General features: G+C 39.4%; 1 protein-coding gene across 1 annotated transcript; it reads right to left on the bottom strand.

Moving 5' to 3' along the window:
* Positions 1-2517: 2517 nt before the first annotated feature.
* FAM160A1 (family with sequence similarity 160 member A1) lies at positions 2518-81707 on the bottom strand. Its single transcript, XM_032223572.1, has 12 exons — positions 81595-81707; positions 59440-59653; positions 57136-57762; positions 43397-43555; positions 38843-38929; positions 32424-32591; positions 27721-27800; positions 24806-24993; positions 21535-22572; positions 13826-14004; positions 13412-13550; positions 2518-3346 (listed from the first exon to the last, which is right to left on the bottom strand). The coding sequence occupies exons 2-12, from the start codon at positions 59539-59541 to the stop codon at positions 3090-3092; spliced, it is 3024 nt and encodes a 1007-aa protein (XP_032079463.1). The 5' UTR covers positions 59542-59653; positions 81595-81707; the 3' UTR covers positions 2518-3089.
* Positions 81708-110602: the final 28895 nt, after the last annotated feature.

The raw sequence follows: 110602 nt of genomic DNA on the forward strand, positions 1-110602 counted from the left end.
AATGGTTATTACTAATTATGATTTATAGATTAGATAAAATCATAACAAAACTTTCCAGAATGTTCAAGGGGACATTTCAGAAAGAAGATACTGAAGAGAACATGCAATTAGATGATCCTAGTATTTGGATAAGATTGAAGATAGATGGAGGAAAGATAAAATATTTGCTTTTCTGATAAATAACCAGTCAATCACATATCATTTTCTCAATAGGTAGTGGATGGTACAATGCCAATTACTTTCTTCAAAATAGTTTTTATTAAAAGCTTTTACATACATAATAAGAAATACATTCAAAGTAAAAATTAGTAAATGTGAAAAATAAAAAAGGAAAGAAAGAGTAAAGAAAAAATAATAAAACAACAGAAAATAAAAGAAGCTACTTCCAATCTCCTCCTCTGCAGTTATATAATTCTAATAAAGCCTCTCTGCTTATATAATCAAAATTCCCTCTTTTCTATAACTTCTAATCTTCAAACCGTAAGTCACAGAATCATTTTCTATATTAAAAAATCAATAAGCCACCCACAAATGTAGACATTATCCTTTTTCTAGTCAAAGAAGCGAGTTTGATCATCTGGGCAAGTTCCTTCAATTTCACCAACCATTCCTCCATGATAGCAAATCTGTTCATCTTTGTGCATATAGTAAACTTGCCACTGTAATAGTCCTCGGTTTAGGACCACAACTGAGCCCAAAATTTACATTGCTTAAGCAAGACAACTGTTAAGTGAGTTGGGCCCCACTTGACGAACTTTTTGCCATGGTTTGTAAGTGAATCACTGTAGCTGTTAAGTCAATCATGTGGGTTGTTAAGCGAATGTAACTTTCCCCATTGACTTTGCTTTCTAAGTTGGTTGCAAACGATAACTCCAGGACCCCGGAATGCTGCAACCATCATAAACAAATGCAGGCTGCCAACAATCAAAGTTTGATGATGTACTGTAACTGTGGAGACGTTGCAATGGTCATAATTGTAAAAACTGATCACAAGTCACAGTTTTTCAGTGCCATTGTAACTTTGAACAGTTGCTAAACGAATGGTTGCAAGTTGAGGAATACCTGTATATCAAAACAATGCTTTCGTTGTTCTTTTTAACTGTTAACCCATCATTTCAAAAAGGAACCATTCTGGCTTCAATTGACTAATTGGCATAGCGCTTCAATTACTTAAGTTCTTTCCTTAGTCTGGAGTAATTATACACAAAAGAATTGCTAGGGGGAACAAATTCAGGTCTAAAGAAAAATGTAAGATGCCCAAGTGGCTGCAGTTGTTCTGTTTGCCGAAGGAAGGGCAAAGAGCTGAGATATGGTATGAACAAACATGGAACTTAGGACAGAATACAATACTTACAACTTTAAGATTTTTTACATCCTGCAATATTTTGATGAATAATCAAATACACAGGCAGATTGTCCTTTATTTTCTATGCTTAGAGATCTATATTAACTCCTATCAAAGGAATTACAAATTCTCCCTGTAATTATTAGTTCTTCTAAATATAATTTTAAAAAAAAGATGAAAAGATTTTTTTTCCCCCAGCTTGGTCTTTATGCCCATTTATTTTTTCACTTGTTCTAAAACAGCTTCTCCTTTTCACCAATGAAAAAGAAAATGAAGGCTTTCAATTGTTGGGCCACTTATTGCTCAGTTAGCTTCAGTACTGGAAGGACAATTACTCTTACTAGTGCAAACTGGAATGCAGCTATAATATACCAATTCATCATGTCTGAATTCTTCTAATGAGTCTCATTACTCAAAAAAGAAAATGTTCTTAAGGAATTCTACACCAATTGTAACAGGTTGCACTGTATTTATCCCAGAAAACAATCTTTTTTCTAATTTCAGTAGAGCAATATATTAAAGCCATGTCTATAAAGTGCAACAGATCTTGCAACAGATCAGCGTACATCAAAAAGATTTAACCAACATACAAATGTATCACAATGAATTTCTTAAACCAAATAAAATTTCATTAAAAACAATTTGGAAATTTACTGTTTTCTTTTTTTTTAATGACTTAACAAAATATACAATCACAATTTCTAGGAATAATGACATTCCTAAAACTATTAAAACCTTTGCTTTTTAGCTCGTCAACAGAGGTTTACAAACATATTCTGCAAAAAAAAAAAAAAGTTACAGCTTGCATAGAAATATTTCGCCCTGTGCAAATTTTATTAAGATAAGGCTTGAGGTTTTTTTTTAGCAGCAATCTAATTTTTTTTTAAAATGTCAGGAAATGGCAAGAAAATACTCTGCAGTCTGCACTTAACATCCAGTTACTGTACTCATTTAATCTAAATGTCAAAGAAGTCAACAGCTTAGAGCAGGGGTGTCAAACTCTGGCCCATAGGGGTGCTTAGATCTTTGTCCATGGGGCTTCCCTGGAAACAGTGAAAGACCAGTCCAGTGTCTCTGCCAGAGAAAATGAAGCTTGCGAGGGCTGTGTATGGCCCTCCCAGACTCTGTTTTCAGCTGCAGCAGCCTCCTGCAACCCTCTGCCAGCAAAAACTGAGCCCTCTCGCTCCCCCACCCCAGGTTAAACACAACCCTGATGCAGCCCTCAATGAAATCGAGTTTGACCCACCTACCCCCGGCTTAGAGTACCAGATATATCCACAACATAAGGCAACATGGTATGTGTTCAGCACCACCATCTGCTTTCAGCAAATCACAGGCTTAGAATGAATCCATTTGGATTCACAAGTCTAATCACTGCTAAGGTAGAAGATTGGAGAGAAGATTGCTAGCTTCCCTTTCAACAGTAATTGTCTTGTTGGATTGTCATGCTGGATTTTATGAATCTTTGCAAGAAAGAGAGAGATAAAAATATTTTTACTTGTTTGCATAACTGTATCTTTCTAACCTGGAGGGTCAGAACAGCAAAGTTTAAAAGAGAAAACCTGAAAGTCAGCCAAATCAAGGACATAAATAAAGTATTGGCTTCATTACTAATTTCAATTTCTTATGAAAATGAGACACAACCCAAAAAGTAACAATTTCTCCTGAATCAAGTAATACCAGGAATGTGAAGTTCAAATTTGTTTCATAAGTAGTTTCGCATTTAGAACATATTTTAAATGTTTTAGAGTGGGTAGTAATCCTCAAGATTACCCAATACTTTATAGGACAGAATAGAATGTTCCTGTGCAAGAGCTGCTAGTTCCTTGAGAAACTCTGGAAAGAGGGCGGCCGCCAGAATGGAGTTTGGAATGTTCAAGGGGATGTTGGGAAGGCCAGAGCCTTTTCTCGCTTTATTTCCCAAGTAAGTCTGGAGAAGGGCTTGGGATGCCTCTGAGAGGTTCTTAACCTTTTCTGTGACACTCTTCTGCTGTCCATTGTCTGAAAAATAAAAAATAAAAATTACTTTAAATGTACATGCAATGTTAGAAGTTCTAATAAAAAGCATTGGGTTATTTTTTACAAGACATTTAAATTAGTGGTGGGATTCAAAACTTTTTACTACCAGTTCTGTGGGCGTGGCTTGGTGGGCATGGAAGTGGAAGGATACTGCAAAATCCCCATTTCCTCCCGATCAGCTGGGACTTGGGAGACAGAGAATAGATGGGGGAGGAGCCAGTCATAGGTGGTATTTACCGGTTTTCCAAACTATTCAAAAATTCCGCTATCGGTTCTCCAGAACTGGTCAGAAGATGCTGAATACCACTTCTAGTTTAAATGTGTTTTGAGATCATTATTTTACCAGCCTCATAATACAGGTCATCAACACTCTTATTTTACTATTAGGAAAACTTCACTTATCTTTTGATAAATGGGCTTGTCAACCGAAATTCTTAAATGTGGAACATCACAACATGCAGAGTTTATAACTGTAAGCAATGTGGCAGTATCAATAACATGAAGCAGCCATTCTAATTCTGGATATTATTTAGAGCTATGTAGTGGGAATTTTTTCAGTGTCCTAACAGGTGCATTTCATGTAGTTCTGCTCCTATGTCCTGCAACTTAAATTAGTGACATGAATGTGAAATATAAATCTTTTATATTTATATACAAAATTGATTCTTTGGGGAAGAAAATGTTCATTTTCCTGAAAAACAAAAGATCACCTCATGATAACTTTATGGTCATTACAAACAGCCTTAACAAAATAAAGAGTTCGAAGGGACCTTGGAAGGTCTTCTAATCCAACCTCCTGCTCAAAGAGGAACACTATCAGACAAATGGTTGTCCAATTTCTAGACATAGTCTTCTGACAAATTAATTAATTACATTAATTAATTAATTAAACAAATTAATTAATTTTCCAGGGCGCTGCTCTGGAGAGTCCAAGCAAGGGTTAAATACAGCCAATCTGCCCAGAACTGAATTGAAACTTTAAGCCACGCCTCTGGTGCTGACTATCTTCAGTTTTTTTCAATTCAGCTAGCCCAGTGGATGCGCTTTCGAGTTTCTCTCCAATTCTACAGATTGTTTGGATTCTCCTAGAGTTAAAAGTAGGGAAAATTCCTTTAATGTGTTCATCTCGAGCAGGCTTGGTGAAGAAAAATTCCTTTCTTTTCAATTTGGCTGTTTGCTCACCCCTCCTAGTGTCCTGGGTTCGCTCGGGTGCCGTAGGGCCACAGGTAGCTGTCGTGGAAGGCGTGTGGGTTGGAGTGCCGATGCCAGCGCTGTCGCAGCACCGCTGCTGTGTTGGCAACCCCCACTGAAGGTTCCGTTGCCACCGTCTGCGCTTTGCAGAAGCCGGCGTTCGGCACAGCTCTTCGGGGCTCCTATCTAGTTCCGGGGGCAAATTTGAGTTGCATTACTGGCACGGCGGCTGATTTGGGACACAGGAAGTTCCATCCGCCATTTTGTTTTCACCAGTTTCATTTCTGAGCACATTGCCACAGCTGGCTGGTCACCTGACTCGTTGCGTGGAGGCTCCTCGTTCAGTCTGACCGGCGATTTGACTCCTAATCTAGTAAAACCACCTGATTAGTGCGGCAAAGGATCATGGCTTATCAGGTCGCCTCCTTACCTGACCTGCAAGGTGCTGGGAGCTGCTAACGCTCGTGCCACATTCCTGCTTGGCTGGATCTGATCTCAGTGACCTTCTGTGTCTCTCTTCTGAGCGCTTGGGTCCACGGTAGGCAACTGTGAAGATGATGAGTGGAAGTAGTCCCTGCCTGTTTCAGTTATACACAACTTTCAGCCATGGTAGATCAGATCCCTGAGAACTCAGAGCAGATTGGGCCCTCTTCCAGAGCTTTCTCCAGGCAAGCTGGCAAGGCTGCCTGGGAAGCCATCAGTGGCAGCAAGCCCTATTCTAGGCCTGGACCCAAACAAGGATCAGGCCCAGATAAGGATGCCATACGTCACCAAAAGGCCTTAGAGAAGCACTTTTCCAAAGCTCAGCAGCAGGCCCAAACCTCCCAATCAGTGTCTCCAATGGAGCCCTCCATGGAGGTTCAACCAGATCAGAGGCAGCCCATCTCTGATAGCGATAAGGAGGCCCAAGAGTTTTCTCCCATTGCTTCCATGGCGGCTTCTCCAGGTACTTCAATGGCTGACCAGGCAGATCTCTTCACCTGTCCTTCAGACCTGGAGGAAAGGCCCGCTCCCTTGGCATCCAAGCAGCTGCCCCCCCATTCCAGGAGTTTGACCCATTGAGGACCAAGGCCCCAACCTTTCAGCAGAAATGCAGGAGGTCATTAACAGGGCTATATCCCAGGGCATAGAGGTGGGCATGCTGCAGCGAGGCAAGCGCCCGTGCAAGACCCGACATCTCCAGGCCCAAAATGTTCCCAGAGAAGCGCCCTTCACCCAGCCTTCTCAGTCTCCACATTCCTCTCTGGCCAGTAAGGATTGTGACTGGGAGGAAGAAGACATCCTACATAGGCAGGAACCTGAGTTTTCTGGGGACAAAGGGGTTGCATCCGAAAAGCCTCTTTTCGGACTTATTTAAGCTTGCCAACTTCAAAACCATCTTGAATAAGGCAAAGATCTCGACCTCCTAGGGGTCTACCCCTCCCCCAGATCAGGCGACTAATGATCCAGATGACCTGTCTGGGGACCTCTTTGAGGAGCCTGTGTCAGCTCAGGAAATAGTGCCAGTCCCCAAGCTCTTTCTGAATGTGGTTCAAAAGAAATGGGCACAACCAGCCACCCTTGCTACTCCCAGTAGCAAGGATAAGAGGTTGTACACGGTAGACGCCACTCTGGAGGACTTGCTTAAATTACCTTCCATTGATCCTCCTGTGGCAGCCCTTAGCTCATCCTCTGTACTCCCTCCCGATTTGCTGGAGGGACTCAAAGCAGAGGACAAGAAAACAGAGAATGCCTGCCACAAAACGCACCAGGTGGCGGCTTGGGCGATTAAAATGTCCGCCTCGGCGTCCTTCCTTTCTAGGGCCACCCTTCTCTGGTTGAGACAGTTGCTGACCAAACATCCAGCTGGAGATACCAAATTAAGGCAGAATGTCAATAAGATTATGGCAGCTACTGAGTACACCGCCAACATCACCCTGAGCGCAGCCAAATTTGCCTCCCGGGCCTGGGGTTCAATGTCACTACTAGACGTCTCCTGTGGCTCAGGCACTGGAACGTTGATATGTGCTCCAAGTGGAAGCTGGTCTCGGCACCCTTTAAAGGGGACAAGCTTTTCGGGGAGGTCCTGGATCCAGTCCTAGTACAAAACAAGGACAAAAATAAGGTGATGCCATCGGTCACAAAGAAATCTGACCAGAAAGGCTCCAACTCCTACAGGAGGCAGCCCTTGTGGAATGCAGAGCCTTCCTCCAGCTCCGCCCCTTTCCATTGGCCATACTTATAGCAGGCTGACCGGTCCCAGGACCGTCAGTCATTTCGCGACAGAGATCACCAGCAGAATTTTTACAGGCATCCCTTTTAAGGGGGGTCTGGTTCCCGCCCTTTCAAAAGATACAAGTGACCACCAACAATCAGCTCCCATAGGAAGGCGTCTTCACTTATTCCACGCCCAATGGAAGCGGTTCACGTCAGACCAGTGAGCCCTACAGACAATCCTCTTGGGTCTCACCTCGGAATTTCTCTCCCCTCCCTACCAACATTTCATCCGCTGTCCCACCCCTTTGTGTCCTGTCAAAAAGGCTCTCATGATAAGGCTCTGGAGCATATCTTTGTCTTCTTTACCCTAGAAAGCAAATCATTATCGTCCTTTGCAGTGGCTCCTGCTGCCCCACCAGAGGGCCAATGAAAGCAGCTCGAAGAGGTTGATACCGGTCTTCCCGAAGGTACGTCACTCCCTCAGGTGGTGGCTGTCTCCAGGGGCTCCCCATTCAGGGAACCAGCACGTCTCACCATCACGACGAACGCCAGCCTTTATGGCTGGGGAGCTCACCTCCACAATCAGCTCGCGCAGGGCAGGTGGTCTATGGCCGAGGCCGCTCACAGCATCAATTGACTGGAGCTGAGGGCAGTCAGATTGGCTCTCCTCCATTTCCGCCTCAGCATACAGGGGCATCACGTGAGAGTGCTAACGGACAATGTAGCGACAAAGACTCACATCAACCGCCAGGGGGGCACTCGCTGCAGATCTCTGATGACAGAAGCCGATGCCCTAGGTCGGTTGGCGGAGAAACATCTGTCAATACAGGTGGAGGACATTTCCAGAGCAAGCAACATCCAGGCAGACTGGCTGAGCAGGGCCACAGTCGACCACTCAAGAGTGGCGTCTGCATCTGCTTCTATTCCAACACCTGTCCCAGAGGTTCGGCTGTCCGCTGGTCTATCTGTTTGCCACCACGGCCAACACGCACCTTTCCAGGTTCTTCACGAGATTTCACAATCCGCAGGCTGAGGGAGTCAACACCTGGCAATGCCCATGGCCACGGGGACTGTTGTATGCGTTCCGCCATTACCTCTCCTTCCCAGAGTCATCCAGAAGATCCTGTTGGTGGCACCGTTCTGGCCCAGGAGAACATGGTTTGCCAATCTGGTGACTCTCTCCATCGACCCTCCTTGGCGGATACCACCGCACAAGATTTCCCTCAGCCAGGGGACCCTTCACCATCCAGAGCCCCAGTGGTTGCAACTGGCCATCTGGCACTTGAGAGGGATCTCCTGAGCAGGGGCAGCCTCTCGACCAAGGTCATCTACACCATCCAGGCATCCAGGCGTCACTCCACGACCCAGATCTTCAACGCCACCTGGAGGTCGTTTGCCGACTGGTGCACCTCTCACAAGGGATCTGCAACTTCAGCCACGATTTCCATCATCCTGGACTTCTTGCAAGATAGCCTTGACAAGTGACTAGCGCCCAACACCCTACAACGTCAGGTGGCCGCAATCTCCACGATACTGGTGCCTGACGAACACTCCTCACTTGGACGTCATCCTACTATCCATAGTATTCTGAGAGGCGCAACCAATCTGAGGTCCCCAGTGGTCCACAGATATCCCACATGGGACCTCAATGTTGTTCTCTGATCGGTCCTCCATTTGAACCACTTCATTCGGCCAGCATTAAGCATTTGACCTTTAAGACCACCTTTTTGATCGCCATCACTTCTGCGTGGCGTATCTCAGAGCTGGCAGCCCTATCAGTTCGGGAGGACTTGTGTTTGATACAACAGGAGAGGGTGGTCCTTCGACTGGACCCAACGTTCATCCCCAAGATCAACTCCTGGTTCCACCAGGCCTAGGAGATAATTCTCCCAGATTTTTGCCCGCATCCCAGGCACCCGAGGGAGAAGTGTTGGCACATGCTAGATGTCCGCAGGACGCTCCGCAGTTATGTCAAGTGCACGGCTGTGTTTCATCGTTCAGAATTGCTCTTCGTTTCTTTCCAACTGGCCTCCCAGGGCCGGAAAGTTTCCTCCTCTACTATCGGACGGTGGTTGAGGGCTTGCATTGCCCTTGCTCATGTTCTGCATTCCAAACCTGTGCCTAGCCATATCACGGCACATTCTACTAGGAGTGCTGCCACCACCGCAGCCTGGGCGACGCAGTCGCCGATCGAGGTGATTTGCAGGGCAGCCACTTGGACTTCGTTATCTCCGTTTGTTCAGAATTACAAGTTGGACCAGTTTGCCTTGGCAGAAAGGGCCTTTGGGAGGCGAGTTCTTCAGGGCATTCATATCAGTGGAGATACCCTGAATGCGACTGCTTCCCGCCCTAGTGACATTTAGCTTGGGGATGTCCTTTGCTTGGACTCTCCAGAGCAGCCCCCTGGAAAATGACCATTGGCTTACCTGAAGGGTTGTTTTCGGGGCACTGCGAAGGAGAGTCCAACCCCACCCTGGGGTCTGGTTCCGCTGGGTTCAGTACTGACGTCTACAGTTACAGTTGGATTTGTTTCTCTGTTGGATATGGTTTTTTGGATTTATTGTTGGACTTCTCAGCACGTAACAGTACCACGCCTTCATTGAAAAAATCTGAAGATAGTCAGCACCAGAGGCGTGGCTTAAAGTTTCAATTCAGTTCTGGGCAGATTGGCTGTATTTAACCCTTGTTTGGACTCTCCTTCGCAGCGCCCTGAAAACGACCATTCAGGGAAGCCAATGGTCATTCTCTCCGAATTGGTACAATCTGTGTTGATGACATCTGGCTATAGATATTGTAAGCTGCAACTACCCTGTTTCCCCAAAACTAAGACCTCCCCAGATAATAAGACTAATCGGGCGTTTGAACGCATGCATTAAAAAAAGACTTCCCCTGAAAATAAGCCCTCCCTGAAAATATTGTAACACAGCAGCAGCCATGAGGTGACCACACTCGCTGCCTCTTGTACCTCAAAAATAATAAGGCCTCCTTGAAAATAAGGTGAAATGCTTATTTCGGGGGTCAAAAGAAAATAAGACCCTGTCTTATTTTCGGGGAAACATGGTATTAGGCATTAATCAGTGATTCCTAAAAAACTGCTTTAAAATGAGAGCATGAGCAAGATTCAGTGTGCAGATTGACCAGAAAAATCAGGGAAGATAAATGAGCAAGGCTACAATAAAAGTATACATAGCTGGAATTAAAAATATGTTCCTGTTTAAAATAGCTTGAATATTTTAAAAGGAAAAATAATCCAAACTGCCTCATGAATTCACTGGATGTTGGGGGTTGTTCATACTGCATGTGTTAAATATTTTGGAGATAGATGTAGCAGAGCTAAAAATATCAAAGCAAGCATTTGGTTCATGCCTTGGGGGACACATAAAAAGAGTGGCCACAATTCGAAGTAAAGCCATTAGGTATCTATTTTTCTCTGACAGAAGACTTTAGAAGTCTTGCAAAATAGTTCTGAAAACTATAACATGATGTCAAAAATCTTGACTAACTCAGCCTACTGAAACCAGAATTGTATGAATCCTAGTCTCCATATGTTGGGTTTTAAAATCAAACTCTAGGGAACAACAGCCACATCTCCTAGCAGCTAGTTACTTAATGTATATTTCACACGATTCACTAATTATGTGGATTAGACAATGGTTATAAAAAATACCAAAAGATATTAGGAGGGCAATCAGAAATGAAGAAGTATTTAAATTGGAAGGAAGGAAAAAACGAAAGTCCCAACTGCTTCTTATTAACACTGAAGCAAAGCTTACAATGAAATCAAGGAGCAAAAAAAGGTAGACTATTCTGGGGGAAAAACAAAGAAACCTCTTTACCCGTTCTACTGTTAAGCAATTAGTCACTATGGTTACTGTTCTCATCAGATTCTGAAAAGTCCCCTTATCCCTGAACGCAGCCACTAATGAAAATTCCTATCTACAACAGCTATACAAGAACAATCCTCTGGCACAAGATTCTAACAGAATGCTAATCAAGGCTTGGTGAGGTTAAAAAGTTAATTCTGAAATCAGAACACATAAACTTCAGTCCACAGAATGCAAGTATGCTATTTTTCTAAACGACTCCTCAGTATCAATCCCCTTGGAATGTATTTTAGACCTTTTCAGATTCAGGGTAAAAAGGTTTTCCAATATTTGAGGGGCTGACACAAAGAGGAGAGGGTCAAGCAATTTTGCAAAGCACCTGAAGGCCAGACAAGGAATAATGGATGGGAGCTGATCCAGGAGAGATTTAACCTAGAAATTTTCTGACAGTGAGAACAGTCAATCAATGGAATTGCATTCAGTAGTTGTGGGAGCTTCATCACTGGAGGCGTTCAAGAAGCAATTGGACTGCCATTCGTCAGAAAAGATGTAGGGTCTCTTTCTTGGGAAGGGGGTTGGATTAGATGGCCTACAAGGTCCCTTCCAACTCTGTTAATCTGTTAATATCCATGCCCCTGAACAGGGAACCTCCCTTTATTCACCCTGTCTTTTCATTTCATTAAAGGTAGCATATAATTACATTTTATGAAAGTAATTTCATCTGCACAGAATGCTACCACAGTTGTTTATTCTTAACCTATAATGAGCCAAACAGCAGCAATGATAGGAAGAAAATCTAACTTTTAATTAACTCTTCCAGTCTTTGCAATTGGAATCATTTCTGTGTTTTTGTCTTCTAAATTAAAAATTCAGCTGAATTATATATTTCATATAGCAATTTACAACTTGGGACATGAGTTTTCAGAATAAGGTGAGTTTGTTAAAAATTAAGGTTGAGTTAATACTAGGATATGCTCTATATGGAAGACTGTGAGGAAGATGTATGAGAGCGGCAATAGAACCTTCCTGACCTACTCTAATTTACAGAGATAATGCACAAATACATTCAAAACTGACAATTCCATTCATATAAATAGTATGTGAATTGTATTCCATTTACTTCTTTCACATCTGTGAAAGGGGCCTTCTTTTAAGCTCATTCCATGACCATTGAAGTATTAACATTTTATCACTAGGGAAGCCTACATAGTAAGCAGATGATCTAGTGCAGCAGCAACCACATGTCTAGGTTTTCTGTGAGAATAAAATTAAAGCAGATGTAAGACTCCACATGTAGATAGATATACTGTAAAGGGTTTTTCAGACCCTGAAAAAAGTTTTTCAAACAGTATAAAACATGAAAAAGAGCAACACTGCATCCCCTCCCAGTGTATTAAAGAGTGGTTAGCAAGAGGATCAGGAAAATGCTTAGAAAATAAGATAATCATATAAAATGATTGCTAACCTTACATATGGCATCTCAATTTCAATTACAAATTATAAACCAGTCATTTGTCAAATAAACAATGATGTGACAAAATCCTAAAGCAGTTTGGGGAAATTGGTACAAGAGATTCTAAAAGAAATAAACCACTAGCTTATATGGAGATTTTTTTTTCTTCCTGAATTGCTGTTAAACAATTCTTGAGCAATATTCACAATAGCGTTATTTACATAAAATTATCCAGTAATTTTATGCAAGCATCCCAGGTCAAAGTGGGGATGCGGAAAATGATGATTATCTTCTCCCGAGAGCGATGCATTTTTTGTTTTATTAGCCTACAAATTGTTGCAATAAAAGTTGACTAATATGCTAGAATTGCTAGAATTGACAACAGTATAATTCAGGCAGCTGCAATGGGAAAATGTTGTCTCATATGAAATAACCTAACCTTTCTGACCTAAAGTGTTTATAGCTAGACTTATTTTTACCACAGTTCATTCCACTTGACAAAGTGCATTCATGAGATGTTAGATTTGCTCATCTCTGACAACAATGCTTAAACTGCAGAACCTTTTACTACTAGAATTCCCAAATGAATGTTTGGAACTGCTCTGCCCATCATTTAGCCTTGCTAAAAATAAAGCGACTTAAACAATATTTTAATAATGGCTGTTATACCTATAGATGGGAATTATTTTGAAAAAGCTGTGCCATTTTAAAATAACAACAATAATAGTATGTTTAAGGTAGTCTTCTATAAATAAATAAAATTATAACTGTATAATGGTCTTACCTTCTTGAGAGAAAAGTAGGATGTCAGGAAAGGTAAGACTACAGCTAAGTTGCACATTTATTTTGCATACACAAAGTTTCAGCACTTTGTCGTCCATGAGGACTGAGAGTTAGGGTTTTTTTACTACTCTAGTTTCTTTGGGATCTATGGGTATTGCAGTCAACATTCAACTATGTTAAACCTACTTTAGGGTTTATGATACAGGTTTTACACAGCTCTACATAATGCAGCTCAACAATGTTGGAAAATCATACCACCATTTTTAAGCAGGTAGAAAATATTGAGGAACTCAAGAAAAAAGGATTATTCTCTGGCTTTCCACCATTGAGATAAGCTGATAGATCAAGCTCACATATGTCCTAGCTATCTCATTTACCTGCCAGCTCTGGTCAAGATGAACCCAACACTAGATTGGTGAACAGATGTCAACTATTCTTACCTAAAAAGAATGGTGGGTAGGAAAATTTGCAAAATTAATCCTAACAATTATCTAGAATAACCTTGCACAGTATAAAAGATAATTTACTTACAACATATTCAATTCTTATTAAAGCCAGGAAAAAATAAAATATGTTTAATTTATCAGGAAAAATTATTACCTTTATTTAATGATTCTAAAGGAACATCCAGTGCATCTACTCGTAAAAGCAGGTACTTTTGTGCTTGTATCAAGAGAGCAGGGAAATCTTTTTCAATGGAAGCAAACTGCTCAATTTTATTCTTTATAGATGCCAGCACCTGCCCAAAAATAAAGTAAAGTAAATAAATAGCATCTATACAGCTACAAATACAGTTATTTACTAAATTATGACTGAATCACGTACTTTGTCCCTAACAACTCATCTTGCTGTGATATTTTATATTCTATTGATTTAAATAATTACATTTGAACAAATTAATATTAAGATATTGCTCTGCAAAAACTGAAGCAAAAATTTAATTAAAAAAAAAATGATAGGTGCTGCACTTTAAAGTGAGTTTTAAAAGATTTCTTTTTAGTATTAAAGCAGTACCTGGTACAAAGACCGCACACTAGGCTGAAATACCATATTTGTGTTGAGCAAAAAGGAACGAAGAAGAGGTTGTGGGTAACTGGCCAGATGAGTGATTATTCCAATCAGCAGCAAATTCACATGCAAGGAGTTTTCCAACATGTTTTCCAGTTTTGATAGCACCACGCTGATAAATGGGCCTGCAGATTTAAAGAGCAAATAAAAACAAAACAAAATTTTGAGAAAGGAGAAGCAAAAGGAAAGGGATTCGTAAGATCTGATCCAATTCATAGCATCAACCCATTTTTATGATTTTATTTAAAATTAGCAGCATTAGGCCAGTTATTAGTTTCGTTTGCAGGCGTACACATTCAAACAAGTAATTACAGGAGGTAAGCAACTGTTAATCAGGCTGCATTCCTTTCTTTCAGCTCTCTTCCCTCTTCTTCTGCTAAGGAGCAGAACTGCAAAAACAAGAGGCTTGATTATTAACATCTGGCCAAGCATTTTTAAAATGAATTGCCTTTCCGCTGGATATGTGTGCAGCCCAGTGTGTTAACAAAATGTATGCATTGCTATTTCTAGATTCCTACTTGGTGTTAAAAAAAGAAGTATTGACTGGTGTAGGCTGGCATTGTCTCTCTCAAGCTGGCAGGATATGATTTCTCCCTTACCCCATTTCCCACAGAAGCCATTTGCAATGAGTAGAAGCATCCCAGATGTGGTATTCATCCAGTTCTCTCTGGTTTGGGCAAACTGATAGTGGCGGCTGTGGGAGACTCTGCCCACCCGCCCCAATATAATGTGCAAGCACTGCACATGCGCAGATCAGTGCGTGCAAGCGAAGCGACCATACACGCCCACATTCGCAAACTGGTAAGGAAGGTAAGTGAACCCCACCACTGAAGCATCCCTTATTGGTACTTCACCTTCAGTACCTCCTCTAGCCCGGGTTCTCCTGAAACCAAGAATCCTTCAGCAGCCAATGTTGTCTAGAATCTATTGTTGGGGGAGGGGGGGCTTGGCAGCCATTCCTCTGGGCTTTTCCAAAAAGCCTTATGTCCCTGGTTCTCTCCTTCCTTTTGCCAACATAGCAGCTGATCTTTTTCAGTGAGAAAACATGTTACCCAATGTATTTCTTTGGGTGAATGTACGACTGGATAACAGACAGCCCTGGGCTGTGACATGTTGTCACAGGAGCTCTGATATTAAAAATTGGATTAAGAACCATAGCTATTGGGTATTCTGCATTTCTGTTTTCAACAAAGAGACAGAAACTGATGGCATTACAACTGGTACATTTAATGCTAATATGGAGTACATATGCCTGGGCACAAGACAGGGAACATATACTGAACAATATATGATGCTTCCTGTCCCTGCGTACAAGAGAAGAATGACTTCGCAATAAGCACAGCTGTTCCAAAAAAGTAAAAAAACAAAAGAAATATTTATAAAGAGACAGAGAATTCCAACAGTGTTGTAATTTCCCCTTTATTTTCTCAAGATTTTAAATGAAGAGGGGGGAGAGGGAGAGAGAAATCCTCCTATCCTATTTCTCAGGGGTTGAAGTATCAGTGACATTCTGAATTTAGCAAGCCTCCAAATTGAGGTCTCTTCTCCCCTGTTGTCTTCCCACACATTCTAAGTAATTGTTGCCCCTGGAAAATATAGCTTTCAAAGAGATAAAGTAAATTATAGCTTGGCCTGGTATACTGGTATTTTCCACAGAATGGAATGGGGCAAAGTAATCCCATTCTCCTTTTATCTTCCTATAGTTTGCCATACTTCACAACTGTCACTCAGGGTTGGCATACTGCATGGATGGAACTATCCAAGATTGGTTTTGGGTTGCGGATGTTTTGCTACTATGCTAGACAACATGATCAGTAGAGAAAGTTTGAGGAAGTAAGTGATCTTGGCAGAGATTATACACGCATCTGTCTTGCCTGGTTGCATAGTGCTACAAGTGAATGTTGCTCTGCAACTGAATGATGTCTTGTTGGTAGATTTTGACTTGCAAGGTGACATCTCTGTCTTATCTGTGAAATCAGCTTTTTGATGGGAAGGATCACCAAGAGGCTATTTTCGTTCCCTGTGATTGTTGAATTTATTCAGGTTTTCATTACTGATTCCATAAAATGGGCCTATCTGTTTATCTCAGAATTGGTTGATTACTTTGTGATATAGGGAAAATATTGAGGGCTGTTCATGCACTACTGGGGGTCTTTGGATATGTTTTGAGATAGATCTATAAATGTTTTAAGTCTTTATATCTATGGATCACTGTTTGGCTAGACTGCCATTCTTTCTAAAAATGCTACAATTCAACAATCACAAAAATGGAACAATATCCACAGCAGGCAATGGGATGTGTGTGCGCGCTGGCGAAAGAACAGGGCAGCAACAGCAGTGGCTTTTTCACTGACCTCCGGTAGTTTCCGGCAGCCTCCAGCTTGCAGCCGCTGCCGGGAAGCAGCTGGCAAAGAGGCAGCAGCTGGGAGGCTTCTTGCAGTCACACTGAAAAGAGAGCAAGCTGCTGAGCCTTTGAGGATTGGTCATAACCATCATTCATTCAGTGCCGATGTAACTTTAGCCACTGAACGAATGGTTGCAGACAGAATGGGGATGCTTCTGAAGAAATTTACATGTAGTCCTCGACTTAAGACCACAATTCAGCCCAAAATGTATGTTGTTAAGTGAGAAATTTATTAACTGAGTTTTGCCCCATTTTATGACTTTTCTTGCCACATTTGTAAAGGGAATCACTGCAGTTGTTAAGTTAATCTGGTTTCCTCTTGACTTTGCTTGTTCAGAAGGTCGCAAAAGGGGATCACGTGACTGTGGGACATTGTAACCGTCATAAATATGAGTCAGTTGTCAAGCATCCGAATTTTTATTCATGTGACCATAGGGGTGCTGCAATTGTTGTAAGTGTGAAAAATGGTCATAAGTCACTTTTTTCATTGCCATTTGAACAGTCACTAAAAAAAACTATTGTAAGTTGAGGACTACCTGTACTTTGATACATACAAATAGCATATTAGTAGACTAATTTCCAACAATTGTGACAAAAAGAGATTTATAGGTTTTGTACTTTTTGCAAAATAAAGTAAATTAGATTTTAAAATGTTACCAACAACTCACCATACAGTCTTGAAACTTATTTGGATCCTATTCTTAGTAAAAGTTGTGTTTGTTAGATTACATTCCCACTTTACAATGATAATTGTGTCCTTGTTAATAGGTAAGTTAGCGGTGAGCAGTAAGCATTGCAAGCAGCAGATGTTATATGAGTCAAAACATAGAAAGCATTTATGTCCATTCAGTTCCATATTTGCTGCTTATTCCCTGACAGACAAGTTCTGTTTCCACATTATACTCCTGTGGAAAAGGAATAATGAATCCTCTCCATTGTGCCTGTGCTCTGCCATAAAACTAGCAGACAATTTTATTTTTATTCATATTTTATAGATGAATAGTCATTAGAAAATGACTTGCCAAAAAAAGAGGATGAATAGAATAAATGCAGGTTTTAAAACAACTATTAGAACACATCAAAGAAAGATAACAAACTTGTCATACAATACAATGAAATCTTTCCACATTATACTCTTGTCATAACTGAATTAACATTTGTAAAATCAACCCATCTACTACCATTGAAAAAATTAAAATTACTGTTTGCTTTCTGTTTCCTCTAATGGGTGAAGATTAATAGAATTTATGAAAGTTGGAATAAAAATTCAGGTTGAATAGGTTATGGCAATCAACAAAAGTATATGCTTGCTTATAGCACTGTAATATAATACTGTACATCATTCCCTTTCTGTATCTCTTTACTTCTCAATTTTTTTTATTTTTTTTTAAAGTGTGCCAATCTATTCCTGTTGGTGATTAGTTGGTTATAACGTTCATACCTTGAAAAAAAATCAAGATTCAAGGTTGCATCCAGATTTGTTTGTCCCTTTATCTTTTTGTCCTTGCAATAACATACAGTACAAGCTTGCTAGAAGAGCAATTAGAGCATTGCCATAAGTCATATTTCAAAACTACTATTGTGCACCTCAACAAACATCTCACAAACATCTGTGTCCCTCTTTCTATTACTTTCTATTATCTGTTATAAAGTCACTATAAGCTTGTTTTTAAACTAAGGCAGACAGTATATTTGCTGAAATATTGTTAATCAACATACTGAAGCTCTTGTCCAGAGGTGCCAAATGCAAGACCCGCAGGCCAGATCCAGCCCTTGGGGCCATCCTGGAAAATGTAAGGAGCCAGCTCACGTCGCTTTGGCCAGGCCACCCAATGTGAAGAAGAAACATGCCAGCAATTTGGGGAGTACATCAAGTTGGCCATACCCACCCAGTTGGCCACACCCAGCCAGGCCCTCCCCCCGAGGTCAACCACAGCCCTGGTGCTGCCCTCAACAAAATTGAGTTTTACACCGCTGTTCTTGGCTCATATGGATGCAGAGAATCCAGATTGCCTGGAATTCTCTCCAGTTGCTGGTTTCATTGGGTGAGTTTGAATCACAGATCTAAACTTTAGGATGTGAGGCATTCATATCAGAGTATTTTCAAGAACTTATAAAATATATTGAAAAATGCTTCACCTTATGATGCTACATAGTGACTTGCTGCATTATCATAGAAAGATACGTGTCATTCGAAAGCAGATGGAATTTTCTTCAATCATACAGAACGGGTATCAAACTCGATTTCATTGAGGGCCACATATCTAAGCATCCCGTGGGCCAGATCTCCAAGCCTTGAGTTTGAAACCCCTGCTATAGAATATTCACACTGATAAAGCATAACCCCTATGCAGGTGATTGGGGCAAATGCTGACCACATGGCAATAGAGCTGCCACCTAGTGCTAAAACATGAATGCAAAAACAATTCCTTGGTCATTCAATTTCTATTTAATACTTTGAGGAGTAATTGTATCTTTTTTCTGTAGCAATTTTATGAACACGTAACGTATAATTTAACATTAATAGTTAAATGTGTCTTTCTTTTAAGGTATGTAGGCCTACAGCCCAAAATGATGTCACCACTAGAGATTTTCTATGCAGGAAATATAAATCCAAGCTGATTAAGTAGACAACAAGTAGTCCTCGATTTACAACAGTTCACTTAGTGACCATTCAAAATTACAATGGCACTAAAAAGTGACCTGTGATCATTTTTCACGCTTAAGACTGTTACAGTATCATGGAGAACAGGAGCTGACATTGCAACAGTACGACATACAATCTCGGAGCTCCGAGATCGCAGTCAATTTTTTTGCCGCTGGATGGTCCTTTTGGACCTATACAGTCCCAAAAAGACGGTGACAGGGAAGAGTACGTCTTGTTGATCTCAGGGACATCACAAAGTCCCTGATTGATCCAAGAGAATCTCTTCTTGCCGGCGACAAAAGCACAGCCAAAAGCTGCTGAAGTTGGGACAGCTCCGCAATGGGAGGAAAGCAGAAAGAGAAAGTGTGTCCATCTGGTGAGGAAATTTTATTGTTATAAAAGAGACTGCCCCCTCAAAAAATCAAAGCTAAATTAAACTTGCAAAGAAAAGAAAATAAGCAGTGAAATTAAGCTACATTGGACAATGTCTTATCCTTTTTTTATGGATGGAAGTTTTGCAAATATTTGCTACTTTTTAAAGGGAAAGTATTGGTTTTTCTTCTTCTATTTCTTTTTTTACCTATGGATTAATTTTTTTTCATTATTTTTATAATATTGGTTTGGATGGGTTTTTTTCTTTAGTAGTAATATCAGAGGGAAAAGAAGTTGCACTGCCACTTGGAAGTTGGAGGTTGAGTCCTGGAAATATTGCTTTCTCTGTTTTCTCTTTGATCATTTTGACTTTGCATTCCAAAGGCTTCAGCTTGTTTACAGAAGAGATAAGGAGAAGAGCATTGGTTGTTTATGCAGGTGCTATTTGGATGCTTCTTTGGCAGCTGGAGAGAAGTGAAAACAAAACCTTGTTTTGAAACTAGAGTGGCAGTGTTTACTAGTTGGAAGAATGGCACAGCTCCAAAAAGAAACCATAACATTACAACAGATTATGTTTGAAATTCAAAAATTATTAGAAACAACAGAGAGAATTGAGAAGAGATTGGAAAATATAGATTGTAATGCAGTGAAATTCGATGGAAGAGTTGAAGATATCCAGCAAATGGAAAAAGTGGAGGTTAGAGTCGTAAAAACCCAAGGGAGAAATGAACAAAGAGGCAAGATTATTGTGGATACTGACGGTGAACTGAGTGTGGTTGGAGATGGAAAGAGTGGAACATGGAAAGGGAAGATAGATGTAAAGGAGCTCTACCTCAGATTTCAAGATATAGAAGAAGAAAAAAGAGAAGAATTGATGGATTCAAGGAGAGAAACTTTAACAAAAGCACTACTGATAACCAAAGATAACCTGATTAAAAAAGCTGATGGAAGAGAAGTCCACACCAATTGGATTAAGGAAATAATCAGAAGATTAATTCCACAAATGGCAAAAGACATAAGACTGCACTATTACTGGAAAGAAACAGGTTGAGATATGAAAACTAATAACAAAATATTAGTCAAATTTAGTTAAAATTAGGGCATTATGTTAAAAATGAAGTGATAATGGATATAGTTGGATAAAGAATTGATAATGGTAACAATGTACACATATGTATTGGTTTGATAAGAGGAAATTTGGTATAAATTCTAAATGGTGATCATGAAAGGAAGTTTAGAAACTGTTATGTATGAAAGCTTATAATATTTTTTTTTAAAAAGTTAAATTTAGTTAAACTAAGACAAAAAAAATGAAATGATGACGGATATTGTTAAATAAATGATTGATAATAATAATAAAGTAATATTTGTATTGACATGATAAAAGGGAAATTGGATATAAATTGTAAACAGTGATTAAGAAAGGAGGTTTAGAAACTCTGTTATTAAACACAATTAATTTTTATTTAGAAAGATGTAATGTTGCTGGGTGATACAGAAAATAGATAATGGAATGCCATCATGTGGTTTTGCTTTAAATTTTGTAATATATTATATAAAGGGACATAACAACAATTATAGTCATATGAAGAGTGAGATATGATGATAGTAATATATATAAATATATTTGATTTAAAATATATAACTTGATATGAATTGTAGGTGATGACTGTGGAAGGGATGCACGAAAGCTCTTTGTAACCAATTGACACACTTTTTACAATTTGTCATGGAAGATATTTTTGTGGCGTTTTTTGTGTTTTGTCTGTTTGTGTTTATTCAAAAATAAAAAATTATATTAATAAAAAAATAAGACCGTTGCAGCATCCCCATGGTTATGTGATTTATATTTGGATGCTTGACAATTGACTCACAATTATGATGGTTGCAGTGTCCCACGGTCATGTGATCACCTTTTGCAACCTTCTGACAAGCAAAGTCATTGGGAAACCAGTTTCACTTAGCAACTGTGTTACTAATTTAACAACTGCAGTGATTCACTTAAATGCAACAAGAAAAGTCATAAAATGGGCAAAACTCACTTAACAAATTTCTCACTTAGCAACATAAATTTTAGGTTCAATTGTGGTCATTAAATCAAGGACTATCTCTATTTTAAACAAAGAGAACAATAAAATGTAAGCATGCAAAGTAATATAACATTTGCTATTCATATCTAGAATAGTGACATTTTAGAAAGCATGATTGCCTTAATATATTAGAAAACTGTACCTGTAAATGGGATATTCTGGACTCTTGCAGGGTTGCTGGGCCAGGCATCTTTTAACCCAAAGGGTGAGGGCACACTCTCTGCTGATGGAGTATCTGCTGAAAAGTTTTCAAAATCTTCTTCCTCTTCAATAGGGGATACTGGATCAGGAATCAGCAGTTTAAGTTCTACCAAGCCTGTAGAGTTTGAGTCCAATTCTTTAATGATATTATCACATTCGGAAATAAAATCTTCACTGTCAGGACTCAACAACTTAGTGTTATGATCTCCTTCTGGGGAAGACAAGGTCTGTTCCAAATCAGGTTGCAGAGTCGTTTCGTCAATGTTTCCTGGGGTTTCGTCTTTTGCTTGTTGGATCAGATTTAAATTTTTCATATTGCATTCCTCCAAATTTAAATCCGATGGGGGACTTTCTAGAGGACCATTGGTAGAGATAGCATCTGGATTGTCCACATCTGCAGATTCTGATATTAAAGGTTTCCCCTTTAAGCACTCTGCTTCCTGTGCATCTTTTTTAGCGCATAGCCTGTAAACCATGACATCATCCTGAAAGTCTGATTCTTCTATGTACGATCCTTTGATCAACATGATGGCATTTTTCTTCATTTCTTGAATGTGCTTGGGTGGTTCTGCAGGAGGTTGGGTATTAAACTCATCATTACGCTGGGGAGATCCTGTATCAGAATCTGGAGAGATCCCAGTATCATAGCTATCATCCCATTCCAGCTCCAGTTGTATCTTTTGTCTCAATGGTCTCGCCTGAGATGAGACATGATTCCTAGGTGTTCTCGGTTGCAGTTGGAAAATAGGCTGATTTAGGTTTTTACCATCTTCTTCAACTGAAGTTTGGATAAAGGTATATGGATTGGGATTTTCCCCATCATATGGAGCAGACCAAACTTCACAGTCTTTCATACAGTGCAGTATGAGAGTTTGAGCATCCCAAAGGTACTGCAGGTAACTGATATCAATAGCTTTCCCATATTTCACAATACATGCGGAATCTGCAATGCTCTTCCTGGAGGGCTCTTCGGTGGAATCTGCAATGCAGCAACAAAAAGTTACAGGGAACTGAGGGGAAATACAAATCTTCATTCACTCATAATTATTAATCATCTGTTTACATGGTTATCACAGCTGTAAATCACATCAATAAATGATATAATTAAACATGATGCTGATTTCATGCTAAGCATTTGAATGAGCTCAAAGAGAGAATATTAACTACCACACGGTCTCTAAGTTAGCTAACCTTTCTCTATTTGTTTTGCACTGTGGTTATTATCTTTTTGCTTATTACTTATACTTGCAAATGTATCCTTTGCTATCACCTTACAAAATATGCTTTTCAACAAATTACTCCAACAGTTTGCATTGCCAGCAGGTAAATTCCTGCATACCAAAATCCTTGTGGTATATTAATATAAAATCCTGATGTGTGTTTCTGCTACAAAAACACATCCTACCCCTGGAAAAATGAGGCATCTGCCTTTTTTTCTGAAAAAGAGACAAAAAAAAGAACCCAATTCTATTTTCTAAGGCTTATTATTATCTATCTAGGGATAAGCCCTTTAGGTCTCACCTGGACCTCTTCATATGAGACAATTTCTATTTTCAAAATTCCTGACAATGGGCATCTGATGGTGGGATTCTAGCGTTATAATCTAATCTTCTGGCAGGGGCCTATAAATTACTGGATTTAGCATGATACATTATAGAAGAAATGCATGATAGAGCACTGCCCAAGGGGCACATCCATTTTTATGATCCTAGCTTTAATCTTACTTAAGTGTAATGGCTCAATAAGTCTCAAAGTATAACAAGAACAATTGCTTTTGTTTTGCAGGGAACAAATGAAATTTAACAAAAATATAAAAGATCACTAGGTTTTGCATACTGGCAAAACACAATGTACTTCTATGGTGGGGAATGACTGGCTAGCTCCAGAACATTTACCGTATTTTCACGCATATAACCCGCGGGCAATGTGCGTTTTTACCTACCCTGCATGCCCCCCGCAGGGTATAAAAGTGGGAGGGGTATACGGAAAATATTTTACACGATAGCGACTAACAGCTAACTAATCTGTTAACAGATCTCAGCACTTTCCCTTCTCCTCCGTTCCTCCCGAGGCGGGAACGGAGGAGAAAGCCTGGGCGAGCTGAGGAGGGAAACTGCTGAGATGGTGGAAGGGACGGGAGGCAGGAACAGGCAGGAACGGAGGAGAAGGGAAACTGCTGAGATGGTGGAAGGGACGGGAGGCGGGAACGGAGGAGAAAGCTTAATCGTCGCGGGTTATATAAGAAGGCGGGGTGTATAAAAACTTTTTTACATAAATCTTGAAAACCTGCGGGTTATTTGCGTGGGCGAGTTATTTGCATGGGCGGGATATATGCGTGAAAATACGGTAGTTCACTGTTGACATTAAATAAACTCAGTGAATTATTTTTCATCATAAAGAAACCATGTTGCCTTTTCAAACTTGTAATCAGTGAAGCTGGGCTTATATACGTTTATCCAAGAGTGTGTGTGTGTGTGTGTGTGTGTGTGTGTGTGTGTGTGAAAAGGCAACGTAGCTCTGCATGCAATCCAACTACACTTGGGGAGGGATCTATACTTGAGGATGAAGTTTGAATTCCTCCCCCTCCCTCCAACCCACACACGTACCTTTTGCAGCTGTTTCGGAGAGGATTTCAACTCTGCTCTTGCCTGCCATCATGAAAAGAAGAAAAAATGCAAAAGGAAAAAGGCAAGAGCTGAGGTCAGGCTGAGCTAGTTGCTGCCAGATGACTCTGCTTAGTGCTTAACTGTTTAAAAAAGCCTCTAAAAAAGTGCCCTCTACAGGAGGAGGCGAGAGAACGACGTCCATCATCTACATAAGGAATTTTTCGGCTTTTAACCCTTGCTTAACTCTGCTCAAGTGATCATAAAACACCAGACTAGATGAGGCATGTCGTTCTCCTGCCTCCTCCTGTAGAGGGCACTTAAACAGTTAAGCACTAAGCAGAGCCATCCACTGTGACTCTGGCAGCAACTAGCTCAGCCTTTTTCCTTTTACATTTTTTTTCTTTTCATGACAGTGGTGAGGCTCTGCCTCCCCTGCCTCCCCTGATTGCACGTCCCTGTCAGCGTCTTAGCCACTGAGTCACCCTTTCAAATTCATTTGTAGACTAAACTAATTTGCTACAACATTTCCAAATAAGAATATCGGTGTGGGGAAAAATAAAATTTAACTATAAGGACTGTGTTTTTAGAAAACAGATAAACGTTTACCTTCCCCATTATTATTTTTTTTCCAGAGAATATAATCTTTTTCTTGCTTTTCAAAAGTCAGAGTAATGCCACTTGAACAACAGACAGGAGTCAAGGCAAGCAGCTTAGCAGCAGATACAGAATACCAATCTCTCTCTCTCACAGCCCATCTCTGGCTGAACATGATGTGATTGCAGGGTATCAGGTACCTAGAACAAGAGGCTACTATTAAACTAAAATAGCAGAGAGAAAGAGAAAAAGTGTCAAGGGAGCCTTATTTCTTATTTAGATTAAAACACACCCCAAACCATTTTTACAGAATGACTGAAGACTTCGGCTGCTGAGCAGATGCTATGCCTGTAATATGTAAAAATAAAATAAAAGACTGCATTTTTAGTTATAGACATATCAGGATACTGTGACTTCCTGAGTCATTAATAGTGGGCTAAGTGAAGCAGCAGTTCAAGAGAGACTTTGGACACGGGTTCTAGGGAAGTTTCCATGAGTTCTCAGCCAGAAAGATGAGCATCAAAAAAAACCTTGTACAATCAGAACCCTGGAAGGCAGTGTTTTCAATGCAACAGGTAAATCACATTTCACTGCGCATTATGCCCATGAGAGGGTTACAAAAAGGAGAGGATTAACTTTATCCAGAGTAGTTATCTCCTATTTCTCCATCTTTTCAGGAAAAGACTGAAAACTTGTAAATGTTTGCAAAAGTAAATATTATGCTAATTAATTAAGTAGTTTTAACATGGCCTGGGGAAAAAAATAGATATATGGTGTCCATTTGACGGATCGTTTCCGAACTTCCGGTAGGTCCATTGGGCCCACTTTTCACCCTCCCCGGACTCCAGAGGCTTTCCTGAACCCTAGGGAGGGGGGAAATGGACTCCCCATCCCCCTGGAGGCCTCCAGAAACTGGAAACGGATCATTTCCGAACTTCTGCTAGGCCCGTTGGGCCCATTTTTCACCCTCCCCAGGCTCTGGAGGCATTCCTGAAGCCTGGGGAGGGCGAAAACGGCCTCCCCCGGCCCTCTGGATGGCAGAAAAATAGCTGACCGGCACACCATGCGCGCTGGAGCTGAGAGCTCACGTGACGGCAGATAGGCTCCGCGTGCCACCTGTGACATGCTTGCCATATGTTTGCCATCACGGGCCTAGGTATTTCCCGGGCTGGAAAGCAAAAAGTATTAGGAGAAGGAGAGATTCCCAATCTCCTCTAAAATATGTTCATTCCATTAATCACCCCCGGCTTTCTGAAGTGTCTCCAATTGAAAAAACTGGACAACTCTGGAGGAAAAACTGCATGGAGACTGGACGTAAATGATACCTCTTTTTCCTTTTGGAAGACACAAGGACTAAAACATGAGATTACATATTGCCTTCTGTACATACGGAAGTAAACTGAGTTATTCAACAACTATGTGAATTTAGAAAAAAGTAACTCTTCCAACATTGTCACTTAATTTCTAACAATCCTTTCCTGCCCTTCTCTTCAATTTCTGATAAGCTTCTTTCAGCCAGTTAAGTGGTCCTGTTTTTAAATAAATCCCCCTTTTTCTACATGCTGAATGGTATAATTGATCATTATAGGTGGTGCGAATTAGAAGCTAGGCCGTCTCTGCTGGAAACCCGTTTTGTGGAATATCCTCTCCTCAGAGTTTACAATGGCTCCAACCCTGTCGGCCTTTAATAAGGCTTTAAAAACTGTGTACCCAGGCTGGGGGCATGGAATGTATTAAGTGCTTTATGTATTAACTAAGAGCTTTACTATTGCTTAGTTAACTACCTCAAATGTTATATGTATTTTTTGTTGTTGATCTTATTGTTTTAGTTTTTTTTAGTTGTTTTAACCCTTATTGTTTTAGAATTGTAAGTCAAGTCATGTGGCTGAGATAGGTGGCTATAGAAAATGAATGAATAAATGAATGAATGAATCAAACAATAAATAAATAAATAATTGTATATATAAATACAAATACAATAGCAGAGTTGGAAGGGACCTCGGAGGTCTTCTAGTCCAACCGCCTGCCTAGGCAAGAAACCCTAGAGCTGTTTCAGACAAATGGCTATCCAACATCTTCTAAAAGACTTCCAGTGTTGGGGCATTCACAACTTCTGGAGGCAAGCTGTTCCATTGATTAATTATTCTAACTGTCAGGAAATTTCTCCTCAGTTTTAAGTTGGTTCTCTCCTTGATTAGTTTCCACCCATTGCTTCTTGTTCTACACGCAGGTGCCTTGGATAATAGTTTGACTCCCTCTTCTTTGTGGCAACTCCTGAGATATTGGAACATTACTATCATGTCTCCCCATGTCCTTCTTTTCATTAAACTAGACATACCCAGTTCCTGCAACAGTTCTTCTATGTTTTAGTCTCCAGTGCCCTAATCATCTTTGTTGCTCTTCTCTGCACTCTTTCTAGTGTGTCCACATCTTTTCTATATCGTGGCGACCAAAACTGAATGCAGTATTCCAAGTGTGGCCTTACCAAGGCATTATAAAGTGATATTAACACTTCACGTTATATTGATTATATCCTTCTGTTTATGTAGCCTAGAACTGTGTTGGCTTTTTTGTCAGCTGCTGCACACTGCTGGCTCATATTTAAATGGTTGTCCACTAGGACTCCAAGATCCCTCTCACAGTTACTACTATTAAGCAAGGTACCACCTATACTGCACCTGTGCATTTCATTTTTCTTGCCTAAATATAGAACCTTATTCTTTTCACCATTGAATTTCATTTTATTAGGTAGTGCTCAATGTTCAAGTTTGTCAAGATCCTTCTATATCTTAAACCTATCCTCTGGAGTGTTGGCTATTCCTGCCAGCTTGGTGTCATCTGCAAATATGTGTATTAGGTAACCTCATGATATCAATTTTTATGCAGTACTTTGCACTGTAAAATCAGAAAGGAAAGTTTGACTTTACCTTAAAACTAGCTGCAACATCACATCTTCACAATGCAAACTGATAAGTGTTTTGAACAATGCCAAGGACACCACACAAAGCTGGGAAATGATAAACACAATATGAATGCATACTTTTTCATCCTTTCCAAGGTAAAAAGAAAAAAAACCATATATGCAAATAGCACCCAAACTGAATTGCAGTACATTTGAAAGGAATTATATAAATGTTTTACTTTGTTACGTATCTCCAGAATAATTAAATTAGTACTCCTAAAAGCATAAACCAAAGATAAACAGAGATATATACTGGAATATGGGAAAAAGAGCAAGAAAAAGAAAAGAATGGTGACATGATTTGAAAGAGAATTAAACTGTAATTAAGTTCAATACACTCAAACATTTGCATGACAATTTTGCCATGTTTAAATATGGACCTTAAACTGAAAATCACTGTTATTTCTAATATGAAAAACTATGTTATAGTAGACAGCATTTATCTACTTTATTTAATCAAAATTACAGGCCATCCTAAAGAGCCAGTTTAGTTAGTGGGTGTAATGTGGAATGGCAACTGAATTACCTTGTAGCAGTCACTTTTTCCCAGCCCTAGGATTTAGGCAATGGCAAACCATTTTTGCAATAATTTGCCAAAATAACTGAAACAACTTGATATGGCAACTCTCCTAAAAATAAACACGATTGAAAGGAAAAGATAAAAAAGGCCACCTTAGCCACACCCATAATTCTGGAGGAGACTCCATCTAATATTTCCTGAAAGCTATCTAGTCAGGTTAAGATTGGCCCAAGAGAGAGTGACTGGTCCAAAATTACCACATAAATCAGCTTATCTTGCAACAGATGGGCATAATCCTGGGTGTCTTTGTTGTCAACTATTTATAGAAATCAGTCCTGTTGTTAAGTTATACAACAAACAAGTCATTTAGCATCATTTATGCATTATGTCATGATTCTGAAGGACAATATTTCATAACACCCAAACTCTCTATTTATTAAACCGATACAGTTCAACAAAGACAACCCTGGCAATTTACAGTCGCTGTTGCAACAGTTTTTGAGTAAATCTCCTTTGGAACTGGAATCATTGCAGAATATGTATGTGCATACATACCTCCCTCAATCATATTTATTTGGCCCAAAACAAAGTGTCAGGCAAGGGGAGAGGCAGGAATGCAGACTGAAGCAAATGTTTTTATTTACTGCTTCAGAATCCTATGCAACTGGAATCTGCTACCATGTTAGCTATTTGGGGGACATAAGTACCATACCACAATTATTCAGAAGAGGCAACCATTTAATATCTTGTATTTCTATTTATACTGGTAATCCAATGAAGTAATCAAGCTGGTCATGTGGATATTACTATCACTGATAACACTGGATCAAACAACATTACACTAAACAAGTGTTTGGCTTCATGAAAATGGACCACTTAATTCTAATGTCAAGATTCCAAGTAATATACCCATAGCAAGCAAAACTCAAAGGCAGGTATTCCTCAAAGAAGTTTTATTGGATATATCATATTGGCAGAGATCTGGTGAAAACTGACTCCGAAGGTTCCCACGGCTTTCACCTAATTAAAAGTAAACGTTTTTCCCCTTCCCCAAATAATCACATGGTCCAATCAAGGTGCCATTCGGTTGCCTGGTAATGTCATTCATCCTCTCATGGACCAGGTGTGAGAAGTCCTTGGTTCCCAGGAGAAAGTATTTTGTTTTGGCTACAAAACCCCAGCTATCTCTATTCCCCCCCCTCCCTATCCCTCAGTTCCAGTGTGGCAACACTGAAGCCTCAAAATGGCTTCGGTCAGGTCAGCTTCAGGGTTGACATCTATTTCTCTAAAATTGGGTAGTGAAAAAATTATATAAATAATTTCCAGCTAGTAAAAATCAGTATCATTAGTGTTTTATACAACCACATATATTCTGCTGTTATGTATTTAATAGCTATAAAAAACCCAAAAAATAGTCTAATGAAGTAACAAAAAGAATAAATCAGTTTTATACTGCTGAAAGGCTGGTTTTATTGCCAACTTGTGATTGTATTGTTGTTTGAATTAATTGTTTGATTGTTTTAATTATTTATACAATTAAAGTTTATTGTATTTCTATGGTTATTTTAATTGAAAGGAATCAGACTTTAGGATTTGATGTAAGTGAAATAATTGGACACAAAGCTAAATAAATAATAAAATAAACAGTATCTTAAAAATTTTACAAATAGAGGCAAAATGCCATGCCTGAGTATCTTAAGTTAAATTTAGAATTAGAGTTAAGAGAGTTTAAAGTTTCCCTTGAAATTAAGAACTTTTTAAAACACATGGCTGCAGTATGTAGTCTAAAGGCAATAAACAGAAATCTCTCAGCAACTCCCCGCCAGAATCAAAGACAAGAGGAAACTGAGGCAGGAAACACTTTTAAGCATGAATTTATGTGGCTGAAATATACTTTGGAAGAGGTGTAGAAGGGCAGAAGAAAAATGGAGAACATAATTTTGGATATGGTTCACATTCTTTTGTGGCCAATAGTGAAAATGATATTGTTTTATTGGCAGAACTGAATTTTGAGATGAGGAGAGCTGGGAGAATTTCAAGATTGGAAACAGGCACCAAACCTAACAGAAGCTTGATGGAGCCAAGGTGGCGCAGTGGTTAAATGCAGCACTGCAGGCTACTGCTAGATCAGCAGGTCAGCGGTTCAAATCTCACCGGCTCAGGGTTGACTCAGCCTTCCATCCTTCCGAGGTGGGTAAAATGAGGACCCAGATTGTTGGGGGCAATATGCTGACTCTCTGTAAACCGCTTAGAGAGGCCTGAAAGGCCTATGAAGCGGTATATAAGTCTACTGCTATTGCTATTGCTACTGCTATTGATATATCCATATTTAGCCTATTAAATGCAAAAAGAAAACAAACAGCAAATTATAGCACTGAAAGGAACTGGTCTGACTGCCAAATTTTGATGGTGATTATTGATTACTGTTTGTCAGGCCACAAAATGGGAAGCTGGAAATTTAGCCTGTAGCCTGCTCTCCCTGTTTAAAGATATTCATTGTAAATCTGGAATATTGATAAATGTTCAATGTCACTTAGAGAAAAATAGTTTATAAGCATTTTGCAAGGTTAGAATCAAATTAAACAGTCTATTCTATAATTACTCATTTATTTATTTCAGTTATATTCATGCAGGTCATATTCTTGTTATTCAAATTTCTTTTTCATGTATAAGTATTCTGAATTTCAAATCATTTCCAGCAGCAAAATTATCAATACTTTTCTGGATGCCATAACCATGTTTACTCAAATGCTTTCATCATTCAGGGCCATTCTGAAAAAAAAGACCAGTTGTCTTAATATTGTAGATGACCAGGATAAGCTTGAGGGAGGGATCAAATGCACCATCAGTCTCGAGTCCCTTTGCACTCACAAGAGATCTAAGTCTAGCCAACCATGAATTCTGTTGATTCTTGTCTACAGCCAATTTGCTTTGACTATTAGAGAGCTTAAGCTTGCAATAAACTTTTATATTCATTTGAACTGCCTGGACCCCTGATTTCCTTGGCCTGACAAATACTATACAACAGTCAGGATATTGGAGGGGGGGGGATGACGACTGCCAAATGGCGGCCATCTAGAGCAGTATTTCTGAACCTCAGCAAATTTAAGATGCTAGCTGGGGAATTGGAAGTTCACACATTTTAAACTTGCTGAGGTTAAGAAATGATCTAAACCAGGGGTGTCAAAATCACGTCATCACACCATTGTCACGTGATATATTGGGACTAAACCAGGTATGGCATGGCCAGCATGTGATGCATCTGGCCTATGGGCTGGGACTTTGACAATTTCCATGATGTAGACAATTTCCATGATTGCAAATGTACTACCACTTTATTGAATAAGTAAAAGAACAGAAATAAAGAAGCAAACACTATGAACAATGCCAATTTTCTTAACTAAAATAAATTCATTTCACAAAAGGAAAACTAAACAAGGCAACTGAACTGCATTGTATCTCATTATGTTTTTCAGTTCTTTCAAAATAAATACACATTCAAACTCAAAAAACGCTATGGCCTAAGTGAAATTGAGAAGTGCTATATGTGAGTTTGTGTAAGGATTAACCTTTGTATGAAAGGCTGTTGAGACCTTTTCATAAGCCATTCAGAATTCTAATAAGGAACCAGTATGCAAAGATTAACAAATAATATACACGGGAGTTATTTATCCACACTTTTGGTTCTGTTTAAACAAGACTGTTTCCAGATCATAATACAGTAATAGTTGGCTATAAGAAACAAAATGCTGCACTAGTTATAAGTGTAGTTTCGCAGAAGCCAATTGTACAAAGTGTGCTGTTAAACCTGTATAAGGGGGGCACTAATAGAACAGCTAGGGGATGGCAACAGAAAATAATAGGTACTTAGTCAACTTCAATGAATGGCCTGTTACCTATATTAATACCATATTTTATCTATATGGAACCAGAGTTACACTCATTATATAAGTGATAAGATTTCAATTTATTTTTTCCTTTTGTTTCCCTTTTTTCTTGTGTAGCATTAGATTGTTGTCCTGAAAACATGGGTTTGATTAGGGTTTTTCAAAAATGTCCTTTTCCAATGTTTATAAGTTGCACATATATCTAAAATGATTTCACTAACAACGACGAGAAAGAGTGGGCTAGACACCCCTCCCGCTCACCTGAAATGGAGTATTTATCCGGCTTGCAAGAGTGTCCAAGATATGTACATTCTCATGACGGTGCAGAAGGATGAAACTAAGAAATATCTTGAGTAAGGCTGGCTCAGAAACGCTCCGCAAAAAGAGATCTAGGTATGCAGTTGTAGCCATCACTTCTTCCACTGTCACCTAAAAATGAATAATTATTATAATCTATACCAAAATTCAAGCTTGTTTACATTTTTAGAATATCCTGAGTGCTTGACAAATTAGTTTAAAAAGTAGTATGGAAAACAAAATCACAAAAACAATATAACACAAATAAACATGGGAACATCACAAAGATAAACAAAAAGCAGTAACACTCAACGCCGTCCTAACAGTCTAACAACAGTATATATAGCTTTTTTACATTGTAGCAAGTGTGTGTTATTTATTTTTATGACTTAATCCAGCCACTATATTTTGGGACTGATCTTTGTGACATTATCTTCATTAAAGATACAAATGATATGCTTATATGAAAAGTTCAGAGATCAAGTCCTCAGATTCAAAAGGAACTATGGTCTCATGCAAATATTGTCAATTACAGACATTTTAAAACTGCTGTTTAAATCTTGTTTATAAGTAGATCCACCAAGATATAGAAGTTTAAAGTTTTTATCAGAGGAGCATTAACCGAAGTACTGCACAGTATGTTCTCTGCAGGGAATATATTTATTTTATAAGATTACTTGTAGAAGCTCAGTGCCTAAAAAATCTTGCTAATAGAGTAAATACGCAATAAGCATTCTAGCAGTAGAGCAACTGCTGAGGTATAGCACAGAATGTACTCAGCAGAAAAAAAAATGCTTTCTCTTCATTCTTGCAAAATTACTTGAGAATGCATGGTGCTTGGATATGCATTTAAATTTAGCTTAGAGAATAAACTGTTATCTTTGCCAATGAAGTTTTATTAAAAATATGTAAAAATATTCCTCGTGGAATATTCTGTATCTGCATAGTTGCAATTTGTATGAGCTTTGAGATCTAGCAATACTGAAGGTTGTATGTTATATTACAAGCCAACAATTCAAATAGGAAGAACGTCATCTGAAAAATCTACTTCACAACAAAGATTACAAGGCCCTGATTATCATGAGATGAAAAGTCAAGAAATTTTTAAAAAAGTAGAAATAATATACGAAAAATGAAAGGCAGAGATTTCTAGAATATCTTTGAAAAACAATGGTCAAATACGTAAGATTCTTAAAGCAATATATAAAATTAATTAATAACAGGTGCTGCAAAAATGTGTTAAAATTGGGCCTTGACTTACAAATAAAAAAAAGTACGACCAGAAATCTGGCCCCAATTGCTGATTGTAAGGCCAGAACTACCTAGAAATATACTTTAATAATTTACATTTTCCATAATGATGTAAATACAGCAATAGTAACATTTGTATTAATTTATATAATTTGCATGTAAATACAGCAATAATATTTGTATCAATTTATATAATTTGCATAATAATGCATTTGCATAAATTCTATATACTAGTAGAAGACATTTACATTTCTTTTTCTATTAAAGAATTCTTCTGTAAAGAATAATTTACATTTACACAATGGTGAAAACAGAGATGAAAATGTAACTTCATACTTAACAAGTAACTGGGAATAATGGACAGTTTGCACAGTATCAGAAAAAAGTTCTCAGCAAACAAAAGTTCTAACAGTTAATGAAAAAATTTTTTCGATAATTAACAGTAATTTCTTGTTACATCATCACTTCCTGGGGCATATAATTCTATTCAAATTAGCACAATATTAAAGTGTTCTTTCATTTAAGTTAGTTGATATGACAGATAGACCAAAACAGGGAAATAAATCTTTTAAAATATACATATGTACAGAGACAACAGTGACTCAGCTCGGATTATTGATCAGAAATGCCTTTATAATAAAGTTTTGTAGCACATGGGGACAGGTTAGAAAGAAGCGATCTATCCCAAAAGTTGTCTTTCAGATGTCACTAGAATAATCTAGTCCAGCTCCATGCTGAGTACAAGATTGCACAGAAAGATGACTATTCTGGTTCTATTTGAGACTCCTAGCAAAAGAAGTCTCCCCACATCATATGACAGCCTGATTCAGGAGCTGACAACCTGCCCATTCCCTCCCATTGTTTCTATAAATGTCAAGATCAGGGATAGTGAATCTTTTTGGCACCGAGTGCCCAAACCAGAACACACATGTGCACATGCGACCCAGTAGCGCAAAGAGCAGCTGACAGATGCGCATGCATGCACCGGCCACCTGGTCTTCTGGTTTCCGGCGCACGTGAAGGCCAGCTAGCTGGCGTCCATGCGCGTGCTGGAAACCAGAAGAGCAGGTGGTGTATGCATGCTGTCCAGCTGAACCTCACAAGTGCTGGAGCCCCGGAAACCAGAAGAGCAGGTGACAAGGGCGCCCATGCCCATAGAGAGGGAACTTCATGCCACCTCTGGCAAACATGCCATGGGTTCATCATCATGGGTCTAGATCAATCCTGATTCTGACCCTCAGATATGTTCCCTCATTCACTTCCCCTTCTTTATGTCAACTCTTGTTATAAGATATTTGAAGACTGCTATATCAACTTTTTTTTGTAGGCTTAATAGATAGAGATCCTTTAATTATTCATTCAGATCTTGGATTTCTAATTTGGGAGCTATCCTTTCAACTTCCTACTTCTATCACTATCCTTTCTGAGCAGTAATAATCAGACATTTGACCAGGACAGAGTAGATTTTAATTAATATTTTGGGGAGAGGGACTAAGCAAAAAAGGAAGATCTATATTCTTACTTTAGTAAATATAATCTTAATTTTAGGGTTCAGGGCTCTTCTTCAAATCCACTAGATGGCAGAAACTTGCCTTCTCTAGCTAATGTATTTAAAGATAAAATAAATGATAAAAGCCAGTGTGTATTCAAAATTGTTCCAAGTGTGGAAATAATAAACTGAGACCACTTTTTATTTAATAAATTATTAGAGTTTAACAACCCTGAAAATTGTATTATCTATTTTGTGTGGTGAAAAAATGTAAGATTGCAATCATATCACTTTTATTAAAATCTCTTAGTAGTAGCTACTCTGAGTACACTTTTTTCATCTACAAAACCCCGTTCACTTGCTACAAATCTTCTCTACCGATATCAGTAAATCGGTACCATTGTTATGGGGGGGGGAGTGATAAAAAGAGGCAGTTTGGTCTAGTGGTTGCAGTATCTGGTTAGAAATCAGCAGACTGTGGGTTCTAGTCCTGGCTTAGGCACAAAAGCTGAATGGGTGATCTTGGGCCACTGTTTGTCTCTCAAGCCCAATCCCTCTCCCGCCTCTTCAGGGGAAAAGAGGAGGAGGATGGAGTAGTAGATATATTTACCACCTATCCGTAGTTTGCCACTTAATAAAGGTGTGATCATACATACATACATACATACATACATACATACATACATACATACATGTGAAACTAAAAAAATTAGAATATCGTGCAAAAGTTCATTTATTTCAGTAATGCAACTTTTGTATCTCATTTGGAAACCAAGGACCCAGAGTATGGGGGAAGAATGGAGAGGCCAATCAAGCACAGTAATCCCACGGTCATTGAGCCAGTTTTTGGTGCTTTTGGCAAAAGTTGCTCTCATCAGAAAAGAGGACTTTGAACCACTGAGCAACAGAACTTTGGACCACTGTGCTTCATTAAGACCAGGGTCAACGCAGCCGTCTACCAGGAGATTTTGGAGCACTTCATACTTCCTTCCGCAGACGAGCTTTATGGGGTTGCTGACTTCATTTTTCAGCTGCCCACACTGCCAAAAGCACCAAAATCTGGTTCAATGACTGTGGGATTACTGTGCTTGATTGGCCAGCAAACTCGTCTGACCTGAACCCCATAGAGAATCTATGGGGCATTGTCAAGAGAAAGATGAGAGACATGAGACCAAACAATGCAGAAGAGCTGAAGGCCGCTATTGAAACATCGCCACATTGAGGCAGTAATTGCTGCAAAAGGGGCCCAAACCAAGTACTGAGTACATATGCATGCTTATACTTTTCAGAGGTCTGATATTGTTCTATGTACAATCCTTGTTTTATTGATTGCATATAATATTCTAATTTTCTGAAATGGTGGATTTGGGGTTTTCATGAGCTGTAATCCATAATCATCACAATTATGACAAATCACGGCTTGAACTATCTTGCTTTGCATGTGATGAGTCTTATATATTAGTTTCATCTTTTAAGTTGCATTACTGAAATAAATGAACTTTTGAATGATGTTCTAATTTTTCGAGTTTCACCTGTACATCACTAATCTCTGGTTTGTTATACACTTCTACCCCATATGAAGAAATTTTAAAGATCTGAATTTATAAAGTTTTATATGTAGAAAATGCTGGTATGTTTTTTCTTTCTTGGTAATTTCACTTGTAATTTGACTTTCCAAGAATGAAATGATCAACAAAAGGTATTCTATCTACTGGAACCTATTCTTTCTTTATATATTATATATAAAATAAAAAATGTTCTACAAATATTTCTGAAATACTACTCATACATTTAACTTATTTGGTCAAGTGTGGCTACAAATTAAGTTTGGATGGCATGCATTTCAAAGTATTTTTAGGAATCAGTGTTAGAGGCACACAAACATGCAATCTATTTGGGTCCAATAGGATTACAATCACAATGGGAGATAATGAAAAATGACCACAAAAAAGTAATTAATAAGTGGGTGTCATAGCACATTTTGAGAATTAGAAGAAAAGCAAAATTGAGATTTTTATTAATGTTCTGAATAGCAAGTTATCCTGAAATATTTTCATAAATTGTTATAACTTTCCATCATTTAATAGCTAAAGTGCTTATGCTACAAGAATACATTTTGAAATACCAATCTACATTTGAGGTAACTGCTAGGTTCTAATTTAGATTTCCCGTCTAGCTTGTTATGTTTATAGGTTGCCATCTGGAGAACAACATGTTTATTTAGGCAATAGATTCAAAACATGTTGAGAAAAAAGATGAGAACATAATTAACAATGAACTTTTGTCAAGAAATTCTTTGTCAAGAAGATCCATAGATTTTTAAATTAATTATTCTGGTTATTAAAGGGCTATTTCATTTATTTCAAGTTTTTTAAAAAAAGTATACAAAAGATTTACAATGCTCAAAGAGAGAAGACAGAGGGAATTACTTACCCACATACCTTTTTCCAAAAATAAAAAAAGCCTTTATTAGGAACAAAGAAAGGTTTCACTACCCTTATAGCAAATAAAAGAGTACACAATAATTAAGAGGTAATGAAAGTTCTGCATATAAATGGAGACATTCAGCTAAAAGTGAATGCCTAGTTTATTAAACTCTTCAAGTGAAACAAACATTTGTCCTTAGTTCAACACATCAGGGAAATATCAGGATCAGAAGTAGAATTATTAATCTATGTATGAACAAACTTTTCATATTAGGTTCATTTTTTTTACTCCTATAATCCAGGTTGTATTAGTCAAGCCTCTTGTATAATGAAATTGCACATTACGGCTATAATGCAGTATATTTGTATTGTTGCCAAAAATATATTAAAAGCCTCTGTATTAAAAACATGCCAGCTTATGATTTGGAATATTATCTACTTGACATCTCATTCATCAAATTTTAAAAGAATACTTTGTTCTACTGAAGAGAAGTCACTTTTTGCTTTTGTTTTTTCCCCCTTCCATTCAATTGCGTCAAGTTCTTGGAGACTGCCTGGGCAAGTCTCTCTTCAATTTTCTTAGCAAGGTTTTTCAGAAGTGGTTTTCCATTGTCTTCTTTCTACAACAGGGGTGTCAAACTCAAAGCCCGTAGGCCAGATCCACGGGGTGCTTAGATCTGGCCCATTGGTGCTCCTGCCAGCAAAAATGGAGCTTTGTTTTCAGCCACGACGGTCTCCTGCAGTCCTCTACCAACAAAAAAAGAGCTCGGGGCCATACGTATCCCCCCCCCCAAGCTTGCTTTCGCTGGCAGAGGGCTGCAGGAGGTTGTCGTGGCTGAAAACAGAGTTTGGGAGCCTGTTTTCGCTGGCAGAATGCCATCATAGGCATCTCCGACAAGAGTGACCTCAAGCTGACCAGTTTCCCCCTAGCCACACACATCCAGACCCACCCCCCAGGTCAAACACAACCCTGATGCAGCCATCAATGAAATCGAGTTTGACACCCCTGTTCTAGGGCTGAGAGAAAATGATAGACCCAACATCGCAGGCTTTATGAACAAGGCAGGACTAAAACTCATAGTCTCCTGGTTTCTAACCTCATGCTTTAACCACTACATCAAACCGATTCTCTGCTTTTGTGTTCTCTACCAAATTCAATGCCCAAATATTGGATTTATATTAATTTAGCTTTATGATTTATATTACTTAGCACTAACCTTATGGAGAGCTGGGGCCATAACTGGAACCAAAAATCCATTATAAATGTAATTCACAAGCTGGTTACGAATCAAAGAATGTGCCACCTAAAAATGGAAAGAGAAGGATATACCTGAAATAATAAATAAGCATTTACTTTCCCACAGTACAATTTAAACATACATTTAAAGAAGCTGAACTTGAGTAAACCACATCCATATTTTAAATTTTCTCTAGGTCCTACATCTGCACTTGCAAATTTAACATTTTCCTGAAATTTTACAGTATGTATATATCACATTTAGAAACTGCTTATCTCACTCAGGGAGTGACTCCGATCAGTGTGCAAATATACATAAAAGGATAAAACTTATATATATACCGTATTTTTCGGAGTATAAGGTGTACCTTTTTCCCTCAAAAAAGAGGCTGAAAATCTTGGTGCGTCTTATACACTGAATACAGCATTTTTTGCCTCCTGAAACACTGCCCCCTTCACCAAAATGGCCATGCAGAGCCTGTAGAAGGCTTTCAGAGAGCTCCTGGGGGCTGGGGAAGGCAGAAATGAGTGAAAAACAGGCCAGATTTTGCTCAGTTTTGCCCCCCCAGCCCCCAGGAGTACTCTATAAGCCTCCTAAAGGCTACGCATGCCTTTTTTGGGGGGGAAACGGGCCCATTTTTGCAAAAAATGGACCGTTTTTGGGAAGTTTGCAGAGTGCAAAAACTTTTTTTTTTAATTTGCCTCTTCAAAACCTTGGTGCATCTTATACTCTGAAAAATATGGTAAACATTTTAATAAAAAGCAGTTAGAAACAAACATTATTAAAATTAAAAATTAAAAAATGGGGGATGGATTTCAGGGCACTAACAAACCCCATAGCTGTGTGCCCCTCTGTGCCTATCTATACACCCCCAGCAATTTTAAAATTATTTAAAATTATTTATATCTAACTGCTATTGCTAAAATTATTTTTTATTGGAAATAAATGCGTTTAGAAGGTTTTTAAATTCAAATCTTCAGTTTGTCACTCTCATTTCCCTATAGATCTGTAAAATATCCTTCCCAACATGCCTTACTTCAGTCTATTCCAAATTATTTAATGACTTTTCATTATCTCTATTATGGGCTATGTCTTCAGCATTGACAAAATAAAAATAAATAAAACTTTAAAAAAAAAATTCCATCAAAATGATTTCAATTCAAGCAGTTTTGCATACATTGTTAACTATTTTAATGAGCCACGGTGACACAGTGTTTAGAGTGCAGTACTGCAGGCTGCTTCTGCTAACTGCCAGCTGCCAGCAATTTGGCAGTTCAAATCTCACCAGGCTCAGGGTTGACTCAGCCTTCCATCCTTCCGAGGTCGGTAAAATGAAGACCCAAATTGTTGGGGGCAATATGCTGATTCTGTAAACCGCTTAGAGAGGGTTATAAAGCACTGTAAAGATGTATATAAGTCTGAGTGCTTTTGCAATTACTGCCTCTCACTATGAAAATGTAAGTTCAAGACTAAGAAATATGCACATAAAACTGCCTACTAAATCTTAACTGGTTAATGTTACGAAAATCACTATAACATTCATGACCTCCAAATACTTAATGTAATATTTAACTGATAATGAACTGTATAAGTTATGAAATAAGTATTTGTTATATTTTTCTTTATTTCTGAATTTATTACAGAAGTTAAAAAATAAATCACCAAACTTGAATGTCATTTTTTTTTTAAAGTCAATACATTTTAACTATTGAAAAGGTAGGCAAGATAAAACAGTTTTAGGTGTAACAATCCAGAGTCAGGATAGACTTCAAAAATACAAAAATACACATTTATTTCATGCTACCTATATATAAAAATCTGATCCACTAATGGTCAAGGCAAATTGGTCCTAGGTAAGACTCAACAGAATTCATGGGGGGCTGGACTTAGTTATCTTGTAGGAGCGTGGTAACTCTAAATTGATGACCTATTTATTCCCATCCTTCGGCTTAGCCTGTTCATCCCCTACATCCAGATATGTATAAAACCACATGTGCTGTGGATAATTTAATAATAGTTTAAATAGGAAAACATTTACTTCCATAATACGAGAACCCGGAACATCCAATTAACCCTAATAGCAAAACAACAGCAATTTTTCTTACTAACATAAACTATCACTAACTTGGAAGTTTAAAACAGGAATGTAAAACTTTTTTTGAACCAAGGAAGAAAGTTCTCCAAAAAAAAGTCATCAGAGGCCAGATAAGAAATGAATTTAATTTAATTTAAACTTTAAGATTAAAGTTAATTAAATTAATTCTTAGCCATATAGTACTTTTCTGCACTATGCCATCCAAAGCCATAATTTGATGGCAATTTATGAAGCCCTCTGATACTTCATATTTCATAAAACATAAAGTTATTAATAACTACTAGAAACTGTAGCTTATTTGTTTTGTCTATTGATATATGCCTCCAAATGCCAATTATCAGCAACCATGATCTGGAGAGTATTATTTTATTTATTCTATTTTGGCCATTTCATACAGTGTTTTTGACTAGGTAAGCCTGACATAAAATCTTGCATATGATCTTGCAGGACCTCATAAAGTACCATGTTATATATTTAAGTTAAAAATAGCAAAACAGCATTTAATACATGACTTCAAAGTAACAATAGCATGTTTTATAATTAAAATAAAAATGAATGCATTTATCTGCTATTTTTTAAGAGTGCTCCATTCAAAGGAAAACATAGCCTTTGGCTCATAAGAATGAGTTCCACATTCAGAAATTATTCTATATTTAGAATGTGTATGTATGCAGAATAAATACACAACCTTTTAAAAACATAACAGACAGAAATTCCTTTGGCAAAAACTTGTCATACAAAGTCTTGTATTCTGGAAACACTGCCATACAGAATTTCTGTGACTAATAAAGCCTGCACAAATCAAAGCAAAGGTATAGATTAGGGGTGTCAAATTCGATTTTATTGATGGCCACATCGTGGTTGTGTTTCACTTTGAGGAGCGGGGCCAAGGGGCATGGCATCACTCCTGTCAGGGGGTACCTGTGGTGGCCCGAGCGCTCTGCCAGCAAAAACAGGCTCCCAAGCTCCATTTTCGCAACCCCTCTGCTAGTGAAAATGGAGCTCAGGAGGGCAGTTTTCACTGGCAGAGGGTTGCAGGAGGCCATGGCAGCTGAAAACAGAGCTCAGGAGCCCATTTTCTCTGGCAGAACCATCGTGGGCAGGTGCTTTGCTGTTTCCAGGGCGGCCCCACAGGCTAGATCTAAGTACCCTGCAGACCAGATTCGGGCCCCGGGCCTTGAGTTTGACAGCCCTAGTGTAGATGCAATAAAATCCATAGTATAATGTATAATCTTATCATTAACAGATGAAGAACAAGAAGCAGAATGGACAAAAATCCCTAATTACTAGCTAAAGCAACGAATATGAAAAAAGACACATTTTAAATACTGAAGAAATCAAACCCATCTACATATACACAACATATTCTACTACCATAAAGCAAAATGTAAATTACAGGTAATACTTTATTTATGATCATTCGTTTGCTGACCTTTCAAAGTTATAATGATGCTGTAAAGAGAAATCACACTTACGACCGTTGCAGCATCCTCTCGGTTACATGATAAAAATTTGGACTCTTGGCAACTGGCATGTATTTACAGCAGTTGCACTGTCCTGGAATCACTTGATCACCATTTATGCCAGGTGGCTTCCACCAAGCAAAGTCAATGAGGGAATCTGGATTCACTTAATGGCTGTGGGATTTGCTTAATGACCATGGCAAAAAAAAGTTGTAAAAATGGCTGCAAGAGGAAGGGGTCAATTTATTTTCCAAAGCATCAGAGAGCAGGACAAGAAACAATGGATGGAAACTAATCAGAGAGAGAAGCAATGTGGAATTAAGGAGAAAGTTCCTAACAGCAAGGACAATTAATCAGTGTAACAGCTTGCCTTCAGATGTTGTGGTTGCTTCATCTCTGGAGGTTTTTAAGAGGAGACTGGACAGTCACTTGTCTGAAATGATATAAGATCTCCTGCTTGAGCAGGCCACTGGACTAAAACACCTCCAAGGTCCCTTCCAGCTCTATTCTGATTCCCTTAATGACCACATCGTTTAGCAATGAAAGTTCCAGTCCCAATTAGGGTTCTAAGTCAAGCACTACCTGTACCACAAATAAGCACAGATCCTCCCCCCAAAACTAAATTAATTGGTTTGCAACAAAAGTTGCTTTACAAATACATGTAAATTGTTAAATTTTGTAACAATCATAGCAATGACAACAGCACTCAGACTTATATGTCACAATACTGCATTCTAACCACTGCTCCACCAGGACTCCTCTAAATAAACTTGTATTTCATTTATATATTATAATATATATATTATAATATATATTAATATATTTATAATATATTAATATTATGCTGATATTCATTTCAAAAAATAGTATGCCACACATATAAAATAAACAATATTTTTTCTAAATATTCACAAAATTGTATACTACTATTTTAAAATACTACTTCCATTTGTAAGTCTTTTCTCTGGCCAGTACCTGAATTACTGCATTGCAGAATTCAAAAGAATTCATAAATTGTACAAGAGCTGGAGAAAGTAAACAGTCGTCTTTTAGAAGGCAGTGCCATTCTTCTCCATTATCTTCCAGCTTTGTAGGCAAAGATGAATACAGACCACTTAAGCCTGTTGCTAGCACCTGCAAGATGAAAGAGAAAGAAAAGAGAAGAAATACAGATTTTTTTTGTTTAAAAAAAAAACATTGGCATTTTCTTATAAGAATAAAAACATGTTTTCAGTTTGTGGAAGTTAATTCCAGTAATCTAAAATATTTCCTCCCAATAATTGCTATTATGCTGTTGAATAGCATCTGAATTTAGGTTAATGGCAGATTTGTATGTACTTAATGTTATCACATAAAAAGTATTTCCAAACAAATTAATACAAAGAGAACTTTCCCAGTTGAAATATTTACAAAATAATCAGCAGCTTGCAGTTTTTTTTTTAATTAAAAACAGAAAAGTGGTAAAGCTCTATGTCAAGCAATAGGGCTTGGTGGCTATATCCTTTGTTACATTTCTATAGTTTTGATAACTGGATTAAATATTTAAATGGCAAACAGAAATACAAATCTCTATGATGCAACTATGGCTCCCTGAATTATATATACTTACAGAAGTCTGTTTATCTGATTCATATTTCTCAATGTTTAGCTTTGTAAAGAAACATATTACCCAGGAAAGACATCAGATATGGAAAGCATAGAATGTGGATATCTTTTTTCCCCCTAAATTTTGTCAATTTTCTCCCACAATTTACATTTTTACGTATTTCTTTACTTCTAAATAATGGGCTACAGGTCCTTTAAAATGGGATTCACTCATCCAACAATCTGCCTATATTATAAAGATACCATCTTTATAGTAGCTAAAAAAATCTATGGAAGACAAGACGTAGATTAAATTCACTTTAAATAGATATCTATAATTTTAGAACTAAATAACTGAAATGATTTAAACTTGGCATCAATGCAAGCAAAGCTTCATGAAAGAGTATTAGACATAGGCAGTCCTTGACTTATAACCCATGACTTAGTGATCATTCAAAATTACCATAGGATACCCCGCCCCAAAAGGTACACATACAACCTTCTTCTACCTAAGTTCCAATCGCCAGAGACATTTGGGGCCCTTGGAAACTATCGATTATTTATAAACGTTTACAGCATCCTGCAATCATGTGACCATGATTTATAACCTTTTTGCTGAAAACTGGGTTTACTTCCATGTGTAAGACTGTTTAGCAAAAATGTCTCATAGCAAACAATAGGTCTGAATCACCACAGCATTTGCTTAACAACAAAGATTCACCTAACAACTATGGTCTTTTGCTTAATGACCACCACAAAAACTGCCATAAAATCAGGTCGCTCACATCATGACCCATTTTACAACTATGCTGACATATGACTGTAATTGGGAGGCTGCATCAAGGACTACATGTACAGTTCTAAGACTTACAAATGCATATTTAAATTAAAATAATCTTGACAGGAACGGTGAAAATAATTACTGTTTTTTTTTAAATACACAGACACACATATGCATTTAAGTAAGAGAGAAAAATTGCTATTTGTTAGTTATCTACCCCTCCATAGGCATACAATTTTTGAAACAAAACAAAAATAGCTTTTATCCTTGGGCTGTCAAAATTCTGATATCAGGTTTAATATGATAAGACTTGCAGGGCCAGGGTAACATGTGACATGTTTATACCGGTGTAATATAATGTTATACACATATACATATATCATATTTTTCAGAGTATAAGACACACTTTTTCCCCTCAAAAAAGAGGCTGAAACTCTGGGTGCGTCTTATACACTGAATACAGCATTTGTGGCCTCCTGAAACCCCATCCCCTTCACCAAAATGGCTGTGCATAGCTTGTAGGCGGCTTTCAGAGAGCTCCTGGGGGCTGGGAAGGGCAGAAATGATGTGTTTTTTGCTCAATTTTGCCACCACCCCCAACCTCCAGGAGCGCTCTATAAACTTCCTAATGCCCTTTTTTCACAAAAAACGGGCTTGTTTTTGCAAAAAATGGACCATTTTTTTCTCATTTCCCCCACACCCCCAGAACACTCTACAAGCCTCCCAAGGGCTATTCATGCCCTTTGTTTGAAAAAACGGGCTTGTTTTCTCTCAAGCCCAATCCCTCTCCCCCCTCTTCAGGGGAAAAGAAGAGGAGGATGGAGTAGTAGATATATTTACCACCTATCCATAGTTTGCCACTTAATAAAGGTGTGATAATACATACATACATGCAGGTGAAACTCAAAAAATTAGAATATCGTGCAAAAGTTCATTTATTTTAGTAATGCAACTTTTGTATCTCATTTGGAAACCAAGAACCCAGAGTATGGAGGAAGAATGGAGAGGCCAATCAAGCACAGTAATCCCACGGTCATTGAACCAGTTTTTAGTGCTTTTGGCAAAAGTTGCTCTCATCAGAAAAGAGGACTTTGGACCACTGAGCAACAGGACTTTGGATCACTGTGCTTCATTAAGACCAGGGTCTTTTTTTGAAAAAACGGGCCTGTTTTCATAAAAAAACAAGCCATTTTGGGGTGTTTCGCAAAGTGCAAAAACTTTTTTTTTTAATTTTGCCTCTTCAAAACCTTGGTACGTCTTATATTCCAATGCGTCTTATGCCCCGAAAAATATGGTGTACACACACACACACACACACACACACACACACACACACACACACACAAATGTGTGCTAGTTAGTACTTATTTGGGTTTAGGGATTTCTTTTTTCTTTTATGTATTGAGCTATTGAGATGCATTCTGTGTTTTTTGGGGGGGGTTGCAACAAGGGAGGCTAATTCAATTTCATTGTACATACAGTATGTTGTACATTGGCAATAAAGGTTTGATTTGATTAGAAAAATAAAAACCATAACTCATAAAATTTCAGTTTCGTAAAAACTAGCTAAAATTCATTTGGAGTGGTTAAAAGAGCAGGTTTGTTTTTCCACGCGTCAAAATGAAATATTAATTCATTTAAAAATAAAATATCTTGCCAATTCTGAATGTTTGTGAATTTGCTTGGGAAAGTGCTTACAAACCAGGGGTGGGTTTCTCGCACCGTTCCAACCGGTTCGGTTGGAACGAGGCCGGCGGCGTCCTCACGCACGCGTGCGTACTAGCGTCTGTGCGATGCTCCAGCTGCTCCTGGAGGATCGCGCAGGCGCTGTATGCGTCCTGCGCATGCGTGGAAGTGCAGAATTCGGCAAAACCGGGTAAGGAGCGGGCGCAGGCACGCACGGGCGTGCGGGCGCGTGGGGGCCTTCGCCATTCCCGGAAGTTACTTACTTCCGGGTTCGGCGACCAACCGGATCGCAGGGACCGCCGCGAACCGGTTGAAACCCACCCCTGTTACAAACGTATTCCAGTACCTAAGTTACAATTAACCAAACTGAGGAGGAAGGAAAATAAGTTCTAGCCTGTCAAGTTAATGTTTCAGAAATGTTAATTTGACAATATACAGTATCTCTAGGTTTGATGTATTCTAGTCACATAAAGACATTAGCTTCCCACCAATTTATTTTGTGAATGTGTTAATTTAGCAGCTACCTCTTTCCAGCAGGCAATTATTCCTGAAAGCTGTCCTTCCAATCATCTTTATTTCACTAAATTAAACTGAATAACAGAAGATTGTACAAAAGGAATGTTTTTCCCCACTTCATTATTTTTCTTTCCCACCCCTGATTGACATAGGGAACATTAAAAAGAAATGTACATCCAGTCCTTCAACTCTATCCATTTTCATTTTTCCAGCTACCACTAGTTCAAGGTAGCTCATCCATCTGAGAATTAATATGATTTGACTATATACTTGGTCTCCAAGCTCAATGGACATGGGTCACAACAGAACTGGGTCAGAAGAAGATTCCTCATCGTATTTTAGGATATGGGAAGTAGGGGCAAAGTTTGCTCTTAAGGTTCAGTGAACACAATTTTTCTAATTCTACAATAGCCACAATGGATGAAAATGACAACTGGGAATATTCAGCTCAATGCAAATTGAATTTTGCTGAATGTTAGAAAGATTCCATGTGAGAACATCATCACTGAAAAAGAAATCACGGTGGAAAAAGATTATCTACTAATATGCTGCCATGGGCCACAACAATTTTGCACAGGGTAAGAAGCTACAATACTGCTGTATGTTCAGAAAATCTGCCAAAGTATACTAAAATAATGCTATTGACTACTTTTAAAGTGCTGTTATGCTTAGATATTGTATATTAAAACGATGTAGTTTAATTAAAATTTTGAATTTACTGCCTTTGAGACAGGTCGTGCCTTGCTTCCAAGTCACTGAAGGCAATTCCCGATTCATCTATTGAAACCAGTACTGTTTAACTTTGCCAGCAGCAAAATAGATTTGGGAGGTATTTTGCATGCAAATCACAGCTATAAACTGTGCTTGTAGGAGGACAATTTACTATTTTAAACTTCCTTGTGGGATGACATTTCCAAGGTCAATTCTCTAAACCCTAATTATAATATCTAGCATTGCTTCTTATATATGTGAGCATGGATCTTCATAATTGCTAACTGTTTCCAGAGGCAGAACATATTTATGAAGTAAGAGAACATTACAGCCAGGGCATGACATGTTTGCCAAATAGAAGTAAATCCCATAGAAACTTTATCGACAGAATTCAAATACTGTGCTGTGTCTGGTTTGATTAACCAGTTTATTAAATGAATGACAATTGCTTAGGTTCACACAATATGCTAAACTATAAACCACGTTGTATAAATCACTGTAAATGGATTTACATAAACTACCACTTAAAAATTAAACTATTTTATTGGTCTGCAAGCATCTTCCATGCACATTTTTAAAAATTCATGCCTGTTTTGAGGAGAAAGTCTTCATCTTCTAAAATAGCATCCTAAAAAAATACCACCACACATGTTAAATATAACAGCATAATTTTAAGATGAAGGATACAGTCAGGAACAATTTGCTCCATTCTGTATTTTTTTCAATAATAAGGAAATATTACATACAGTGTAACATTTAACTGGAATTACTTCACTTTAATTAGAATTAGATTATTCAATTGCATCCATTGAGAAATGATAAGAAACCCAAAACCTGAGGCATCATTCTGAGTTTTCTCAAGGGAAGACCAAAGCTTCCCAAACTGAAAAGATCATTCTTATAAAGGCTGCATATTAGAGATATTTAACAATTAAACAGCCCTCAGGAATGGTCTGTGTTCTTTTTATTATAGCCTCGGGTTTGCTACCTTTATTACTTGTCTCACTCCAACATCCTAAGACAATTATTCTAATTAGTAATGTATTTTGATGATAATGGCCCCTACTGTTTGAAGGTTAACAAACTAAACACATTTGGTTTTAATCTTCTAAGTAAAAAAGTCTTCCTAAAAATTAATTGGCAAATGTAGGCGTGAACGCAACAGCATGGATCTAATAAATGTATTTATCATGAAAATACCTTTTTAAAAATAAGTACATTTTATATGTATTCATTTAAATTAAATCAACAAGGTTTCTCTAGGCTGAAAATATCTTTATGGAGAAGGGCATTGGGGATTGGAGGTATAATGGTTCCATTTTATTCTGCATTCTATGACATTTTAGAACATGGATCAGAGAAAGGAAATAAGGATGTAAGGGGTACTACAAATTGAGTCCTATGCCTGAAGGAACTGGGATTGTTTAAGATGACTGAGGGAGATATATGATAAATATTTTTCAAATATCTAAAAGAAGGCAATATAGAATATAACCTGTTCTCCATCATCTCAGAAGGCAAGAAATAAAAATAATTAATGTAAGTTATAGGAAGGCAGATTTGGTTATTGTAAGAAAAAAACTTCTACCACTAAGTGCAATTTGAAAGTGGAAAAATTTCCTGGAGACTTCATCAACTCCCATCAGTTCAAGCAGAGAATAGGCAGCCATCTGTTGGCAATGCTTGATCTTCAATTGTTGCCCTTAATTTGGGGTTAGATTCAATGTATAAATGGCCCTATCTAACTACATGATTACATGCAAAGTCAACATTATACAGGTGAAACTCAAAAAATTAGAATATCGTGCAAAAATTCATTTATTTCAGTAATGCAACTTAAAAGGTAAAACTAATATATGAGATAGACTCATTACATGTCATAATTGTGATGATTACGGCTTACAGCTCATGAAAATCCCAAATCCACAATCTCAGAAAATTAGAATATTACATGCAATCAAAAAAACAAGGATTGTACATAGAACAATATCAGACCTCTGAAATGTATAAGCATGCATATGTACTCAGTACTTGGCTTGGGCCCCTTTTTCAGCAATTACTGCCTCAATGCGGCATGGCATGGAAGCTATCAGCCTGTGGCACTGCTGAGGTGTTATGAAAGACCAGGATGCTTCAATAGCGGCCTTCAGCTCTTCTGCATTGTTCGGTCTCATGTCTCTCATCTTTCTCTTGGCAATGCCCCATAGACTCTCTATGGGGTTCAGGTCAGGCAAGTTTGCTGGCCAATCAAGCACAGTAATACCAAGGTCATTGAACCAGGTTTTGGTGCTTTTGGCAGTCTGGGAAGGTGCCAAGTCCTGCTGGAAAATGAAATCAGCATCCCCATAAAGCTCATCTGCGGAAGGAAGCATGAAGTGCTCCAAAATCTCCTGGTAGATGGTTGCATTGACCCTGGACTTAATGAAGCACAGTGGACCAACACACGCAGATGACATGGTTCCCCAAATCAACACAGACTGTGGAAACTTCACACTGGACTTCAAGCATCTTGCAGTGTGTGCTTCTCCATTCTTCCTCCATACTCTGGGTCCTTGGTTTCCAAATGAGATGCAAAAGTTGCTCTTATCAGAAAAGAGGACCTCTGAGCAACAGACCAGGTCTGTTTTTCTTTAGCCCAGGTAAGACGCTTCTGTTGTGACTCAGCAGATGTCTGCTGTGAGTTTTTTTGGGATCAAGATTCAGTATGCCGCTGGGGCTTGTGGGAGGAAAGTTTGGAGATAAAAGGACGGATGCTGCCACGCCCTAGTCGCTGGAGTCAACGTTCCTTTGTGTGTTCCTTGTTTGGTATGACATTGCTTGATTTATGCTTGTTACACTTGGATAAGTGCTTTGGTGTTTCATGTAAACCTGATCCGTGAAGACTGTGGACGAAGTGCAGTGCTTGTAAGAGTTTTTGTTTTGCATTCTTGTCGGAGACTTGTATTTATGTTATTTTTGGGCTCGAAGCCAGTTTGAACTGACAACTGATAAAGAAAGACTTCCTTTTAAGTTGCCTGCCTGCGTTTGTTAACGAGCTGTGAAGGGGGGGACAGAACAGCTTCTGACATTGTTTGTTGTTCAGGAGCAGCTTGACAAGAGGAATACGACATTTGAAGCCCATGTCCAGGATCCGTCTGTGTGTGGTGGCTCTTGATGCACTCCAGCCTCCGTCCACTCCTTGAGAAAGTCCCCAACTCTTTTGAATGGCCTTTTCATGACAATCCTCTCCAGGCTGCGGTCATCCCTCTGCTTGTGCACCTTTTTCTTCCACACTTTTCCCTTCCACATAACTTTCTATCAGTGACGTGCAGTCAGGGGAGGCAGGACCTCACCACTGTCATCATGAAAAGAAAAAAAATTTTTAAAGGAAAAAGGCTGAGGTAGTTGCTGCCAGAGTCACAGTGGATGACTCTGCTTAGTGCTTAACTGTTTAAAAAAGCCTCTAAAAAGTGCCCTCTACAGGAGGAGGCGAGAGAACCACGTGCCTCATTTAGTCTATCTTTATGATCACTTGAGCAGAGTTAAGCAAGGGTTAAAAGCTGAAAAACCATGAGGCACATGGTTCTCTCGCCTCCTCCTGTAGAGGGCACTTTTTTAAGAGGCTTTTTTTAAACAGTTAAGCAGAGTCATCCATTGGAGACTCTGGCAGTAGCTAACCCAGCCTGACATGAGCAGCTCCTGCTTTTTCTTTTTACATTTTTACATTTTCATCATGGCAAACAAGAGCAGAGTTGAAATCCTCTGTGAAACAGCTGGAAAAGGTATGTGGGTCGGAGGGAGGGGGGAGGAATTCAAAATTAATGTAATTTGTAAGTAATTGTATTATTGTAAGTAGTGTGTGTGTGTGTGTGTGTGTGTGTGTGTGTGTTTTACCCGTCTCTGCTGGTGCGCGGGCTGGCACTTTTTTTATGTTGGACATAACAGCAGGGCTTTTGGACATAGCAGCAGGCCAGGGCTTTTGGATATAGCGGCAGGGCGGCTTTTGCCTCTAGCGCCGGGGTGGCAGGGCAGCTTTGGTTCCATACAGCATTGATTCTTTGAAGCTTTCCATAGGTCCTCTCTGCTTTTAAAGTCTTCCGTTGGTCTAAGGAAGTTTTTCCTCTATGGCGTAAACAGTGCCGGGGCTTCTTGCTGCTGTCAAGAAAGAGGCTTTTGGCCGCTCCTGCGCTATGTACGCCATTAGAGGCGGGACGTGGACATAGCGCCAGAGCTGACATAGTGCCGGAGCAGCCAAAAGCCTCTTTCTTGACAGCGGGCAAAAGGCGCTTTCAAGAAAGAGGCTTTTGGCCGCACCAGCGCTATGTCCGCCATAGAGGCGGGACACTGATATAGCGCCAGAGCGGACATAGTGCCAGAGCGGCCAAAACCTCTTTCTTGAAAGCACCTTTTGCCCGCTGTCAAGAAAGAGGCTTTTGGCCACTTTGGCGCTATGACTGCCATAGAGGCAGGACGCGGACATACGGCCAGAGCGGACATAGCGTCGGAGCGGCCAAAAGCCTCTTTCTTGAAAGTGCCTTTTACCCGCTGTCAAGAAAGAAGCTTTTGGCCACTCTGGCGCTACATCCACCATAGAGGCAGGACACGGACATAGCGCTGGAGCAGACATAGCGCCGGAGCAGCCAAAAGCCTCTTTCTTGAAAGCGCCTTTTGCCCGCTGTCAAGAAAGAGGCTTTTGGTCGTTCCGGCGCTATGTTCGCCATACAGGTGGGACGCGGACATAGCACCGGAGCGGACAAAGCGCCGGAGCGGACAAAAGCCTCTTTCTTGACAGCGGCCAAAAGCCGCTTTCTTTCTTTTTGCCTCACCAGCTATAAACCTCACCACACGTCACTGCTTTCTATTAATGTGCTTTGATACAGCACTTTGGGAACATCCAACTTCTTTTGCAATTACCTTTTGAGGCTTTCCCTCCTTATGGAGGGTGTCAATGATGGTTTTCTGAACAACTGTCAGGTCAGCAGTCTTTCCCATGATTGTGATTCCTACTGAACCAGACTGAGAGACCATTTAAAGGCCCAGGAACCCTTTGCAGGTATTATGGCTTAATTAGCTGCTTAGAGTGGGACACTTTGAGCCTAGAATATTGCACCTTTTCACAACATTCTAATTTTCTGATATTATGAATTTGGGGTTTTCATGAGCTGTAAGCCATAATCATCACAATTATGACAAATCACGGCTTGAACTATCTTGCTTTGCATGTAATGAAACTATCTCATATATTAGTTTCACCTTTTAAGTTGCATTACTGAAATAAAGTGGTCGTGACCACTCCCTCCCTTCCTCTTAAAAGTCACGTTCAGGTAAGACCAATGTTCTTTTCCAGAGAAAGGGAGGGAGTGGTCACATGTGGGACATACCCACATCCTAGGGAAAGAGAACAAGAAAACCACTAAGGCCCAAGGGGAGCATCAGCCCCCACCCTCTGCAATACCCTTGAGAAACCCAAGTGGCTGCACGACAAATGTCTTCAAATGGGGCCCTCGTGGCCCACGCCGCCGTGATCGCAGCACTTCTAGTAGAATGGGCCGTGATGCCCAACGGGGCGAGACGACCAGCTGCTCCGTAGGCCTCCGCAATGGCCTGACACAGCCAATGGCCAATGGTGGCCGACGACACCCTAGGACGTTCCCGGCTGGAATGAAACAAACAAGGCCTCTGACCTACTGACCCCCTCGGTCTGCCGGAGGTAGATCCGCAGAGTGCGGCACACGTCCAACCGATGCCAGAGCCTCTCCCTATCATTGGACGGGCCCGGGTAAAAGTCGGGCAGGACAATCTCCTGAGCTCTATGAAAGGGAGTGTTCACCTTCGGGATGAAGGTAAGATCAAGGTGAAGCCCCACCCTCTCCTGGTGAAAATGGCAAAGGTCATCCCTGGAAGACAGGGTACCCAGTTCCAAAATACGTCGGGCAGAGGTAACCACCACCAGGAAAGCCACTTTCAAAGACAAGAACCGTAGATGAACAGACCGGAGAGGTTCGAATGGGGCCCCTGTCAAAGCCCTGAGAACCAGGGGAAGATCCCACATGGGGAATCTGTGGACGGGGGAAGGCCTGAAATTAGCCGCCCCCTTCAGAAAATGCTTGATCAGGGGAACATGGGAGAGGGAAGAAGACCCCACCCCCCCCAGGACCGAAGACAAAGCCGCCACCTGGTGGCGCAACGTATTCTGTGAAAGCCCGTCATCAAGACCCTTCTGCAGGAAGTCCAAGATGTTGGGAATAGTGGCCCTGTCGGGAGAAATGCCAAGAGGAGAACACCACCGGACAAAGGGCGCCCAGGTGGAATTGTAGATGCAGGTCGTCGAAGGATGCCGAGATGCCTCGATGGTAAAAATGACCCCAGAGGACAGGTTAGCCCCCCTCAGTAGCCGCCATTCAAGAGCCAGGCGGTCAGATGGATCCAGTGGGGCTCCGGGTGAAGCAGGACCCCCTGCTGCAAGACCACCTCCTCCCGCAGAATCCTTCACGGAGGAGCCACCGACAGCTGGACTAGGTCTGCGAACCAAGGCCTCCTGGGCCAATAAGGGGCCACCACAATGATCAGAGCCTTCTCCGCTACCACCTTCCGGATGGTCCCCGGAACGAGGGTGATAGGAAGAAATGCATACAGAAGGCCCGCGGGCCACCTGCTCCTGAGGGTGTCCATGCCCTCTGCAGACCTGGACTGGAAATGAGTGAAAAACTGCGGAAGTTGTGAGTTTGCAGGCGAGGCGAACAGATCCACCAGAGGAGTGCCGAACCTCTGACAGATCCTCCGAAACAACGGTGGATGGAGTTGCCACTCGCCATTGTCCAGAGTTGCCTGACTCAGCCAATCCGCCTGGACGTTGGAGAGCCCGGAGATGTGTTCCGACACCAAGGACAACAGGTGCCTCTCCACCCAGGCGCCCAGCCTCAGAGCCTCTAGCCAGAGAGCCTGGGAGTCCGAGAGTGGGTCCCCCCTTGACAATTGATGTGGGCCTTGGTGGCCACATTGTCCATCATGAGGAGCACGTGACGCCCCTCCACCAAGGCCTGGAAGTGTCGTAGAGCCAGGTGGGCCGCCTTCAGCTCCAACCAATTTATGTTGTGCCGGAGAACCAAGCCCGTCCACCTGCCCTGAGCCATCTGGGAACCCACTAGGGCCCCCCACCTGAACAGATTTGTGTCCGTGGTGACGGTCACCCGAAGAAAATTGTTCAATCGCTCCCTCTGAAAGGGGATGAGCTCCCACTGGAGAGGCCGAAGGTGAACCCACGGGACAATCCCGATGCAAGAGACCATCTTGCCCAATAACTGCGATAGAGTGAGGATCGAAACTAACCAACTTCCGCGAACACTTCCTGCCAGTTGACATAGGCTGCTCTGACTCTCCTGGGACAGACCCACCACCCCCAACACGGAGTCTATGACCGTCCCCAGGTGGAGAATGCGCGTGGAGGGGGAAAGGTGGCTCTTGGGGAAGTTCACTGAAAATCCTAGGCTGTGAAGGCTCCGAATGGTGAGCCGAAGGTCTGAGATGGCCTGAGGAAGAGACCCCGCCTGAACCAAGACATCGTCTAAATAACATTGGAGCCATATCGGGATGGAACGCAGATGAGCCGCCAGGGCCGCCAGAACCTTTGTGAAGGCCCGGGGAGCCGAGGCCAGCCTGAAGGGAAGAGCCCTGTATTGGTAGTGGCGGTTCCTGTGAGAGAACCTAGGGAACCTGCAATGACTGGCCAGAATTGGAATGTGAAGACAGGCCTCTGTGAGGTCTACCAAAGTCAAGAAGTCCCCCTTCATACACCCTGAAGGATAGAGTTGAGGGAGGACATTTTGAATCAACTTACACCAGAAAACGGTTCAGGCGTTTGAGGTCCAGAATTGCCCTCCAGCCCCCCGAGCTCTTCGGAACCACGAACAGGTTGGAGTAGTGGCCCAGGCCCTGTTCCTCTAGAGGAACTGGGCAATGTCACGTGAAATGGCTGCAGAAATAAGCCTTTTAAGGCCTTCAGGGAGGTGATCCAAATCCTCCACATCACCATAAGCAAAATTAGGCCCCTGGGGAGCCAACCTGCGAGAGGAGCAGGGTCCCCTAGACGTACTCTCCAAAGGATCCCCCGAAGGGGATGGAGAGGAAGACCTCCTCCTCCTGGAATAGGAATGAGGCCTGTCTAGAGAGACCGAGGGAGAAGAGGGGCTAACCCCCTAGGAGAAGAGCACGCAGAAAGAGGCCCAAGAGGAGACCTGGATCTATCTCAGGATAAGGGCCCAGTTGACCTGGCCCTCCGCCCTGGCAAAGATTTTCTCAATTGCCCTGTGCCTCCTGGCTTCCTCCCCAGTGGAGGACCTAGATGGGCACTGGGCAACCAAAGACCCTGGGAGAGGAACCCCCTGCTCCGCTCCCTGCACCGGGCCTTTCCCACCCTTCATCGGACCCACTACCTGGCCCTGGGGAATCTCAGTACCTTCATCCATTTCATACTCACGTGCCCAAAGGTGCAAGAAACGGGTTCCCAGGCTCTGTAGGCCCCATCGAGACCAGGGCCTGCTGTCCTTGTGCCAAATGAGGCCTTAGTTGCTGTAGGGCGAGCCGCACTCCTCGCGCACATGGCGGTGATTCAAAATGGCCGCTGGAACCTTTTGCGCAATGAAGGGGCCTAAAGGAGACCTCCTCGGCTCAGCCGGGCATCCAGCAGCCCACGCTGCTTCCAGCAAAGTCGGGGGAGGCCATGCGGAGCCCCGGCACGCTCTCCCTCCCCCGCAGGTCACTTGCAGCCACTTGATTAAATCTGAGCTATCAGTGGCACCGCAGGCGGCTCGTGCACTCCTCGTGACGCCGCAGCCGCTTCTTTCGGCTACGTGAGCAATCCAAGCTGCCGTTATAGCAGCTGTAGTAGGAGCTGGCACCCCTGCAATCCCGGGGATAGGGCTGAGGCTCCGGTCCCACGGGGGGGAGGCAAAATGCCCCATAGGGCCCTCCCCAACCGCCCGAGGCAGAGAACTGTCCCTTGGGGCCGCAGCTGCAAAGTTTGGAGTTTAGGAAAAGTTTTTAAATGCCCAATTAAACCGAATGAGAAGCCAGATTGAATAAAGAAATCCTACCAGTTCTCAACAGTTCTTGGACCAAATAGACTGAGAGGAAACTGGGCCAGGATTGGAAGGCACCAGTATTTAAGAGTTTGCTCTCAGTCTTTGGACCAATCAGGCTTTGAGAATACCCACATGTGACCACTCCCTCCCTTCCTCTAGAAAAGACAACAAATTCATTTCTCAATTCAATGTGATGGGCTTTCTGAAGAAATTTCATTTTCCCCAATTATCCCATTTAGAATTTCTACATAGCCATAACAAAATTACAACTCATCAGGTAAATTTAATTCTCCTTTGTGCAAAAACTTAACTTGAATATTCATTTACAAAGAAATCCATATTAGGAAGTTAGAATGAGTATCTAGAAAAAAACTTACCGGACAGAAATAAGTATTCTCTACTATGTGATGAGCAACCACACAGCTTTCTGAAGAAAGAGACATGATAAAAAGTAATGCATCACGGGCCTGTTGGCCAACAGTCCCTTCCCGATGGATAAAAGGAATCAAGAGAGAAAAGATTAGAAAGTTTGCAGCTCCTTGGTCCTCACTGGTATGGAAAAAAAGTTCCAAGATGGACGGATCTTTGGCTAGGATTGAGCATAGCTGGTTGAGAAGAACCACCAGCTCTACTTCAACGGCTGGTGTGGTAGTTCCTGAGCAAGAACTCAGCAACATCATTAATGGTTTTAGGATGGGTTTGTGATGCAGCAGCTGCTGATGAGATTGTGTCACAAGCATTTCATACATTTTCAGTTGCTCAATCTTCATCTCATCTGTGAATTCCCGCCTAAGACTCCAAAGAAAGAGCTTTTCCATGATATTCTCTGTAACCACAAACTCCAGGATAGGTCCCATGGCTGCATCTTTTGCCTGTTCTTCAATTAAAAGAAAGAGCATGTGCTCTACATAGTTCTGCACCGTGCTGGCCTCATCTGGAGAAATTGTCCCATATTTTGCTTGAATATTTTTTAAAGGGTCATGCTTCTCTAAAATTTTCACAACCTATGGAAAAATTAAATAATGCATATTCGATCATACAATAGGCATTAAAATATGGACTCACTATTGCAATCTTTAATTATGAAAAATTGCATTCATCTTCATAATAGTCCAGAACATTCCAAATGGATCCATAACAGGCAAGCTATGGATTAATGAGTAGAAACAGCCTATGCATTACTTATCTGAAATATCAAGCCCCCAAATGGCTAATCTAACCAATTGTGCTACTTAAGAAGAGCAACACATGATGACTCAGTCCGTGGCACGACAAAACCGCGCTCGACTAAAGGGCGCCCGATTAAACCGCGTCGCTGACGTCATCAACAGGGCGACAACAGCGAGCGCGGAGAAAGAAGGGCGCTTTAAATAGAGCTTTGAAAGCAAGCCGATTCAAGTTAAGGTAAGGGTTAGGTTTAGGGTTAGGTTTAGGGTTAGGTTAAGGGTTAGGGTTAGGTTTAGGGTTAGGTTAAGGGTTAGGGTTAGGTTTAGGGTTAGGTTAAGGGTTAGGATTAGGTTTAGGTTTAGGGTTAGGTTAAGGGTTAGGTTTAGGTTTAGGATTAGGTTTAGGGGGGTTAGGTTTAGGGGTTAATTTTAGGTTTAGCGTTTACAGCGTGCTTCTGTCTCCGCGCTGTTGTCGCCCTGTGATGACGTCAGCTACGCGGTTTCATCGAGCGCGCTTTAGTCGAACGCGGTTTTGTGGTGGAACCGACTCAGTCTACTCACCAACATATGTTGAGCAACTAAGAATGTTCCTAGCTTCATTTATGGGCAAGTACATTTAAAGAGTAAAAGTTCAATAGCTGAAATAGAAGCAGAGGTGGTATTCAGCAGGTTCTGACCAGTCTGGAGAACTGGTAGTGGAAATTTTGAGTAGTTTGGAGAACCGGTAAATACCACCTTTCAGTGGCCCTGTCCGCACCTATTCTCTGCCTCCCGAGTCCCAGATGATCAGGAGGAAATGGGGATTTTGCAGTAACCTTCCCCTGGAGTGGGATGGGAATGGAGATTTTACAGTATCCTTCCCCTGCCACACCCACCAAGCCACGCCCACCAAGCCATACCACATTCACCAAGCTACGCCCACAGAACAGGTAGTAAAAAAAAATTGAATCTCACCACTGAATAGAAGATACAGTATAAAAATACTAGATTGATACTAATGGCCACACTGAAAGGCGCTCTATAGGCAGATATATGTGGACATTAGACAACACTAATTAAAAATGAACCATACAGGATTCAGAAATAATATATTGCATAGAAATAATATATTGAATGCTCTAAATATAGTAATGCAGCCTTTCAGCATAGGAAGTGTTTTGGTGGATTTAAGAAATATAACCTGGCAAAGAAGTGAACTGTCCATGGAGATTCAAAATGCAATTACTTTAAAAGGACTTTACTGCACTTGCAACAGAACCTAGGAATCTTAATTAGAACATGAGTTTATTCAATTGGTTGTTATATTCCTAATATACAATATTTTTGTCCTTTTTAAAAAACAGTAAATTATACAGTTCTTCAAAAGTCAATGAAGATATGCTTGGTGTAAGTATCATACGATATGGCTTGGACTCTGACAATTCAAGCAAATATCGGATGGTCCAAATGGGTTCCTAACAATTCAATCAATAATAAAGAGAAATAAAAGAAGAAAAGTTCTCAGAGCTCCATTACCTGTGCCCAGTGGGTTTTAAATACTATCATGCATGTTTCTGGGTCAACTCCTTCTAGGCTCACAGCCTGATGGGATTTTTTCCCACTTGTACCTGTGGACATCTTATGATTATGCTTATGCTCTTCAATGGTCAATTCTACTAGGCCATATTAAATTTCCTTTTCAACATGAGTAAGCATATCGCTGCATAGCACGTGGATAGACATCTCTGATCTGCAAGGAATTCAGAATAATCCAGATAAAACATGTGGACTGTAACATAGACAATAAAAGCAAAAAACACGAATGGCTCTCAAAAATGCCTGGAATAACCTATAAACATGCTCTGCTTCCATAAACAAGTCTGCATTTCTCATATATTGTGCAATGTTTGTCACTATGAATGCTATATAACTCTGTGATCCCTTTGCAGTGCAAGTACAATTGGGAAGATGTTACAGGAAAAGTTATCAATCATTCTCAAAAGAAGAATACTGTTTAGTTTCAGCCCTTTTGGATTCCTGATTCAAAGAGGTAAGAACGTTTAATAAAATTCTGCAGAATCTATTAACTGGAAACATATAAAATGGAACAAAAAATAATTTGGTAACTCTTCTTTTCATTGTAAGACAATACTGTTTATTTAGACAATGAGAACAATTATATTCAAATGTGAAAAATATATATTTTTTTGGGCAAAAACAGGTACTGCTTTAGAAATACTTAATTTTTTCTTTTCAGTAGTGGCAACATGTGTGAAATTACACCATGTTAACTTACTCTGGCTGAAAGCATCACTGTACTGATAAGAAAATGTTATTATAAAAACAGAAGTTCTTGTATTTAATCAAAGTATCAATGTATGTTCATATAAATGCAACATGTTACAGACTTAATATACTAGAGACAAAGTTTGCATAATCAAACTATTTATACAAACTAAATTCCCAACCTTCCTTCTTTTCCCATTTGTACAAGTTATTCATTAGTTTGAATGGTTGTTTGCCACTCGAAGCTACCGCTACTAGGACAGGGTTGCAGGAGGGAACAGAAAACGTCTCCAACAAAGTGTTATTTGAAATTCAATTTAGTTTATTATAAATCTATATGCTTGAATACTATTTATACATAATAAATTTTCTTCATATAATATTCAAATAAAAGAATACTGTACTGTGAAAGTACTGGCCTAGCTCAAAAAAATAATCAAGAACTTGATATCTTAATGTATATTCATTTCCCAATTTCATCCCCCAGACATGCATTATTATTTAAATAACATGAAACAATGCATACAGCTATATATTGTTAGAAATTCATATTTCAATTATTAACAAACTCTTCTCTCTCAATTACCATATCTGCTTGAAAGGAAAATAATCCTGAATTTATGGCAACCCTCCCCCCCCCTCAAAAAAAGAAGGTGTAAGAGTAAGATTTGCTGGAAAATTTTCTATACATTTTTCCTCTCGGGTGCCAAGTTTCCATACGTTATTAACTAAGATTTTGACTGGTGAAATTAATCTTGAAGTTTTCTTCATCCCACAATAAACTTGTGCATGTTTAGGAACGTATAGTACATGCAAGTGTTTTTTGTACATACTCTTGTGGCGGTGTAAAAGTCTTAATTCTCCCCATCCCACCATAAACTTGTGCTTGTACATGCAAGTGTTTTTTGTACATACTCTTGTGGCAGTGTAAAAGTCTTAATTCTCCCCATCCACCCAAAAAAGGCAAAGACAAAATAAAAACAAATATCATTTGAATTACATACCAGGCTAGAAACAGTCCTGCCTTAGGCACAGTCACTGAAGCTGTTTTATCAACAATTGTTGATAATTGTTTTATCAACAATTAGTGATTGGATTAACTTAACAGAGGACAGAATATTGAATATTGAGGGATATGATTTGATATATCAGAGCCAAGGTGGCGCAGTGGTTAAATGCAGCACTGCAGGCTACTGCTAGATCAGCAGGTCAGCGGTTCAAATCTCACCGGCTCAGGGTTGACTCAGCCTTCCATCCTTCCGAGGTGGGTAAAATGAGGACCCAGATTGTTGGGGGCAATATGCTGACTCTCTGTAAACCGCTTAGAGAGGCCTGAAAGGCCTATGAAGCGGTATATAAGTCTACTGCTATTGCTATTGCTATTGCTATTGCTATATGGTTGGCAAGTTTATTTAATATATGATAAGAAGGTGGACAGGATCTTTAAAAGCCACATATTAAGGAATGCTCTATTGCGCGTCTGGAAAAAATATTAATATAAATTAAATGACAAGATACCTATGTGGGTAGTACCCAGACACGCGATAGAGAATATAAGTATAGAACAAAAACAGGATGCAATTTCATATAAAGAGCTTCTTAACATAGAAAGAGGTGTACCACAGTTAAAACCTTTGAATGTATTGAGAGAGGAAAGGGTAATTCAAACCTGGTTTCAGTATGGACAGTTACAGGCTGGATGGAAACAAGACCAGAAAATTGGTATCATACAAAATGAGGAAAATTTGGTAAAACAAATTAGAGACCAGAGTCAAATGCATATAAAAAGGTTGTATAACATATTGATAGAAATAGATTCTGAAACAGAGTTAATTAAAGATTGTATGATAAAATGGGCACAAACCTTTGAAGAACCAATAATGATGGAAACATGGGGAAAGATTTGGGTAAGAAATGTAAAATTTACACAAGCTCAAAACTTGAGAGAGAATTTTTATAAGATGTTTTATAGATGGCATCTAGATCCCAAAAAGCTAGCTTGTATGTATCTGAATTTACAATCCAAATGTTGGAGATGTGATTGTATTGACGCTACGTATTATCATGTATGGTGGACTTGTAAAAAAGTTAAAGCATTCTTGATAAAAATATGGTGGATTATTCAAAATACTCTTAAAAAGAGAATAAAGTTTACTCCTCAGTTTGTCTTGCTAGGTATAATTACAGACTGTACAGTTATAGAGACTAATTTGATTCTGAACTTAATAATGGCAGCAAGATTGTTGTTGGTGCAGTACTGGAAGAAGGAAGAATTGCCTACTATTCAAGAATGGACGTTAAAAGTAGTAAATTTAGCAGAGAGGGCCAAAATCTCAGCATATTTGAAGGACCATTCAAATGAGAAATATAAGTTGGAATGGAGAAGATGGATTGATTACATTCAAAATAAATATCAGACTAAGAAATTTCAATTAGCTTATGAATGAACAAGGAATGTTATAATTTATCTAAATTTAGTTTAATAAAAGGGGAGTTAAAGTACAAGAGGAAGGTAGGATGCTATAGTTAGTTAGCTTATATTAAATGTTTATACCCTGTATTTTGCTCTGGGAAGTTGAGGGGAGGGAGAGGTGGGGGAAGGGAAGGGGAAGGGGAAATATTTGTAAAATTTATTAAAACTCTTCAATTAAAAAAATAAAAAAGAAGTACAAACACTAGCTGGGAAAGATCTCTCTGTAAAAAATGATAATCAAAGGACAGACCTTATAGGGAAGGCTTAACTCTACCTTCTAATTAAAAGGCTTAACACTTAAGGATTAACATTTCTTCCTGCGACTTGGAGGAAATGCTTTGTTTCAGTCACCTGCACCAACTTCCAACTAAGTGTAGCTTATGTTTACCGAATGATATACCTGACTGTTAAAAGCTCTGCTGGAGGCAAGCAGTTCAAGAGATGTTTCCATTCAATTTCCAGGTTGCAAGACTTAGCCAGTCAAGGCATTTTGTGAGACATTATATGAGCATCTCAGTTTTCTCCACTTGGTTGGAGAACTAGACTCTTTTGAGGCAGAATTGGAGAACTGAAATAAACTGTCCCCTTAAAATCATCACTTTGTGTATGATACTTTATATAATACTAGCATTGTCCAAAGCACACAGCAGCTTTCCAACTACAGAAGATTGTCAATTGCTCTCTTTGTTCAAAAACTGGAAGATGTACTTCTGAAAACTGTCCACTGTCCCAGGGTGACTAAGGGACCTACCCATTTTGCTGAATATCAGAACAGGGTTGGAAGGGAACTTGGAGGGCGTCTAGCCCAGCCCCCTGCTCAAGCAGGAAATCCTATACAATTTCAGAAAATGGTTGCCTGAATGATATTCAGAATGAATCGTTCTTTCAAGCTTTTCATCTTAGTCAGTTGTGATGTTCACTGCTTTTTGTGTGTCCTTTACTAATGTCAGGCCCAAAGAACCAAGAATGACATGTGGAATTCCTTCTGAGCAGTTCTTTACTGTTTGCCTGTTAACAGAAATCAGTTTGCCTATTAACCAGATTAAAACATTTACCTGCATAACGGTTAGCTGTACTTTGTGACTGGGGGGGGGAGGGGGGGTCTGCCTTTTCTCTCTATCTGCCCCTCCCTTCCTGCAACTGTAGACTCCATTCCACCACAGCTAATTCACAGGGTTGTTGTTGTGGTGGTGGGAAAAAGAAGGGTATTAGATGTGTTCTCTGCTTTGAATTATTTGCAAAAATAATAAAGTGTGATAAACAAACTAACAAAATGCAGAGAACACATCTAATACTCCTATTTTCCCCACACAAACTTGTGACTTATAACACAATTGAGTCTGGGGTCTTTGATGCTGAGTGAAATATAGTCATTAAATAAGATACCATGTGACTGCTTACGAGACCATTTTGCTCAATGATTATCCCAAAACTCCTGGCTGTGGTTGTTAGGCAATTGTGTAGTTGTTAAACTGATGGGAGTCCCAGTAACAAGTGCAGGGTGCTTTGGATGGGAGCGTGGGGGAGTCTTTGGGAGGCTCTCCGCAGGAACCAAAAATCCTCCCTGCTAAATCCAAGCAGGAGGGAGAAAGGCACCCCATGCTGCTTTATCTTATTGTACTGCCTCGCTCCTTGTTGACTGGATTTTGGCTCACTCTTCTCTCTACAGGCTGGCTGAAAGAGCTGCTGCCTGCTGAAGGATGTCATCCCTCCTCCATTCATGGAACTTCTTCGGCGGGAACCACATGTGGAAGGCAACTCTTTTCACGAGGTGTAGGAATGGAGCTCAAATTGTCAGAGTCTGAGCTCCATTTCTGCATCCCGCAGGAGATGCAATCTCTCCTCCACATACAGAAGGAAATGCCTTCAGTGGGGTGCAAAATCAATTCAAATCATCAGGATCTGAGCTCTGTTTTTGCATCTTGCTAAAGGAGTTCAGCTCCCTCTGGCAGGCAGCTCTTTCAGTCAACTCCCAGAGACAAGAGAAAGCCCTCTCGGCAAGCAGCAACAACTTGCTACCTTCCATGCTAGTTTCCCAATTGGCTTTCTGGGAAATCTGGCAGAGAAGATTGCAAATGATGACCACATGATTACAGGGACTCTTGCAACTGGTCATAAGTCAGAACAGATAGCCAAGGACCAGATTTCAATCCGGGACACACAATGTTCTACAACAGCTTGAGGTGCCGTAATATACCCTTTCTGAGACCGCTCTATTTTCAAATGGTCATTAAACAACAATTGTAAATTGGGGACTACCTATAGTTTCTCCATTATCATTAATTGTATAGCCTCTTTCTGAAGACACTGTTCTGGATTCACCTTCAGCCTTAGTTATGAACATCCCTGCTGCTATGTCTTTGACATAGAGGTCCATCTAAAATGGAAGCGCTGAACGGAAACAGGTTGTTTATTTATTAATTATTTGTTATTTATTCAGACATTCAAATATGAAAAGCTTTCTGACCTTTAAAAAACTTCTTGCTTCTTTCAGCCTGAGCAACTGCTCCTTGTTTTGGGATATGGGGAGATTATAGGAATTAATCAGGTGGTTTTCTTGTTATAGAAACATATCCTCCCCTGTTTCCAAAACACATTTGTATGTGCGTTTCCCCTTGTACCAAACGTTTTGCCACCTGGCAGATACTGGCATCTGAGGGGCATTCTCCTTGGTGCTTGTCTCTTCCACTTTGTTGGTTAGTGCTATCTGTGTTGACAGGCTTGGTAATTCCAGTGGCTGATTCTCTTTTTTTTCATCCAAAAAAATTGGGATATGGAATCAAATGATGAATGTGGTTTTCTTATGCACAAGCTCTTATTTCTTTTTATCTTTGTTTTCTACAAGGAATGAATCAACTCCTCAATAGCTACTTCTCTCTGAAAGGAATGACCATGAAGTTGTGCTCTAATTTGGAGTTCCACTTTCCAGTGTTTGAGTAACAAGCCTCAACATGTGATAATTAACAGAACAGGGGTGCTCAAATCCCAGGCCATGACCCACTATTGGGCCTTGAGCCCTTCATAACTGGGCTGTGTAAGTAGTGGGCAATAAGTGTGGGTGTACATGCTCCATTTGCATGCTCACCACTTGAACAAATGGATCTGCACATGCTTGCCCACTGCTTGTGTGGAACCATCCCCTCTTCCCTGCCCCCCGTCCCAGGGCTGGTTCATAAAGCTGAAAAGGTTGGGAAACCCTAGTCTAGAAAAATATGGATACAATTGTAAACAATCAATAAAAATGTCTGTACGGCTTCTCCTGTTCTGAATATTTTGTTGATATTCTCTCTTTTAAGTTCGGCTTCTGGAAAGTCAGATTTCCAGATCACTGATCTCTGGCAATGACAGAGGAAACAGCTGTAATTCAGATTCTCAATGCTTCTGCTTCATTTCAGCAGTATGCCCAATATAAGCTACATAGGATCAGTAAGTGTCTCTCCTCCCTGTCTTGGAATAATAATTTATGAGAAATTAATACTGACTCATCAGTGCTAATCCCCCACTGTATGATCTTTCTGTCTAAAAAAAAATGTAGCTGTGTACCTCTTGCTAGTGTAGAGGAGGCCCTAACTTTGGTTGTTGTTTCTATTCCTTCTTACTTCTACCTTTGAAGAAGTCTGGAAACAATATATCTCAAGCTACCGTTTGAAATCTTACTAGATTGAGTCATGTTTCTCCTGACTTATCAGAGCTTATCCACATTCATCCAACATTCCTCTACATCCATAGCTTCTCAGTTCCCCCTCCACATTCTGTTGTAGGGACAAGACAGATTTACTAGAAGTGACCTAGTTGTGGCCTGGAAACCTGACAGCTACCAAGCTTTACCTCTGCAATGATTCACCCAAGAAAGGAGTGTTTCTAATGCTGTGAAATATTGCCACTCTTGCAACCACCAAGTGTCTTCGGTCAAATTAGTGGAAAGGGCGAGGAAGAATGCCTTGCTATTCAAATCTTAAAAGTTATGAATCTTGCTTCATATACTGTACAGTATAGTCTTTGTAAATTACCTTGATATTAGACCATCTTAATTAGTGTGCTGCTTGACAGGTATGTTAACAAAGTATATGCTGATCTAACATTATGAAGAACAGACATCCAAGAAAATATGTACTCCCTTTCTGCTAACATACAGATTAACCTTTTAGAGGAGCATTGCAGTCATTCTGGATTCTGGAACACACATAATAAAATCTTTTTGCAACTAATTCTGTATTAATTATACAGCAATTGTAGGCCTAGAAACCTGGACTTTCAGATACTCTCCAAGCATATAAACAATTATTAAAATAGCAGTAGCATTTAGATTTATATACCACTTTACAGTGTTTCACAGTCCTCTCTCTAAGCGGTTTTATAGCATATTGCCCCCAACAATTTGGGTCCTCATTTTATCCACCTTGGAAGGATGGAAAGCTGAGTCAACCTTGAGTCTGGTGAGAGTCGAACTGCCAAATTGCAGGCAGCCGGCAGTCAGCAGAAGTAGCCTGCAGTACTGCACTCTAGCCACTGCAGTACAGCTGCTCATAAATAGCTTGTGAATGTGGTATTTTTAAATGGTTTCATGGTCAATTGATGTAAAAACATGATTTTTTTTTAAAAAAAGTGAATGCTCTTAATTTTATTATCTTTTCAGATATTCCTGTTAAGATTTGCAAAGATCCAAACTGAAAGGGGTAAAATGTGATTTGAACCATTTCTGAGTATGCAAATAAGACTTGTGGAAAATCCATAAATCCGTTGGCACATGACTCAAGGAAATATGCATTTGGTTTCATATGTTTCAGCATCCACATCCACATGCATACTAAATTACATTTTGCCCTTTGAATCCCGATCACTGAGCAGCCCTAATTGCTATGGTTATCGGGGGAGGAAGAATGATTTTCCTTTCTATCTTTTCTGCAACAGAAAACAGAACTTCCTCCCTGCCCCCAATTATTTTATAAGACACACCAATGGGGCACAGATTTTGAACAGTGTAATAGCCTGTGTGTATTGTGCATGTATCAGGCTCTGCTAATCCTGAGAAATGAGACTTGAGGATTATCTGACAATTAAAATCCCCAAGAATCAGAGCCTTTCAGCTTGAATCAACATGATACAGGCAAGGAATCCATTTCCCCCCAGTGTCCCTGAGGAACTGCTCAATGAATGAAGAAAATACTGAAATAAAAACATGCAGGGATTGTAGAGTAGCAAGGCAAGAAAAAAAATAAGTTCCTAACTTAGAATTGTGAAAAAACTCATACAGCCTTGGCCTTATTGTAAGGAAGGATGTATGAACAAATAACACACTGAGAGAGGTGAAAATAGATTGGCATGTTTATAAAAAATAAACAGTAAATATTTCCTAGCACGGGTTAATTGCTTTGTGTATACAACATAAAATCATTTGTAATTGCTGCATCTGAATGTCTAGGTACTGTATAGTGATCTCAGTGGTACTCTAGCTGATTTCCCAAGTACTAAATGCCAAGGGATAGTATTTTTATTGTTATATAGCCGTGATGACGAACCTATGGCACATGTGCCCAAAGTGGTATGCGGAGCTATGTTGTCTGGCACACACGGAATCACTCGTTCCTCTTCCAGGTTGGTGGCGCACATGCACACACGGCGATCAGCTATCCTTGGCATGTGCAGCAGTGCCGGAAACCGGACTACCAGTTGGGCTTCTGATTTCCGGCATGCACATGCATGCCATCCAGCTGATCATCACACTTGCATGCACACCAGAAGAGGAACGGGCTACGCCGCAGATGTGCACGCTGGAAACCGGAAGTTCATTTCCCAGCGCACACATGCCCCCTGAGCAGCTCCTCTTTTGGGTTGCAGCCCCGAGTACATACACATACACACACACTCTTCCTCTCCCTCCCTCCCTCTCTCTCTCTCTTTCCCTCCCACTCTCTCTCCCTCTCCCTCTCTCTCCCTTTTAGGCACTCAGTGCTGAAAAGGTTTGCCATCACTGTTATAGAGCAACTTGAATCCTGCTTTATAAATTTATAAATATATTTATATGCTAAATATAACTGCATTATTATAACAACTATGGGCTACCAAAGTGTAAGCTTCCCTTTCCTACTTCTGATATTTATATATGAATTTATATAGAAGTTTACCTTTTTCCTAATTTAACAGTCATAAAAAATATAATTATGATCTAACAGTCCTTGCGTTTGATATGTATGGCACCTGCAACACTCTTTTACTATTATTTCTGTAATACCTCTACAGTACTGAACAATTTCCTTTTCATATTGCATAGAGATCATGCCTATCTCAATTTTTCTGTTGCTAAGCAAGACAATTGTTAAGTGATTTTTGCCTCATTTTATGACTTTTCTTGCCACACTTGTTAAGTGAATCACTGCAGTTGTTATGTTAGTGGCATAGTTCTTAACTGACTCTGGTTTCCCATTGACTTTGCTGTCGGAAGGTCACTAAAGATGATTATATGACCCGGGGAAACTACAGCCATCATAAATATGAGTCAATTGCCAACCACCTGAAGTTTGAGTTAAGTCTAACTACTGTTGCTAAGCAGCATGGTCATGTGATACTTCACCTAACCACTCATTTGCTTAGTGATGGAAATTATAGTCCCAATTAGGTTCATTAAGTGAGGATACCTATACAGGTAGTCCTCAGACACAACTGAGGCCCAATTTATGCTACCGTATATACTCGAGTATAAGCCGAGTTTTTCAGCCCACTTTTTGGGCTGAAAAAAGCCGCCTCGGCTTATACTCGAGTCTACAACTGGATCCGGCAGTGCTGTTGCCTGTTGGAGGAGGAGGAGGCGAACCAGCCTGCCATCGCCGGCCACCGCTAGCCCCGCTGCTCTTCCCGACCCCTTCCAAGCCCCACAGTCCAGCGGATGGAGCAGAAGCAGCTCCGGGGCTTCGCTGCTGCTCCCCGTATTTTCTGCACGGGGATCCCTTGGAGAGGGGATTCTAGCCTGCCATCGCCAGCCACCGCTAGCCCCGCCGCTCTTCCCACCCCCTTCCAAGCCCCACAGTCCAGCGGATGGAGCAGCGAAGCCCCGGGGCTTCGCTGCTGCTCCCCGCATTTTCTGCACGGGGATCCCTTGGAGAGGGGATTCCAGCCTGCCATCGCCAGCCACCGCTAGCCCCGCCGCTCTTCCCACCCCCTTCCAAGCCCCACAGTCCAGCGGGGTGGGAAGGGGGTGGGAAGAGCGGCGGGGCTAGCGGTGGCTGGCGATGGCAGGCTGGAATCCCCTCTCCAAGGGATCCCCGTGCAGAAAATGCGGGGAGCAGCAGCGAAGCCCCGGGGCTTCGCTGCTCCATCCGCTGGACTGTGGGGCTTGGAAGGGGGTGGGAAGAGCGGCGGGGCTGGCGGTGGCCGGCGGTGGCAGGCTGGTTCGCCTCCTCCTCCTCCAACAGCACTGCCGGATATCCGCCCAACGCTGAGGGGGCGCCAGCGGGAGCTTTGGCGGCTTCACCTCAGCCGCAGCGCTGGGCAGCAAATGTGCTGGTGCTGTTGGAGGAGGAGGAGGCGGCGGCAGCAATAGCACCTGAGGACAGGACAAGAAGCAATGGAAACTTGTCAGAAGGAGACTCAAGCTGGAAATAACGAGAAATCTGACAGTAAGAACAATTAAAATCCTAGGAAAATGTCCTTTCATGAAAAATTACTTTTTCAGTTAACTCTGCCTGACATTAGTTGGGTGAACAGAAATATTAGTTGGCCAATTCTAAAAGGGAGCACCAGAAAGAACTTAAAATATTTTTTAAGAGAGCTGGGTTTTTCATTTATATTATATGTATGAACAGAATTAACACAAATTGCAGATACCAATCAAACATAAAGAAAAAAAGGATGAAATAATGCTCATTTTTAAAAACTCAGTGAAAATAAAAACAATATACCAAGAAGGTAGCATACTGGTTGTGATTTGATCTCTTCGGGGATCCCGGGGATCCCCTATACAAGTATTTTAATATTGCAGACTTGCAGTATTATAAGTCATACTGATATTATAGAACACTTTAATTAAGCGGGTCCCTTGAATAAACATAACTTTGAGTTTCAAATAACACTGATTTTTTATTTTTGAAATTTACCGTAGCTGCTGCATTTCCCACCCTAGGCTTATACTCGAGTCAATAACTTTTCCAGCTTTTTGGGGTAAAATTAGGTGCCTCGGCTTATATTCGGGTCGGCTTATACTCGAGTATATACGGTAAGTGAGAAATTTTGTTAAGTGACTTTTGCCCCATTTTACGACTTTTCTCACTACATTTGTTAAGGGAATCACTGCAGTTCTTAAATTAGTAACAGGGTTGTTAAGTGAATTTGTTTTCCCCATTGACTTTTCTCATCAGAAGGCTGCAAAAAGGGATCACAGACTCTAGTGCAGAGGTCTCCAAACTTGGCCACTTTAAGACTTGCGGACTTCAACTCCCAGAATTCCTCAGCCAGCTGCTGAGGAATTCTGGGAGTTGAAGTCCATAAGTCTTAATGTGGCCAAGGTTGGAGACCCCTGCTCTAGGGCACTGTAACCATCATAAATGTGGGTCAATTGTCAAGCATCCAAATGTAAATTACATGACCATGGAGATGCTACAACAGTCATAAGTGTGAAAAATGGTCATAAGTCACTTTTTTCAGTGCCATTGTAACTTCAAACAGTCACTAAATAAACTGTTGTAAGTCAAGAACTATTTGTATTTGCTTAATCATGATTAAATTCCCATTATTTGGATTCATGCTCTAACATAAGTCAAAACCATATTTTATAAACCATAATTGTCTGCACATTGCAGAGTTCCCAATAATTCATGATTGTGTAAGCCAAGGCTTCAGCACAAAATATGTACCTGAGAGAGGTATTTCTTTACTACATTGTATTACTGCTCTGTATAAAAGGTTAAAATACATTTTAACATCTAAAATATAATGACAGAGGTGAAATACATGTAATCTTTGTTTTGTGGTCAATTAGGACCAGTTGACCAGACATGAAATGAAGTGGCTACTAAAGAAAATCATGACTGTCCTTATGACTTTCCAAGATTGCAATTCTGAAGACTGATTATAAAGTTCCATCCCCGTCGTAATTATGAACAGTCTAAATGAGACAGTCATTAAATGAGGATCAGCTCAAGATTTAGTAATGTATTATTTTTGTTGCTTCTGTTTTAGACAGTTTTTTTTTCTTACAAGCATACTTTTGATCTAGGAATTAGTAACAGTGGTAAATCTGTGCCCGATAAAGGAATGTATAGCTGACCTTTGGGAAGCTACTCAAGAGCTGTTAGGGAAGGACTAGGCTAAAAGTTTACACAGTTCAGAGATGGAAGGAAGTTTGAGAAAGAAATTGAAACAATACCACTTTCAATATAAAATGAGAGAGAGATAAAGTTGAATAAAGTTTTAAAATTCGGCTACCTGAAAACAATAAAATAGCTTTTTTGAAATCACTAGAGCAGTGTTTCCCAACCTTGGCAACTTGAAGATGTCCGGACTTCAACTCCCAGAATTCCCCAGCCAGCGAATGCATTCGCTGGCTGGGGAATTCTGGGAGTTGAAGTCCGGACATCTTCAAGTTGCCAAGGTTGGGAAACACTGCACTAGAGGGTTGTTGTTGTTTTTAATTGATCTACCTAACTCCAACTGTTGATTTTATTTTGAATTCTGCTTTTGGGGATTGTTGTACAGTGTTGTTGTTTGGTTAGAAACTGTTTTTTTTCCAAACACTTGGTTTCATTGCGTTAAAAATGGAATTTGTTTTAAAAAACTACATGTAAGATTGAATTGTTACACTGCTACATCTTGTGTTCCAGAAAAGACACAAGAATTGTTGTATATTTATGGGCTTTAGGCAAGAACACAAAGCATTAGCTTTCTATGTTTCTTAGGGCAGATCAGAGTCAAAAAGAGTTCTTGTTAGAAGAGCTAAGAACAGTCCAGCCAGACAACTGGATGGAGGTCAGCAAGTTCAACTTGAATAGCAACAGCCTACCTTAATTAAGTATCCATGACTGCAGAGTCTTCAGAAGATGGTTTGTAACAAACATCCCAATCAATTTCAGACACCATTAGTTAACAACCCTGTAATAGTGCCCTTTATAATAAAGAAGAAAAATGATAGCAATAAAAATATACCATATAACATTTTATGCTACTCCAAGTACCTTCCATCATCGGACAAAATACCTCACAAAAATGATTACCATGAATAGAATTAATGACAAACAAAAGCATAAAAAGATTAGGGAAAATAGAAGTTTGTGCAGCTGTGACAAAGTGGCTTCTGGGAATGAAAAGCATCAAAGTTGTGGGTACCCCAGCACTGGAGGCTTTTAAGAAGAGATTGGACAACCATTTGTCTGAAATGGTTCAGGGCTTCTTGCCCGAGCAGGGGATTGGGTTAGAAGACCTCCACAGTCCCTTCCAAATCTGTTATTCTGGTCTTCTGAATACAGTCCAATTGTGTGTTTTGTGGCATTAAATCCAACCCACAAGGATCAGACCAATCACCATATAAGCATGAAAAATGAACTGCTGTAGGCAGAATCCTGCATTCTTACTGATAGGTTTCCCAGATCTGGAGAGACACATAGTTATAATGACTAATATTTGCATTAAGCAAATATATTGCCATAGTAACTTGGACAGTACACAGCTAATCTACCTGCCACAGTCTTCTAAATTATTCAGCGTGCCAATACTACAGTGACACTGTGTAAATGATCACATTCATTAATAGAACCTTCTGCAATGAAAAAGTAATCACATGTCATCTAGACTGATTGTTATTTATTAAAATAGGGGGGAAGGATTAGTAGTGATAATTGCAGCAATAAGTCTAAGCAAAATATATAGAGATAGGATGAGGAAAATAGTAATATGTTAAAAAATTGAAAAATTTGTAAATCCTTCTGTTCTAAAAATTACAAAAGAAAATCAGCATTTTTGCCAACACACATCAAAAATAGAACAAGTACTTTAAAAACCTATGATCATTCTTTTTAACTAATTCTTTTATGATAATTCTTTTAAGATAATTCAGAGGATAAATGTCGTACAGTGTCGATTCTGCAGAATTTAGCAATTTTGAAATTTAGCTCCAGGAAATCAAATTATGCAGATAAACATTATGGTTAAACTGAAAACATGGACTGAAAAAAAATATCTGAAAGGTCTGGAAGTTATAAAATGATATCCAAATACTACTAAGTATTGATGAAAAATGGGAAAGCAAAACCGAGAAGATCAAAAGACTTGCCTGAATACAGGGGACATTTATCTGGGTGGCTCGACTCTTGAAAACCCAAACTTCCATTAAGATACAAAGACACATTAGAACAATTATTCGGAAGTTGCACATTTTCAAAGCTAACTAGATTATTGTGTGACCAGGCATTCTCCATTTCCATTTCTTATACTAATCAGGAAAGTTGAAATAAGAAATGTACTTGGAATATTTTTAATCCATTTCCCCAAAAAATAAATACTTGGAACCCTGGGAGAATTAATTTTACCAGCATTAAAAATTTGCTTTGCCCTCAAGCATGACTCTTAAGAATTTTCTTTAACAATATTGATTCAAATGAGAGCAGTAGAGGTATAAGAATCCCAGCAAATAAATCCCTTTCCATTTAAACCTAATCTATGCATATATTAGTTTGGGAATTTATGAATCTGTGCTTTATACAATTGCTTGAATTCTTGTAACTCTGAGAAACAATTCTTACACATGTGCCTTATTCAGCATTTGTTAAACAAGTTACACAGTGCTACTATATGCAAACCACACCTATATTTTAAAAATTCTCCAGTTATACAATTATCATTTGCAACACAGCCACTTTTTTCAACATTTTCATAGTATATATTATTTCCTTTTCATAATTTTTCTTAAACTCTTAGTTTCATAGTATGTATTTCAATCTTACTTTGACATATTAGTGCAAATCTCTAAACTTACTCCCAGCAAACCCTACATTTAGCTTGTTCAAAATCATTTCACGTCTTTATCTTTACTTTGCTGGAAGTTTCTGCTTTACTCTTCTTTCTCCATTTCTGTAACATTTTCTAATATCCATCAAAATTATGTTTTCTACCTCTTTTAATTAACTATTACTTGCACTTTGTTCTGCATTTTTCTCCCTATATACTTTATACAGCATATCTGTCTTTTTTATTTTGGTATCATTTTCTTAATGATTTTTCCTTATCCATAGCCTCTTTCTCTTCATCATTTTGTCAAGCATCCATCTTCATATTTTCCATTTTTATAACTTAACAGTTAACACACTTCTGTGACACTGCATAATATAATAATTTTCATTTTGTTCCAGGTGCTTTACCCAGCCTTTTTCATTACTTTCATATTCCATTAATTATTTTGGTACATTAATTTATTTGCTAATACCTTTTGTTAATGCTTGTGCCATACATAATTCATACTTTGTTTTCTACCCATCAGTCGATATTCATTCCGAATAACGTAAGTATCTATATACAAGTTTTTCATCTGAAGAAACCAAATTTATTTCCCAATTTCTCGCAAATGTTTTCTTATCCAACTACATTTTTCTATTCTTAAGGAAGAGCCCTAATTTTTATTCTACAACAGGGGTGTCAAACTCAAGGCCTGCGGGCCGGATCCAGTCTACCCAGTGCAAAGACGAAAGATCAGGCCAGAGTGGCTTCAGCCCAGTCTACCCAGTGCGAAGAGGAAAGATCAGCCCGTGTGGCTTTGGCCCGGTCTACCCAAAGCGAAAAGGAAACATGACATCTGTTTGGGGAGTGGCATCAAGCTGGCCACACACAACCAGTTGGCCACAGCTACCCAGTTGGCCACACTGACCTGGCCCCCCAAAGTCAACCACAGGCCTGAAGAGGCCCTAAATGAAATTGCCTTTGACACCCCTGTTCTACAACATGCATTACTATGCTAATGCTCCAACTTGGATTTTAGTCCTCTCTTAGACATGGAAGATAGTTGGGTAACTTTGAGTCAGTTGCTATCTGTCAGCCCTAGATTGGATAATAAAGCCATAAAGGGGAAGTTGTTTTTGCAAAGTTATTAAGCAAACTGCATGAACCTGTCTGAGAAGTCACCAGAAACTTTAACTCAAAGGCATCAGCCTGTGCCACAAAGATTGCTACTTAATCTTTGTTCAGCTGTTTTGTAAGATTTATAGCCATACAAATTTAATATTGAACTCCTCTCATAGAATAAAGATCACTTTTATGCAGAAAAATAAAAAAAGAAGAGTCCTCAATTACTTAATAAGATATCTTGACTACAAAGCTGGTAACATACCGTATATACTCGAGTATAGGCCGACCCGAATATAAGCCGAGGCACCTAATTTTACTACAAAAAACTGGAAAAGTTATTGACTCGAGTATAAGCCTAGGGTGGGAAATGCAGCAGCTACCGGTAAATTTCAAAAATAAAAATAGATACCAATGTTTTTGAATATTTATTTCAAAGAAAAACAGTAAACTAGCGGTGTATTCAATGAAATACTTCACTCACCTCATGATGCTGATGTCCCGCTGTGATGATGATGTCCCGTGCAGCCGCAGGAGCGATGTCCCGCCTCCTATGACACACGGCACAGTGATTCCTATCATTGGATCACTGTACCAGAGGAGGTGGGACATCGCTATGTGGCTGCTTGCCATAACAAGGAGGAGGTGGGACATCGTTGCAGAGCGGCAGGAGGGGGAGGAAGGGGAATCGTAAGACAGCCCTGCATTACATTAGAACGTGAGGAGGGGGGATGGTGCGGTGCGCGCTGCGCGGCAAACTGACACAGAGGGAGGGGAAACTCACAGGGGCACTGGGCCATTCACGAGTGTCACCCAGCGGCATGGCCCCGCCACTTTTTCTCCTCCATTTCGGGCAAATTTTTCACTGACTCGAGTATAAGCCGAGGCGGCTTTTTTCAGCCCAAAAAGTGGGCTGAAAAACTAGGCTTATACTCGAGTATATACAGTATATAAAAGAATTAGTATTTTAGACTATTTTCTCAGCAATAGTTTCTTCATGTTCTTTACACTCTATCATTACAAACATATGCTAATGGTAGTAGAATCAAAATCAAAAGGTAAGTATTTCTCTAATCAAAATTACATTTTGCGCCTCAACCTACTTTTATTTAACATATTGTGGAATATAAAAGGTATTGCATTAGAACTTTTTAATCTGTCAGCATAGTTTGTAATATTTCCCAATAATCTGAAAATACTTTATTTATCTCTCCAAGACTGAAATTCTATTATTGAAGGAAGATTGCTATCCATTATTAGAATGTAAGACTTTACCTACTTCTTCCCATCCAACCAGCCAATTTGTCTACTATTAAGAATTTGTTTGTTTTTAATTTGTACTTTGATTTGTAAGGCAAAATAAATCTCAAGCCTCAGTATTGTAGACAATATTTTTCCTTTACATTTTTTTCCTGCAGAGAAAGAATCTGTGTGCTTCAAATAAAAATTAAGAAGAAACATGAACAAAAGCTAACACAGCTTAATTTCATGCTCATATCCTGATTTCAATTCACCCTATTCACCTCCCTTTTTATTAAATGTATTCTCATGAAGTTGGAAATCTCAAAAGGCTACACATAATTTGGTGCCTCCTGATCTATATACCACTGTAATTTGAACATGAATTTTCTTTAGGCATCACTCATTTCTTCTTTTACATTTAACCAACAAGCATAAAAATACTTTTTAAAAAAAATACAAATTCTAGCCTAACAAATAATATTTCCTAAAAAGCTTCATCCCAATTTTGTCATCAATGGGTAAAAAGTGACCCAAGAGTAATCTGCGAATTTTGGTTAGTGAATTGGTGCCAGAACAACACTGGAATAGCTCAGCTTTTCGCGAGAACGGTTCTCCTTTTTTCCTTGTTTGAAAATAAGCATCTGTATAATAAAATACCACATTCAAACTAATATACTTAAACTGCATACTAATCATAGTTGTCCATGGAGGACAAGAGGTGTGTGACTAAATACCTGTTGTGACACAAAGCTTGTCCACCTACATTTTCACCTTCTATCAGAGGGGCTGTGGGCACAGGTAAATATAAAAACAGAATCCAAATGTACAAACAATTAAAAGAATTTAGATTAAGACACCTAAATTTCTATGCTGGCATACTGTATCGACACATCCACACTCACACCAGAACACCATTAAGATCATGTCCCCAAGTCTTGACGGGGGGGGGGGGGGGGAGCCAAGACTTCATGATCTTCTGAAAAAGGGGACAAGATCAGGGCTTCTGTATTTTGGGGAGAGGCTCATAGCAGACACCATGACAGAGAAGGCATTCCTCCTCTTAGGATTCAATTCTAATTCATGTCATAGACATGTGTCACCTTAGTTCATGTCATGGTCATTGTATTATTACGGTTAAGAAAGGACTTTTATGGTAAAGTTAAAAGGAAAACAAGAAAGATGTATGCATTATTATTTGCCCATGGTAGCCTGTATGCATCAATGATTATTAACCCAATTTTCAGATAATAATTTACAATTACTGATCTCCTTCATGCTAAATAATGAAAACCACAATACAAACATCAAGCAAGAATTCTAGTGGAAGAATGAAATCTCAAAAATTATCATATAAAGACTTCAATAATACATCTATTTATATAATAAAAAATATGGTACAGAATAATCTGTTCTGGTTAGTTCTTATAGCCCATCTGCAAATATTCCCATAAGCCTTGAGCAATTTAATCTAGTGTACAGATGGTTTAAATCTCACCAAACTCCTTAGCTTTTTGAAAACAAAATATGAAATTCTGTGCTACCAGGGTAGTGTAAGTGAACTATCATGTATATAATTGTATAACTATGAACCATGCCAATTTTTGATGGCATCTATATAACTATCACTAAGATATGGCTTTAAAAATATGAGCAGTAACGTCCAAAGTGCAACAAATGTTCAAATCCCTTTAGTCTGAAAGAACAATAATTCTATCCTTAGAAATAAAATACAGTATTTATAGTTAATAGTTTTGTATAAAAGGTAAAGGTTTGCCCGCACATGTGTGCTAGTTGTTTCTGGCTCTAGGAGCAATGCTCATCTCTGTTTCTAAGCCAAAGAGCCAGCGCTGCCCGAAGACGTCTCCATGGTCATTTAGCCAGCATGACTAAACACTGAAGATGCACAGAATGCTGTTACCTTCCCACCAAAGGTGATTCCTATTTTTCTACTTTTGCATTTTTTTATGTGCTTTCGAACTGCTAGGTTGGCAGAAGCTGGGACAAGTAATGGGAACTCACTCTGTTACACGACACTAGGGATTTGAACTGCCAACCTTCTGATTGACAAGCTCAGTGTCTTAGCCACCCTTTTTGTAAAGCATCCATTAATAAAATTGTCAGCATTTACATATTTCTTAAATTATGCATATCTAATAAATACAATGATAAAAAGCAGAATAAGACAATTATCTTAAAACTTAGGGCTAAGGAAGAAAGGGGGAAGGCAAATTTCACCAACACAATAACATAAGAAAAGGCTGTAGGTAATATTTTAAACTAAATCTCAGGCAAACATATATCTCTGCTCCATCATCATATGATAAATACATAATATTGCAGCCTTTTTTCTAAACCGCTCCTGTATTTATCAGTATTGCACTTCTGCATTTGCTGCTGATAAGTCTTTAAAATGATTTATGGGCTTTTTAGTGTCTCATTCTTTGCTACAATTGGGAACTATTAACCAAATGCTCCCATGTGACAGCACATCAATTTGCAGTGATTTCTGCTTTTTGACATTTTCTACCAGATCAGAATGACTCATTTAAAATGCTGTTCATTTCTCTTTAGAAGGAGATAACAATGCTTTTCTTTCCTTTCTTATACATAATTGTAATCAAGTTTCAGTTAAGCTGTATTCCTAAAACAGCAGCAGTCATGTTGTATGTGCTGTGAAATCAGTTTATCTTTGCCTTGAAAAATCAATAAAAACTGTAGTTAGAATTGGTAAGATATGGTTTATATACAAAGCATTAAACAATATAACATTTACTGATTATATATGAGTGATGGCTTGTTTATAAACCATAGCTAAATTTTGGTTTGTCTATAAACCATAGCTAATTAGCACAAGATGTGAATTCATAGAAAATTTAAAAATAATCGACAACTTTTTGATTTATCTCAGTAAAGATGAGTAACAGCATAATATTTTAATGAGAAAATGTAGGAATAGTTAGAGCTACATTTGCACATCATACCATAAAATAAGTATGACTTTGCTAGGGAGTAAAATCTCAAAACAAGTTGCTAAAAATACATGCTATGCAACCTTGTCTATGACTACAGAGATCATAAGCAATAGCCTTATAGGACAGAAGGACTAGCAACTACCAAGGCAATGGTGTTTGAGCCAATGAAGAAGACAGCTTGAGAATTAAAATGTCTCATCAAGCCCCACCCTAGTTCACCTGAAGACAAAGGGAGGGAGGGAGCACATTCAGACTTGTTACTATTCTGTTACTATAACTTTGACATTGTTTCTTACTATAGTCCACTTTGTAGGGCTGAAAGTGGTTGCCTCATTTTGCCAATAGCCTTTTCATTTTGTTTAGAAGCAAATTAAGAAAACTATTTTTCCATAAGCTAGTATACAATTTAGGGTCAGAACTTCTATGTTATAAATCCAGTTTAGTAAGTTTTGCATTCACCTACAGTAATATCAATTCCTATAAGGAAAAAAGACAGTTTAAAAAAATCTATCTATCTATCTATCTATCTATCTATCTATCTATCTATCTATCTATCTATCTATCTATCATCTATCTATCTATCTATCTATCTATCTATCTATCTATCTATCTATCTATCTATCTTCTGCTTATTTTAATAGTACAAAACATATCACAAGCTTCAAATTCAATTTGATGGGAAGGGAGGAACTGAATACAATTTTGTGCTTAATTAAGAACCAGTTTGCTGTAGTGGTTAAGATGCTAGCCTAGTCACCTATGAGTTCTAGTCTCGCCTCAGGCATGAAAGCTGGCTGGGAGACTTTGGCCCAACCATTTTCTCTCAGCCCAACCCAATAGCCACAGGACTATTGTTATGGGAAAAATAGGAGGATAAAGAAATGTTAAGTATGTAAGTTAAGTGAGTTACTTAAAAGTAGTAAAGGCAGAATAAAAAAAGGAATAAAATAATACACACGTAACCGCCATCGTTCAAAAATAACAATAAATTTAGATATAATTAAATGCAAGTGGCAGTGTTCAATGCATAGCAATAACATGGTCTAAGTACAGTAAATTGAAAGTGGTAGAGAATAAAAAATGTATAATTACCAACTGTGATTGATGGAAAAAAACTTACTAGGTGATTCTGAAGATCAAAGCTCCAGGTGTGATCTACCTGCCTGCTACAAGGGAGGGAGGGAGGGAGGGAGGATCTCCATGCTTATTGCAAGCTTTCCATAAGTAATTCAACCAGCAAGCCAATAGGAAAACAGAAGTCAGTCACACTACCACTGACTTGTTCGTGCACCTCTGATAATTCTGTTTCTCTGTTCAGTAAGGAAATGTCTCTAAAACAATGAGGAACAGATCACAGGTTGTCTAGTAGTTTCCTACAGGATAGTAAGGAATGTGAGTCTGATCTTCACTGAGAAGCCAACACTACTGTAGAGAATCTAGTTTCAGCCCCACCACCACCACCTGTCGAAGCATGGAATCAGTAGTACCTCTTCCTTATAGTATCTGGTAAATAGGGCTGATGTAATTGAAATAAGGCAGTCCTACAGTCCTATCCAAGAGCCATCCAAGAAAAAGCTTTACAGATCATTTTACTAGCATTTTATTTATTTAAGAAAATGCATATGGACACCCAACTCACTCTCTGTTACTCCAGGCAGCTTACAAGGATAAGTAACTTACCGGTCATCAATGCAGGGTCCACAGAATTGGTGTTAAATGCTTCCGATGTCAGGAAATTGTAAGTAAGCAAGTCATATTCTGGACCAGTTGTAATTCCCAAATATTCTTCAAGGGCAGTCACCTGTAAAGTAGGTCACAGTAATCCAAACATATAATGAGGGCATGAATCACTATAGATAGGTCTTCTCATACCAGCTGGACCAGTTGAAGTCAAGCAAAGTTCTCTTTGGCCTTGGCTTCCTTCTGCTATTTGAGGAGGAGCAATGCTATGAGTCCCAAGAGGACGCCCAGATCAAAGTGCCTGGCGTCCCAGAAATAACCCGGTGTAACAATGAATCTTAGCGTATAAACCGTAACTCATCTTATTAAGTTCAGCTTTAGTCCTGTTCTCCCTCAACCCGAGTCTTACAGTCTCTAGTAGCTGAACAGCTAATTGACAGCATCTCACCTATACTATTGTTCAAAGTGGGGATATAGTGTCATACTTTATTAATGATATTGTACCCTGGTACCATAAATGACTGTGCATGTTTAGAATTAGTATATATAAGCTATTGTTCTTTAGAAATACAATACAATGCTTAATGCACCTTTCAATTGGATGTTAACTTTAATGAAAAATTTAACTGTCATCTTTTTTGACAGTTTATGTTCATATCCTTATTAATACAATCCAATGAAAACAGCTAATTCTTTCCAGTGCAATCTACTAATCTGGTTGCAGCATAAGACTTTGGGCAGTTTCATACACTCTAAAGTGCCCCCTAAGAACACAAATTAAAATTTATACATATAATATACACAACAAAATATTATAATTATTACACTGTCTCTGACACCAGTTCCAGAAATTTAGCATAGACAAATGTTCCTTTAAATCTAAACCAGGAAGAGTTATATTAAAGATATATTAAATACATATTTTAAAAATACAAAAAAACTCCAAAGCTACAATATCAGATTTGTCATTTTAATTTAGCATGTTAGATATCCAAGGTTAATTTTGTTAAATGATCCACCATTTCCCTTTCAATTTAAAGATTTCTGTCTTCAAGCCAAATAGGTTAGTAATAACAGCTATCAAAGGAAGCGACACAGATATGGAGATGAAAAAGTAGTAATCCACTGTGAAAGGTTAAGTACCTTGAGGGCAATGGCAGAGTAATGCACTCCACATTATGTAGCTATGTTTTATCCCTTCTGTGAAATATTTTACTTTAATATCACTGCAAATTATTAATTTAGCTCCCATATAAAAAGAAACATAATTTCTGTATTACTTTTAACACCAACATTTTCATCCAGAAAACTGTGAACATTTGGAATCACAGCTTTTGGTGCACTCATTGGAAATTACATTAAGTAGAATACCTCTTCTCAGACAGATGTACTCCAGATGTATTAATCAATAATAGCAACAGCACTTAGACTTATATATTGCTTTACAGTGTTTTACAGCCCTCTCTAAGTGGTTTACAGAATCAGCATATGCCCCCACTAATTTGGGTCTTCATTTACCCTCCTCGGAAGAATGGAAGGCTGAATCAACCTTGAGCCTGGTGAGATTTGAACTGCCAAGCTGCAGACAGCTGGCAGTCAGCAGAAGTAGCCTGCAGTACTGTACTCTAACCACTGCGTCACCGTGGCTTGTATAACTCCCATTACTCTCAAGAAGCATGACCAACTGATCATGATGGAAGCTACAGTATATATGTAGTATTAGCCCATCTGGTCATATTTCTTGTCTGGCTAAGGTTGACACTCAACTAGGGAAGGAAAAAGCTCATTCAAACTTGCAACATTCTGTTACTATAACTTTTCAATAAAAGCAGTACTATAAGACCTACATGTCTGGTCTCCTTAATGGACAGCTATCCAGAAGAAAGAATGAATTAGCAGTTGTCCTGCTTTATCCAGTCCGATACCAACAACTATTAAAATACATTTATCTAGAAATCATCCTGTAGCATTAACACATAAGACAACGATCATATATCTTAACATTCCTAATAACTCAACCAGCATATGTGACCTTTTAGTGCGTGTCTTCACAAACTTTTCCATATTTATATATGTTTGGTGAGAGGCAGTTTGTACAGTGGTTAAGGTACTGGCCTATAATCAGGAGACTGTGAGTTCTAGCCCATTTTAGGTCATAAAAGCTGGCTGGATGACATTGGGCCAATTACACTCTCTCAGCCAAACCTACCTCATAGGATTATTGCTGTGAGAAAAATAGGAAGGAGTAATATATATGTTCACTATAAGGTAATAAAGATGAGATAAAACTGTAATAAATAGATAAATCTGTCAGGAGGGTATCAAACAATATGAAAAAAATAGATGGAAATAACTAGCTTTCCAATATGACAGAATTTGCTATACAGATTTTTATTGAAGAAGTCAGTTTCACACATATAGTTTAAATAAAACCAATCACATTTATGGCCTAGGCTCCTATGAGACCAAATGCAGATGATCCTCCACTTCCAACCACTTGTTTACTGATCATTTGACATTATAGCAACACTTAAAGAGTAATTATGACCATAGAGCTGCAGTGGTTAGAATGCAGTATTGCAGGCTACTTCTGCTGACTGCTGGCTGCCTGCAATTTGACAGTTCAAATCTCACCAGGCTCAAGGTTGACTCAGCCTTCCATCCTTCAGAAGTCTGTAACTGAGGACCCAGATTGTTGAGGGCAATATGCTGTCTCTGTAAAATTGCTTAGAGAGGGCTGTGAAGCGGTATGTAATTCTAAATGCTATTGCTATTTTTCACATTGCTCTAGCATGAATCCCCATCATGGTCACAAGATCAATTCGATGCTTGGCAACTGGCATGTATTATGACAGTTGCAGTGTCCCAACTTTATGTGCTCACCTTTTGTGACCTTCTGACAAGCAAACTCAATGGAGAAGTCAGATTCACATAACATCATATTACTAAGGTTAAAAACTGCAGCAATTCCTTTAATAACTGTGGCAAGGTCATAAAATGGGGGCAAAACTCAGTTATTTGTCATAAGTTGGAGGACTATTTGTTTACAACTAATATTGCCTAAAGTTACCTTTCTGCTCCATTGCACCAAGTATATAAATATCGGGTATAAATATTGGGAGTCAAATCTCATGTACCATTTTGTCCTATTTTGTTATAAAAATGCTTCTGTGAAAAACTCTCTAGTGTTAGCTCAGAAATCCATTAAAAAAAATCAGTTGGCTAGCAACAAAGTATTTAAATGTTTTGTAGCTATGGATAATAAAACACTGTTGTTTAGGCCCAGTAAGTAGATGCAGTAGTATTCCCAACAGGACTGACCTAATTATAAGAAATGTAAATAGAACAGAGGTGGAACTATCTTAACTCACCTGTTTATACTTCGTATCATGACAAGAATCAGACTATATTTGTGTTCAATTTATCCTGGAATTTTACTTCTATCTAGCACTTTTCTATTCTGAAAATTAATGTGGCTGATCAAGTAACTCTGGGGAGCTAACAAGTTATATGACCAAAAACAAGCAAGCAAGCAAACATACATACATATATATTACATATAACACACACACACACACATATATATATATACATATACATATATACATATATATGTAAAAACCGTAAAACCGTAAAACCGTAAAACGTTCAGGGACAGGGTAGCTATCCTACAGGGTAAGCACCATTGCAAAAAGGGCACTTAACACAAACATTTAATATAAGATATTTAGGGAAAGGAAGTGTGGTATATACTTCCTACAAATTCACTTTTAAATGTCTTCATCTTAAATCCTTCTTGCAGTCAATATCAATCTTTGTATTTAATTTCAATTTAACAGACAATGACATTCTGTCATTGAGCTATACCTGCTCAATAGAAAATAGTATTACAATAAATCATGTATATCAAGATTGACTCATCCTTCCATCCTTCCAAGTTGGGTAAAATGAGGACCCAAATTGTTGGGGGCAATATGCTGACTCTGTAAACTGCTTAGAGGGGGCTATAAAGCGGTATATAAAGTCTAAGTGTTATTGCTATATTGCTGTTGTTCCAAGTTGCAATAGCACAATGTCCACGTTATGCCATCCTAACATTATATAGTGTGGTAGCATCATAAGGCTGTGTTCAGTAACTCTGTACCTTCCAGAAGTCTCGGTCCACAGGCAAAGAATGTTGAGTTTTGAGTAATCCCATATAGTGAGCACCAGATTGAATAAGGTTAGTATGACAGACAGAAGAAGCTGGACAATTTTTGGAAATGAGGAAAGATGTGCTTGGTTCATGTTTCCTCCCACAACACTTGGCAATATTTTACCTACCATAAAACTAAGCTAGCATAAGTAGCTGATGCAGAACAATACATGCCCAGAGGAGTAAACAGGATACCTAAAAACTGTCTCACCCGCCCGGTGTTATCCTCAATCACAATAGAGATAAATGTACAATATAAAGAAAGAATGTTCACTCAAATGTCCTACTGAGTTCAGTGTGACTATTATGTAAGAGGCTTCAGCTTCAGTTACAAGGCAAAGTGCTAAATCATATGACAGTATTTTGCTCCATTTTTTTTTTCAACAAGGAATTTGCTAAAGGTTAATGCTACCAACAGACAAAAGGGAACAAAACTTGTCATCTCGGAATAAAGTTGCTTTTATCCAGAGGTTCATTGCTATAAAGATTGCTGAAGGACATGTGACCAAATCTGAGGAAGCAGCTTTCTAATATAATAAGAACCACAAATCTTCCAATCCCTTCCCCATTTACCCCCAGACTGCCAATAGACAAGTATAGTACTTTTATTTTTTCATTACACTTGATCTTAGCCCAAAGGACAAAAGTCTTCTATTTTATTATAGTATTGTGTTGGTATGTCAGCTTTTGTGTATTTATTTTTTTGTCCCAGCTTTATTACTGTATAAGTAACTCATGAAAGAAAATATACATAATACTCCTTCATCCTTTCTTTTTCCTACAATAATAACCCAGAGAGTATGACTGGCCCAAAGTCATCCCGCTGCCTTTAATGCCGAAGGTGGAACTAGAACTCACAGTCTCCTGGTTTCTAAGCCAGGACGTTAACCACTACATTAAACTACTGTAGCTCTCTTTTAGACACCTCACAGATTCCAGTTATTACTAAAATGGTTGTAATTCTTAACAATGTTATTAATTTATTCTGCCCTATGACCAAAAATGAAGAGACGCATTTATACTCTTAAACTGCCTTTAGAAAAAACTAACAATGTATCTAAGAAGTACCCTGTCAGAGGAAATAGAGTTACGTGGTTTACAGAATTTCCTTACAAAATAAAAATTCAAGTAACAGATGCCTACATTAAAAAACTTCAAACAGGTAAATGTAATTGAAAACATAATTAAAAGCACCTTAAAAATTATGCAAGTCAGATGGAGAAGATAGCTGTGACCATTTGGGGAGCCCAATACATCTTTCAAGGCCAGTATTCCCACATTGGCCTATATCTACCAAGGAAGAAATATATGTTGATTGCGGGTATTTTACCCAAAAGATGTAAGGTACTGTATATACTCAAGTATAAGCCTAGTTTTTCAGCCCACTTTTTGAGCTGAAAAAAGCCGCCTCGGCTTATACTTGAGTCAGTGAAAAATTTGCCCGAAATGGGAGAAAAAGGGGCGGGGCCATGCCGCTGGGTGACGCTCGTGAATGGCCCAGCGCCCCTGAGTTTCCCCTCCCTCTGTGTCAGTTTGCCGCGCAGTGTGCACCGCACCATCCCCCCTCCTCACGTTCTAATGTAATGCAGGGCTATCTTACGATTCCCCTTCCTCCCCTCCTGCCGCTCTGCAACGATGTCCCACCTCCTCCTTGTTATGGCAAGCAGCCACATAGCGATGTCCCACCTCCTCTGGTACAGTGATCCAATGATAGGAATCACTGTGCCGTGTGTCATAGGAGGCGGGACATCATCATCACAGCGGGACATCAGCATCATGAGGTGAGTGAAGTATTTCATTGAATACACCGGTATTGTGTGATAATAATTTGTTATGCAGAGCAAATTTTTACAATGGCTACTGTATATTTAATGGGCACAGGCAGCTGTATATGTTTTTCAATGGGCAATGGCATTATTGGTATCTATTTTTATTTTTGAAATTTGGTAGCTGCTGCATTTCCCACCCTAGGCTTATACTCGAGTCAATAACTTTTCCAGTTTTTTTGTGGTAAAATTAGGTGCCTCAGCTTATATTCGGGTCGGCTTATACTCGAGTATATACGGTAAGTTACGTTATATCCAAAACCAGAGATATTTTTTCATTGATTTTAAATGAGTGTTTGAATTTAGAAAAAAATGCATCACCTATCAAATATGTTCATTTGTCTCAATGACCCAATATGTTTTTACTTTATTTTCCATGTCCACACATCATATTTAGTTTAGTTTAGTTTACTTTATTGTCATTCCACATGGTACAACAAAATTAAATGCCGTCTTCAGTGTACATTATAACTATAAAATAAAAACACAAACATACATCTTTTACTTTCTATATAATTGAAACTGAAAACCCAATATTGCACTATACCATAATTCAATGGATAGACGCTATTTTTCAGCCTATTTGTCCTTGTTTTTATTATCTTGTACCATCTGCCAGATGGTTAGTTCAAAAAAAGGTGCCCAGGAGATGGCTCTTTAAGAATGTTTTGAACTTTCTTAAGGCAGCAGGAGCTACAACGTTCTTCCAGAGAGGGAAAAGGGCAACCACTGAGCCTCCCTCTCTCTCTCTCTCTCTCTCTCCCTCTCTCTCTCCTTTCTCTCTCCTCTCTCCCCTGCCTTCTCTCTCTCTCCCTCCCTCTCCTCCCTCCCTCCCTCTCCCCTCCCTCTCTCTCTCTCTCACACACACACACACACAGCATTATTGCTACATTAAAGTAGCTTTGGCTAATTCACAGTCCAATGCATCATGGTTCAAGAATATGGTCTTCCAATAAGTATTTATGCAGATAAAAAAAACGTATTATTTCCAAATATGGCCTTGATAAGAGAAAGACAAGCACCAGTATAAACGGAAATTCTTTTCTCTCTCTAAGAGCCTTACATTCGAATTATTAGCTGTGACCTAAATAATGTACGAATCCAGCAGTTGCGGGTGGCATGAGCTTTCGAGAAAAGAAATCGCTATAGAGCTCAGCCAACTCTTTTAAAGCGCAACGGGAAGAGGTCAGTCTAACGTATTTGCAAGTCTAACAGTGCGTTCAAGATCGGCAGTAATCTGTATAAATCAGGCTAGCTTTATAATATGCGGCTGCCTCCATAACGAAGGGGGAGCTCATTTCCGCGTTCGCCTCTTTTCCAAGCAGCGCGACGCCATCCGTCTTCCAAATGAGCGGATTAAGCTCGTTGTTTTCCGGCCTCGTTTCAGGAGAACGAGACGCTCACGGAGGGAGGGAGGCAAAGGAAACAGGGAAGAGGATGCTTTGAACCAGCTATTGCCAAGATCGGCCCAAGGGGGAAAAAAACCACCACCCAATCCAGTTGTAACACTTATTGCGTTCACGCCTCCGCTTCCCAAGTATGCTGGCAATTTACAAAGGAGGGCGGGAGGAGTACTTCTGGTTAAGCAACAAGTCTCAGAAATACTTTTATGACCGAGGACTCCAACCTTGGTAACTTTTAAGGCATGTGGGCTTCAACTCCCTGAATTCCCCAACCAGGAAATCTGGGAATTCAAGCCCAAGGTTGGATACCCTTTATGGCACCTGGCTAGAGGAAGATGACCATGGAAAACCCGGACAAAACTCACAAAATGTTTTAAATCCAGCGCCGCGTAGTTTCCCCTTCCTATATAGGAGACTATTTCGAAAGCTTTTCAATTGCTACGCCTTTCACTTTCGAATGAATAGGAATGAACATTCCATCAACTTTGGAATTAAAAAAAAAAAGCGAAATGAACCCAGTCCGGCTCTTCTTAGGCCCACTCCGTTGCCTCTGGTCAGAGTGCGATCGCCTCAGCCGTCAGGCTAGTACGTCGAGCTCCATCATACGATTCCCACTCCCTTTTCTCCCGGTTTCCTCCAGATCCCTGACAGCCCCTTATGGAGCATATACGCTACTTATCGTCTTAGCGATCCCGTCCAACCTTGGCAACTTTTAAGACTTGTGGACTTCAATACCCAGAATTCCCCAGCCAGCAAAATTTGTGGACTGGGGAATTCTGGGAGTTGAAATCCACATATCCTCAAGTTGCCACGGTTGGGGACCCCTGGTCTAAGGGAAGTCCCCCCCCCACGAACCACGTGGTTGAGAAAAGCGAGGAATATGCTAGCTCCCACCTATTCGTTCTGGGAAAGACCAAAAGGAGATACCTGGCGGTTTGAGGCGACTCCGCTCTTCCTTCCGTGGCGTCGTCGCCGCCAGACCCCACCCTCGACGCGTCTCTCAGCTGACTTGATAGTAATAATCCGCGTGTTTGGACGGCTGAAAAGTTTTCCTTTCGAGGCGCAAAAAAGAAGCCCCCTCTCGACTAGGTCGCTTAGATGGATTCCAGGATGCGCAATTCGGAGCGGCCTTCGGGGAAAGAGAGAGAGGCGGCGGGCGGGGGAAGCGCCGTTCCTGACAACAGCCGCAGCAGGTAAGTCCCTCCCTGTGCCTGCTCGAGCGTCAGCGGCCCGCTCTGAGCCATAATCCTCCAGGCGCTGAGGGGAAGGGCGGGGAGCCGGAGTAAGTCTTGGGTTCCCTCTTGGAGCCTCCAGGAGGAGTTAAGGCGACCACGTGGCGGATTTACTAGTCCTGGAGAGGAAAGGAAGCAGCGCCCGGCAGTACTCAGACGCCGGGACGCGGGATGCGAACTTGGACTTTACAGTATAGAGTTGGAAAGGACCTTGGAGGCCTTCTAGTCCAGCCCCCTGCTCAGCCAGGAAGCCCTATACATTTCATACAAATGGTTGTCCAATCTCTTCTTAAAAACTTCCCAGTGCAGGAGCATTCTAACTTCTCAAGGCAACTCGTTCCACTGATAATGTTCTGTCAGGAAATTTCTTCTTAATTCCAGAGTGCTTCTCTCCTTGATAGTTCCCATCCATTGCTTCTTGTTTGTCTTTAGGTGCTTTTTGGAAAATGGGTTGAAAATGGGGTCTTTCTTTGTGTTAGCCTCTTAGATATTGGAGCAATGCTATCATGTACCTCCCCAGTCCTTCTTGTCGTAACCTTGAAATTTGGGAGAAGGCTGCGCAGAAGCCTGCCGATGGTGTGCCATCTTCATGCTAAAAATCACTCTGTGCCCTTGCTGGGGGAAAAAGTCTGTTTAGACCTTTATGAGGCTATTGAATGAAACACGTTCAGCTTGTAAATTTACCTTGGTTAGTACAGAGGCTCCCTGGAGTTCCGCCTTCCTGGTCTTTCGCTCTAGAAAGCAGCTTAATTCTCTCTGAGATTCCACACAAAACCTTTCCTCGGCTGCCAGGCAACCAGTGGCACTTCTAATACCCGTTAGTACTGTTGCCCCATTTAGTTTTGCTGTTTTTATTTAACTAAAAAACTAAATGGGGCAACAGTACTAACTAAAAAAAATGCTTCTAGTGAGATTAGAAAGAGAAATGAATAATCCTGTCTAGCAGGAGCCAGGAATGATGGTAACAATTAATGCACATTCATAGTAACTCTTAAAAAGAAATTAATCTTAAATATTTCTGCCGTATTTCAATAGGTGGCAGCGCTTGCTCGAGCTGGAAACTTGAGAAAAATCAAGTCTACTCCGGAGCTAAAAGCCATGGAGATGATCCTTTGCTTCCAGTTTTAACAGAGCACCAACTTTCTGAAGTACTATATGTTGTGACTCACTTCCACAGTTGAGGGTGTTGTGACTCACTTCTGTGGTTGAGTTGAGTGTGGACTTCAATCTAATTCTAATACAATATCTTAACCCCTGCCCCACTATGGTTACACACAGAGAGATAATCATACATACAAGCATATACTTCCTAATTTCTGTAAATCAGGCTTCTAGATGTCATATAGAAAGCCTATTTTTTTTCTGCTTGGAAACTAATTCTATTTTTGAGAAAAGTGAATCACGCAGTCTTTATGAAGTGCAATTTTTTAAAAAATGCAAAATTCAAGTATATACCTGCTGGCAAGTAATTCATCCCATGTTACATTTATCTGCTGTATTTTTATAACAAAAACCACATTTATTCAATGAGCCATGATACTGTTATATATTTCTTAGACATACTATTTCGAGAATGCTTTATCTTTAATGCTTAAATCTCTTGCTGTTAGAGATTAATGCTTAAATCTTCCTGTTAGCAACAGCCAATTTTTGAACCTTTTCCACGATAGAGAAAACAGCTGGATAAAGTGATTGAGATGGTTAAAAACAGGATTAAACATCAGCAATACAAATAACCACCACCCCCTTCTATATCTCTTAAATGTGTTATTAGAAACTGCACAAAAGGATTGACTGGTGTATAACAATTTCAGCAGTGCTAGTGACATTCTCTCATCAAGGAAAAAGAGTATGTGTGTGTGCATATTTAAATACCTAATCATTACCATCCTGAAAATGGCAAGGAATAAAATGTGCATTTCTGATTATTTTTTTATATTTTCAGCCACAGTCCCATTCTTCATAGACGTACTGTATAACTCACAATTCTATATTATATGTATAGTTAACCACAACCAAGTCTACCCTCAACCAGGGATGGGATCCTACAGTTAACACTGGTTCGCTGTGCACGAGTGCACAGTTGTTAAAATACTTACCTTCCTGCTGCTTGGGAAGGAAAACAGCTGAGGCGCAGCAATCCACTCTGTCGCACGACTCAGCTGAGAAAATAAAGGTAGGTAAAGCGCAGGGGCAGGCGGGCCTCTTGCTAGTGAGAGCAGACTGGTTCTTCGAAGCTACCAGTTCGCCTGAACTGGTCCAAACCGGTAGAATCCTACCCTTGTCCTCAACCAGGGTGTCTCACTGGATGACTTTGAGTTACTTACTGCCTCTTAGGCCAATCTTTCCCACATCTTTTCTGTAGCTGTGCCTGCCTTCTGGACACCATAGCACCAAGATTAGATTGTCCCAGTTCTGCTTACCTTTCTGAAAGCCTTGAAGACATTGCTTCCAAGGCATGGACTTGGGAGGGTAATTGGGAATAACTTTTGCTGTACAGTATGGTGGCTACTACTTTGTGTTTTAGTTGGTTGTGAAATGTACTTATATTGTATTAATATTGTATTTTTTAAATCTTTATCAGCCACCTTGTCAACTACTCAAAGTCACATTTTCTGATATGGGCAGCCATGTACGTATATTTAAATAAGCATATCTGTCTCTCAGGATTGTTTTTGCAGAGTTAAAATGGAAGGAGTTTCTCATGGAAACTGTCTTGAACTCCTGGAGGAAAAGCAGTCTGTCAGTTTAACAAATCAGTCTGTCAGTTTAACAAATCAGTTTAACAAATACAATATGTCACAATTATAAAAGCAGAAAATTGGTGCTATTGTATACGATCATCATGGGCAAACATGTATGTGAAAATGACAGAATACTTTTGGTGGGATAGCCCATCTATGGTAAAGTTGAAAGGATGAGTCCCCCCCCCTCTAAATAGCCTCTTTAGAATAAATGTTGTCTACATGATGGAGGACAAAAAAATAGAGCAATCTATAACCAACAAACTAATGTATTGTAATTCTGTCTATGGACAACAGGGAAAGGTAAGATGAACACAACATGTCTTGCTAGCAAGAACATGAAGTACTTTGTAGAATACTGGGAATTAATGCTTATTAATGCAGAACTCCTGACAGAACAATGACCATTAATGGTTAAATAAAACATTGTTTTTCTTCCCCAACATTCTTTTGTTTCCTTTTCTTTTGTTTTAATGTGTTTAACTTCAGCAGTGACTCATCATACATTTTATGTATAGCACAAAATCAAATACATGGAACAAATAGATATTCCTTATAACTGTGGATACAGTCCAAGCTAAAAATATTAATATCTAAGAGAAAATAAAGTTAGTTCCACCTGAGGATTTCCAACAGATCAGATGCAATGCACATGCAAGTGCAGACACCTATATACATTTTTGAAGACTTAAGAAGTTAAAATTTGGCATAACTTTTTCCTATATCATAGATGAAATAAAATATTATATTTTATTTCATCTATGATATTAATACAATAGCAATAGCAATAGCAGTAGACTTATATACCGCTTCATAGGGCTCTTCAGCCCTCTCTAAGGGGTTTACAGAGAGTCAGCATATTGCCCCCAACAATCCGGGTCCTCATTTTACCCACCTCGGAAGGATGGAAGGCTGAGTCAACCTGAGCGGTGAGATTTGAACCGCTGAACTGCTGATCTAGCAGTAGCCTGCAGTGCTGCATTTAACCACTGCGCCACCTCGGCTCCAATAATACACCAATTGCTTTCGCTGTAAATATTCTATATTATTTCAATTATAAAGTGACACAAATGCCATATTCTCCATTGGGAATTGAATACATGTACTCTTCTAATGCTACAACTACATACCATAGCACTATAACTATAATATAATTTGGGATTTCTTTTATCTTTATATTTTTTTTAACAGTCTGAATTATTTTCCAGCAGAATAGCTGACTAGTTCCATCGTACCAGTATAAAATTTTTTTGAAAATCTGTTTATTCAGCAACTTGACTGGCTGTTCCTTTTTAGTTATTTCCTAACCGGTATTCAGACAGTTCTTGCTTAATGGTGCTAGGTGGGATCGAAAATTTTTGTCACTAAGCAAGACTAGGCAAAACCCATGATTAGTACACTTATAAATGGCAGTTCTGATTGTGGTTCTTGGGCGAGAACTACATCATAATCAGATGCGTCTGTCCTACACAAACTACTCCATTGCCTCCTCCACGGCCAGGCCTGGCAAGCTCCCTGCTACAACTCACTGCATGGATCTTGGGATTGGGCAGTCATCCGGCCAGGGACCCAGACCCGCAAACAGGAGGAAGAAAATGTGGCAAGAGTGAAGTGCAGGGTGGCCAAAAGGACAGAGTATGGGGGAAATAGTTTGGGAAATTGAAGTGCATGCTGTGGTTGTAAAAAAGGCAGTTGCCAAGTGCCTGAATTTTGATCACATGACCACATGACCATAACTTTGAGGTGTGGTCATAATTACTATTCATCTTTGAAAATTGGACATAGTTTGGCTGCTAACAACTACATCACATTATGGTTTAATATGTGAAGCCCAGCCTGTGTGTCTAAGAAATATTATTCCTTTACATGTATAAAACTGTTCCCTCTACAAGAAAAGTATGGTTTCTTATTAGCTACATAATTATACTATACAAGAGATATAAATATATGGACCAGTTCTGCAGCAAGCTCTGCTAATTATTTTGCCATGCTATCATGACAGAATAGGGAGCTTTTCATGACTTTCAATGCTTTGTAAAGATAAGGTGCTGTCAAATCAAGCATGACTTTTGATGACTTCAGGGGTATATCCATGCAGATTTTTAGCAGTAATGAAGAAGCTGTCAAGTTCTCAGAGAGGCAAGCAGAACACAACAAAAATTATATCTTCATTGCATTCAAATAAAATTGTACAGGTGTCAAACTGGCGACCCTTAGGATGTTGTCACACGCAGGCCACACCAACCCCAGCTCCACAAAGGGAAAAAAGTGTTGCTACGTCACATGAGGGGAACATGTCTCCACGAGTTTGACACCCGTGAAATAAATGGTACCCATTAACACTAGCTGGTTATTTTATTCTCAAATTTGAACACTGATTCATAAAGTCTAAAACAATATTATTAATTTAAATTTGTTATAGCTGACTACTTCTAGTACACTCTGGGAAGCACACAAAACTACATAAACAGCTCAGGACTAAAATAATCACAAAAGCAAGAACCTTGGCCCCACCCAATACATACAGGAATCAAAGCCAGGTTTTAAGCGGTTCCTGGAATCACAAGGGACTGGGTGCTGTTCCAGATGGCATGAGAAGAAGAAACGTTTCCTCAGTCCTGATTTGCTGAAACTTGCCATGCAGGCAATTGGAGACAGGTGGCCTCTCAGATGTCCAAGTCCTATTCCATGTAGAGTTTTATAGTAATTAGTGCTGATAACCCAGTGTTGCCTGGATATTTATTTATAGGGGGAAAATGTCTGGGCCAAACATAATTTCTAATGTTGGATTTTCCCCCTTACCAGAGGGAGCCCCCTTGTGGAATACTGTGAAGCCATTACCATGGCAACTCCACTGCACTGTACAGTAAAAGCCATTTTAAGGCATAACAGGCTGTATCATAACAGAACGCACACCCCAAGGAGTGTTAGGGGTGTCTTCCCCCCACAGTATTTGTTTCCAGAGGTAAGTCATCTCTGTACCACGTTTGGTTGAAATTGCTCGAGGTGTTCCAAAGTTATGCTGGAACATACATGCACAGCCATTTTTATATATATATATAATTAGATAGATAGATAGATAGATAGATAGATAGATAGATAGATAGATAGATAGATAGATAGATAGATAGATAGATGAAGGAGGAGGAGGAGGAGGAAGAGGAGGAGAAGAAGAAGAAGAAGATCATGTTGAATTGCACTTGGAAGCTGGAAAGCAATGCAACTCACCTAAGCAGAGGTGACTCATGGGAATATTGAAAGTGCCATTACGGTTCATACCATTTCATTTAAAGCAGCTGTAGCTTCTGGGTGGTCTTCAATGTGAAGTGTATGAGGAGAATAGGGCATTAATAACTGTATGAAGAGCGAGGGTGAAGGTTCTTTCTCCAAGCTTGTGGATTGGTTTTCAAATGTTTCATTACCAGATAGGTAACATCTTCAGCGGAGTTAGGGGATGTATGAAGAACCTTTGGATTGAGGGAAGGGCACAACTAGTACACAACATAAATTAGGTAGATGGTCCTCTTGGCCATACCTGCCTTCTGCTGTTTGAGCAGTAAGTGTTAGTTCAAAAGGATCTCCAAATTGCACACCAGTCTCAAATTGGGAAATGATGCTCCAGCAAGATCAATAATGGCTCTGTCCTCAACCCCAAGGTGTCAAATAATCATAATCTTGGTAGTTCGGCATTAAGAACCAATCAAATTTAAAACCTTCCATGTTCTTTTTGGACTTTTACACCTGGAAGATTTCAGCTCATTAGCCTACATAGATCAATGATGGGTCCTTGTGAAGTTTTGAGCAATGATACCTTCAGTCATAAAATTGTTTGATGACAGAGGTGAAATGCTACTGGTTTGGACCAGTTTGCCCGAACCGGTAGTAAAAATGCTACCCATTCGCCCGAACCAGTAGTAAAAGAAATGCTATCGGTTCAGGCAAACCAGTTTTTCCAATGAGTAGCTGTGATGAGCAATTTCTATTAGCAGGATTTCTTGCTTTCAAGCTAATGTAAATCGCCTGGCACAGCAGATTCCACTCCCCCACTGTTCGCTTACCTTTGCTGGCATACTCTGCGCATGCACAGAAGGTCCTGTGGATGCATGGAGGTAGTGCATGCGAGCAAAGCAGTGCACATGCGCTTACATTGCTACCAAACCGGGAGCAAAAGTAAGTGGATTTCACCCTGTTTGATGTTTTCCTTGCTTTATTTCTGAGTGCAGTTTCACTTCCGTCACTCTAATGCAAGAGCTTGTGGGGATTTTGCACATTTAAATTGGGAGACCATAGCCCTCAACATGTTATCGATACAACAGCAAGACTATTTTAAGATCTAACAATATCATACTCAATGTTAGAGGTCATATTATTCCCCTTTTCCAGTGCAGAGTATATCATAATTTCCAACAATTCTCTGTGGGAGACTCTATGTGCAAAAGTATAAATTGACAGAATTTGATACCAGAAACTGAAGTTAGACGGCACCATATAATATTAAAAAGCACATAACTCACAGTAGCATCTAAACATCAATGTGTATTTGTTTGTTGCAGTTTAATAACTTCAATAAACAACATGATTTACATGTTAAGGGCTTTCCACCTATCACAGAGAAACAGGTAAATGCTTGCAATATTTTATTCAAACAACCAAAATGTAACTTAGTCTTCCCAACTAAGTAGGCTTCTATGGATCAATAGGAAGTTCCTTTTTTAAGGACGATTTGCTTAATGTTAATTACAATACATTAAAAGTGGTCATCATTGAGAATCAAGGAACCATCTGCATCTAATGTTTAGATTATTAAATTATTGAACAATATGATATTCAGGAGAAATTATTACCTAACACTGAAAGTATCAACCTAATAATTGAATGCCAGTAGAAGTTTTTAATTTTTGCCATATAAATTGAGATGTGCAGCTTCTTTCAGTTTATAACATTATTATAGTCCAAGTTGTTGCTAGAGGAAATTATGAAGCATATGTTTTCTAAAAGCCAATGTAGTATGACTAATCAGTGCTAGGAACAAGATAGAATAAAATGTCAGTTATGTTTTTTCATAGTAAATACGTGCATCAATCTATGGGTTTTTAAATTGAGATTTGTGTTTTTTGTTCTGAGTTTCTAGGTTTTTTTATTTTAAAATTAAGTTTTAATTTTTTTGTTTTTTTATTTGGGTTGTTTATTTTTATTCATTGTCTGGGTTTATTTGTACATGAAATTTTGGTAGAAAACCTCACAGAATGAACAATCCTATAGTGAATGTTGATGAAAAATGGTTTTATCTGATGGCAAGACTACATCTGCAATTGCCCTAAAGCATGGATGTCAAACTTGCTGTGTTACATTGATGTCACATGGCGTATTGCAATGTTGCTGCCTTTTGCAGAGCTGGGGTGGGCATGGCCTGCGTGTTATGCATCCAGCCCGCGAACCGTCAGTTCAAGATCCCTGCCCTAAAGGCACTCTTGGGTGCATGCTCAGAGATGTACACAGATGTTCACCTGTACACAGAGAAGGGCCACCAATTTTGAGAAGTCTGGAGCCAAAGAGATAAAATACAAGATTATTGACATAACATGTTATAGGTACAGTAGTTATTCTATTTGAAAATATCTGGGATAAGTTAATACTAGTAAATAACTCAGTTTTATTAATCTTACTGTTGTTCATTACTGAGCATATTCTCTATTTATTTTTGAGTATTCAAAGCATTATAGAATTCAGAGTAGATTACAGAAAGGGATAGATGTTTGTAAGAGCTGGATAAATTGCTTTTACTGTTATCATTCTGCCACTCTCTGGTGTTAGTTAGAACTACAGGTTTTTTGCTAAAACATTCTTCTTTCCATAGGGCTTGGATAAATCTATGCCATAAAAAGAAGGTAGAGGAGAAGGATAAAGAGCAGGAGGAGGAACAGATTAGGCTTTATATTGTATAAAACAAGATCTTGCACAGAAGCTTATAGTGCTAAAAATCACTTTATCTCTTTAAATTGTGCTCAATTTTCATCCAGAATTGTAAGTCAGGTTTACTAGACTCCACAAGAATAAAACTTTAACGCTGCTCACAGGTGATATTTCCAAATTTCTTCATACTTGGACAGATTCTAATTTTGGGGAATATAATTCAGTAACCCTTTTGTACTCCTTTTTCTTTTTCTATCAACCTATTTACCTATCTATCAACCTATTTATAATTTTATGAATAATGAACTAAAATGGTATCAGCATAGAACAAGGCCAAACATAATACAATTCCAACATACCAAAGTAAAATCAAACCTTTGCTACATATTTTCTGAAACAGATTCAATAACAATCTTAAGAACCTGCAATATTCATAATATATAAAACCCCAGCACATTGATTTGCTAAAATAGGATATTACTAGTTCAGATTAACTGCAGGTTTTCTATATCGATCTTACTACAGCTTTGCAATTGCATATAGTTGATTGCAGATTTTGAAAAATTGAAACCTTTTTAAATTATATTGTTATGAAATAAAATACAGCTTATAAAACATTTTACATTTTACAAACTTTCCTTCTGGCAAAGATAGAATGACTTACATTTCTTTCAAAGATTGACCTTTCCAGTCAAATAGCTGAGTAAGTGCAATTCAGCTACTACATATAAATAGTTAGTTGTTTGCTTGCAGATATTTTATTAACTGACTAGATAACTAAGCTCAGAGAACACCAAGGACTCCACAGCTCAACCCTGAGTTACATATATTCTTTTTTATCGGTAACTATATATGTGTGTGTGTGTGTGTGTGTGTGTGTGTGTGTGTATGTATATATATATATATATATATATATATATATATATATATATATATATATATATACACACACATACATACATATACATACATACATACATACATACACAGACACATATACATATTATTTATTTATATATATATATATATATATATATATATATATATATATATATATATATATATATATATATATATATATATATATATATATATATATATATATATATATATATGATCCTTTCCATTTTGAATCCTGTCCATTCCTAGCTTCAATTTCCCGGACAATTTTTCATCACCTAATTGTTGCACTATTCAAAGATTATCTCCAAAACAGCAATATTTCAGTAAAGAAAGGGAATGTCTATTCTAAAATTCTGTGGTTACTAAATTCCCCCAAAAGATAATTAAGGCCTCTGATTAAAATTTCCCTACTTTTCCTGACTACTAAAGCTTGAAACATATTGGATCCCCTTTTTTCTTGAATATTCACCAAGTAGAACATTCCACACTGCATCCTCTTACCAAGATTTCCTCTTCTCGATTAAAACTTCTGGTCCCATCAAGTCTGGTAGAAGAGTATGTTGCTTCTCTCATCTGCCCCCCCCCCCTGCCATTGAACCCACCCTGTGGAATATTCTGTGGCCTCGTCCTTGCTATCCTTCTAGAAGTTCCTCAAAACATGGCAGTGTCAACAGTTTGAGGATCACAGGGATATGGAGAAGTTAAGATGACTACATTGAACATAACAACAAAGATGCTCTCTTCTGGTTTTTTAAAATAACATTGATATTTTAATCATAGAATAGTTGTTAATGTTTGACTCTTTTTATTTATTTTTTATTATAAGTCACCCAAATTTGTGAAATGGACATACATATAAATTCCTTACTGATAGTCTTGAATCATCCCTAGATTTTATATCTCAATAGCGGAGGCTGCCTAATTGTAATACACAAACATACACAGTCGGACTTCCTCTGTCTGTGAAAAACCTTCTCTCCCCCTCCCCTCATGTCAAACTACCCTTAGTATAGCTAGGAGATGGTGTAATACATTAGCAGATGGTGTTTAGCTCCTCCATTCCATGATATTCATAATTTATGAGCCAGAGATCACCAGGTATTACAGTTATCACAAGTAATAAAATCAATAGGTGTTTAACAAAATATATTTAAAAGATATGTTTAAAAAATTGCTGTTCAGCAATCCTAAGAAATAATTTTTGCAACACTTTAAATGTTTTAAAAGTAATTAGCAGAAAGCTTGTTGTAAGTATTGATGCCTTTTCCCACCACGGAACCTAGAAAAGGATTTATTTGCAAACTTCAGGCTTGGATTATTTCAATAAGCCATTTATAATGAACCACTGGGAGAAAGGAAGAAAATTGATTATTTACTAGTGCCCTCCCCCCAAATTTCTAGTTTTTCCTCATTTCTCCACTGGGTTGTTAATCTTCAGTTTATAGGCTAGTTTCCCATTCCAGCAACTACAGTAAAATTCACTGGTTTCCATCCGTGGAAAAAAGATGCAGAAAAGATAAGCTTCTGTTTAACAGCAAACATGGTCAAGATCAGTATCAGAGATAGGTTCCTACCAATTCGGACCAGTTTGGTCGAATAGGTAGTAACTTGGCAGCTTGGGTCGCTGGAACTGGTAGTGAACCAGACCTGCCACGTCCCCGAACCAGTTCTTTTACGGTGGTGCCATCTTGATTTTTGGTTCTGCGCATGCAAACATTTTGCACACCAAACCAGCAGTAATGCCAGCAGCAACCCACTCCTGATCAGTATGATGATACGAAAAAGGAAAATTATATGTGATATGCATGGTATGTATAATGTAGTGTATGTCTATGGTGCTTAGCTTTCTAAAATGGTAGTTCTTGGTCCTGATCCTCCTGATTTGTCAACAAAAATCACTTTAAATAATTAAAAACACTTTAAAATCTAAAAGTGGATGTGATAACCATGATAAGTCATTGGTATACCTTTTAAACTAGCAACATTAATTATGATGATGTTATCCATTTAGTTGATCTCACAACATCTTTTGATCTTGCACTGTTACTTTGAATTTTTCTATGTCTGGTGTCAGCTTTGATAGTGTCCAGCCACTATGTTCTTTGATGGCCTGCTTTCCTTTTACCACTAGCTCTTCCAAATACAACTGCTTTCTCCAGTGAATTCCCCCACATGACAGTGACCAAAGTAAGTGAGATGCAGTTTTGTGATTTTGCCTTCTAGCGCCATACCTGGTGTTATGCACTCCACTACCAGCTTTTTAGTTACTTGCTATCCAAAGTATACGTAGGAGCCTTCTTCAGCACCACAGCTCAAATGAAATGATTTTCTTCTTCTCTTGATTATTTAAAGCTCAACTTTAACAACAATAGGTACCTACAGGGAACACAATAGAGCACACTAACCTACATTTGGTTGCCAGGCTGATACCCTCCCCACCCCTTCCTAGAGTGGCAACTTTGCACTGCTGCTGCTGCCGCTCCTTACCTCTCCTGCTCCCTATGTTGAGCCAGGAGCAGACACCTGCAACCTTGGAGGGAGAGAAACCCACTCTGGAAACTGGCGGTGGCCAATCCGCTCCTCCCAAGACTGGCTTCTCCACTGCTCCCTCCGCAGCGCCCACCTGCCTCATTTGCCTGCCTGCCTCCCTTGCAGAGTCTGGGGCTGGGGATGAGAGAAGGTCCCTCCTGCAGTTGTCTCGGAGTCCCACATGGGCTCAGAGCCCCAGCAACTGCTGCCTCCCCCCCCCCCCCGATGTCTTCAGGCCACTCTCCTTGGCGGGGGAGAGCCTCTGGAGCCAGAGCCCCAATGGGAGGGAAGAGGCGCCCATCCCCACCTGCCATCCCTGCAGCTCACCCATGCCTCCACTCCTCTCCAACCCACTTTGCTTAGCATGAGAAAAGGCAGTGGGAGGGAGCTCAGGCAGGCAGCCTGCTGGGTTGGCACTGCCCGACCTGGGTGCGAGGAAGCAGGGCAGGACAGGGGCTTAAGTGACAGCTGTCTTTTTGGGCAAAGGGGTGGGAGCTGGGATGCACAGCTTCAGAAGGAAACTTTTGTGCTTTGGGGAGGGGGAGGACCATATGGTAGGAGTGCAGGAATCAAAGCCAGCTGAAGAACTTTCTGCCAATCACTGGAGATTCAATCTCACTGTCAATATAAAAACCAAATGGGGGTATGGCCCAGCCCTGGGGCTTTCCCTGGCTTGTCTGAGGGTATGTGGCTTCCTTCCTGTTTGCAGGGGTGTGCGTGAAGGATTCTCCATTCAGCCTCAAGAGAAAAAAAGCACGCACTTCCTCACTTTGAAAGCTTCCACCAAATGGAAAGGGCACGAAAGGGAAAGAGCAAGGACACACTTCTTTTCTCTCAAGGCTGAATGGGGAATCCTTCCTGCCAATCCTTGCAAACAGGAAGGAAGCCACTCCCCCAGACAAGCTGGGGAAGACCCCAAGGAGGAACTAAAGAGCTGGTGAATCAACCCTGCCATTGTCGGAACCTTTTTTTACTACTGGTTCAGGCAAACCATACAATTTTTTGCTACCAGTTTGGGAGAACCGGTCCAAACCGGCAGCATTTCACCCCTGGGCTTAACATATCTACATTCTATTTTAATTTTAGTCCCGTATGTTCCTCCTTATTCTAGAGTTAAAGGCTTACAGATATTGGTGGCATTTTTCCTCTTTCTCTTTTCCTCAGTCAAATAACTTGGCAATTAGTCTTGATCTATCTGGTGATCCTTTGACTATTAAAACTTCTGATCTTCCTTCCATCATCCCCACTCAAGCTCCTCTGCCATGAATAGATGAAGTCTCACATCATTCATTTTCTTCTTCCTTAAATTGCACCTTAGAATGTTTTGTCAACTTTGAACTGCTGACAAATCAATGTGTTCAGCTGTGCAAACACTGACATTCCTTTTTTCTATGGAATGAAACTAAGAATCTGCCTTTGAAAGCCAAAATGGCTAACATGAATGTAGTAACATGAACTCCTTTGTTATGAACCCAACCTTATACATCTGCCTGGAGCTGTTTGTGTGAACTGTGTTTTACTACTAACCCCATATCAATTTAACTGAACTGAACTCTCCTTGGAACAAAATTATTAACATATATGATTTCTAGAGAAAGACTGCATGCCAGATAAAACTAGACTTCTGTGATTCCATGACACTGGCTGCATTGAAGAAGTTAGTTCCAATACTAATCATTTATTTGAAACACTGGATCTGTACAGCTTGGGTGTATGTCGTTTTTTATTTATAGGAACATTTGTTTCACTTGATTTTCTGGTTCCAGATCTTCCACTGCCCGATACCGTCTTTTAAGAAGAAAGGTGGTTTGATATCTGAATGGCTTCTGTTTTCTGTGACATGACAAATGTATACAACACAGTAAGAATACAGATAGGCAGGAGAAAATAATTTCATTTCCCATATGCTTGGAGTAGGGCAGTCCGGTGGCTCGGTGGTTAAGATGCTGGGCTTGTCAGCTGAAAAGCCAGTAACCCAAGCTTGAGACCTGAATGTTAAACAACAGGGTTAACTCCTGTCCTCACCCCGGTTCCTGCCAACCTAGTAGTTTGAAAGTCTGTAGGGATTCTCAGTTATTCTCAGGTTGTCCCAAAGGTACATTTTTGCAGGAGGCCAACTGGACCTTCTTGTTTTTTTTCCTTTTGAAGACATTCTTCTTCAGTTTCTTGGATGATAAGCGAAACATCTTCAAAAGAAAAAACAAGAATGTCCAGTTGCCTCCTGAAAAAAAGCACCTTGGGACATGGTAGTTTGAAAGCATGCAAATGTGAATAGATAAATAGGTACCACTTTGGTAGAAAGGCAACAGCTCTCGTGACATTATGCTGGCCACATGACCATGGAAATGTCTTTGGACAATGCTGGCTCAATGACCTTGAAATGGAATGATTACCAGAATAAAATCTGCAATGACTCCTTTTTTTTTAACCTTATGCATGGAGTTCAGAACTTGTTGCTACTCTAGTACCTAAGTCAAATTGGGATGGAGCGGTTATCCTGTATGTTTCTTATTTTCAGTGTTGCAAGGTTATCAGAAAAGAAGATTGATAGCCTTCAAGTTGCTTTGGCGTACTAAAAACAGTGACTGGATAAAAATCAGATAGGTAACTATTTTAAAATCCTCTTCCAGTTACAATCACTGGAAGATAATTATTTTACTCTAAGCGTGACATGGTTTAGTGTATTATTTAAAACAGGTCATTGTGTATTTCTTCTCTGCGTTGACATATTCCACCAATACTTTTACCCTTTTTAGTTATTCTTGTGCATACCATTGCAATAGTATGTGAACTTGTTTAGTCATGGCAGAAAGAAATCAGGTGTTCAGCTGGTATGGAGACCTTCTGGTAAATCCTGTTTCCCTAAGACAAGTCTGTATATAGGATTATGCCCCAAAGTATTCTTTTGTATTATATGGACATGTTTGGGCTTGTCATATGCAGCTCTCTGAACAGAACTGCATTAAGTCAGTTTTTTTTCCCTTTGGTTTCTAAAAATGTGACCTTTCTGTAATTCCAGATTCTTTGAATATTTTTATCTATTAGTCTTAAGTTTAGGTTTCTTAGTATTATTTTGGGAATGAAGCCAAAACTTGTCCACGTTTTTGCTTTACCTATGGTAGTTTCTTGGGCTTGACAACTCTTATATAAAACAGTGTATAATAATGACACTAATGTGATGCATTTCCTGTGTTTTTCTAATTAGCTTTAAATGTTATTTAGTGCAGATGAGTAAATCTATTGCCTCTTTATACAGTTTAAGAAAGGCAGTATAGTACATTGGATAACATATTGGACTAGGACTGCAGAGTTCACATTCAGCCATGGCTTTGGATCAGTTAATCAATCTAAACAATCTAAAATTGCTGTTGTAAGCTACTGGAGGGTGGAGTGCTATATTCACTATCTTGAGCTTCCGATAAAAGGCAGGCTATAAATTCAGTCAATATTTGCTACCAAAATTGCTAAGGTAGAAATCACATATTGTATTCTCTCATGCCAGTATCTACACACTGCATTAAGCCAATATTTTTAAACTATGTTTTGTTAAACGAAGTATAAACTACTCTTGGCTGGGTTCACTCTTCATAAGGCATAATTTACTTAGCCACAGGGCAGTCAAATTGATTTGGTTGAATTCAGAGGTGGGTTGCTGCCGGTTTGGCCTGGATCAAGCGAACCAATAGTAGTGGCGGCAGGAGGCTTTGCCCACCTGCCTGGACCGCAACGTGCATGGGAGCACACCCAAACCAGTAGCAAAAAAAATGGCAACCCACCACTGGTTGAATTCATATAACACATCAGTTGCATCTGATTCCTTATTCTACAGAGGAATTATTGAGTCTGTTATCTGCACCTCTATAACTGTCTGGTTTGGTTCTGCAACCCAACAAGACAGACACAAACTTCGAGGATAATTAGAACTGCAGAAAAAACAATTACTACCAACTTGCCTTCCATTGAGGACCTTATTATACTGCATGAGTCAAAAAGAGGGCCTATTTACAGACCCCTCGCATCCTGGACATAAATTGTTTCAACTCCTACACTCAAAATGATGCTATAGAGCACTGCATACCAAGACAACTAGACACAAGAAGTTTTTTCCCAAATGCCATCACTCTGCTAAACAAATAATTCCCTCACCAATGTCAAACTATTCACTAAGGCTGCATTACTATTATTATTAGGCTTCTCACTGTTCCTATCTCCACTTATGACTGCAGGACTGTAACTTTGTTGCTTGTATTCTTACGATTAATATTGATATTGTTTCCTGATTCCTTATTTGTATCCTATGACTATCATAGTGTTGTGCCTTATGATTCTTGACGAATGTATCTTGTCTTTTTATGTACACTGAACGCATATGCACCAAAGACAAATTCCAGTCACACATAAAGAATTCTATTTTATTCTATTCTATCCTACCCTATCCTATTCTATTTCTACTTCTATTTCTACTTCTATTTCTATTTCTATTCTATAGTTATTCAGAGATTAATACAATGTGTGATGTAACTAATCTCACTTTATTGTGATGCTTTGCTAAAACTAGCAAGGTGTTTGCTTTTGTATGAATGATAGATAGTTGTGTTCAGGAAGCAAGCCCCAATATTTTTCTACTTGACATCCTAATAGATTTTCAAATGTTTAACATAAGAATCTCTTAGAACAGGAATCCTAATATTCTTCCAGAACTTTTTTCAAGTATAGGAATCTGTGATCTCGAGAATAGAAGTTATAATGTATGTATCAGGATTCTCATGCCACTTATCTGAGCAAAGGCAACTATCAGTGTACAACTCTTATTGTAGACAAAAAATGTAGGAAATACGTTTTTGGTAATTTCATAGCATCATTTGCAAGTTGTACAAGAATTGCCTAATAGAAACTATATATTAATTAATCAGCCACTGTTTCAGTGATAACAGGTGATCACACATATCAAGGGTTTCCCCAGTTTGTAAGGCAGTAGCCATCTTGATTAATATGCCTGGCATCATTGTTTGCAGCTCCTTTTTTTCCTGATTGAAAGAAAAATATATGCAGTGGTCAGGTCAAAGTTGAAGCCACATTAGACAGATTTTATCTTCCCATCTCTTTGGAAAGAGTGGACATACTATTTTTGAATATATTTTTTACATTATGTAGACATGACGCCTATTTGCTTTGTGCTTAGTGAAACTAGCCAATTGTGGTTTGTGAAGCAGTGGCTAAGCAAATTATAACTTAGCACAACTTATCAGCTCATCTATGCACACCTAGATTTAGGGACTCTATAAAAATGCTTGCTTCCATAAAAACATTGGGTGGGGGAAAGGCATACTAGATATCACCATTAGTGTTCAAGCAGAACATACTAAGTTGAAAGTGCCAGTAAGACACCAATAAGTTTCTACTAACTGAAAGATCAGGTCAGGGTAATTGATGTGTCCTTCCAGGTTTGCAGTCTTTGGAAAATTGAGGTCCATGTAACTCCATATAATCCATATAATTAACAGTATTAATTACAAAGCACAGAATCATAATTACAATTAGACCATCTTTCATATGACTGGTTATAAATCTTTGTTATAGAATGGCTATAAACCATTAATAGCAACTTTGGCTGACATAATTTATACCATACCCGTATATACTCGAGTATAGGCCGACCCGAATATAAGCCGAGGCACCTAATTTTACCACAAAAAACTGGAAAAGTTATTGACTCGAGTATAAGCCTAGGGTGGGAAATGCAGCAGCTACCGGTAAATTTCAAAAATAAAAATAGATACCAATAATGTTTTGAATATTTATTTCAAAGAAAAACAGTAAACTAGCGGTGTATTCAATGAAATACTTCACTCACCTCATGATGCTGATGTCCCGCTGTGATGATGATGTCCCGTGCAGCCGCGGGAGCGATGTCCCGCCTCCTATGACACACGGCACAGTGATTCCTATCATTGGATCACTGTACCAGAGGAGGTGGGACATCGCTATGTGGCTGCTTGCCATAACAAGGAGGAGGTGGGACATCGTTGCAGAGCGGCAGGAGGGGGAGGAAGGGGAATCGTAAGACAGCCCTGCATTACATTAGAACGTGAGGAGGGGGGATGGTGCGGTGCGCGCTGCGCGGCAAACTGACACAGAGGGAGGGGAAACTCACAGGGGCACTGGGCCATTCACGAGTGTCACCCAGCGGCATGGCCCCGCCCCTTTTTCTCCTCCATTTCGGGCAAATTTTTCACTGACTCGAGTATAAGCCGAGGCGGCTTTTTTCAGCCCAAAAAGTGGGCTGAAAAACTAGGCTTATACTCGAGTATATACAGTAATTTTTTAAAATTGTGCACAATATAGTTTGAAATCTTTCTGGCATTTCCTTTTATTAAGAAAATTGTGGTTTGAATGAGAGCACAATACTTAATTTTCATTTCTTATTTTGTATGACATGGTAGTAATGTACTACATTAGTCTTCTCTTCCCTGGTAACCTACATATTAAAACTAAAGGTTCCATTATTGCTGATAGATGCCCTTGTTGACTACTATGATGTGTGCTTTCCCCTCACATCTACATATTTCTTCAATTTGCTGTATCTTTATAAAAACTGACCTAGCATTTTACTAATTGTAGAACTGAATATTACTTTTTGATTCATGATGAATTACTCTGTAATTTTGCTATTGAATCCCCCCACCCCCGGTAATATAAACAAAACGTGGAGACAAGCTCCCCCCAAGTTTTTAATAATCAGAATTTTTAAACACAGAGGATAACTTGCCAGTGGTGTGATTCTGCCAGTTCGTACCACTTTGGGAGAACCGGGTGTTAACTTTCTGAGCAGTTTGGTGAACTGGTTGTTGGAAGAATTCATTAGGGTAAAGAACCGGTTGTTAAATTATTTGAATCCCACCACTGACTTGACCCTTGCATTCAAGTATCTTTTATCAGTTGGGTTCTTCCACTCTCTTTTGCCATTGCCCACCACCTCCATGGGTTTGGGACTAGCGAAGATGGGTATGAGGAGTCCTCGCTGATGTCTGAGTTTGCTTGTTTTCTTGCAGACATTTCATTACCCCAAACTAGGTAACATCACCGATGCTAGTTCAGATGGGTGTAACACAAAAATATATAACACAGCAGGCCTGAACCACAAGATTTTTTAATAATAATAATAACAATAATAATAATACTGTAGAGGGCCAAAGTGTACAGTTTATTGATATTGCTGTTCCAGGAGATGCCAGAGTTGAAGAAAAAGAACTAGAAAAAATAATGAAATATCGTGACCTGGCCATCGAAACTACACAACTATGGATGAAGCATGTAACAGTGATACCCATTGTCATCGGGGCACTTGGCACCATGTCCAAGAATTTTGCAAAATACATCAACAAATTGCAGCTTCCTGCAATAACACCAGCAGAACATCTTATATTTTAAGAAGGTACTCGGTTGATACCTAGGATGCTGGCAGCAAATCGGCATCAACCATTTACACCAGTCACTGGTATTTGTAATGCATTTGTTGGAAGAAATGTCCTTCTGGGTTTGGCTCCAAGTGGGGAAAAAGACACTGGAGACATGGAGGCTGCTTGGAAAGATGGTTTTACTGGTGGACAGGACCACATGGCTTGAGTCCTGAACAGAAAAGGTTATCACATGCTTCAATGTTGGTGGAGAAGAGAAGGGAGGAAGAGAAGCTGAGTCCCTGGTTTTATGCCCTCTCTGGCCTTTGATCTTGAGCTTGTATTCTGATTGGTTGTCAGACTCCCATGGGCCCATGCAGGGGCAACTCTCTAAGCTGCGTTTTGAATCCAGGTTTGGTTGAGTTCTCAGATGCCATGTGGCGAGTTGGGTAAAGGGCGATATTATCATGCCTTAATCCCATCACTCTGGAGCTGAAGAGGAGAACTCTTTATTATGTGAAGTGGACTAGCTCAGGCTTTAATGGCTCATTGACAAAGGGGGATGGGCAGGAAGCTGCAGGCAGCTATTCTGATTTTTAAAACATGTTTCTTCCTTTTTCACATCCGGAGAAATATTCTGCCTTTTCAATATTTCCTAGGATATTTCATTTTTTCTGGGAGAGGGCTGGGTGATAACTTCCTACACATTTTTGAATGTTCAGTTGGCGGAGTTTCATGTTTAATGAATAAAGTATATAATAATAATAAATAGTGCAATGCAAAACGCAGAGGGGTACCCTGGCTTCTCACGAAATCTGCGTTGTTGCAAAAGCTCGAAAGTGTGAGGAAAATGCTCCTGGCAGAGC

The sequence above is a fragment of the Thamnophis elegans genome, chromosome 9 (assembly GCF_009769535.1).
Source record: "Thamnophis elegans isolate rThaEle1 chromosome 9, rThaEle1.pri, whole genome shotgun sequence".
Lineage (NCBI taxonomy): Eukaryota > Metazoa > Chordata > Lepidosauria > Squamata > Colubridae > Thamnophis > Thamnophis elegans.

Coding starts and splice junctions, on each gene's coding strand:
- FAM160A1 (XM_032223572.1), bottom strand. CDS start 59,541: ATGTCCACAGGTACAAGTGGGAAAAAATCCCATCAGGCTGTGAGCCTA. Junction 27,801..32,423: donor GGATAAATACTCCATTTCAG/GTGAGCGGGAGG, acceptor ATCATTTCCCAG/CTTTGTGTGGTGTCCTTGGC. Junction 14,005..21,534: donor CCAGAATATCCCATTTACAG/GTACAGTTTTCT, acceptor TTAAATCTGCAG/GCCCATTTATCAGCGTGGTG.